At 40.6% G+C, this 121,896-nt stretch overlaps 2 protein-coding genes across 3 annotated transcripts; one reads left to right on the plus strand and one right to left on the minus strand.

Moving 5' to 3' along the window:
- Positions 1-54,493: 54,493 nt before the first annotated feature.
- Positions 54,494-106,955, minus strand: SLC38A6 (solute carrier family 38 member 6). Its single transcript, XM_074956414.1, is given in 17 exon segments — positions 54,494-58,573; positions 59,927-60,021; positions 60,180-60,324; positions 61,219-61,343; positions 66,252-66,352; positions 67,372-67,451; positions 68,338-68,391; positions 68,654-68,719; positions 72,014-72,072; positions 72,543-72,625; positions 77,729-77,807; positions 93,622-93,661; positions 99,437-99,489; positions 103,591-103,664; positions 104,499-104,629; positions 106,802-106,930; positions 106,932-106,955. Coding segments are annotated over 17 exon segments (1,419 nt in total). The 3' UTR covers positions 54,494-58,492.
- A 94-nt stretch (positions 106,956-107,049) lies between these two features.
- Positions 107,050-121,606, plus strand: TRMT5 (tRNA methyltransferase 5). 2 transcript variants are annotated; one of them, XM_074956412.1, is made up of 5 exons: positions 107,050-107,133; positions 110,005-110,660; positions 111,611-111,735; positions 120,220-120,874; positions 121,414-121,606. In XM_074956412.1, exons 1-5 carry the CDS (start codon positions 107,129-107,131, stop codon positions 121,470-121,472), a joined length of 1,500 nt encoding a protein of 499 aa, XP_074812513.1. In that variant the 5' UTR covers positions 107,050-107,128; the 3' UTR covers positions 121,473-121,606. The 2 variants fall into 2 exon arrangements, with proteins under 2 accessions (XP_074812513.1, XP_074812514.1); XM_074956413.1 differs by lacking the exon at positions 107,050-107,133 and adding an exon at positions 107,588-108,677.
- Positions 121,607-121,896: the final 290 nt, after the last annotated feature.

Genomic DNA, 121,896 nt, shown 5'->3' on the forward strand with positions numbered 1-121,896 from the left:
CTCTTTGAGTATCACTATATGGCATGTCTTCTAATCCTTGAATCATTCTTGTGGCTCTTCTCTGAACCTTTGCCAAGATGTCAACATTCTTCTTGAATTGTTGGCACCAGAACTGGACACAGTATTCCACCATTGGTCACACCAGGGCCAAGTACAGAGGTAAAATAATCTCTCCGTTCCTATTCATGATTCCCCTGTTTATGCATCCCAGGATCACATTAGCTCTTTTGGGCACAGCATTACATTGAGAGCTCACGTTCAGCTAATTATCACTATGTTCCCCAAATCTTTTTCAGAGTCACTGCTTCCCAGGATAGACCACCCCATCCTGTAAGCATAGACTTCATTCTTTGTTCCTAGAAGTGGTTAAGCCATTCACCTGAGACAGTTCAGCTCCCTGCTCTGCCTGATGAGAAGGGATTTAAATATGGGTCTCCCACCTCTCAAGTGAGTGCCTGGATCACTGGACTATAGAGTTATTCTCACTTGCTTTCTAGCACAATGCATATTTATACACAGGGGAATAGCTTCAAAAGGAGAGACCAAGACACACCACATCAGAATATCCCACAGTCCCATGGCCCATATTATTTCAGCATGCAAAGTTCTAGTGCTAGTGAAAACTATGATGGAGGTGAAAGTGGAACTAACTGAATAGATAAGAATATTCCAAAAGGTTTGGTTTGGTTCGAGAAACGGGAGGTGGTTTACAGGGATACTAATTAGTTTCTGAATTTGTTCATCCAGCCCTAAATCAGCATTAATCTGAAACTCCATCCTTAAAAATGAAAATGGCAGTGACTTTTACAACAGCCTTAAATGACTTCAGAAACATTTATGAACTCAGAAGCAATTAAATCCCCTGTGAGATATTATTTTAAACAGGACATGCAGCATGTCCTCAGAAAAGACAAAACAGAGCTGTAGCCAGACACACGTGGGACACGAAATTATCAAAATTGCTCTTCGGTAAGAAAGTAAATGGTCACATTAGGGGAACATACAAGCTTTAACAAAAAAAAGTAAAATAAAATCAAATCTAAAAGGATCTGCAGAAATCTCATCCTGTCCCTTGTGTTTGTGATTGATCTTCCCACTTGATACATGGCATCACATTGAAAAAACAGTATCTAATCATGTTTTAAAACTATTTTCTGCCCCACTACACTTTTATCTGCTCCCCCCTTTGTATCCAGACATGGCAGTGGGTGATTGGGTATGGCTGTAAATAGCATATACACATAGGTGCAAGCACCCATGGGAAAAAAGGATCAGGATCTAATTAATCAATTATAAGGCTTTACAGATCCAACAAGTAGTTTACAGCATGATTTTGTAACGTAAAATTCTAAACCAAAAAAGTCCCCATTAACAGTAGGAAGGGAAACTATATTATACCCTTGCTAGCAACAGCTACATTTGATCATCATCATGGATGGTGCAGTTTTGATTCTAGTGCAGGGTGGGCTACTTTGAGAGGAAGAAAACCATGCCCAGAGAAGGAAGATTCAGTTTTAAATTCACCCACTTCCTTCACATTTGTAATTTCTCTTCTATCCCTTTGGAACCTTTTCAATTATTATTTTTTTCCAAAATGTTGAACTATTTGTATCTACTTTAAGCTTTCCATCTAGCACCCACCATTATTTATGGTTAATATTTAATCATTATGATATTGATCACCAAAAAAAAGAAAAAACTGGATGGGATTGAAGCAAAGCTCTGACTCACTGGCATGGCGCCTCCTGCTGGTCATCCGGGAATTAGCTCGATTTCAACCTCAGAGCGCCTCCTGCCGGCCAGTGTCTTCCTACCGGTACCTGCTTCCCATGAATCTCCACCACCTGTAGCACTTCAGGCCCCGCGTCCCTCCCAGACCCCAGTGCCACCCACACTCTGGGTCTCCCCCCTTGGGGAACCCCAACCCCCTATACCCACCTCACCTCAGTGGCTACTGCCAGTCGTCATCTAGCCCCTTCTCTCAGGCCTGGGCAGGGGCGGGAAGAGGCGGGGCTGGGGCGGGGAAGGGGCAGAGCAGGGGCCGGGGCCCTGGGGAAGAGCTGGAGCAGGGGCTGGAGCTGCGTACTTTGCGTATGGGTAAGGACAGCCCTGCTAGTACCTCCCCTGGCCTTTAGCAGGGCCTCAGCCTGGGGACTCCCCAAGCCAGAGCTCCTCAGCTCTGCCTGCCCTTCCCCAGCTTTGCTCTGCCTCAGGTACCCTGCTTGCTCTCCCAGGGAGCCTGGTCCTCTGCTCCCCTGCTGGAGCAAGAGTCTTTCCCACTCTGTCAGTCTTCCCTTTTATCAGGGCCAGCTGTGCCCTAATTGGGTCAGCCACACCTTGGTTGACTACCCAAGCAGCCCCCCTTACCTGCTTTTAACCCCTTTCTGACTGGAGCGGGGTGACCGCCCCACTACAGGGATGAATATATACTGAATGCTGACTAGCCTGGGAACTGGTATGAAATTTCTGAACACGGGCATTTCCTATTCCTGTGGGTAAGTTGGAAGACAATTGTCAACTCAAAACCACTCCTCTCATAGGGTTTGAATAGTAAATGAGGCTTAATATTGAACCCCTAGATACTGAACCCGGCCCTTGTTGCTGCCAACTCTGACGGGCAGAAGGGTTACAATATTAATTTTTTAAATCTTTTCATTTTCATAGATCCATAGATTTTAAGGCCAGAAGGGACCATTATGCTCATTTAGTCTGACCTCTTGCATAACAGGCTAAAGAACCTCATCCAATAATTTGGGTGTCAAAACCTCTCTCTCAAACTTTTTTTAAAGCAGCATTGTCTAGTGGATAGTGCACTGGACTGAGACTCTGGATTCTACTCCTGGCTCTGCCACTGATGCTGGTGTGTCTTGGGAAAGTCACTTCCTCTCTCACCCTTTGCCTGACTGGTCTATTTAAACTGAAAACTTTAGGGCAGGGAGTGTCCCTTTTTGTGTGTTTCTACAGAGCCTACATCAACTGGGCTCTGATCTTGGTTAAAGTGCCTAGGCATTAATTTAATTCAACTAATTAATAATAATAAAATTGGTTTCAGAGTAACAGCCGTGTTAGTCTGTATTCGCAAAAAGAAAAGGAGTACTTGTGGCACCTTAGAGACTAACCAATTTATTTGAGCATAAGCTTTCGTGAGCTACAGCAAAGAAAAGGAGTACTTGTGGCACCTTAGAGACTAACCAATTTATTTGAGCATAAGCTTTCGTGAGCTACAGCTCACTTCATCCGATGAAGTGAGCTGTAGCTCACGAAAGCTTATGCTCAAATAAATTGGTTAGTCTCTAAGGTGCCACAAGTACTCCTTTTCTTTTTGCGAATAATAAAATTAAAATTCTCCCGAAGAATACATCCAATGTACTGCTTGGCATAAACCATTGGGTACTTTTAGAATATCCTTGGTAGGCTTCACACTTCAATATGAGATACACTGTTCATAGTTTCTACTTGAGAGATCACACTGCTCTGCGGGAGCCCTACACTCTTGTCCTCTGCGCACAGCTATAGGTGAGGCATAGATAAATGCCCAATACTTCTCTAGACAGAACAATGGTCTTTCATTATTTTAAGGAAAAGTTTATCACAGTCAGTCTGCTGCCAGAACACAGTCATTGTGGTGAGTGAAGACTGGGAAGCGGAAAGTAAGAGGAGATCTTTAGGGTAATTACACTGAATTTGCCCAAAGGTGCAATGCAGGTGGTCCAAGGCCTTAGGCAATGACCTAAGAAAAATTTTTGGAAGCATTCAGCTGCAACCACTGTAGCTGAGCCACCTGCCTTGGAAGCTGAAATCATCCAGATTCCATGTACTCATCTGTTTTTAACAATTTAGGGTAGTTTCACTAAAGGGTTTGAAGCAGGAGAAAGACGGTTGATCCAATAGAAGAGCTTAACCCTGTTCGCCTTAGTGGCTTTTACACATCACCTTAAGACTAACCGCAGGCTGAAGAACCTGCTCACAGATCAGAAGTGCATTCAGCCACTAAACCCAACAGGCATTAAAGAAACAAAAACACATTTTCTTTCCAGAAGGCTGGTGGGGCAGCTAGCTGCTGTCACACCCTCTGAAACAGCTGCCCTGCATGGGTTTAAGCTATTTTTGTTTTTTATTCATTTAGTGAAAAACACCCTGCTTCAGTTTTTTATCTCATGGCAACCAAGCCAGGGAAACAAAGATGTGACCACATGGGGTTTTACAAACAATTACTTTTCAAATTCTATATATATATATATTTTTGGACCAAATCCTCAGCAAATGTGAATGGACATAGCTGCATTGACTTTCAGAGAGCTACGAGGATTTGCACTAGTGGGAATCAGATGCTTTGCTTATCAGGAAATTCTCCTGCAACAAGAAACAAAGCCATATAACTAGCCTGTACTTAAACGTACAGAAAGGTGCTAAGAAATAATGTTGCTAATTTACAGTACATGCTCCAGTGGGTTCAAAATCCAGCTACACGTCAGATAAAACTAGTGTCTTAACATACGTATTTAAAAATGTAATATTTGGCTTTAACCCCAACAAGCAATTGGGACAATTTTTAATATACAGGTGCTGGGTCAGGTCAATCAAGGCCCTCTATGGGGTGGGACCAATATACCCCAGAAATTGCCTCTTGATTTGTGCTCAGATGCATGTACCCGGTCCTCTCCTCATAGAACTTGAAGTTACTGTGGCTCAGGGTCAAACTCGTGGGAGCTGGCAGAAGAATATGTGATGGAGGGTCCTCATCTCTGGAACTATCTGCCAGAAGAGAGTCATGTAAGCTCAAGCTTAACAAAAGACCTGACTCAGCTCCTATTAAAATTATTAGATTCTAAAACCTGTGTAACTTCTTCGCTCTGCTATAACTAAATGGTGATGGGGTTGTTTAACAGGCTGCTTTTCCATAGTATCAATCTTGGTCTGGTCCAGTCCAATCTACATTGTGGTTGGACCAGGAGAACACCTCATCATACCCAACCAGAAAGTCTCTTAGATTGTTCTGCTGCCCCTCCTCTAAATGTACAGCACCGGAACAAGGCTAGTAGAAGCTTTGGGACCTCACTTCCATCCTTATACTTGCTTTTATACCAGCATTTACTAGGTCCCCTGGTTCACATTTTGCAGCTGTGGTTCCCTTGTTTACTGTTTGCCAGAAACATTCAACAAACAAACAGGAATCCATCCCCGTTTCAGATCCACAAGCACGTTAGCCACTACAATTCCTGCCAAGACCCTACATCTCAAGCACTCCTCATCTTTCCTATACTGGAAAATAGTAATAATATGTAGCTGTTTTCATGTATTCAGGGGCAGAATCCAGAATAAGTTGTTAATGGCAAACCAATTGCCTACAACTTATTTTTTTAAAACCTGAGCCAATTTTTTCAAGGGAATTTTCACAGACTGAATTTATAGGACACTTTTCCTGGCATTCATTACACAGTTATTAGCCATAATTAAATCCAAACCAATTATTACCTCATCCACCATCTCAGCTATCCAGACTTCCTGCTAAGATTCCAGAGGACCAATTTTCCTCATTTTTGGATGGGTACAAATTCCCCAGTCACTGTCTCCATTTGAGACTAATTAGCTGGTTCAGTTTTGGCTCCCCTATTCCTTAGCATTTTTAGCCTGTCTGGTCTAAGAATAGTTAGGTTTGAGCCAATGCCCACTATTCCTGTGCATTTCACAGATCCTATAATACACTCATTAGCCAAACTCCCATTATCCTGTTTATATTCCCAGACCTAAATAAAAACGGTGGGACTGATCCTTGTACCTCTAAGCTTTGCTCCTTCAGTTTCGTGTCCCCCTATTTCCCAAACTGGATTGTGCGGGAGGGATTTCACTAGATACTTGTGATACTCTGTCCTGGCCCACCTTATAACAAACCTTTTTATAGCCAATTTTTTCACAACACCAGCATGTAACTGAGCTGCTTCTCTTAATTTTTCATTATTGCCAATTTGCCTTATTTTACAAGCCAAATTTAACTCTTTTTCTCTAATTATGCAAAAATACAATAAACCGGATTAGACTCCCCTTTTCCATCATGCATATTAGACCCACATGTACTCACAGGGTTCACAGCAATCAGCTTCCATCTTCCTCAGTAGAGTGGCTTCCTCTTCAGATGCATGGCTACAAAGGAAGAGTCGCTATCTGTGGCAAATTACACAGCCTCTTGGAGTGTCTTTGGCCTCCTTTACCTGATCTTGATCTGCAACTCCACAGGCAACTGAGCACCTAATAAACTGATTTGAAATCAATTTATCCTGGTATTTGGATATGCCAGGAACACAGGCCTTCACAGGCTCTCTTCTAGTTCAGGTGGGGTCTCTTTTCCCTCTCCTCTAGCTTAACTGTTCCCTGGCCAACTCAAATTGATGTCTAGCTCCTAACTGCACATCAAGAGCTTGTACCAGATCTGGATAACTCTGTCTCTGTTTAGGGGGTAAGTTCTCCAGCACCATCAGAGCCGGGCTACTTCAGTTGGCTGCTAGAAATCCCCCTCCCCTCCCCCCCACCCCCCCAGTGCATCTTCGCAGATATTCATATGGGCTATGATGTTGAACTGAGAAAAATAAAAGGAGTACTTGTGGCACCTTCGAGACTAAAAATTTCTCCATGCGGCTAAATTCAGTGCCTTGCATAATGACAGGTTTCAGAGCAGCAGCCGTGTTAGTCTGTATTCGCAAAAAGAAAAGGAGTACTTGTGGCACCTTAAGTCTCTAAGGTGCCACAAGTCCTCCTTTTCTTTTTGCGAATACAGACTAACACGGCTGCTACTCTGAAACCTGAGAAAAAATAAACCTCCAAGAGACTTTTTCCCCTCAAAGATGGTGGGGCTTTTGTTCCACTTGAGCTGTGACAATCTGACCCCTCCCTTCTGGGCCTCAGTCATTACCAATGGGCAGAGATGACCTGTGCCTGCCAATAATGGGGAGGGGGGGGAGAGGAGGGCAGAGTGAGGGCAGCCGGCTTCAGCAGTGTTACTGAGCATGCTCAGTCCATGTGCGCATGCTCAGTACAAGCCAAACAGCAGATTTGGGGGGCACGTGACCCTTCATGCCCTTCACCCATGCATTGCCTCTGCCAATGGGGTAAAAAAGTGTTGTAAGTGTCTAGACTTACCCAAATTCTCTGACTAGCCCACTTCCACATCCAAGTGGCTGCTTTCCACTGTGATCTATATCCCTTTGACTTCCTTCCTTCAACACCTGTATATTTGATGACAACTGCTGAATTGGGGACTACTTACCCACATCATCTTCTCTCTTATCAATCAGTATATGGAGGAATATATTTTCTTCTATCAATTCCCTTTTAGGCTATTTCAAGTTACTGTCTTCTTCACATGCCCACTGCTGGGCAGCACAGACAGGAAGAAAAATATGGAGACAGATGCACGTGGACTACATGGGGTAGAAAGAAAAGGAGTACTTGTGGCACCTTAGAGACTAACAAATTTATTTGAGCATAAGCTTTCATGAGCTACAGCTCACTTCATCCGATGAAGCTCATCCAATGAAGCTGTAGCTCACGAAAGCTTATGCTCAAATAAATTGGTTAGTCTCTAAGGTGTCACAAGTCCTCCTTTTCTTTTTGCGAATACAGACTAACACGGCTGCTACTCTGAAACATGGGGTAGAAAGGCAGGTGCACAGGATATCCCTTCTTGTAGTTGCCAGTGTCCTGTGTACAAAGATTCCATGTGAGTAAAGGGCAATACAGAGAAAAGGGTGTAGCCACATGCAAACTAACCTCAGCATAAAGACACCAGATTAACACATTTAAAAGCATTACCATTGTATACACTCTGCTATTCTCCCCCTTGAAGGGACAGAGTCACAGCCCGAGAGCAAACAGCAGCATAGCCACAACCCAGTGTGACAGGGTCGGGCCAGATGGCTGTCGGAGAGTAATAGAAGGCAGATATATTAGCCCCAGGCTAAGTAGGTCCCTTTTCCCTGGGAAAGGTAACAGGGAAGGTTCCAGAACAAATCAAGAACCTTCTGGAGACAATTAAGACAGGCTGATTAGAACACCTGCAGCCAATCAAGAAGCTACTAGAATCAATTAAGGCAGGCTAATCAGGGCACCTGGGTTTTTAAAAGGAGCTCACTTTAGTTTGTGGTGTGCATGTGAGGAGCTGGGAGCAAGAGGCACTAGGAGCTGAGAGTGAGAACGTGGACTGAGGTGTACAAGCACTGTCAGACACCAGGAAGAAGGTCTTATGGTGAGGATAAAGAAGGTGTTGGGAGGAGGCCATGGGGAAGTAGCCCAGGGAGTTGTAGCTGTCACACAGCTGTTCCAGGAGGCACTCTAGACAGCTGCATTCCACAGGGCCCTGGGCTGGAACCCAGAGTAGAGGGCGGGCCCGGGTTCCCCCCAAATCCTCCCAACTACTGGTCAGACACAGGAGTCATTGACCTGGACTGTGGGTTCAGAAAAACGGCCAAGCTGAGGGCTGCCATGAAGCTCCAAGGCGAGCAAATCCGCCAATAAGCACAAGACCCACCAAGGTAGAGCAGGAACTTTGTCACACTTGCTATGTGAAAGGGGCCACCAGTACAAAAGTTTGAGAACCACTGGTGTAGAGGCATTAGATGACAAAGTCTGCAAATATATTGGTTGAACAATATGCCAAGATTAACAGGCTCATATATAAGGATAGAACTGTGGCAAAACATAAAAGATGAAGTATTCAGGAGGGAAGACAGAATTTAAAAATGTGCACACAGATCTGAGTTCCTTGGCTTTAGAAAGATCTCTCTCTAACATGAGTTAGAAGATACAATACAGAAACTAAAACCAAGCAACTCCCCATGGCTCAACCTCATCTATGGCCATATAACACCACCAGGCTGCTGGACATCATAAATGAATCGTGGAAAAAAGGAAAGGTATCTAATCAGTGGACGTTAGGCATTATTGTTTCTCTTCTTAAGACTATCAAGCATCCCTCTTTTCTGGGCAGCTATTAGCCTGTATCTTTAACCTGTCACCTTTGCAAAATAATGGAAAGAATGGTACAATTCTATGCGGGGGGTGGGGGAGAGGCATTTAAAAGAAGGGAAAACAGAACCTATCCAAATAGCTTAGAGGCCCTTGCACTCAATTATAGACCTACTGGTGTCCTTGTGTCAGTCTGTTATTGATGGAGTCCAACAGAAGCCACTACAGTCATTAATAGGAGTCATCTGGGATCTCAGTGTGGCATTTGAAAGAGTTCGGTATGATAAGGTCTTAGTGAAACTCTCTAAGATAGGAATCTGTGGTAGAACATACCTTTGGATAAGAGATCTTTCCAATGGTATAAAAAGATAACAGTAAGACTAAATGGCACTTTTTTTGAAGTCAAGGCCACTCAGGGCTGGAGTTTCTCGGGGCTCAGTTGTAAGTCGTCTGCTTTTCATGCTTTTCTCCTCTAGACTATCAGGCCACCTGAAATCTTCTATACACATGTATGCAGAGGATATTGCACTTTGTATCAAGGGTTGTGAAACAGATGTACTAGAGAGTGACCTGAATGAAGACTTGGCAATTCTAAGTAGATGGGTAAATGAACATAAATTCCAGCTGAACACAGGAAAAATGAAGTCCACCTACTTTACCACTGATCATAGGAGGTTCAACGACAGTCCAAAATTCATATTGCAGAAGATGTTCCTATTGAGAGGAACCTGGTGTATACCTTGCAGTGACCTTGGACACTGAACTAAGGTTTGGATCACAAATCAGAAAGATAGCAGCTAAAGCAGAGATTGAATCTTCTACAGTATATTGTCTGGTCCAATGGGGGTTCATGTGTTAGGACATTGAATACTGCTCAATAGTTTGTCCAATACTTAATATGCCTAACTTTTCTGGTCACATAGTACTCCCAGTAATCGTGCTACGATCAACATTGTGCAACCGTCTGTATTTCACCCCATAACTGGAGCTGTGAGATCCATTCCAACAATTTGTGAACAAGAGTCTGATGTTCAAACTGAGAATTGTATAAACGAACAGCTATTTCAGTATGGACATCATCTTTGTTCCGTATCTGAATGTCATCACTGATCAGGTCTGTTCAGATACTGAAAAAAAAACAACAAAAAATCAAAGCTGAAATCATTATCCTGTTTTGAAAGATGTGTGAAGGCTACTGAAGAAATTGAAGCCCTTGATGATGTTCGGGGGATAGAATGTGTGAAGAAGTTTGAATGCCCAGTAATTCTTCCACCTGAACCCATTTGCTTTTAGTAATTCTCTCTTACTCTTCTTTTTGTAACTTTGCTTGAAGGAACATGAACATGGCCACACTAAGCAAAATTGTAGAAAAGACCATCCTACAGAATCATGCACAAGCCAAACAGATTTACAGTTCGTCAGACAAGTCCTTCAAGAATAGTTGTTGTGGTGTCTTCATCCAGTGGTCTGTTGGAGAGAGTACAAGAAACAGTGATAGTTCAGAAAAATATCAGGTCAAACTATCTGGCTGAACTGAAAGCTATTCTCACTTCACTGAAAGAAATAGAGCAGAAATAGATGTGGATGTTGTGGTGTTTCTTGACTTGTAGGCAGTGATCCTCGGTTCCTTTTCAAGAAACCAGAACGCTATCAGGAATGCAATTCAGGAGGTGGCTTGGAGGATCTCCAAATGAGGCAATAAATTGACTTTTCAATGGATTCCATAACACATCGGAGTATGTGGGAGTGAGTTAGCTGATGACCTTGCCAAAACTGGAAGACTGGCAATTCAGGTTGGAATTTCAGTTGAGGATACTGATGCCCTAGCAAAGAAAATATTAGCTGAAATAAATGGTCAGAAGAGATCCTCTAATTGATATCAAAGCATCTTGGAAAAGAATATCCATTATCATGAGATTGCAGATGGGAAACACTGCAGGAATGAATATCAATAGAGATGGGACCAAGGTATATCCTCTTTGCAAGTAGTGTCAGGAGCAGACTTTAATACCTGTCAATGCTTTTGAACACAATACCAAAAGGAAAGTGAAGCTTTTCAGTTTGGACCTGTTGGATCAAGCTCTTACAAAGGACCCTGTTCTTTTGTCAGATTTGTTCTCTAACTTCATGGTCCGATATGATTATTGCAGGAGAAGACAATGACAAACTACCAAGAAAAGTGGTGGATTTTCCATCCCGTGGAGCCTTCAAATCAAGAGTTGTTGCCTTTCTGGAAGAAATGCTTTAGCCAAACACAAGTTATTGGGTTTGGTACAGCGATAACTGAGTGAAATTTAATGGCCTGTGTTATACAGGAGGTCAGACTAGATGATCTAATGGTCCCTTCTGGCCTAAAACTCTATGAAAATATGAATCTCCTCTGCATTTTGGGTGGGGCCTGGGTTTCCCATGGAGTCCTCATCTTGAAAGCCTTTTCCGTCTCTTATCCCTGGAGGCCACAGTCAAACTTCAGTACATCACAACCTGTGCACTTTGCTATTTTAATTTCTGTACCTGGCAAGGAACGTGGGACCCCATAAAAACACTGCAGGTGGTGGGAGCCAGTACGCTACTGACTTCTGTAATGGCTTGCCATATATCACTTCATTATAGCCCCTTCAAAACCAGCCTGAACAGAAAGAGAAATATTTTTCCTGACTGTTGCTCCTGAGAGTCAGCCTGGCTCAAGGTTGAAAGGATTTCATGTAAGAAGCCTGCAGAGCTTTTATGGTCATTTGAAATAAGTTGAAAAAGAGAAAAAGTAGAATGTAAAGTAATAACAGTGTGAAATAGTGTATCAAAGGACCCTGGATATTTCCTGTAATCCTGAATTTGAGCTAATGAGCCTCTCTTAGGCTGGCTTCCAATGCACACCACCATGTATCAGCTGCCTAGTCCTGCCTCTCCCTGGCTTCATGTTATAGACTCTCTGAGATGGAGGCTAACACAGCGAGCTCTCTAACAGCCATTGATCAGGACATGCAGGAAAAAGAGCACAGACACAGGGATGGATTTAAGAGGCAGGCTGCACTTTATTAACTCAATACTGTGGAAGGGCACTCTGCTCTGTCTCTCTTCTACCAGCCATATAAATGGGTCCAGGGCAGGGTTACAGGCTTTCACTATATAATCCAAAATCCCCCCCCCCCCCACAAGGGGTGCCAAAAAAAGGGACTTCAGTCTGCAAAGGCTTCAGTTCACCCCTTTTCTTAGAGGCCCAAGCTCCATCAGTAAAATCCCAGATCTCTCACTTCTGGGAACTGGCCCTTTCGGCCTTTGAGCTGCACTGGATGTCAGTGGCAAAAAAATCCTGGCAAGGGCTTAAATTAGTAAATGGGGAGGAGCAAGGACCAATTAGCTCTCCTCTCCCTCTGGCTAGCTAATGGGAAGCAGACAGCACACAGCGTAGTATGTCCCCCTCCTATCAAATTTTCCACCCATGGAGTTGTGTGGAGGGCATTTTGAAATGACTCACAGACAGGCAGGGAGATTCTTTATATTTAAACCTGTAACGCACAGAAGACAGAACAAAATATCCTTTCCATTTACATAGCTACAATTGCCACAAGGACTGGTAGCTCAGAGGGAATGAATGGAGGCCTGGAAATTGAGGCAGGAATCCCAGATCTGAGGAATATCTGAATGAAATTCCACACTCATTCATTGTGTCATTCGACTTCCCTCACTTTCACACTTTAACCACAAAAAATTCTCCAACATCAGAGGTGTGTGAAACTGGTGAAAAACTTTCCAAGGATTTTCACACAATTTTTTTGTTTTGGCCATTTCATTGTGGAGGACTCTGTGTCCCTTAAATTTTGGGTTTCCCTGTTATACAAAATGCAGTTATTTTTGCATCAGAGACATGCAAAATGTTGACAATGCAACACTGCATATTTAAAAGCCCCCTTTTGATCTGTAGGCAACCCCTCTAACTTGAAAATTGGCTAATTTTCACTGGAGAGTGGTATACTTTTGTGCAATAAATCTGAGAAATCAAATATTGCAATAAAATGGATTCTATTTTTGCATTAGTTTAAAAAAAAAAAAAGCCACCCAACCCTGGCTTAACTTTTAATTGCAAATATTTCTACCACCCCAAGTCCTTGCCGTTTCTATTAACAATGCAAGTAACCACCCCACCACAACATAACACTTCCCTTACGCAGAACATTTTCCCTTGGAAACGTGAATCAGGGAATGTGCCTTTAATAGCATAAATGTCATTTTAATCTGCTTGCAATGATCCATGGTGAACTTCTATGACGTGCACCATACATCAGTGACAGCCTCTCGGTTTGGTTAGAGCAAAATTCTTCAAAATGACAGCAGCTCACTGAAGAAATCCCTACTCCCCGTTTCCCCCTATTCCCTCACGATAATGTCTCATTGGTGGCTTTTCCTCCCTTCTGCCTGATTTCACTTCATAAACCTGGTCCAGCCCAGTTCCAATGGTTAGAAGTGACCCAGCAGGAAATGTCTAGCTCTTCTCCAATCCAAAAACCAGCAGGCCTGTAGATGCTGTTTGTGAAAGGGGAAAATGAATCCATGCCAAGGTTCCAGGAAGGCGGCTCATGGCCAGGCCATCTCAGACTTTCCATTCCATCTGCAAATGAGACATGACAGGTACAGGTTAGTATTGAGCAGCCGTCTCCAAAATTAAAAGCTTTGTTCCAGATAGTTTTTCCTCACAGATTCTTATGTGTGACTCAAGATATGTTTTTCATAATAAACTCAATCCAAGTACAGTATACATGAGCACACAGAAACATTCTGAAACTGGTTCAAAGTTTAGATGGCAGCTAGTTTCTTACACGTGACCTAATAATCAATTGTGAGCCTATATTTGCTAACCTAATGATTGGCAGATATTTAAATGGTACCACTGTACTCCATTTCTGATCTACAGTCTCTACTGAGAAGTGGAATAACTTACACTGATTCACTGTGATCACTGCAATATAATGATGTTACCTGCACTTGCCCTCAACATCTTGAACAACTCACCAAACTTCACTGTCTCAGTTTTCACACCTGCAAAGTGGGGATAATATTTATCCACTTCCCAGGGATGTGGAGAACATAAGTTACTGTCCATGAAAGCACTTTGGAGAAGTGCCTGGTATTACTCCTCTGATAAAAGGATCTGTGAGGGCAACCGTTGGACAGGAGAAGCTGGAAAGTAAGCCAGGAAAATGGGGAAGAAAGAATCATGGCTTCCTAATGTCATGGTTTCCATTAGGGACGGGATGAATATAAAACTGTAGCATCTTGTGCCATGGGATTTTTATCAGCATGATTCTGTTACACCAAGTTGTACTGGTATATTGGCCTAGAGGATAAAGCACAGGCCTCAAACTCAGGACACCTGTGTTCTATTCCCAGCTTTGCCACTGACTTGCTGGGTGACCTTGGGAAAATCACTTCCCATCTCCGTGCCTCAGCTTCCCCGTTTAAAATAGGGATAATGTCAATGATACTGACCTCCCTTTGTTAAATGCTTTGAGATCTACTGAAGAAAGGGGCTATACAAGAGTTAGGTTTTATTAGTACTCCTTACCAACTCCGGTGCAACTGAGGGGAGAATCAGGCCCCTATATTTTCACCTAATACCAGTTTCCTCCAAATTCCAGAAGAAAAACTTTGCTCCTTGCCAATAACCCTATCCCATCACACAGTAATGTACTATGCACCATTATACCCTCTGGTTACAGAATAAATTAAAACACCATTAGCAAGACAGCTGAGAAAGCAACGGGAAATCCAACTGGTTAGGAAGCTTTTTTATTCTTGATGTCTATGAAGCTCTCCAAGTTTGGCAGGCTCGTGAGCCCAGTAAAGTTAATGGGAGAAGGAAAATCCATCATGTACAATTGTAGTTTGGGGCTCACAAAACCCAAATAAATCAAAAGAGGAAGCAGCGAAGCCTCTATCACTAGAAGGTTTGTTTTGTGAATGTTTTATTATTTAATTACAGTTCCTCTTGCTTCCAGTTTTGGTTACTAGGTCTTTAGTATGTTATATATAGAAGGAAGCATAATCACTTAAACCACATGAGCTATTTTGGAGGCATTCCATATTCCCCTTCTACTCCTGTGTTAGGGTTCTTTCCCCTTCACAATCCTTTTACACATTTCCCTTACATTATCTATCGATGGGTTTTATATTGATACAGAGATGTATTATCTGTGCGCTTTCCAAGTGAACTTGCTAGATACCGTTAATGATTGCTTCTTGGAGCAGCTAGTCCTGAAACCCACAAAGAGAAAGGCAATTCTTGATTTAGTCCTAAGTGGTGCACAGGATCTGATCCAAGAGGTGAATATAGTTGAACCGCTAGGTAATAGTGACCATAATGGAATAAATTTAACATTCTTGTAGGGAAGAAAATAGCAAAGAAACCCATCACAGTAGCATTTAACTTCAAAGAGAGGAACTACACAAGAATGAAGAAGCTAGTTAAATGGAAATTAAAAGGAAAAAAAATCACAAGAGTGAAATGCTTGCAAGCTGTGAGATGTAGCTCACGAAAGCTTATGCTCAAGTAAATTGGTTAGTCTCTAAGGTGCCACAAGTCCTCCTTTTCTTTTTGCGAATACAGACTAACACGGCTGCTACTCTGAAACCGGAAACTTTTTAGTGGCTCAAACGCAATGTACACTCCAAAGTTAAAAACAAAACAAAACAAAAAAAAAACACAGCAAGAGGACCCCCCCCAAAATGACACCATGGCTAAACAACACAGTAAAAGAGGCAGTTAGAAACAAAAAAGACATCTTTTAAAAATTGGAAGTCAAATCCTACTGAGAAAAACAGAAAGGTGCATAAACTCTGACAAGTCAAGTGTAAAAGTATAATTAAGCAGGCCAAAAAAGAATGTGAAGAGCAGCTAGCAAAAGACACAAAAACTAACATCAAAAAAATGTAAGCACATCTGAAGCAGGAAGCCTGCCAAACAATCAATGGGGCCACTGAATGATTGAGGTGCTAAAGGAGCACTCAAGGAAGGCAAGGCCATTGCAGAGAAGCGAAATGAATTCTTTGCATCTGTCTTCACTGCAGAAGATGTGAGGGAGATTCCCACACCTGAGCCATTCTTTTTAGGTGACAAATCTGAGGAAATGCCCCAGACAGAGTGAGGTGTCAACAGAGGTGGCATTGGAACAAACTGATAAACAAACGGTAATAAATCACCAGGATCAGATGGTATTCACCCAAGAGTACTGAAGGAACACTCATGAAATTGCAGAACTACAAACTGTGATATTTAACTTATCGTTTAAATCAGCTTTTGCACCAGATGACTGGCAGACAGTTAATATAATGCTGATTTTTAAAAAATAGGTTCCAGAGATGATCCTGGCAATTAAAGGCTGGTATGCCTAACTTCAGTACCAGGCAAGTTGATTGAAATTGTAATAAAGAACAGAATGATCAGACACACAAATGAACATAATATGTTGGGGGAAGATAGCTTTTGTAAAGGGAAATCATGTCTCACCAATCTATCAGAATCCTTTGTGGGGGTCAACAAGCATGTGGACAAGGGTGATCCAGTGAATATAGTGTACCTGGACTCTCAGAAAGCCTTTGACAAGGTCCCTCACCAAAGTCTCTTAGTTAAAATAAGCTTATCATGGGATCAGAGGAAAGGTCCACTTATGGATCAATAACTGGTTAAAAGATAGGAAATGAAGGGTAGGAATAAACAGTCAGTTTTCACAGTGGAGAGAGGTAAATAGTGGAGTTCACCAAGGATCTGTACTGGGACCAGTGCTGTTCAACATATCCTTGAATGATCTTGAAAAAGGAGTGAACAGTGTGGTGGCAAAATTTGCAGACAATACAAAATTACTCAAGATAGTTAAGTCCAAAGCTGACGGCTAAGAGTTAGAAAAGAATCTCGCAAAGCCAGGTGACTGGGCGACAAAATGCCAGATGAAATTCAATGTTTATAAATGCAAAGTAATACACATTGGAAAATATAATTCCAATTATACATACAAAATGATGTGGTCTAAATTAGCTGCTACCACTCTTGGAATCATTGTGGACAGTTCTCTGAAAACAACTGGTCAATATGCAGCAGTGGTCAAAAAAGCTACCAATGTTAGTAATCTTTAGGAAAGGCATAGATAATAAGACAGAAAATATGCCAGTATACAAATCCATGGTACATCCACACCCTGAACACTGTGTGCAGTGCTCGTCACCTCATCTCAAAAAAACTATATTAGAATTGGAAAAAATACAGAGGGGCAAGAAAAATGACTAGGAATATGGAACAGCTTCCCTATGAGGAGAGATTAAAAAGACGGGGACTGTTCAACTTGGAAAAGAGAGGACTAAAGAGGTGTAACCCCTTTGGGGTTTAGAAAGCATGGCCCCTTTAAATCTTTTTCTGGGGGGCGGGGAGGGGAGTGCTGATTGTTCCAGAAGGAGGAAGTTCTGTTGTGGGGACGAGGAGCAGAGAGAGAGGGGAGAGCAACAGGGTGTGTCTGGCGCTCCAGACAGAAGGGCTGCAGCAAGCAGGCCCTCACACAGTGAAGCAGCCAAGAACCTGCCTGAAGCCTGGGAAGGACAGAGCAGCCGATTGGGGACACCCCAGTATGGGAGCCAGGAGGAGCACTGTGCCAGTGGAAGGAGAAGTGGACAAGAAGGAGGACAAAGTGGAAGGACAAAGTGGAGCTGAACCCAGCATCACTGCTGCCCAGAGCTGCATGGGGCCGTGAGAACTGGGGCTTGTGACTTTGCACTGGGGATGAGGAGGGAGGCTGCTAGCTAGTTAAGTGGGGAGGCTTGAGCAGGATCTCTCCCAGGCCTCTTTACCAGTGGAGATTTGCAGCTTTCCAGTCCTCCTTCCCCCTTCTGGTCCCAGCCAGCAACGGATCAGCTCAGGCCCTGCATATCTCCTTTTAACTGAGCCTCCTTCACTCTGATTGGCTGCTTCTCTGTGCCCTTCTAGGCAGGCCTGGAGGACCCCACCTTCATTGCACCTTTTCTGGGAATGGGTGTGGCAGGACAAGGCCTTCAGCAGGGGGCCTCAAAAGGCCTAGTACACCTCATCATAACTTCATAAAACACAAAGTCAACCTGTGGATCTCTGTTGCCATAGGATGTTGTGAAGGCCAAAAGTACAACTGGGTTAAAAAAAAAGAAAAAAAGAAAAAAAAAGAAGATAAGTTTATGGAGCTATTAGCCAAGATGATCAAGGATGTAATCCCGTGCTCTGGGGGTTCCTAAATCTGACTGCCAGAAGCTGGGACTGCACAACAGGGGATGGATCGCTCAATAATTGTCCTGTTCTGTTTATTCCCTGTGAAGCATCTGGCACCAGCCACCATTGGAAGAGAGGAAACTGAGGTAGATGGACCCAATGGTCTGACCCACTATGGCCATTCTTATGTTATGTTTTTATGGTTTTTGTAAAATCAATAGCAATAATTAAAACCCTAGTGTCACTAGTCTAGTCTTGAGATAATCCAGCCCTCATCAATATCACCACTCCACCTTTACACACTCAGCAGAAGATAATCAGATCAAGTTGAAAATAAACATGTGCCACGCAGCTACATATAGATCTGGATCCAAACTTGAAGGGGGTTCAAACCTAAGTTCTTGGTTCAACATATTATAGATAAGGGCAGCCATGGATTTCACATATGGATCCAAAGTTAGAGATGGATTTCTGATCTGAAGGCAAAGTTCAGGGATGCTCAGAACCATGTGGTTGATTGTGAGCCTTCAGGAAAAATCTTCACTGATGTGTTCCAAAGCACAATGCTCCTCCAGCAAGTTTAGCTTTACTGCAGTAATGTCAGTGATGGTCTAGTTCAAGACTAACCTTTCACCTCTGTGCATTAGGATGAAACCTTGCTGTGGCTGAAAGTGATGGATAGTCTCATTCCTCGTCCACCGAGACACTTGTCCACATCCCATATTAATCATTTTACCACCACTTTCATTTGATTAGCATCTCCACTCAAGAGCGGACCAGCTTGGAATAGCAGAGTGTGTTACAGGCAGATAAAGGATGCCCAGCACTGGAATTAATTGTGCATTGGCAAGACTGTGGAGGACAGAAGCACCTAGCAAACCCACCTGAGACTGGCTCCTCATTGTGCTGTGATGAATATACACGCATAGTAAGAGCTTACAATCTAAATAGATAAGACAGACAAAGTGTCGGATGGGAAACAGAAGCAAAGAGAAGTAAAGTCACTCACCAAAGGTCACACTGCATGTCCCTGCAAGAACTCACTGGACCACCTTGCCTCACCTGTGGCAGTTGGAGGTCTACACTGATGTCACTGCTTGAGTTGAGTAAGGATGCCTGCTTATAATAGGAGCCATACCATGCCATAATTTTTTAAACACAACTCCCTCAAGTCATCCATTTGATTCTAGTTAGATCTGTACATTTCCTTTGAAATTTTCTCACAAGAAACGCAAAACAATTCTTATGACCAAATCTCTTGGGAATCTCCAAGTCTCCTGGGGGGATGTGTCTCTTTCTGTTGAAATAGGACAAGGAAAATTCATGAGGCAGGTCACCCCTTCTTCTGAAATCTGCTATCGACCAATACAAGAGTCAAACTCATAACAATGGCCATTTTTCACTTTTTACTAGGGGACTTACAGATCCCAGGCTGTGCCATCAAATTTATTTTAAATAAAAGCAAGTCTGTCCTTCAGAATGAATTTAAAGAAGTAAAAAGCTTCTGAAAAAGTCTGTCCCATACCACATCCACCATTGTTGAATCCTTGCTCTGCTACTACTGGTTCTTATCAGCCATCACACCTTCAAGTACAAAAGGTGTGTCTAATATTAGCCAGGAAACGTCTTGGTAAAGACCTGGACTTTTTCAGCTAATCGGCATTAATAACTTTGTATGTCTGAAGACAGTCCATAGGAAATGCAGGCTGACTCATCTACCCAGTAATTAGACGAACTCCTTGAGAAAGTGCAGGTGGCTGCACCATAAGGCGCATTAGCCAAGGTGTAGAATACGCTTCTGACCAGAGGGCAGATAATAGCAGCAATAATTTCCTCTGGTGATATAATATAAAAGAGCAGTATTTCTGACAGACGTGGCATCTGGCTGGGACTGGAAACTCAAGCAGCATTCCGGACTCACTTAAAGGAGCTCTGTAATACACGGAAATCATTGATTTATTTTACACCCTCGCAAATTATTGAAAAGAATCACAATTGAAATTCCACAAGAAACAGCAGGTATTTGGTATTTATGGTATACATCATCCCAGGATCTGTATCCTGTGTTCTTTTTCTGCAAAGGCTAGCTGTATATCATTTTTATGTATCTGAAGGATTGTTGTAATGCAATGTGAACCTACGAACGGGATAAAGTTACATATTCTCCATTGATTTTCCATTGTATCCATTATCTTTAATGCTGGAATGTAGGTTAGTGCTAGTGGCCGGAAGCTTCTTCACCTCCGCACTGAATGGTACTTCAGGAAATCCATACCCTGGTGGCATATAAAATCAGCTGTTAGTTGTCAGTAGGAGACAGATTTTCCCAAAGTGCCAGCTTAATGGGGGAAGTGGGGTGGTGCACCCATCCACAGAGCATATTTTTGTGCAGGAAAGGGAGACAGAGAAGCCAAAGGAGTAAGACAAGGGAAAGTAGTAAAAGGACTGAGAAGAGAGGAGATAGGAAGTAACGGAAAAGAGACGAGATGGAGCTGGAAGTAAGAGAAGGTGTAAAGAGTGAGTGGAGGAAGAGGAATGATATAAGGGATGGAAAGGGGGAAGGCAATGAAGAGAAGTGGACAGTGGAGAAGAGTGCAGGGAGGAGACACAGAGAAGGAAGAGGCCAGACTTGTGGCCTGTCCATGTGCTGGAGCTCAAACCCATGTAAGGAACCAAGCTTAATGCTCTTCCACCTATGTTGGTTTCTAACGCAGTTGACCAACCAGCCCAGATGGGCCCAAACATATAAGAACCAGATTTTAACAACAATTCTCTACTTAGCATTTCAAATCACATGTTAAAGCCAACCCCCAAAAGTTTGAAGTATTAAAATAGAACAAATGTTTAAGTTCACTGGGTTTCAGCACTACCCAAGATCCAATGTTGCCCACAACTAGTCCTGTGCATTTCAGACACTGGCCCTAAAATGTGGAAAGGATTCCTTTATAAAGCCTTCAAACTCCCAAACTATTACAAGAAATTACTTGTAACTGTCCCCCATATTAAACCTGTATCCTAGGAGTAAGTGATGAAATTTTGATTAGGGGGACAAGTGGTTTTTTTATCCCTAAGAAAGAGCCAGAGCATTTACTCATGCAAATCGTTCTATTGAAGCCAAGGGAATTAAGTAGCCATTCACCCCTGTGAGTAAGAGGTTCACAGTCTGGTTTAAAAAGAAAAGAAATCTCCACTTTAATTGCAAAAACTGACTGTAATCTTAACTAGGGAGTCACCAATGTCTGTCTCCATAATGTATTTTTAAGTACAAAATTCTTCTGAAGGACAGGTGACCCGTTCATCTTCTTCTGATCTTTACTGCTTTCGGTACTGATGTTGACATCTGCAACTAATTCACAATCTAGGAGTCTGAGCTGTGACCAATGCAAAAATATTTACAAAACTCTGACCAGCTTTATTAACACACTGTACTGACCTCATTCAGCGCTTGTGTATATGTGCAGTTATTCTAAAATAGCAATTCCAGAATTATTCTTTCTGAATAATTCCTTGTGTGAACACCCTTCTGTGTTCCTTATTCTGGAATTTGCCTTATTCTAGTTTAGTTTTATCCATTTAAATTAAACTGGAACAATGCATTCATATTCCAGAATAAGAGTGTCCACGCACGGAGTTATTCAGGAATTGCTATTGAACTTTAATTTCACATCCTGCTTTAAATTCACATCCTATTTTAATCCGAATTAATTTTCAAGCATAGCTAAACCCCAGAGTCTCTACTATAACTGAGCATGCATGTAGAAAAAAAGATAATACATGGATTTTTCTTCAGTTGATTGACTAGGTGAAGAATAGAAACTTCAGCGCGTATTGAGTGAGACTTGGGGCTACTAAGTTTTGCAACTAGTGCAAGAAAATCTACCACTATAACCCCGTAGTGTTACAATTATTTTGTCATTTTAGCATATGCTGAAAACATAAGTGCTCCATCCCAAACTGCTCTTTCTCACTCTGTGTGCACTTCACAGCAGGAACCCTTTTCTCATTTAAACAGCCAATTAAAACCTACTCTGGCACTTAGCACATGACATCAAGTTGCAGTACTTAGCTGCCTTCCACAGTGTGAATTTAATTTGACAAAAGGGCAACTAATAAAGACCTTGGAAGGCTGGTTAAAGTTAATTAAAGCTTTTCCTTACTCTTGGTTTAAAGGTACACTTCCCCCTGGTGTGAGAGCTTGCTGCTATTTTTTTAAAGCTACTTTATATCCTCCAACCAGAAAATTGCGTGTCACATCCTGGCAGGCTACATTTGAAGTCTCATGGTCAATGTCATGTCAGGCTTTGACTCTTTACCCAGGAATGGCTGGAGAGAGAAGCTTTTCGTCCAAAGCACATAAGGAAGAGAACAAGGGAACTTGTTTCCTGCAGCCAGACTTCCCTTCTCCTGGGGGAGTAGAATTCTGAAAGGAGGACTTAGCTTCTGTCACACTGAACTACATTCGTCCTATTTCTTTAAAGCAATCTGTAATTCCAGATGTGTTTTTATAAGCAGAAGAGGAGGTTCCTCCAAGTAGCCTGTATGGCTGACTCATGTCATAAGTATTTAATCATACTGATGAAAGTCATTTTAAACACTTCAGCCACACACAGTGCTGTTCCCTGCACAGTCATATCACTATCACAGTCAAATATTCACCTCTCTACCACTGCATCTTCAAGCATCTTGCTTCTTTTTTATAAATGCATTCTAAAGGAAAGTGCAAATAATGTTACCACGTAGCAAATAATGGTCACCCTTGGAAATACCCCTCAAATCTTCTACATGAGCACCACAAATGAATAATTTTTTAAAAAATCTGCTTTTCTGTTTGTACAATTGTTTTAGAGCTCATTCAAGGGTTAAATATTTTCTATTTCATGTATAAATTGGTTAAAATATATATGACCATTAATGAATGTACTTTAGAAATGACATACTTTAAGCTTTCTCCAATTGTGTATAGACAAAAGTACACTGACATACCTTAAAATCATTGTCTCTTTATATGTGTGATTACGATAGCCTAGCTAGAAAATAAAAGGAGTACTTGTGGCACCTTAGAGACTAACCAATTTATTTGAGCATAAGCCTTCGTGAGCTACAGCTCACTTCATCGGATGCAGCTTATGCTCAAATAAATTGGTTAGTCTCTAAGGTGCCACAAGTACTCCTTTTCTTTTTGTGAATACAGACTAACACGGCTGTTACTCTGAAACCTAGCTAGAAAATAGTCCTCCTGCCATCATGAGATGTATTCTCCCACTGCTAGGAAGAGGATAGCCCTGTGTGATTTCTAGTGCATGAGCCTGATCCAGAGCCCGCTGAAAGCTATCAATGAGAAGCGTTCCATAGACTTCACTGGGACTTGGATTAAGCCTGGTGAGTTTCAACAACAGGTTTAAAACTAATTCCAAGGACCAAACCCCGCCCCCTCCTCTGCATCTATGGAGGGTGGCTTCAGAGGGCACTGACCTAGGGTTGTACTGTGAAAAGGGGAGAGGGCAGCAATGGGGGACCCCACCAAAGGGGACTGCACCCTCACCATTACCGCTCCATTTGCCCACAGGGAGGCTGGGGTCAGGGCAAGCCTGGTGGATTACAGAGCCACCACCACCCATTATTCCCTGGGGGCAGGGAAGCATGCTGGCTGTGGGAACTACTTGCAGAGCCAAATGTTGCAGTGGTAGCTAAAGAGTGGTCTGCTTTTCTAGTGCAAGGGAAAGATCACTAGTCCTCAGTCACAGTGCACAGCCTGGCCCTTCGGGTTATGTGCCAAGTCCAGGAATTGACCCTGCTTTTCGGAAAGGTACTGTATGTGTGTGTGTGAGAGAGAGAGAACCTAGATATCCTAGGTATTTCCCTGTGTAGGAAGGAATCCAGAATTTAGAGGCCTGAGCTGAGCCATATGTAAGTGGGTATAATATCTGCCTGCTGGGGGTGTTCTGAGGCCTACTTCATTAAGATTTTTAAAATGATTGGAGATCCTGGGATGAAAAGGATATATGCCAGGCATTCGGAAACCATGGCAATGAGCATGTAATAGCTGCTTACTTTGTATGTCAGCCCGTGAAAGGACACAAAAATGAAGTCAATGGGCAAAATTGGTAGAACAACATCTGTGGGCATGATAAGGCCTTGCAAGTTGCTAGTGATGAGTCATCCAACTGGAGCTATGTGGGGCTAGCTGTAGTTTGATGGGCTGGGAGGTTTTTATTTATGATCCAGGTGAATTTTAAAGTTTATTTTTTACACTTGGTTACATTTGAGGCCTTGTCCAGCTGGACAGTTACCCTTTAGAAGGGCATTTACTCTACTTCAATATTGTATACTTTCAAGAAGCCAGAGTTCCTCAATTTAGGAGAGTGGTGCATTGAGGACTGTATTGGAATTGCAAGCTGTCACTTTCAGTGTGGGGGATTTCCTGGTCATGCTTGCAGGCTAGAAGGCTCTGTAGTGAAACCTGTGATGTAGCAGCAGTCAGGCTGCAACAAGCCAGCCTAGAGTAAAGTGGGGTCAGTTGTGCCTCTTTGTTTTATGAAGCAGCCTGCATTGCGTCTCTGTTTTTGGTTAGGGTGTATTATTGTTCTGGATTCTAAGAATAAGTAGTGTTAGATTGCCACCTTCCAGCAAGAGTATTTAATGTTTTTATTTAACATCTCTGTGTATGCTGTGTACATAACTTGAAGAATTGGGTGCTGCTTTATCAATACATCAATCATAATAAAGAAGGGTTTATTTCCTTAAATATTTCCCCTCTGCCAAACTTTAAGTCATACGGCATTAGGGTCTACAAACGCCATATCCCCAAGTCACTGAAGCATGGGGAGTCTAGTCTTTAGAACAAGGGGTCCCATCAGGAAATCTTTACTCATGCGAGTAGTTTTACTGACATGAATAAGCCTATTTGTTTCAGATTTGCAGAATTAGGCCCTTTAATTGATGGAATGTTACGACCTTGTTGCATCTGGATGGAGGGTGCATGACTAAGATGTTGCCATGACTTTTCAGGAGAGAGCATTAAATAGGACAGCATTAGAGCAATGGAGAGATCTCAATTTTCTTGTATATGAGTTCAGACTGTGGAGCTAACGGACACCGAAAGAGAGAGCTTAACACCTATAAATCTTACACCATAAACTCATTTGATTCATGGCTCAAATGTAATGTCCAAGTTCTTGACAGTCTGGAGAGCAAATTTTTAAAATACGGTTAGCTGCTATCACTGGAAACTTTAACTCACTGGCTTCACACTCAGAAGGTTTAAGCTGCAAGTGGCAGGAGAAGATTTATGTGTTCTTGTGAACAAAATAAGTAAGGGTAGGAAAACTTGACCCAACAGTTTTGAGACATGCCTGCCATAAATAACCAATTGATCTGGATGACTAACAAAGCCATTAGCAGGCAGGGAGTGCCCGCTGCAATTCAGGCACCACATGCAGTGCTGGAGGTGCCAGCGAAATGGATGTGGCTGGCAATCGACCAGCGCGGTCATCTCCCCAAAGGAATACTCAGGAGGGATAAAGGCAAATGCAGTCTCTTTCATCTCAGCCATCTCGTACTGCAGCCAGAGTTGAGGATTATGTGGAACCGTTCAGTCATGGACAAAACCAAAATGAAACGACTAGCTTGCTCCCAGGCAGCAAATCCATTGGAAGAGTGAAAGTATTTCAAATTAAATAGAAGACCCTGTCTTGACACTTGCAGACAATAAGCCCTGTGTGCTGCAAATCACCAGAGCTATGCAACTGATAGCGGTAGTCTTAATCCAGTGGGGCTCTCTCTCTCTCTTTTGTTTTGTTTTCTGGTTTCTGAAGAAGAGTGGCAGTTGTTGTTTTCGTTGTGGGGGGGAGGGAAAGGCTTACATCTCTGGTCACTGGCTGTCAGGTACAGGGAATGAAGTGGAAGGTTACATTTCATTATCAGATTATAGGCCGCTTCCCCCCAGTCTCAAAAAAAAGACTGTAATGAAGGTAATTTGAGCCACTTCATTGTCACTGATGCATCCCTGAAGCAGTCTCCAAACTCACATGCATTTATCTTGGGTAAAACTTGATTACTCTATTTATTCTTTCTTGGTGGACTTTCCCGTCTTTATGAAGAAGGACACAGCTGCAGGAGTAAGAATCCATTGAAACTGCCTAGTGAGCCTGGGGAGTAGATTTATTTATTTCTGGAGAAAGACAGTCACTGTCTTAAGAAGAAAAATGCCAATGGCAGGAAACAGTGGGCCAGACACCCCATTGCTCTGCACCTTGTATATTGATTTATATCAGATTTCTAAAACAGAGCTTGGTGAGCACCATTAGAAGGCTCACAAACTTGTTAAAGGGATACCACCCTATTCCTATACAGAACAAGAATACACAATATGTATGTGACTGTGTCCAAGTTTCATTGTGTTAGTCCATAGGATGTCCTGCTGTTTCAGCAACTTCCTTTGGGCAGCCTAAAATATCCCCAGTTCTCCTTTTATCAGTCCAAATCTTTTCTTAATAACCACAAAATATGTTTCTGAGAATAATACCACCTTGACTAGCATTTGCTTTGTTTACAGGAACACATAGCCCAGTGGAGTGAGTGTTCAGGGTGATGAGCAGCGTTTGGAGTGGAGTGAAGACACTATCAAAACTAGGAGTGACTATTGTGGACACTTGAATGTTTCTTGATAAATTAATTCAGAATGCTAAAGCCTGTGTAACAGGGCGTGATGGGTGGGGCGTGTATGCACATCCCAGTGTTTCAGCCCATGGACTCTTTATAATTGGGATTTGTAATAGCAGGGCACATCACCAGGGGCAAGCGTATGACCTACAGGAAACCAGATACATGACTTCCTGCAACTGTGGCAGCCACAGAGAGAAGAGACCTGGGGTCAGTGATGCCCCAGTATGGGTCTTTGCACAGTAGCCAGGAAGAAAAGAGAAGAGTATGTCGTGGGAAAGCCTTGGGTGGTTAAAATCTGGTATTTTGAATTTATTGGCTCTTCTTTTGGAACCTCATTTGACAATAAAGCCAGCCCTGAGAAAAGGCTCCTGGTTCTTGGGAGCTTTATTTGATATTCCTTGTCTAGTGACTTTGTCCACTGAATTATAGCCCAATTCTTATTTACACTAAGACTCCTTCATACCAGTCTGGCAGCATCAAGAAACCTTGATCTAAAGGAGCATCAGACCCTATCATACTGAAAACAGTTCTCCACCCTGAAAAAATAGGCACAAGTCACTGCTGCACCAGAACCAGCAACACCAGCAAAAAAGTGCCCTGGCTCTTCACTTGGAAAAGGGTCATTTTAATACTCACAGACATTCCATACATTTTTAGAAATACCCACTGGCCTCTAGAGAGACAGCATGTTGAAATGCATTTAAATAAATACCGAGGTTATCACGTATTACATAGTCAACATTAAAATAACCAGCTATATTTAACACCACACAGAAAGCCAGATCCAACCTTCAGAATAAATTATTTATTTTAAAGGTCATTTGGAACGGGTTTGTGTGGGTGAAAAAGCCTCCACAGTCCCAAAGCAGGAACAGAGCTCATGTACAGATTTAAAATGCATAACTAAATGTATTTTAAATTAAACAAACTATTTTATATACCTGTCAAGATTTGAATTCAGATTTCTGGGTTGCTCCTACAGCAGCTGATGGAAACTCCATCACTCACTGCACTGAGGTAGCTGCTTGTGCACCATCCACTCTTGATAGTAGATAGGCATTTCAGCTCACCTTTAATCATTGCAAACATAACAAGCAGAAGAGCGGAAAGGTCAAGGAGTCGGTGTTCAGATTTGGATTACATTTAGGATAGGAATTAGAGTTCAGATTTGAGGCCAAACCAAGGCTAGGGTTTAGATTGAAATTCAATCCTGAAATCACTAGAGTTTCTCCTCAGACACTAAAGAAAACGAGGAGTCCTTGTGGCACCTTAGAAACTAACAAATTTGGGCATAAGCTTTCGTTGGCTAAAACCCACTTCATTGGATGCATGCAGTGGAAAATACAGTAGGAAGATAGTGTGTATATATATATATATATATATATATATATATATATACACACACACACACACAGTTTCCAGTGATAGTAGCTAACCGTATTTTAAAAATTTGCTCTCCAGACTGTATGTGTATGTGTATATATATATATATACACACACACACACACACATATATATATACACACACACACACACACACATATATATATATACACACACACACACACACACAGAACATGAAAAAATGGGTGTTGCCATACCAACTGTAATGAGACCAATTAATTAAGGTGGCCTATTATCAGCAGGAGGGAAAAAAAACTTTTGTAGTGATAATCAGGATGGCCCATTTCAAACAGTTGACAAGAAGGTGTAACAGTAGGGGGGAAAATTGGCATGGGGAAATAGTTTTTACCTTGCGCAATGACCGATCCACTTCCAGTCTTTATTCAAGACTAATTTAATGGTGTCCAGTTTGCAAATTCATTCCAATTCTGCAGTTTCTCGTTGGAGTCTGTTTCTGAAGTTTTTTTGTTGTAGAATTGTGAGTTTTAGGTCTGAAATTGAGTGACCAGGAAGGTTGAAGTATTCTCCAACTGGTTTTTGAATGTTATAATTCTTGATGTCTGATTTGTGTCCATTTATTCTTTTGCGTAGAGATTGTCCGGTTTGGCCAATGTACATGGCAGAGGGGCATTGTTGGCACATGATGGCATATATCACATTGGTAGATGTGCAGGTGAACGAGCCTCTTATGGTGTGGCTGATGTGATTAGGTCCTATGATGGTGTCCCTTGAATAGATATGTGGACAGAGTTGGCATCGGGCTTTGTTGCAAGGATAGGTTCCTGGGTTAGTGTTTTTGTTGTAAAAAGAAAAGGAGTACTTGTGGCACCTTAGAGACTAACCAATTTATTTGAGCATAAGCTTTCGTGAGCTACAGCTCACTTCATCGGATGCATACTGTGGAAACTGCAGAAGCTTAGTGTGGTTGCTGGTGAGTATTTGCTTCAGGTTGGGGGGCTGTCTGTAAGCAAGGACTGGCCTGTCTCCCAAGATCTGTGAGAGAGATGGGTCGTCCTTCAGGATAGGTTGTAGATCCTTGATGATGCGCTGGAGAGGTTTTAGTTGGGGGCTGAAAGTGACAGCTAGTGGCATTCTGTGACTTTCTTTGTTTGAAGAACAGGAGTACTTGTGGCACCTTAGAGACTAACAAATTTATTGGAGCATAAGCTTTCGAGGGCTACAGCCCTCTTCATCGGATGCATAGAATGGAACATATAGCAAGAAGATGTGTACATATATATGTATACACACATATACACAAACACATACAGAGAAGGTGGAAGTTGCCAAACAAACTGTAAGAGGCTAATTAATTAAGATGAGCTATTATCAGCAGGAGAAAAAAACTTTTGTAGTGATAATCAAGATGGCCCATTTAGACAGTTGACAAGAAGGTGTGAGGATACTTAACATGGGGAAATAGATTCAATATGTGTAATGATCCAACCACTCCCAGTCTCTATTCAAACCCAAGTTAATGGTATCTAGTTTGCATATTAATTCAAGCTCAGCAGTTTCTCACTGGAGTCTGTTTTTGAAGCTTTTCTGTTGCAAAATTGCCACCCTTAAGTCTTCTACTGAGTCCAAATAGTGAAAATCTTGCGAGATTAGTAGTTCTATAATTGCTACCCCTTGTATCATGGCAATCTTGCAACATCTGTGGTGCTTACAAGATTTCTGATTTTTAGCCCCACCTGAATCAGTTCTGGAAAAATTAGTGCCTGGTAGTTTTGAGCATGACCAGGAACAAAAAAAAAAAAAAAAAACAAAGGAGCAGCTTTGGAACTGGGGCTTTGAATGAGGAGTCCTGCCCCCAGCTCTTTAACTTACCAGGGATTTCAGACGTGAGATTCCAGTTCATCCTACCTCTTAGAATAATGAACAAGCAGAACAAAGAATTCACAGATTTTAAGGCCAGAAGAGTCCATTATGAATATCATCTTACCTGCATAAAACAGGCTATAGATAGAAAGCCACAACTGGGGCAGACCAACACAACGAGAGGTGTCGATGAGGAAACAATGGGATTTGTTCCCTATTAGCTGATTTGGGAAGTTATTTTATACAACTCACCAAATCAACACTGGTACGCACACAAATAACCCCTTCCATATCCCTCATCAAATCTGGGCTCCCATTACAAAGAGTTTATTCCAATTTAGAATTGTATTTAGCTCAGGTCACAATGTAAACTTCTCTCCCCACACAATATCTATAGTGTGCCTTCCCCTTTCACTTCTATCTCCAGTGTAGCCCAAGTGGGAGGGCTTTCTGTGCATTGCAGGATGCCCTTCATGCTGCTGCTCAATGTGTGGGATTGCACCAGGTGTCCGAAGGCTGCTTGTGAAATCACTGGAAGCAATGGCACCGCTCTAACGTCACAGCGGGATTTCAGGATGTCCTTCAGCCATGGGGAGGAATGGATGGAAACTCTAAAACAAGGTGTAACTTTACAGGATGTGAAAGACTTCAAGAAGCATAGTCAGAGGACATCAGGAAACTACTTTTAATTAGCCCTGCTTTGTGTTATTCCTGCTGATGAAAAATAAAAAAATTCATTCTGTCATCAGCTCTATCTATAGCACAATCCTTACGTGAACTAATCTGTCAGACTCGACTCCTCTAGCAAAACATGTTATAATCCTGATTCTCAGCTGTGAGAATCAATCATCCATTTCCAGAACACATTGGTTAACATCCCTGGAACCTAATATATTTTTATTACACCAAGAAAGCCAGAGGCGGAGCACCAGGTTCTGAAGCGTTTGTCTGTTAACCATGCAGTTTCATAGGAACTGTTCCCTGCTCCCAAGGTTACATTCAACGTGCCTGCCCTGGAATAAAGCAATCAATCAAATCTCAACCTTCCTAACAGGGAGAGTATATGCAGCATGTGTTGATATTTATGGCATTAGGTAAGCAAAAGGGATCCCCAGCATGAAGCTGGATTTTGAAGTGGACAGTCTGAGAAGCTGCGATTGGATGAATACAGAAAAGCAATATTGTCTTTTAACGTAAAGGAAAACAGTCTGATATAAATTAACAGATTTATGCACCAGACATACTGGAGGAAACACACACATATGCATGGTCATATGAGACTTCACCCTCAGAAGCAGAAACTGCCTTTAAAAATATCAGATAGTACTTATCTGTCAATATCCTATCATCAGCATGTTTGGTATAGGAAGACTGCAGCAAGAGTTAAATTCCTACCCTTCAAAAAGCCAGCTCTGATGGTGTACATCTATAGCCCCCATTTCTGAGCACCTCACAATCTTTAATATACTAATCCTCACAAGACACCTGTGAGGGAGGGAAGAGCTATTATCTCTATTTTACAGATAAGGAACAAAGTGCAAGGGGATTAAGTGATCTGTGCAGGGTTACACAGGTACACGCACTTGCATTTGGGCTCCCTAACTGGGAAGACATTCATGCAAATCTGGGGGTAGATGTGGAGTTTATGCATTTTGTTTCTGCAGAGTTCTGACTCTGCCAATATTGCAGCTGCAGTTAAGAAGACCCACTCACAATTTAAATCCAACATCTAGAGGTTTTCCCTATGAGTCCTTAGGTTAGCAAATTGGCGTCACACAAAAGTAGAAAACAAAATGGATAAGGAAGACAGTAGCTAACCAACTGAACATGAGCTCCCAGTGAACGGAAGTAGCAAAAAGGGCTAATGTAATCCTTGGCGGTATGAACACAGTAATATCAAATATCACTTGGGCGCTCTGCATACAGCCATAATGAGACCATAATTGGATCTTGTGTCCAGTGCTGGTGTCCACACTTCAAAAGGGTTGCTCAAAAGCTCATTCTCTTGTTTATTAAAGGACCCATTGTCATTTCCCAGACTGTATGCATCACACATGCATGCAGAACAAGCTGAGAACATCTACCACTTTTATTCCAGTTTGTGCAATAATGGAAAGTTTATATGCAAGTGAAATTGAGATATAATTAACATTATTTTCAACTCCTTGAATTCAAAAATCATGAATAAGGACTCCAAAAATAATGAAACTGGCTTTAAAATACTGAGATTTTACAAAATAATGTATTTGGAGTTTTTTGTTTGCCTTTTTGCTTTTGATGCTTTAGTGTTTGTTCACATTTTAAAGCATTTCTCTATAATTGTGAGGACCTAGAAACTTACTATTTTTAATTAAAGCTGAGATTTTGGTGTGTTCACATGAACTCAGATCTTAGGGCTTTAAGAATAAAATCCACCAAATATTGCCAGACTCGTAATAACATTGCCAGAGCTGGCAACACCGTAGTTACTGTGCAGCCAGATTTCAATTTTGGATGTACAGAGCTTTTAAAATGTTTATATATATAAAACCCCACTACAATACTATTGTTGTGGGAATAAAGATTCATCTTGCTCAGGTAACAGCAGGAAAAGTGGAAGATCTACTAGATATAAAAGGAGTGTTTAATCCTCCTAAATATTTTATTTTACCAGTCTGATATCACTAATGTTATACAGTTATAAAGAACTGATGTAAAACTGCAATTTCTATAGTTCATTTTCTGAAAACTCCAGTAATTTATGCATTTTTATCCAATTTGTCAGATTCTTTTCAGTGCTGGACTAGCATGATGCCCCAGTGTGGAATAGTTAATAATGCTATTAGTATTAGATTATTAAAAACACTAGCAATAAGAGAAATCAGATGCAAGTAGCACTTCTAGCAGTGAATGTTCATATCTACCTGGGACAGACATCTTTTGCTGGAACTTCTACTATGTCTTTTCGCCTACACCACAATATGTCAGTTGCCAAGTGGTAGTAGCAATGGTGGAAGGCCAGTGGTTATAATGGCCTCTGCCGTCTCTATACTAGCCATCCTATCTTTGCTAGCACTCGTGGAAAATCACAAGTGGTGCAGTGGAGGGGGATTTCTTGAAACACACTATTAGACAAGGCTCTAGAGTGATATCTAATGCTTAGGAAGGTAGTGAGGAAAGGGAAGAGAATTCAAGGGAAAGTAGCAGGGGAAAGGATGCAATTATATCATGCTGTACTTTAAAAAAATGTTGCCTATATATTTTAAGGCCACCTGAAACACAAATCTAGCAGGTTCCAACATACAATAATGTAATTTCAAGGAAGTTAACACAAACATTCAGAATAATTACAGTAATTGGGCCTATAGCTATTGGAAGGCAAAACAAACAGATGAATGAGCATGTTAACGCAGTTTTTTTAATCTCATGAGAACACTGTAGGACAAATGCTCAGGTAACTAATTAGTTTAGGATTACATAAACCCTATACACTTACCAGGAAAGGGCAGAGGGGATAATTTACTATACAATTACAAAGCTTGCACATGGTTGTCTCCATGGGGCATTGTAAAGTGGAGATGCTCATTAGTCCAAGTCAAAGCTAGACTCTGAAAAGCTCCCCTCCTGTTCCCTGGGGGCATCTTTTTGCACTAGAATCTTAGGCAAGGAGTTGAACTCCTTTCCCTGCCCCATTCATCCATTAACAAATTAGATTCTTTGGAAACGCATTTTCTTAGCCCATATTATTGAGGGCACCAACGAGGAGGCTAAGAAACCCAGATACCATGTCACGACAGGGCCTTTGTTTGTTTGGGCATCAAGAGACGATGCCAAATATTCTAATATTCTGAAAGTGTATGTACTAGGGGGTCATACGAGTCATTGTTTATCACAAGAATGGCCTTACTGGGTCAGACCAATGGTCCATCTAGCCCAGTATCATGTCTTCTACCTGTGGCCAGTGCCAGATGCTTCAGAGGGAGTTTATTGGGTGAGCCATCCCATCCCAGCTTCTAGCTGGGAGAGGTTTAGGGACACCCCTGACTGCTTAGAAGCTGGGAGTTGCAGGCTGAGTAGATTACAATCACGAGGGGTTCCTTGCTTTCCTCTCTTCTTTCCCACAAGCTCCCCCTTCCCTTATATGAGGAACTCTGTGAGTCCATAATATCCCCCTCCCCTCATACCATTGTGCCCCATTCAGAGACCCCAATAGTTGGTGTGGCCCCCCCTTCCTCTCACGAGAAATCAGCCATTACTGTCAGAAACACAGGAAGTCATATTTTTAGGAGCTTTTTTACTTTCCTTTTAGGAAGGAAAGCACAGCAAAAGCAATCCTCTTCTGATGGCATCCTGAAACATTACGTATGTGGGAATTCAGTGTAAATTGGCTTGCAAATTTCACAGCTAAGATAGGCTGAAAATACATCCCCGACTTCAAGTCCAGGCCAGTTCAATTACAGCACAGTACTCAGGCTGCAGGTGAGGATAAGGAGGGTGATTGGGAAATAGCAATCCAATTTAATAGTGCCTCCTGCTGGTTGGTTTGAATGAGTGTGAATTTCATGCTTGTGAAAGGTGTTTGATTTACAGCACTAGAGAGAGAGTGAGTTACTCACAGAAGAGGCACAGCACCTGTGGTGGCCATGTGAGCTCCCCAATGCTGCCCATCCAGGTGTCTTAACTGCGATCCAGATGAACCACCTCTAAGGATGAAAGTGTAGTTTAGTTTCCACACTCATTCAGACTTTGGTCTCTATCCTGAGGATGCCAACCAGGAAGACAGTTACGATTTTGGTGTAAGTGATTTGGACACTACAAACTGATCTGAAATCAAACTCATTTCATGTAGGCAGTTGAGCAGGTCTCATGAGTTGTTTTTGGCCACTACGAACCCATGCTGGATTTGAACTACCATATGACAGGTAAAAATCTTTGTATCCCTTAACTAATCCCCTGAGCCATCTAATAGCCCCTCAGAGCAGAAGAGTGGCGTTAGGAAGTACCCACCTGCCTTCACTACTTGAAGGACAAGCCCTGCCAATTGCAGCCAAAGAAAGAGAACATTGTTAGCGTGGTAAGAGATAATGGCACCCTCTTTGGACTATAACAAGGCTAAGAAGAGCAAACCCATGCTTGGGTGCTGGGATTGGGGATGGGAGCCACATTCCACTTTTTCCAGAATAACTTGGAGAAGCGTCAACATGTTGGCCAGGCATTGAGAGTGAGTGGTCAGCCATGTTATTTGTGTGGCTTTGCTTTCTGTTAATAGAATGATTATTGGAAAAGCAACACACAAACTTTTCCCTTTCTGGGGGGGGGGGGGGTGTCATCTTCCAATTATTTATCTAATGAATGCTATAGGCAAGGAGGAACAGAATGTTCAGGAGAGCAATATCTGGTAGAGATCATGTTTTTGGAAAAGTCCCCATAATGCATCCTTTGTGTTTAAGGTATGCATATGTACTGAGATTGAAGTTATGCACATTTCAATGGAAATTTCATACAGAGTCAAAATTCTATTATACGATCACAGTTTATTGCACTACATTTGTAATTTCAATGTGTAAGTTCTTTGCTTTGATATGCCTTAAGGGCCCCAGAACAAAACTCAAGTGATGAAATTAAAGTGTCAAATCTAATTGCAATATTTGGCATTTGTTTTGGGGGGTGAATTCCCACACCCCCCATCAGGACACACTGTTAGCTGTGCCTCAGATTTGGGTAGGAGCTATCTAAACTTCCTCATAGGGCTCTGCTAAGATACCTCAGTCCATCTTCTCTCTCGGGACCAGGCTGCCAGTCACACTGTATCGTATCAGCTTTCAATTGGGCTGAAATATCCTTTAGCAGGGGTGCAATTTTTATCATGGTAATTTGTGGGACAAATCATCTGGCAGTCATACTGAAGGACAAAAATCTTGCAAATATTGGGGGGGGGGGTGAGGGGGGAGTCCCTGACCTATTTCTGTACCCAAAATATCCTTTTGTTTTGCCACCTTCACTACCAGCAAGATCCACAGTCCCAAGTAAACATAGCACTATGTAGCCCTAGCAGACAACGTATATAAATCAGAGGGCAGCTTTTAAGTGTATAAATATCATCTCAAAGCCAAGTGGCAGAGCAAGATGCTGCCTGAGAGGAGACGGGGGCAAAATCTGAGATCAGCAGGTCGGGGGAGCTCTGCAGATGCGGTGTTCTCTCAAGGGAGTGCCCATACAAATCACAACCGGAAAAGACCTATTAGATCATCTTCTCTAAGCCTTGCCCATAGAGGAACATTGCCTGCAGCATATTCCCAAGTGTTCTATCCTGCTCAGTTTGAAATGAATCATGATGGGCTTCCAACTATTTCCCTGGGGGAGGTTATTTCACAGCCTAGTAGGTGTTATTGTTAAGACAATTTTCCTGAAGTCAGTCCTCAATTTTCCTTCTCTTAATATCACGCCACTACTTCTTGAACCACCAGGAATAATCGCTCACCTGAACATTCATTCCATTCACATCCTCACAGATGGTTATCACAGCCCTGTTGCTATCATGGAGCCAAGCTATAAGTATTTCTTTTAAGCTTTCCTCATCAGTTAATCCCTCCAGCCCCCCAACCATCTCTCTTGCAACCCCCTTTGGCTGACCAGAGCAGCTATGCTGAGGGGCTACAGACACTCTGCCACATGCATTCTTCTTGCTGGAGTCTATTCCCTCCCCCTCCGCAAGGGAGATGAGAGTGGGAGATCCCAACAGACACCCCCAAAAGAAAGAAGCAGATTATAGCTCTGTTTTTCAATACTTCTCCCCCCACTCCACTACCGGCCCCCCTGCACACAGCACTTTCATTCATCTTGCAAGAATTTAAAATGACTTGGCAGGACAGGAAGTGTCTACAAATAAACCAGAATGCACTCTCTGTTGAACAAACTCCAACAGATTGTAATGAACAAAATGTCCCCTTACCTGGAATATGATTTTCATGTAAGTGACAAGTCAGCAGGTCAGTTGATCTCTTCCTTTGCATCACAATGGGGATAACAGAGATGGCATCAGCACTAGTTTTTTCCTACCCTGCTGTGCTCTAAAAATTTATTCTAGGAATCTTAAAGAGCAGGAGAGTAAAAAAAGAAATGCAAGTTCAGCAAACAGAACTCCATAATCTTTATTCAACCTTTTTCACAGGGGATAGGAGCAGAGGGGAGCTGTTTTAGTTTATATTAAGCTTTAAAAAGTATTTACTCAGCAGTTCCAGATACAGACACAGCACTCCAGATTTGCTTTACATTTTTCCAGTAACCCAGATTTACTGCATTTCTGATAAAAAATACTATGGAGCTTTTACATTAGTTAAAAATCATCAGCTGATGTAGGGAGTCTCAAAAGATTTAGCTGGAACAAAAAACTACTGGCCTGAATGAAAACCAATGGATCTTCCCAAGTTCCAGCTCAGATAATCCGCTTCTCACGTCCTTGTCACAACCTAGATGTTGTTCTAGAACCACGCACAAGCAGTGGCTCTTTCCCTCAGGTTAAAGCATACACAGCTGGAGCAGCTGAGGCTTTGGTCTAATGAACTGCAAAAGGTTGGAAACTACTGGGGTAGGGCAACACACACAGTGACTCTTGCATGCTGCTCAAAGTATTGGCCATTAAAACATTTTCCGATTGCCTTAGACAACCAAGTAAGTGGTTGCAGTTAAATGACCTGACAATTTGTGATATACAAGGCATTTCCTATTAGGAAACAAAGGAATACTCCTGCAACTGAGGTAACTGCATCTATCTTAGATAAAACTGGCAATTTTTTTTGTAAGGGCCACCACTGGAGAAAGCCCTGTTTTATGTCCTGATCCAAGTCCCACTAATGTCAGTGGACATTGGGTGGGCTTTCTACAGCTCATGGCCTCCATTGGTTCACTGAAGGTGTTATGAGGCTGTCAGAATTACAGTTATTCCTCCTGGTTGGAGAGAGGTCATCATGATGCAAATATCAGTGGAAGAGCTTGTCAAAAATTTCTGATGGAACCATTTTCTATTGGAAAATGCTGATTTGATTAGAATCAAAATATTTTGTGGGAACATCAAATTCATTACAATTTTTTATCAAAAATTATCCAAGCACTTGTTTTGACTTTATCATTTGGCCTTTGAGGTTATATTTTAATTAATCAAATATAAGTCAAAATAAAACACTTCAGCGTAATTGAAATGAATCACTTCCATAAGGTTGATCCTATATTTCTGAAACAATTATTTTCAGAATTTTTGTTTCATGTGAATTTTGCCTTTTCATTTTCTGATTCACAAGGAAAGGAAATTTCAAAATGTCAGAATTCCCCGTGGGATGGAAATTCCAAGTTTTGACCAATCAATACCCCAGAAAAAAAATCTAGGACCAGATTCTTCAGTGTGCCTGGGTTGCTTTGCTCCATTTTGGCAAAAAGTGTAACTGGGTTAAAAAAAGAAATTAGAGAAGTTCATGGAGGACAGGTCAATCAATAGCTATTAGCCGCGATGGTCAGGGATGCAACCCCATGCGCTGCGTGTGCCTAAATCTCCAACTGCCAGAAGCTGAAACTGGATGGATCATTTGAAATTGCCCTATTCTGTTCATTGCCTCTGAAGTATCTGGCATTAGCCACTGTCGGAAGATAGGATTGTGGGCTAGATGGAGGGAGGGATAGCTCAGTGGTTTGAGCATTGGCCTGCTAAACCCAGGGTTGTGAGTTCAATCCTTGAGGGGGCCATTTAGGGATCTGGGGCAACTATGGGGAATTGGTCCTGCTTTGAGCAGGGGGTTGGACTAGATGACCTCCTGAGGTCCCTTCCAACCCTGATATTCTATGATGGACCATTTGTCTGACCCAGTATGGCCATTTTTAAAGCAGCTCTAAAACCAGCATTACAGGCCTCCTGCTGGGGGAAATCCTTGGTTTGCAGAGGCAACATAGCAGCTCTTACACCACACTATTCCCCAAATCCCTAGTGCAGGGGGCATGATTGGGACATCCCTATGTTCTGGCAATTTTAAGATGCAGGAATGGCCCTGTAGCGGGGTGGTTACCCGCTCCAGCCCTGGCAGGGCTGAGGCCACCATGTGGGGAATAGCCCAGCCGGATTAAGGAAGCAGCCGCAGCTGTGGCTAGCTCAATCAGGCCCAGCTGGCCCCTATAAGAGGCTGTGAGCCAGGAGCCCAGGCAGTCTCCCTCTGCCTGGAGAGGGAGAAGGGCCTGGCTGCAAGGTGCCGAGCAGGACACCTAGATTGGAGCAGGGCTGGGGAAGGGCCAGAGGAGCTGGGAGCTCCGAGGAGCCTGGAAAGCCTCAGGCTGCAGGCCTGACTACAGGCCGCAGGCCTGACTACAGGCCGAATCGGTGAAGGGTTGCAGAGGGGCAGCCTACGGGTAGGCGGAGGCAGCAGGTCCAAAACCCCCTTGCCGGTGATGAGTGGTGTATACACTGCAGCCTGTCCCTGATATAAGGGGCTAAGTGGGGACTGGCAGTAGCCCAGACTGAGGCGAGGTGGGGTTAGAGGGTGGGGGTTCCCCTGGGTGGGGAGACCCAGAACCTGAGAGTGTGGGGGTACTGTGAGGGGGGCAGCACCCCAGAGAAAGGGGCACCAGGTCCTGGGAGGGACACGGGGGCCAGCGGTAAGGTGGATCACCAGCCTGCAGAGGGTGCTCCAGGGCTGGATGAGCTAATTCCCAATGACTACCAGCAGGAGGAGCCGCTGGGTGAGTCCGAACCTTTACAGGCCCCCAGAGCCATAAGACTGCTCTATTTTATACCAGCTGCCTGAGATTGTTCTAGTGTATGCCAGGGACCAGCCTGACATATAGAAGGCCATAGGCGTGAAGCCATCTTTAATCCCCTCTCATCCCAAGCTGCGGCTGAGCACAACTTGGCTGCAGTTCACGATCTGGGCCTTGACTAGTATTTCTAAACAAGTGACAATTGCCAAACTTTAAAATAAACCTGCGAAAATCCTACTAATTGTATCTCACAAGCTGAAGTTGTCAGGTGCTAAAAGTTTGGGAGCTTGACAAATGATTGTAGTACTTTCAGTGCTAGCTTGTGATATAGAGTACCCCGTGTGATAGAGGCTAGCAGGTGGTGGCAAAAGGACAAAATCTTGGTTACAAAGATTTAAAAATTTGCAATACACAGCTAAGTGATTTAGGCGCTTACGTCCCACTTCTAAGACAAACTTCTAAGTGCCTAAGGCCCAGATCTTCAAAGGTATTTAGGTGCCTAACTTGCATTGAAATCAATGGGAGCCAGATGCCCAAATACCTCTGAGAAGCTGAGCTTAAGTCACTTTTGAAAACAGGATTTAGGAAACCAAAAATGTGGGGCACTTTTGAAAATTTTACCAACAAGCTTTTTTAGCCAGATTTTTGCATGCTCCATTATTGCCATTACTGGCAACCTCTGGTTTATTTTGACAGCGTAGTCATTTAACCAATCATTTGGAACCCCGCAAATCCAAATCAAATTTTATTCTAGCTGATACGCATATCTAAACCATTTGTACAAATCATGCAGCTACAGTAACTGCACAAGTTCTGTATATCCCATAAAATGTTGCACACACTCAATCCCAGATGTCTGCAATGGCAGCTGAGGGCACTCAGCACCTGGAAGGATTGGGCCCCTCCAAGTGCAAGGATCAAAACAAGGAAAAACTTTTAATTCGCTAAATTAACTAGGTCTGCCATTTTGTTAAAATTAATAGGTTTGATTCTGAGTTTTAGACATTCCCAGTTGTATGCAAAATTAGCATATCCTCACTATGAAACAGAAAGGGATTTTAAAAGCCCAAGAGCTCTTTTAATAGCATGCTGAAGGGACTGCAGGAGGGGCAAGGAATTTGCATGGAAGACAAAGTTAAATATTTTCTAGCCCATTTCAAAATTGGTTCTCATGCCCCACCCTGCATTAAAGATCCGTAAACAAACCTTTTCAAAGACTTGATCCAACTCCCCCTGAAAACAACAAAGACAACCAGGGGCTTTGATGAGAGCCCAAGCAGGGCTCAAGTGCATTCTTCAGCATGGAAAAAGAAACCCTCTCAAAGGCCCCATTCAGCAGAGCACTTAAACACATGCTTAAGTGCCTTCTTGAATAGGAATGCATTTAAGCATGTGCTTATGGGCTTTGCTGTTAGTCATGGTCAAAATATTGATTTATACTGAACTCCTTTATTGCTAACAAAGCAGCAGACTTTATGCTAAAGACAACAATTTAAGAACTTTATTTCTCTCCATTAGGTAGGGTACATTTCAAACAGGAAATTTCATCCGGTCTCCCTTTAGGCCCCTTAAAATCAGTCATATTTGTATTTTCTGCTAAAGGGGAAAAAAAAAGTGTCAAAACTAAATGTTCCCCCCATAACACCATGCTGGGAAATGTCTGCCAATAATTACATTCAAAAGAAAAGGATCCGTTTAGATGAAGATTGGGATACAGCTGGTCCCTGCCTTTAGTGAGGGGATATATTTGACTGAAAATTAAATATCAATTTGCAGAATATTCAAGGTTGTAAAAATCCAGCCTTGGGGACATGTATTTCTGTGGGACATTTCATTCTTTTTTGATAGCTATCCATCAAATGGAGTGGTTAGCTCAGAGACATAACACAAGTGTCTTCTACCAGCATTTGGAATCCAAGTATAGGAACTCTGTCTGCTATAGTGACCTCCTTAAAGAGGACCAGATGAATGTGCTTGGGGTGCAGATGGTTTAAAAACAACCAACTTGTACACAGCAGTGGAAAATATGTCAGGAAGTACAAGAGAAAATAGTGCCATTTTAATGACTGTCTCAGAGTTAAACAGCACAGTGCTGTTATGAAGAGCACCAACATTGCCATATCAGAGGAGACCAGTCACATATCTAGCCTCCGACAGTGGTCAAGAGGAATGACCGCCCTTGCAACTTTATCATAGCTAGCATAACAGCAAATGTCATTCTTATTCAGAGCCATCTCAAACCCTTTGGCAGTCGCTATGCAATTTGCCACAATAATATTCTGCAGCTCTAAGTTCTATGATAATTACTTAGTTCAGTTACATCTTCTCAGTGATTGTCAACATCAGGTTAACCACTTCTGTGCCAATTTATGGACCATACAATTATTTATTCAGTGTAGCAGCCCTTAGCTGTACACTCTACCCTTCATTATTATTTGTATCTAAGTCTCCAGAAAAGACTCACACGATTCCCAACCCGTAAAGCACTAAACAGTATCAAGAAAATGGGATATGTGCTAAGGGCACTTTGAAGTCTGGGCAGAGGTCTGAATGGAGGGAGCTGAGAGCCAGGAACTCCTGAGTTTTAACGCTTGCTTTGGCAGATCCCATCTATTGCCCGAACAAGTCACTTACAGCCAGATTTTTAAGAACAGTCAAGTCAGCAGCACTGGGTCTGGTTTCCAAAGCTGTAGCATACCCACAGTTCCCAGCTCCTCTGAAATGCAGGTCCTTGTTGACTCAGATCAGGCTCTCAAAAACTGAGTCACACCAAACATATGAAAATTTTGGTCTCAGTTTCTCCATCTGTAACATGGGGATACATGTCTGCCTCAGGAAGCTCTGGGGGGAACTAATTAGTTAATTGATTAGCCATCCATCTGGGCATTTAATCAATGTGCTCTAGAGAGGACTATTTCTGGCAAATTTTGCCAAGGTCTGAGTCTCCTCTTATTAAAATCCATGTCAGCACTCCCACTGATTGCAATGAAGTAGGATCAGACTCAATAGCGGAAGGGCTGTGAGTGGGGAGGAATCCCCTCCTTGCTACATTCTTTCCATTAGCATTAACGAGAGTTCTGTGCATGCCTGTCACAAAGCCACGCACCAAACACTCAGACCAGAGTTATGAGAAAAGCCCCATAGCTCACCATGGAATGACTCGCCTTTGGATCCTGTTACTACACAATAATTGACAATTAAACATTTACACATAAGAGGAAAGACAGCATGTGTGTGCAGTTTCCGGGAATTAGCTAAGCACATTCAGAACATGCACGCTAATGTTAAATGCATCATTTTTAGCAGGGCCTCAGCCTGCTTTGCCTTTTGTGCCCATGTTTTGTACACTCGAGGACACAAATATTAGGATTTGTATGGCAAATTTTCTGATCTACACCAAACACTAATATTTAAGTCTGCAGTTACAAATACAGGTACAAAGAAAGAATGCAGCTGTGAATTCTGTGGGAGTTGAAAAGAGAGGCTGGTGAAAACTATAGTCATAATTTGCACCAGTGAAAGGGAGGTCAGGCTTTTAAAAATGTTGGTCAGTAGGACTGGGTGAGCTTTTACGTATGTGGAAAACAAAAGGGTATATTTTAGAGAATAACAGGCATGAATTCAGCCGCTTTCCCCTTTTAAAGGGATGGAGGTTGTACAGCTATATCCCCAGCTACAAGACTAAACACATAACCCTCTCCCCAGGGCCATAATTGGAAGCAGCCATAAAACACACAAGCTACCTAAATCCTACCTAGAGAGGGATTCACAGCCATATGTTCCACAAACCCAGCTGGAAAAACGCTATGTTAAACATCCACCCAAAGGCCCACTTGCAAAATGAAGCACCAGCATGCGTTAGGAGGCAAGAATAGGACCTCGAGTTTTTCATGCTCTGTTATTCAAGCCCTATGGTGGTTTAATGTCTTAATAACCAGTGTCCCAAATCTCTTCTCCATACTTGTGTGAAAATGCCATTAACATCAATAGGAGCTATATGGGAGAATAAAGAACAGGTCCCCAAGAACACTACTCTATTCTAGCTGATGGAGCTATAATACCGTGCTTCCTCTCACTGCATTTCTACAAAGCAATCTTTAGCAACCACCCAGCTTCCCCAGCTTGTTCTGGCTACGGCTGTGATTTGCTACATGACATGTGGTGCTATAATTTCCACCCTGGTCTCCAGAAAAGTAGTTTTGCAAACCAGCCTGATTAGCCATCACTCAAGATTCCCGTTCATTTGACAAATCTAGTGCCTTGGATTACATCATTCCAGAAAACTGAAACGCAAGTCAGATGGCTAAGGCATTAATGACATCGCTGTAAAGACTCAACAATGCAAATCTTCCCAGAACGAACCATCTTGACCTTTGCCGTACTGACAATCAGTGTGACATCATGTGCAAAGAAACTTTAAATTTAAACCAGGTGCTGCCTGGCGTCTCACGACTGCTGTTTAAACCACTAACATGAGAGGAGCTATGCTGAAATAGTAAAATGGAGGCAAGAAAAATGTCAAGCATGGACAGGGCCCACTTACTAATAAAAACAGGTATGAGCAGCTGCTGAGGTGAAGACACAAAATCTGCTATGCCCTGCTCAGCATGATAGGATGATTTAGTTTGGGATCGGTCCTGCTTTGAGCAGGGGGTTGGACTAAATGACCTCCTGAGGTCCCTTCCAACCCTGATATTCTATGATTCTATGAAAGGTACAGGAGCTTGTTCTTATGGTATCCAAAACCAACTCTGGCTAGGAGTAAAGGAAAGTTTAATAATATATGCATAGCAGATCACGTATATTAACACTCATGCATGTGAGCAGGTTTTTCTTTACACAGATGCTATAATTACTCCAGAAACAAGATAGTGAAGATTTTCCAGTTATAAATCCAGATATCCAAGACTCTGTAGCTTGGACTTTTCAAACTGTATCAGGTTAAAACTTGGCACACAAGTTATCAGGATGAATTATATGGCACCATGGGTAAGCATGGTGTTTTACAGACTAATAAAAAGACATGATCCCTGTCCCAACCAGCTTGCGTTCTATATAGTGTCTCAAACTCCCTCCAACATTCTTTTTTAAAGAAGTCAGTCAGTGGGTTACTCTCCGTCTTTACCCCACCACTACATCTTGCTGCAGACGTCAAGCCCCACTGAGAGGGAGTGCACCATATGGAGCACTTACCCTCAGTTCTGCCATTGACCCCTTCTGGCCAACCACATCTCCTGGTGTCCTGCAGAAGCAATTCTGGTGTAAGCATGCTACTTAGCCACCATTCCTCAGTTTCATGCTGCTGGTATTTGTGCTGTTTTGCTCCTCCTAGTGGTCCCTCTGTTCATAGCACAAGTAGCAGGTTTCCTAGGGATTAAACTATTGTCTTTGAGTCAGTCAGTTGCAATTCACACTGGGCAATGTTATTTATGCAACTTGAAAATGTCAGAGAGCATAATTCAAGGAGCAAAACAAATGTTTTCCTTTCTTCTATTGTCCTGGAGGTAAACAGATCCTCCAGCAGCAAACAGCCCATTGGACAGTCTCATACTCATTGTCAACCACATTTTATCCATGAGTGGCAGATTAGACCATTTAAGGAGACTTCCTGTTCACCTGCCAGAGTAAGCACCAGAACCAACTATAAAGAGAGTGTTTATCGGGTGGAGGAAAACGGTAATTTTTAGCGGTTGGATGGAGCAAGGATGTGGAGGATCCTATCTAGACTTGCCATTATACAGGAACAGGGAGAGAGAGGACACTTGAAAATGCATTAAAGTTACACCACTACCATACTTAAAAAGAAAAAGCATGGCAGAGTCATCTAATAGTTTTATAATACTAACAGAGACTGAGTTGACACTATCAGCAACACTGGTAGGTTTAGGAAGTTAACTGAGATAATACAAAGCTTAGTTTAATGAAACAGACAAATTATAATACACAAATCATTCTGAAACAGAGTAGACAGTCAAATAAGTTATGCAAATATTATTCTTTGTTTCTTTGGAACAAGCCCATGACTGTTGCACAGGGTGTATGAGGGGATGAGGAATCAAAATCAGGAAATTTGTTTGTATAAAGTCAAACTTGTGTGTTTTATACAAAGATAGGGTAATTTTTAAATGCCTTTTAATTCCACATTAAATATAAATATTCCCATGATAGACTGATCACTATTAAAATAGAAAGATTATATATATACACATACATACATACACACACACACACACGATTTAGAGATGGGATTCCCTTATACCCCTCTGTGGCCAAACCAACCAAGATGAAGAAGAGACCAAGAACATACCAACATGTCATCTGAAGGTTCAAGTAGTGTATCTACATCTGAGCAGCCCAAATCACAAGTACAGACACCGACTGAAGAAAATGTCTTCACAACCTAAAGGCAATTCCTGATGTTTATCAGTCAAACTTTTCCCATTTATTGAAGTTACAAAAGATGGCTACTGGTGCACTTCTTGCAAAAAAACAGCTTACAAAGAAGGAAAGTTTCCCGCTGTTACAATTGTTAAACAGGAGGAACGTGGTTTGCCAGACCAATCAGCAAAGTCAATTTCTGACAAACTATGTGAAAGGGATGCAAAACACCAAGTCTCTAGACTGTATCAACATGCAGAAAGCCTTATAAGCTAGTCACTGTCGAAGCCATTTTTAGAAGTACTTTATGAGCCTGTTAAGAATGCTGGAGACACAACACAGTTTATGCAAAGTAACATGGCTGTTGCTTCATACTTTCTATTTAAGCAAAAGATACCACACACTACAAACTAAAGTGCATTGACACTTGTTAACCCTGAAGTTGGACACTGGTCCCAAACAAGATCGGCAAATGCTCACTATCTTTCTACAAGAAACTCAACTGACTGGTTAGAAGCATGTGGTATAACAGTTAAACACTCAGCAGTTGGAAAAAAGTGAACATTCAAAAAATTCAAAAAACTATTCACCACGTTCAAAAAGTTTGCATATATGACTGATGAAAGCACCAATGCAAATGGGCATCAAGTAGTCTTGCGTATGTTATCTTGATGTCAGTGGTAGGCCAGTAGATGCATTTCTAGATGTTCGGGTTATAGAAGACACATTGGCTGCATTTGTGACAAGCCACATCTTAGAAGAGTTAAATGCTTGTAAATTGTACCCAAACAGATGGCTGCTTGTGCATTTGATGGAGCTGCAAACTTCTATGGAACACATGGTGAAGTACAAACTGACCCGGGGTGCCTGGGTCGGCCCTCACTGAAAATGCCACCGTCAGGGAAGGCTACAAAAGGGAGAGAAGACAATCTCTAAACTGATGGTTACCACAGAAGTTAAACTCACTAACCAGTCACAAACTGTGCTTCTGATTCTCCACACTGGTTATCAAGAAGATGAAAAAAAGAAATCACACAGCCTCCTTTATTGCATTCTAGTTCTCTGGCTCCCAATCAACACATAGGTCCAGTACTGTGGGAAGTTATTTAAAAACTCTACTCATTACACAAAATGTTCTTCTGAAAGGGAAGCCATGTTACCAGGTCAATATTAGTTTGGATCTTACCCAAAATACCATGCTGCCAGCCAATCCTTTAGTGTCTAAAACTAAAGTTTTATTATAAAGAAAAAAGAAAGAACAAGAAGGGAGCTGTTAAATGGTAAAGTAATCAGTTATATAAAGAAACTTCAGAGTCCATACATCAGGTTCGTAGCAATATTGGCGAGTTTGCTGGCTTGAAAGTCCTTCTTGAGCACATCCACCGCTTGGATGGGTCATTCAGTCCTTTGTTCAGAACTTCAATTTGTAGAAAAGTTTCTCCAGAAGCAAGAACCAGGAATGAAGACAAAAGGGAGATGATGCAGCTGCCCTTCACATTCCTTTTGCCATGTGGCTTATGCTTCCTGTGTCCCAAACACAAGCTTTACAGCACATGGCATGGTAAAGCCTTAGGGTTCTGTCCATAGGCATGCCCCGCATGCATCGCTAAGTCATAAGGTGTAGTCCCTGGCCTTTCAATGGGTTCATTGTACAGCTGACCACCCTTGATGGGCCATCGAACAGGCTAGGCCATGCTGATGCCAATCTGTCTGAGCGTGTCACACAGAAACACAGCACAAGTTTGGAAATACAGATATACCATACATATATATAACTCATAATACAAAGGTGATACAGACATATAAAACAAGATCATCAGACGTGGCAAATTATAACATGGTCACAGATACCTCACATGGCATATCTGGTCAGATTCTTTGCAATTTTATAATATTGGTATCAACAATATCATAAAGTGCCCCCCATATTTCATACAGCGTCACACAAGCTTTGTTCAGAGAGAAGCGTAACCCTAATCTCTTATACACACTGCAGAGACCATCTTAAATTTCAGTATCCGCAAAGATAATGGAGCCAATAATTAAGCAATCAATTTGCAAACACCTAAAAGATCACAAAAGTGACAGTCAGCATGGATTTGTCAAGAACAAATAGCGTCAAACCAACCGAATAGCTTTCTTTGACACGGTAATAAGCCTTGTGGATAGAGAGGAAGTGATAGATGTAGTATATCTTGACTTTAGTAAGTCTTTAGATATGGTCTTGCATGACCTTCTCATAAAGAAACTAGGGAAATACAACCTAGGCGGAGCTACTATAAGGTGGGTGCATAACTGGTTGGAAAATTGTTCCTCGTCCTAGAGAGTAGTTATCAGTGGTTCAGAGTCAAGCTGGAAGGGTATATTGAGTAGAGTCCTGCAGGGATTGGTCCTGGGTCCAGTTTTGTTCAATTTCCTCGATCAATGATTTAGATAATGGCATCAAGAGTACACTTCTAAAGCTGGGAGGGGTTGAAGGGCTTTGGAGGATAGGATTACAATTCAAAATGATCTGGAGAAATGGTCTGAAGTAAATAGGACGACATTCAGTAAGGACAAATGCAAAGTACTCCATTTAGGAAAGATCAACCAATTGAAAACATACAAAATGGGAAATGATTGCCTAGGAAAGAGTACTGCAGAAAAGGATCTAGGGGTCATAGTTGATCACAAGCTAAATATGAGTCAACAGTGTAATACTGTTGCAAAAAAAAAAGCAAACATCATTCTGGGATGTATTAGCAGGAGTATTGAAATCAAGACACAAGAAGTAATTCTTCCGCGCTGATTAGGCCTCATCTGGAGTAGTGTGTCCAGTTCTGGGTGCCATATTTCAGGAAAGATGTGGACAAACTGAACGTCCAGATGAGAGCAACAACAAATGATTTAAGTCTAGAAAACATGACCTATGAAGAAAGATTGAAAGAATTGGATTTGTTTAGTCTGGAGAAGACTGCAGGGGGGTGGGGGGTCGGGGGGAAATGGGACATAACAGTTTTCAAGTACAGAAAAGGTTGTTCCAAGGAAGAGGGAGAAAAATTGTTCTTGTTAACCTCTGACGCTTGGACAAGAAGCAATGGGATTGAACTTTAGAAAGGGAAATTTAGGCTGAACGTTAGGAAAAACTTCTTGTCAGGGCAGTTAAGCACTGCAATAAATTGCCTAGGGAGGTTGTGGTATCTCCGTCACTGGAGGTTTTTAAAAGCAGGTTAGACAATCAACTGTCAGGGATGGTCTAGATAATACTTAGTCCTTTCTTGAATGCAGGGGACTGTACTAGAAGACTTCTCAAAGTCCATTCCAGTCCTACAATTCTATGATCTACTCAACTAGCACTAATATGAGCTGTGGAATCTTCAAAAGACATTTTAAAAAGCCACAAATGTAATGTCTTTGTTATACTCTATTTTTCAGTAAGAGTCTGAAAAGATTGAATGTCTTGAAAAAAAAAATAGAAGATGCTCTGGGACTGAAGTTCAAATTAGTCCATCCTGGGAATACCCGCTGTCTTTCTCACAAATAATCCTTGGCTGATGTCTTAAAATTACTGCAACCATTATGACTGGCTTTGGAATGTGTCTACCAAGATGGGATGGATGTAAGTAGGGAGGCTGGCGGACTACTTTTGTTACTATGTTCAGAGAAGACAATTGCCATTCTCTCTCTGTTTAATAACCTAAAAAACAGTAGACAAAAAAATGTCCTCCAGGCATCTGCTACAACAGTAGTATATCTTTGTTCAGCAATAGAAACGTTGATCAGAAAGATAGCTATTGAAAATGCCCTGGAAGAAGCAAGGACTTCAGTACAGAAGTTGACCAATGAAGGCACTTATGTTGAATCCTTAAGTGAGGAGGACAAGAAGTGTTTATTAAGCCAGCTGAAAAAGTGCATAGACTTGATTCTTACAAATCTACAACAATGACTTCTGGATTCTACTAAACCTCTACGTAGCTTTTACAGATGCCTGTCTTATAATACACTAACAGCTGAGTGGAGTGAGGCATTACCAGTAATGGGACTGCCATATGATTAGGACAGAATAGAGAATTTGAACACAAAGTGGAATGTCATATGAGGAATGAATGAAGATTTGACTTCAACTTCTTTTTATCATCATCATTACTAGTGGCTCGACCCAATCTTTGCGTTATGTTTCCTGAGATGAAAGAAGTAGGAATTAATCTCTTGCTACTCCCAGTGACAACAACTACAGTTGAGCGTTCTTTTTCAATCATTGAACAGAAGTTTGTGTTCTGAAAGAAGTCATCTTCTGCTCATGAGAAGCCACCAATGATGAACATGCTGCATTCAAGACGTTCATTAACAGAATTGTGCAAAATTACAAGAAACCAAGGAGGATGTAGATGTAGTGCTTCATAGAAGGCTTGAGTAGCCAACTTTAATTTGTGTGACATTTTTAAATCTAATAAAATAGTTGTGCAACATTTTTCAGTTTTTACTATGGTGCCATTCACCTCACCTTTGCCGTCACAGTGTTATCCACTGGCCCTCACCCCCCTGTAAATTTGAAACCCCTCCCACCCCATTCATTTCAATTCCTGGGAAAAATACTGATCTAGAGATTAGACAACCTAATACTTGAAATTTTCTGCCATTGGTGGTGTTGCTTGAATAAGAACAGAAAATAAATGAAGACAATACACCCTTTATTAAGCCTTTCAGTCAGGGGGAAAAGAAAAAAAAAAGGTTACAAGCTACAATTAAAGCTCCTTCAGCTTTAACTCGAACTGCAGAACTACAATTTCAGTTTAAGTATTGAATTAAAATCAAAGCCTAATTCAAAAAAAAGTTGTACATGATCTGTCTTACTCAGAATAGTTTAACACTGTCCAGTTGGTTTGCTAATCTGATTTTGAATCTTTAATTAGATATTACATAAGTATTTCTCCTACAGAAGTAAAAACATTAAAATAAATTTGATCTGTGGCAATTTGGCAACCAACCCCTTTTTCTTTTAAAAGGATCATATTGATATAGATATGTATATTTAGTATCTATATAAACACCCATATGACCCAAACAAAGATATTCTGGAACACAATCTCAATACACCTGGACTTTTAAGAGAAGGTTTTCAAACTCTGTACCCAAAACTGGACCAAAATTGTGTGGCTGTAGCCTAATGGCAAAATTCTGGCCACACTGAAGTCAATGGGAAACCTCGCGCTGACTTCAATGGGACTTGGATTTCATCCCTCTCTCTTTTCTGAAAGTAAAGGGGGGAGAGAAAGCAAGATAAGGAGGGGGTGTCAGAAAAACAGCCAGGAGCATGGGTGGTTCAAATCTGGGTTCAACTAAACCGCATTCCCCTTAACTCTTGTTTGTTATGAGGATGGCAGGAAGGAGTGAGCAGGGTTATTTGAAAGGAAATGTTTCTGGTTTAGTTTATCTAGGTACAGATATGGCTCTCATCACTGTAGTATCTGAACACCTTTTTATATAAAAGTATACTACCCAAATACAGCACTCTTACTTTATACTTACTAGACAGCTTGAAACAGTAACTAAATTGATTTAATTATACTGGCACAAACCCGTAATTTAGAATCACTGTGTGATGCTGGTAGATCAGGTGCCAGCTCATGCCAAGGCCCCTAAGCTTCACTGAACAATGACAAATGCATAGCTGCAAACTAGTCTGGTTCACCTGCATGTTAGCACTTTTAAAACAGATGTTCAGTTTATAAACGTGTTTTGTATTTGGAATTTATGAAATGCTTGTGAGTTCCTGCATGCATTAATCCCACTTATTATATCTGTATACCATGTTAAAAGAAATATTTAAGTGTTTGCTTTATAACTATGAAAGTGTTTGCTATGAAACTGTAAACATCCCTAATCAGGAGAACACCATTACCAAGTGTGAAATACTAGTTTAACACATGTCCATCTCCTACCCAACAAAAGAACTATGGACACCAGGCGAATTGTTGTGGAACATCAGTGACCGAAAGACTTTGTTGATTGCTTCCCCCACAACCATGAAGAGGCGATGTGCACAAACCCTCGTTCCATTAAAGTTTGAACTCTGGGGGAAGGTAATAAAGATCCCTGACCAGAAGGAACTATATCACCATGTTGCTTGGAATTTGGAGAAGACAATATTTCTAAACGTAAACCAGGGTTCCCCCCGCAAGCTGCTTAGCTTGAGTTAGCGCTAAGGACATACAGAGCTTGCATGTTACAGCAGCTGCAATTACGTTTTGGAACCTAAGCCAAACTCATTTTTGTGCATATATTCACCTTCTTTAACCTTGTAAATAACTCATTTCCTTTTCTTAGTTAATAAATCTTTAGTTAGTTTATTACTGGATTGGCTACAAGCGTGGTCTCTGGTGATCTGAGGTGCAACTGACCTGGTGTAAGTGACTGATCCTTTGGGACTAGGAGTAACCTGAATATTGTTGTGATTTTTGGTGTAAGAGACCATCTATCACAAAGGCAGGCTTGCCTGGGTGGCAAGATAGACTAGAGTGCCTAAGGGGACTGTCTGTTATAATGTTTCACACTCGATAGCTGGGGAAATCTAATTATAGAACACACAACCAATTTGGGGTTTGTGTCCTTGTTTGTAACAGTCTGCCTTGAGGTCAGCATCCATGTTTATGAACAACTCTAGACAGTTCAGCACACTGAAACCCTTTTCAACAGTGTTTACAGCGGTTTAGTTTAATCTGATATTTTACTGAATTAAACGGAACTGGTAACTCAGTTACATTGGTGAAAAAAATCCAAAATCTTTTTCTCTTTTTATATATCAGATTCTAGGGTTATGAGCAGCATTCGTTAATAGTCAATAAAATAAATTAAATGCAATTATTTCCACATCATACATTGTTGCATAGTTTATTTGCACATACACAGAAATTCATACCTCGTAGAAAGAAAAAAAATAACTGAATTCACATTTGGCAAAACTGTCTTCATAACGAGGGCCCCGATTCTGTTAGTGTCTCCAGTAAAATAGGTGCTTCACAGTGTTTTTAAAAATGATCTTCGTGAACTAAATTTATACACTATTTTTACCCACATAAAATGACATTTCCACAGAGCACGAGAAATGTATGAATTGGATGTGAGCTCGTTTTCTCTCTCATGAAAACATTGGAAACATCAGCTGTTTAAGCACGTTTCTCAAAATGGGTGTTACCAGAACAGTGACAAAAACGATAGCGATGGCATTGCAACAGTACATAATTATTTTGTTATAATTAGTAGGACGTAATTTCTACTGTTCTTGAGTGTGAAATATGATGCATTCAAATTGATCAGACATTTATTAAATTACTTCAGAATTCTGGCCAGGCATGCCTCCAAGCGCTGCATGGAAGGAATCCTCCAAAAAGTGGGACAATTCCCACCACATTTCTTATCAGAAATGAGCACTATACATATTCCATCCCATATCATGCATATTTAAGTAGTTGGGCTGTTAAACTAAAAACAATTTCTGCACAGTGACAGTCCAACTGAAAATAATGGGAATGTTATACAAAAATATACGTCAGAACATGACTATTCAGTTCATCTTAGGCCATGTCTACACTTACCGGGGATTGATGCTGCTGCAATTGATGCAGCGGGGGTTGATTTAGCAGGTCTTTCACTAGACTCGCTAAATCGACCGCACAGCGCTCTCCAGTCGACTCCGGTACTCCACCGAAACGGGAAGATTAAGGTACTGCCGTCGATGCAGCGCAGTATAGACACCACAGTAAGTTGACCTAAGCTACATTATTCACATAGCTGGAGTAGCGTAACTTAGCTCGACTTACCACAGTAGTATAGACGAGGCCTCAGACCTACCATGTAGTGAAACGAAAGGCGTAAGAAACTCAACTGTGTTAAACATACAGGGATATATACAGCAGAGAATTTTAATTAGATTACATTTCTAGTGCTGTGAAAACAAAGCACTATGTAAATATTAAGAGGCAAACTGCTTACCAGATAGCACTGATTAAAATATAGAAAAATGTCAGCATTTCACAAAAACTAAAAACATGTTACAATGAGTACAAGCAAGCTCCTTTTTTCGTAACTTCATTTTCCTTAACTCTGCTTCCAACATTTACAGTAATGAGGGACTAGAACAGAAATACCATATTCACCCAGCTAAATACAGGTAGCTCTGTAATTTGATCAGCATTCAAAATGTGCAGGCAATGGCAATGGGAGAGAGAATGATTTATTTAGCCTAAAAATGTTCCCAAATCATTTCTCTCTCTCCCAACGTATCTGCATCTCTCTTACAATGATCAGCATTTTCATTTAGGATACACATGCCCTCCCCCCCCCCCCCGCTCATAATATATGTATTTTTTTCTGTAGGTGGGTGAGGGTATGGGGAAAATCACTTGTTCAAATCCTCTGGGGTTGCACTGGTGTGACATCATCATGCAAACTCCTAACAGACATATTGGACTAGCACTAAATGGGGCTCGCTCTGCTAAGTGAAGCTAGTTGAACGAGCTACTTTATTTTAAAAAATGTTCAAAGAAAAATTTTCCCTAGTTTTTGAAAAGTGCATTTTTCTTCCTTGGGTTTTGATTTTTCAACACAAACTTGAAAAATATCAATGAAAAACAGAAATGACCATACAAAAAACCCCCCTGTTTAAACATTTTTTTTTCATAAAAAAATTCAATGAAAAGTTTTCATCCAGCTCTGTTGTAAGTTGTATTGGTGCAAGCTCTATTTTGCACTGTTTCAGCTACACGGCGAATTTGTACTGGTCTAACTATGTTGCTATAGCTACACTGTGCTAAAGATTCAGTAAACACGTGGTCTGTTTCCCCCTCTATTTCCATTTAACTTATTTATAAAGCAGTAAATAAGTTTTAAAGATGTTGACATGAGGACAAAAAAATGGTATAAAATATTGATATAATTAATGAGGGGAGAGAAATGGTAGCTTTTATCCAGGGACTCTCCCACAATATAGGCAAGCATATGAGCAAGGAAAATAGAAGTGTCAGTATTCTGGAAACTGAGGTTATTTCTCCAGATTTTAGGTTCTGCCAAACTTAATTTCCTATAGATGTATTTCTTTTCAAAAGAAACATTTGTAACTCTTCTCCTTGTAAAAAGAAAATAAATTGGTTAGTCTCTAAGGTGCCACTAGTACTCCTTTTCTTTTTTGCGAATACAGACTAACATGGCTGCTACTCTGAAATCTTCTCCTTGTGAAGATAACCCTCATACTATAAATCAATGCACTGCTGTCTTGTCTGCAATACTCTGCACCTAGACTGAAATAATATAGCTCCAACAGAGGTGTGAAATTGCTTCCATTCCCCTTAATGGAGTATTAACTTCACAAACTAGTATTAGCCATTTAAAAGCTTAGCTATTTGGCTGTACCCAGCCATGTTAAAAGTGTCATATTTACCTAGATTACAGTGTAAAGTTGGTATTTTAAATGGGAAACCATTACAAATATAGCATTGGTATGTTCATATGCTTTCAGATATTTCCTTAGCTGCATTCTTCAAAATTATGCACACAAACCTCATTGTAAATCCAATCCTTTCAGAAGAGCAGGCTATTAAATTTAATGCTGGACACAACTTTCATTTTTTTTTTTTCCAGGGAGGTATAAGAAAACTGCAGATCTTGCCAGGTTTTTATAAGCTTTCCAGTTCACCCGGTTAAGTTTTTAATGTTAACTTACTGTGCAGTTTAAAATACCTTTTTAGATTACCATAATCATGTCTTGCAGATATTACTAGATATTACGATATGAGAGTAGGGCAAAGTAGTATGTAAAATAAAGAATTTCCACAGAAATTCCCCTGATTTTGATTAATATTCTTGTAGATTATTAGTGTCCTTGCAAAAAAGCTACAAGTAAACATGGAGACTGATCCAACGCTCGTTCAAATGAACAGAACAATGCTCATTGACTTCAAATGGTCTTTGGATCAGGCCACATATGAAAAACAAGTAGTTGATTCACAACTGTCCCTACTGTCACATTTACTCAAGATGGCTGGGTAACATCTATCCAAGGTTTAGGTTACCCAAGATTTAGGTTTTTACACTGCTCATTGAAATATCTGAGCAGCTGAACATTTAGTAGAAGGGGGAACTTAAGACATACCATGGAAAGAAAAGATAGTGATATTTGTTTATCAGGAGTAAAATTTGGGAATAATTGCAAGAGGGATCAAAGGCAGGACAGAGAGCCTCCTTCATGTTTGTTTGTTCTAGGCTTCCACAGTAATCCACACTGCCAATCCCTTGATCAAAGGAGGCAGGAAACTTCTTATGTTCAGAGGTACCCAAACTTTCCCCAACAGTTTGGTTCAGCTCAAGGCTACACTGTAAACTTTCACAGGTATATTATGTTCATTCATGAAGACAAGAGAAATATGCTACAGAAACTCCTAAGGTCAGATCCTGGGCCCTGATCAGGTCACTTTGCTCCATCAAAGCAGCACATTGACTCTGCTATAGAGACAGACGAAAGGGTAGCTGAGAATTCTCTTTGGCATGGAGGAATCCTGTGCTGGCAGAAAGGTCTGTACCCATTCTTGCGGTTGGAAGTTGAAGCAGTCCTGTTTAGCCCTCTGTTGGCCCAGGACTAGAGCTGGCGATCAGAGCTATCTTTGCATCGACTTCCCTCAACTGCACAACTGAAAATTGTGTCAGCTGAGTTTATTTTAAATTAAAGTTGCAAAATACAGCTGAATTGCATAAATGTTACTTTAGAGCATTTCACTTTTGTATCTTATTTTACATTTCAGATGTAACAGTAAGTAGCAAATCAAATTAAAAGAAATATCACATCTGGAAATAGTAAAGTTTCCAAGCCTCTAAATCGTGCTGCTCCAGTCTGAGGACTAATTACTTAACTTTATGTAGGTCTCATTTTATCTTAACTTCCTTAGAAGATAAAAAAAATCTATAGATTAGAGCATTTTCATTTTAAACGATATTCTCAACAACAAAGAAATTTTTAAAAATTGACCATCATTCCTAACACTGTTTCAGCTCCTCTGGTGTAAGCAATGTTGGCTCTGGGCTGCCAATACCATTTTTAGCATTGTGTGGATTAGAGCTCAGAGGAAGTCTAACTGGTGCTGAAAATGGCCATCATATTTCATTTTAAGCATAAAGAGTGCAGAAGGGGATATGTAAGGGTTTAGCGATGTGGGGTGAAACTCTGGTCCTATATGGCAAAAGTCTCATTAACTTCAATAGTCCCAGGATTTCACTCTTGGAGTCTGATTCTTCTCTAACTTACGCCAGTGTAAAATTTAGACACACTCTAGTTCAACCATAAATTATGGGGCTAGAAGTCAGAATCATTGAATGAAGTTTTATGGCCTGTCTTATGCAAATCAGGCTAGATGATCATAATGGTTCCTTCTTGCTGTAGTACTTATGAGTACTTATGGAAGCTAATTGAGTTACACGTGTGTGTTGGGGGGGGCAGGGGGTTAAAAAAAATAAGGCCCCTAAATGCTTTGAATACTCATATTAGGTGACCAATATTCAAAAATTGGCATTTGTAATTGAAATGCTGGAAGATCTTAAGTGCAAAACAACAGTGATTGCTAGCGCTTCCGAAATACACAACAAATATCCTAGAAGGGCACAGAGTTTATTTGACAGACTCATTCCAAGAAGGCCTAAATCCAGTGAAGTATAAACTATACATAATTTAAAAGTGCAATTTCAAATAGAGGAATACGCTGGTGGGAGGGGAAATCTTCCTATTGGGTAGAGTAACAGTGTGGAGACCAAATCAGCTTCAAGATTTCAGTACGAGGGTGGTAAAATTTTGAAAGCTATTTTAATGAAAGTGATGCAAATCCTTTTATAACTGCTGTTGTGAGACTTCCAATATTATGAATGGCACAAGTTTTTGTAAAATCTGCCCATCTCAAGGGAAATCAGCTGAATCCAAGCCAGAACTCAGGAAATAAGCCCCTTTCAGCTCTGGGTGTTAGGGCAGGTTCAGATGCAGACCTCTGACCCTTTAAAATCTGAAAGCCTGAAACAAAATATTTTTTGCATTGTAAGCACACTATATAATGTCGTGTCATAAAGTGACCTCTTCACCTGGGTCATGTTAAGTCATTTTAAGACTAATATATTTGTAGAATGGAAGAGTTTAACTGTGCGAGAAGTAAACCAGTCAAAGAAATGGACATGAGAGTAAACAAACAAAATGTTACTTGTTTCATACACAGCTTTTGAAGGGTTTCTTCTTGAAGATGTCCAGCATTCAGTTGAGAATTTGCAATATGTTGCTGAGAATTGTCTCTCTCAAGTCCAGCTCAAGAAGCAATGGAAGGGATTTTATTGATTAATCCAATTGAAAATGATTAAGGCTAAACTTAAGAGACCAATAAGTATGCCAAAAATAAACAATGCACAAGCCTGTGAAGACAGAAGACAGAAGAACAAACAGTGAATGTTGAACAGCCGAATTCAATTTATACTTCTGAGAATTGCTATTAAGACCCTGACTATGAAAAAGAAATTCTACCTCCAATGCACTGACAGGCTTTAACAGCATATTTTTTAAATGATCTGCTACGTTTAAAATAACCAAAGTATTTAAACACAGCTGCTCTTTCCAACACAAATTAAATATATTCAGAAAGCTATTCATCTATATGAACACTAAGCTAAGCCTGCTTTGGAAATGATTTCACAAAGAATTCCCTTTCAAAACCAGTTTAGTGTGTCCACACTATCCACCTGGGAACTGTGTAGATGAACTTTGCATATTTAACTAAATCCCTGGAAAGGAATTAATTCCATTTGACCCTATGCACACAGGGGCTCAAAGTAAGTTAAGAAACAGAATTTAAACTCTACTTTAAAGACAGTTCTAGTTAAATACATTCCAAACTCTGCTAGAGCAGCCAGGGTGGACAGAGACAGACCCTCTGGAAACCATGTTTAGAAACAGCATTCTATTTTCAATAGCATTGAAATTGTTATAACAGTAAGCAGATTACTGATTTATAGCCAGCTCTGCTGATGTTATCATGCTCTATCTACACAAGCTACTCAAGACTTTAAACTTTATGTAGGTGTCAATACTAGCCTTTCCACTAAGATTTCCCATAATTGGTAGTCCTAGTGCAACCCTATAGAGGAGAGGGCGAGGGGAGATAAAAATGGTGGGAACATCAGCGTAGATGGTCTGCTGGCATTTTAACCACTGTGTCCTCTAACTTTTCTCAGTTGATATGGTGGTTAAAATGACAATGACCATGGCCACAGGCAGCAGCATGTTGGTTGCATTAGAACTCCCTCAATGGCTACCACTGGTAGTGCTGTAGCTGTTGTATCAACCATGGGAAATGTTAGGGGAAAAGGGGGCTTGTGCCAAGGAAGGTTTATTAGGGAACAGCATATAAACAGTGTTCCACACAAACATGGTTTGGCTGGACAACATGGACAAGGCCAAACCATATCAGAACTGTGTTTAAAAACAGATGGATCTGGTTTGAAGCCCCAGATCTGGACTTTGGGGAAATGTGGATTCAGATCAATATTACACAGCTTAGGTTCATGAAAGAGGTGGACTACATTAGTTTCAATAAGACCAGAGAACTGAAACAGAACGTAGCAGAAGACAAACTCCACACTACTATTGCAGACTTCAGGCTGCTAAAAATGGGTGCAGTGCAAAAGGCAAAGCATATTCTGTAGTATAATAAAATTTATCTAACATTAGAATTCTTGCATACAATAACACCACATGGAAAAATAACATACCCCAAGCTTCTGTCGTGATATAAAGTCCTCCCTGCTAAGTTTAAGATAAAACAGTCCAGGATACACAAAGAGCAAACACGTAGATGTGGTAGAGCCTTTACAAGATAATAAGAAAAAAATTATTTGTAGTAAGACTGGTACAGGGATATAAGCAGATATATTGTGTGATCTTTTTAGAATAGAACCCCATAATCCCCAAAACAAAACAACAAACCCCCCCCCCCCAAAAAAAAAAAAAAAAAAAACAACTTACCAACTAATCCAAATACATTTCTAATATCGGGCACAAACAATGCAAGCAAAACAATGATTGCATTGAGTGCTAAAGTGACAAGGATATGGCAAATCCACGAAGTAGGAAGATGAGATAAAAATATCATCATTACAGCCTTCCTTGCCTATATAATGAAAGGGGGGAAAAAAATTCAAGCAGGCACAAAACTTTATTCTAAAAGCCTTATTGTTATTTCCATTTTGATAAAGTATACCTTAGGTTTTACTTGGAAAAGACAGTTTTAAAGGAAAACATTTATTGATGTAGTTCAACAAAAGCCAAGAAAAAAGGTGTTCACATATAAATGTCATAGAAAATATGACACATATACTTTACTGCCTTTAAAGAACAAAACATTTAAATTACTGCAAAATTGTGTGCACACACAAATCATTAATATATGTAACTAGCTCCTTATGAAGAGCATATGGATTGTAGTAGTTGGATATACTTTGATGTTAATATTTGCTAATGGTTACGTTTATCCAGAGAGGCATATCGTTATCCTAAAAACTAAATGAAGTTCTGAACATAAATCCCCTACCAACTGACAGAATTGTCCCCTAAATTTTAGAATCACGTGATAAATACTGCTTTAAAACTTAAGTAAATGTTACACTACGTGAAGACAAAGCTACATTAAACTTTCGTTAAATCACTAGCAGCAAAGTATTTGCTGACTTCAATTTTCCTCTCCATACAGCCTTTTCAAAACAGAATTTAAGAAAAATGAAACAAAATAAACTTTAGAAATACTTTAGTCTCTAAATTAAAAACAATGCTGTGGGTTAGTTTAAATCTAAGCTCAGTCTCAGAAAGCATAAATTAGCTTAGTGGTTAGTTGTTATTTTGGAGTTTTCATGGAACATATGCAAGTATGAGGTCTTTGATCAATCACTTGACAAATGAGTAAGATACACAAAGCTAGATGTGACTCTAATATTGCAGTCTGCAAAGAATTAGCATTACCATACTATGAAACTGCTATGCCAGCATCAAAACTTTTAGGAGTACTTACAGGGAAATGGATTAGAGGCACTGTCAAAATCACAGCAAATAACATGCCTAGTTTTACAGTCATGACGACAATATCATGCGGCAGGTACCTGGTGTAACCTTGAAGTAATTCTGAGTCCACTTTGTCTGAAAAACCAAGAAATTGAATGTCATAAACCAAAGGGAATTCAGAAACAGAAGAACTATATCTCACCTATATTAATTCTCAAAGTTTCCATTTGGAGCAACTACTAGGCTGTTTTGTGCCCATAGCAGAATGGAGGTCGTGTACAAATTTCTTCCTGCCCCTAATGAAGCCAACAATAAACATATGTATGTTTGATACACAATCTAGAGAAACTTCCATTGTCTGAGTCATGAAACCAAGCTATGTACAAGTGAGAAAACAAACATGGAGAAGAAAGGGCTACAAGAGAGGGATACGCAGGCTTTGCAGATGTAGACTATAAGCTGGCCAATCCACAGGCAAGGCAACACTGTGCTAGTGTCAGGGATATGGGTGGTTGGACTCAAGCCTGCATAATGTAGTATAGACAATGGAGCCCAAGGCAGGATTACAATGAGTATAGATGCTCCAGTGCTTCATTAACAAATCCAAGGTCTGCTAACTCGAGTTTTACTAACCCTGCACTTACACTGCAGGCATACCCTGAGTGGCTTAAAGAAAAGAGATGATGATGATGAGACAGATGATAAATTATCCTGTAAAGACAGCACAACTCAAGGCCCCTTCTGTAGATAACTGAACTTGATGAGCTGTAACCAAGGCATTTGTGGTAGCCTTCAAAGAAGATATCTAAAATAGCGATGAGTGGGGCTTGAAGAGGGTCCACTTCGTTAAACTAAGACCAAAGGAAAAATATTCAGACCAAATAAGACCTTATCAGAATCTTTTCTGGTTTATGCCAGAATAGTAATAATCCATGGGGAATACAAGAGGATTTACCCTCTCAGGCTCCAAGCAGTAAGGTGAAGCCTGGTATAATGCATTTGAAAAATTTGGTCCTGCTATGGCATGTCCTAGAGAATAGGCTTGCTAACTGACACCTCCAGTTTGAAGAATGAGGGTCTCAGTAGTTAGAAGTAATCAGAACAATTTTTGCTAGGTTTTTAGTCTTCTTGATCATTTGTCTGAACAGAGGAAAAAAAAGGGTGGAATTCAATAAGCCAAGGCACTGTGCCATATAGCTGATTCTTTACTTCTGGAACAGAAAACTAGGAGACACTTTTTGGTTAAACTGGGTGGTGAATTTGCTCAGAAGTAAACTCTTTCTGCTGGACCAATTGACCTTACATGTTCAGCTTTCCATACACATATGGTATAAAGTGATTTGGAAGGTAAAATTTCACCATTTGGGAAAGTAGCTGCAGCGCCTCTAATTTCAAAGAGAAATTCTTGGTTATTCCTCCTAATGTATATATGCTACTGTTGTCTAATAGTTGCCTTCTTTCGGTATTTTTGCAGACTAGTTATTATGGGGAAAGGATGATTGGCTAAAGTCATTAATGACTTTAACATGTTAACTTCTATTAATGACACATGAGATTGAGATTTGTTTGACATGTAAGTGATTGGATGTTGTGGCAAAAGACTGGTGCTTGAGAGCTCGCAAGTTAAACCCTGGGAAGTACAATAATTTAATAGAAAACAGGGTAGAAGCAACGTAACAGACCAGGTGAGAGAACTTTCAGTAAGAACTTTAATTCCCTCAACAGTAATGAGGGTTCTTCTCTTACTCCACCACCATTTTAAAACTATTTGGAGAGTGAGATTAGTTTTACAAAAGTCACATTGGGGGTGGCAACTATTATGTTCAAATCTCTTATAGCACAAGCACAACTCCTATTTTTGGTACTAAAAGTGGGAAATGATGATTACTTAGAAAACAAACCAATAACTGCAACTTTCACTTTTGTTTCCACGACTTTTGCCCTTTCATCCTGACCATTCATGACTTTTCTTGGAAGATGCCATGATTTTAACAAAAAAATCACTCACCTACAGATGATCCACTACTCTAACTCATAGCAGATTTATGCTACCATGGGCTTCTGCTCCTATCAAAGCCTCTTGGTCACCTTGACTTACAGATCCACAGCAAAGAGTCAACATCCTTCCAAACTGGATGTAGAAGAAACATCTGTTCTCAAAGGAGTTCTTTTTTGCTTTCCAGTTGGTTTTTACTTTTCTAGAAATGGCGTTTATGACAAGGGGATGGAGAGGTGGGGCAGGGGTGGGGGAGATTCACTCATGCAATTTAATTTGCCTTTTTGGCTAAAGATAGGGAAGGAGTAGCCTGCACGCAGGAAAGAACCCTGTATGTATCCTCTGCAAAAAAACCTATTTAATTAACGTACATTATACCATCAGGCCTGAAAGGAAAGGAAAAGAGACAATCATTTCAATCAAAGTAAAGGTTAAGGGCTGGAGTCAAGGCAGAGCAAGGCTCCAATTAGGTCTACTGCATAAGGGACCAGGAACATGGTCTCCAGGACATGACTTCAGTGCTCTTTCTTCCTTTCCCTTTTTGCTGGGGACTTATCTGGAAACAAAATGAACAGGAACCCCACCCTGGAATCAGCTTCAGTGGTCTTCTGCAGTGGCACTCCGCACCCACATTCCCGCGTAGGCTGTTTGTTTCAACTTTCTTCCATGTGGAAAGAGCCAGCATGTGGTGGAACTAGCCCATGTTGCATTGACCAATCTGACATGGTGCTAGGCAGCAAGGTGAATCAGGCTGCGCTTTTATCATTTGAGGGGAAGCCCAGGTAACTTATTTGCTCTGTCACGGTCAGATCCAGACAAAGGGGAATCAAGGGTGGTGGTGGGGGGGGGGGGGAGAGCTAATTTGCAGGAAGGCAGTAAAAGTCAGGTTAGAAAGCTGGCAGGAGCAGTCCTACACCAATAGCAAAGGCACTGAGGTAGGGACTGCTAGTCTCCACCATTTAATTGATAATAGGAATTTGTTGTGCCTACAAGAGAAATACATTAATGCTCTGAAGAGGCAGCGTGCTTTTTTGCAAGAACTCAAAGCAATTTCCTCTGCAGATCACTAATTATTTGGTAGGTGTCAACAGGACTGGTGTTGTGCCAGATTGTCCCGAGCCCACAGACATTCTAAACAGATAACACAAAATACCCAGAGAGACAAGGGTTCTCTTAAGAGCATTTCCCCCCCTACTGTTGGGCTGAGAGTTTTATTTATTTTGACTGACAGAGATTAACACGTTAACTTCATGAGAGGAGTGAATTTTGAGAAGCAATTTGAAAGAAGAATCCTCATGCAGGTCAGTAATGCATTTCAGTGACCATGTTTGTTGATGCATCTGAAGAAGTGGGTTTTTTACCCATGAAAGCTTATGCCCAAATAAATCTGTTAGTCTTTAATATGCCACCGGACCTCCTTGTTTTCATGTTTGTATAATGCTACCATACTGCAGAGGGCAGTTGATCCAGATTGCTGGATGGAAACTTGAGAGAATACAACTTTGGCATGTATGATCTAGGAACAAAGTGTACAATCATGTGAAAATAAAGCTGGACACATGTAGAGCTGAACAATTTTCTCTTGGAAAGATATAGCACCGTGACATTATATGACAGGGTACTGCAAACACTATCACACAGTTGACATACCACACTGATACAGGTAGCTTCTATCTATGTGTTACAGGAAGACTGAACTGCTATATTAAATGGACACTCACCTACTTCTGACAATGTTATGATAGACCTTTAAAAAAAGAAAGCCATTGTGTAGTTAAGAGTTCTGAAATCTGTCTAAGTATTTGGGAGAAGCAAGCCTACCAGAATGGCTATTAAGTCACCTATATTTAAGCCCCAGCTACAAAAAATGGCACTTCAAAGTGTTCAAGAACTCCATCATCAATTGCATAGTTATTACACTGCTGCTGCAGCATACTGCCATGCAAAATCTACAGAAAAGCAGAATTGAAGGAGTCTGCTGAACAGATAGGATGATTTTTATATGGACAAGTTTATAAACGGAAATCCTCATTTTCTGTTTAAATACAAAAATTCACCAACAAAACATAACTACCACCCCCCCCCTCCCCACCCTGAACAAAATGGCAAGGGTCCTTTAAAGAGAGAGACACCTTCAACAGAATGCCCCCCTCGGTCTCTATGACCACAGTAATTCATACTCTATGTATCATTTTGTGTTTGTGCTTCCTCTGGTTTGCCTTTCTGTTGCAGATAGCAGCGGTATCTTTAAGAAGTCACTTTGGGTGGAGGAATCTATGATACAAATAATTAGTGAGGCTGTTTTAGTAAAGCTTTCTTGGAGTGTTCGTTTAAACTTTTGGTTTTGTTTCATTAATCAAACAGATTTCTATTCAAATAAATCCAAACAAGAAACCTACATCTTATCATGGCCTATGTGATGTGTCCATGCTGCTCTTGGCAATGCTTTGGAGAGAGGCAAAGGTGACTGTAATCCACCTTTATACCTCCGTGCTCCCAGGGTCATCCTGCTACTGACCCAGCCCTTTGTGAAAGGCACAGCAGGCCCTGTAGTGCTACAGGTGCACTGGGTTGACCGAATGGTAATTAGCATGTCAAGCTTCTCTAATGTAAGCATGATCTTAGAAGATATTTCACTAATCCCAATTAACTAAGTGAACAGTTTACTTGTATAGTGTTTACAGCCCCTATCCGGCAAAGAATTACATACATGCTTAACTTACACACTGAGCAACCATACTGAAGTTAATTTTTACAAAGCTAGGCACCTCTCTAAGCCTTTGCAGGACTGGTGCTTAAGTGGCTTAATTATTTCATATGTGCAACACAGGCCTTATTTTAAATACCCCAAATATTTTATTCCTTCATATGCATTCTATAGTAGGCTTTATATATTTGCAAACAGAATGAATTATTTAGCACACAAATCAAATGAAAAAATCCTTGGGAGCAGGCTGAATCAGTACATGTATTATGCAGTACATGATAAGCCAGAACATTCTTCACTATTATCTTGACCTCTAAAGAACTGTTAAGAACATACTTACCATAAAAAGTAAGGTACCCAAACAAGGCAGACACAAAATAGAGTAGGAAACTCAGACCAATTCCTGTGTTGGTTACATTCTGCATTCTGCTTTTTGATGGACTAAAATGCAAAACAACACCCCCCACCCCCGAATAATTATTAGGGTTTAATGTATGGTTTGAGGTGTTGAACACATAGCAGTTTATCTTTAGAATGATCTTGCAATTTACATTTTACAGGGATGAACCCCTGTGGTTTATCATTACCCAATACTTTGCTGGTCCCTGTATTTGCAGATTTCAAATCACTTTACACATGAAGACAAGTATCATTATCCCCATTTTACAGACACAGAAACTGAGGCACACAGAGGTGAACTCCCCACCCCCGCACCCCCAGTTCTGACTTGCCCAAGATGACACATCAAGTCAATGGCAGAGCCAGGAATAGAACCTAGTCCAGTATCCTATCAATTGAGCCCCACAGGGTGACTATCATAACAGTGCAGATTTGGCCAAATGCAGGCTCTCTCGCTGCTATAAAAATCAGCAAGTAAATGTCTGTGGATTTTGTTTTTTTCCCCAGTAGACAATGAAAACGTATTTGCTAGTTTCTCTGCTACAAATATAATCAGAGGCTATGTCTACACTATAAGCGAGGCATGTGATTCCCCTGCTTGTGTACACCTATTTGCAGTAGCTTGATGAGAGCTAGCGTGAGTATAAATAGCAGTTTAGCCATGGAAGCATGGACAGCAGAGGCAGGGGTGAGCTGTGCTGAGTACAAACCTGCCTGAAAACAGTGGGGACATATTTGGCATGGCATAGGTCAGCTGTGCCTCTGCTGTCGGTTCCCATGCCATCACGGCTACATTACAATTCATACTCGCTAGCTCTTATTAAGCAAACACAATTATGTGCATATAAGCAGGGGAATCACACCCCTAGTTTGTAGCGTAGACATAGCCTAAAATGCCAGTGCTGACTCAGATGAAAATTTTGCCTACCTAATATATAAAGGATAAATTGTCATTGTTCAACCGCACTAAGTTGAATATGGAACAGATTTTCTGACAACTTTGGTTGAATAAGAAAAACACTATCATTATATTTCAACATTACTTGCTTTCCATATGTTACCTTCGGAGCTCACAGTAAATGGGCAATACTGAGGTATGGCAGAGAAACGAGAAGGCCATGGTTGGAATGGCATAAGCACTCTAAAAGGAGGGGTGGGGGTGGGGGTGGGGGAGAAACAAAGAAAAAAATTCTCACTATAAACAGCTGTAAATTAATTTGAGTGAACCTAAGATTCAACTTCATGGCCTCAATCCAATGCCTGAAATCAATGGGAGGGGTTTTGGACTAATGCTTCTGGATAAGCTCTATACTAGATAATGGGGGCTTCCCAACTGTTTCATGCAACTGTGCCATTTCAGCTAAGAACTCCAGTATATCAGCCAATACCCTCCTGACAGTGGAGGGTACGGGCTACAAGACTCTTTTTGGATATATAAAGCCCAAAAGTGCCACATCTTACTCACCTTACTCATGTGGGTTCTTCCACTTTAGTTCCTGAGCCTACTCCCGTAAGTAGGACAAGTAGGATTTGGCACATAGGGTCAGTAAAAATACTACAATTGGTTATTTATATAGTATGAAACTTACCAAATTATAAGTACAGCTGTCTATAACATGCAACATTACTGTGTCAAATTATTGACTCCTTTAACCTGCCCTGAACTTTTAGTTAAAAAATTCAGTATTTGTGTCTCTTAAAAATTGGTTACAGCATTCAGAAACCTGAAAGACCTAAAAAAATGCTTTTGCAAATGAAGTCTGAAGGCTGTTCTATAATCAAAAAGTTTTATCAGTAAAACTGTCAGGGGTGTGATTTTTCTTCTGCACAACTAACAGCTAGAAAATTTTTTTAAATGAAAGCTGAGACTCTGGAGAACAACTTAGAGGCATATGTGGGTACCCCCAACCTACAGCTATTCCTTTAGAAAACATTGGTTTATGCCCTATGCCAGCAGGGTTCATATCCATTAAAAAAAACAAAACCTCTGCGCACCCCACCTGTTATTAAGATACACAGCACATTACCTCCTTAGAAAAATGAAAGAGCTTTGCTTTACAATCCTCAGTAGAATTTGAAATCTGTGCAAGATACATACACAAAAAAGGGAAATGACATATTAAATGACTGACTACAAACCACAGACATTAGATCACATTGTTTCAAGCTAATAAAATCATGCTAATTAAAGGGTATCAATATTCTATGAATGAAAAGTAACTAAGGATTTATCAACTATTTTTTTAATTATAAAATATTACTAACCTGAGGGTTTTGATATAGAGAAAGAATGATTTAGATTACTAAAAAGATATAAAAGCTTCAAAATTGCATATATGTTACCTGTAAGATCTCTATAGGGCTGTTTAATGTCAGTGGACAAGGGATGGACCATTTTTTTATTACAACCTGTAAAGACAGCGTGTATTTAATATTTTCAAGACTGCCTGAAAGCTGGGGTATTATATAAATAATTAGAACATGAGTATATTGATAAACACAGTAATACAAGGCAATTACAAACAACCTGCTTGTCTATTGGAGAGCTGGGCAAGGAAGATCAAAAGGATTTGAGAGAAAATGCTGTCAACATCATTCCACCCAGCCAGTTAATTAGATATTAAAGGAGGTCTAACATTGCAATGGCAGAAACGTGGTTGTAATTAAATGACAAAAGCAGGAAAAGAAAACTCCCTAAACCAAAACCCTAATATTTCCCAGAAATCTATAGGGAGTTTTACCCACACTGATGGTTTTGACAGTTCCATGTGGTGGGGACGAAAATTAGAAGGAAATTAAGGAAAAAAATATGACACTTTCCCTCTCATGAGTCTATTTATAATTATAGTTGCATTCTTCCTGTCACTGTATTTATGGCTCTGTCCACATTTCCCATTCTAGTTACCTATTTTTAGGTGTTAGAAATTCTTTATATCACTTGCTCGAGGCTTTAAACTTGAAATAATAAGGGGTCAGATTCATGACAGGGATAAAATGGAAGAGATCTGTCCTTTTATCTCTGAAACTCTACCTGTACAAACATGCTAGAGAGACAAGATTGATGAAGTAATATCTTTTATTGGACAAACTTCTATTGCTGAGAAAGAGAGAGAGACGCTTTCAACCCTACACGAACTGTTCTTGAGGTACATGTACAAACGTGGCATTCTCAAGAAAGCGATGACTAGAAGCTCCCCACTCATGCAGTATCCCCAGCAAAAGTGTGGCCAGAGGGAATAGTGGGTACATGGCATGCTATTCATGCAACCTTGCAACACAGACAGAAAAAACCCTTCTGCAGCAATAACATAGGTCTTAAATTACGCAGCTTAGAAGCTTTCAAAATATTTTTCATCAGCTGAACTCAAAGCACTTTGCAAATGCAGGTAAGTTTAATTATTTCCATTGCAAATGAGGGCACTGAAGTAGAGAGAGGAGATGAGACTTGCTTGAGGTAACACAGCAGGACAGAGATCTAGGACTAGAACCCAGTTCAATGCCCTATACACTAGACCAGTGGTGCCTAAACTTTTCCTGTTGTGCCCCTGCCTTACCAGTAATGGAATCTGTCCGTGCCCCTCCATTACAGCACAGTTGGCTCAGCAGAGGAGCTGGGGCTGAAGGCAGGCATGGAGGCAGAGCTGGGTGCCGCTCCCTCTTTGCCCCCTCTACCATGGGGGCTAGCCTGCTGGGCCCCACTCCACGCCGCCCTGAACTTTCCTCCATGGCCCCCTAGGGTGGAGTGCCGCACAGTTTGGGAACCACTGCACTAGACCATGTTGCTTAAATAAGACATGAGCAATATATGGTGCCTATCCCTGCAGCAGGGCATATTAAATTTGTGCTCACAAGCAAAAGCTGAAGGAGACAGTATGTGCATGAAGCTGACTGTACAGAATTATTGTATAAGTAAAATAAGGGCATTACTTCCAATGACTGGTGCGGATTTCTTCTGCAACAAATTGAAGTACATCTGTCATGACAGAAATTAATACTGTGCAAACTACAACATGTATTTCAATGGTACATATCACCTGCTTCGAAGCAGTTAACTATGAAAACTAAATTGTATTTCATACAGCTTCCAGATTTTCAGAGTAGCAGTTTTAAAAAAAACAACAAAAAACCATCACCTTACATTTTTGCCTAACAGTATTATTTTTCTTTAAAAATACGTAATGGCATATGGCCTCACTTACTATTCTTTGTCGTTCCTAAGTTGTCATTTACAAACTAAGGCAGAAATGTGCAATTTTTACAGCTTCATAAGAAATGTAGTACCCTCCGCATCCCTGAAATACATAGGGTTTCCTAGCCACACACACAAGTTCTGGGCCTGGAACCAAAATGCTTTCTACCTCTGCAGTATCCACATGTGAATCTTGCTTATAGTTTATGTTAATCTCTTATGGTTCTATGCATACATTTCTTCTTCAAACCAAATTTTTTTTCAGATCTGTTCATTCATCGTAATGTCTTATTTCTGAAAACTGCACACATTTCCTTTTAAATGTAAAAGGACCACAGAATGCATTTTAAAACTCATTGCACCTACCTCAGCCCCAGATCTAACCAATAATTCTTGAGGGTGGTAACTTTTTTAAAACGTATTTTAGAGGGGAGGTCAAACACTGAGCTAATAATGGAAACTCATTTTCAGCCTTGTTAATTACGGAGAGGCTATTGTTGCTCCATAATACCAAGCTGAAGAAGATTACCTCCCAACCTCCCCATAAGAGCATTTCACTTCTTGACAGATCCCCTAAGGAGCTGTTTTGGTCAGCTTTGAAGTTTGGTTTTATCACACGGTTCAGTTCCTAATGGGTTGCCTTGCTCTCCTGGATGGCACGTTCTTTCGACTCATTTTCCACAATGTTTATCCTTTTATACAATAAGTCTGCTGTGCAAGTCAATGCAAGCCAGAGTAAAGCAGGGGGCATTTTGCCATGCTTCTAAACAGGACTCTTGTTTACATACCTTCTTGATCCTACTAAATATTACATTTATGCATTAGCAACTGTATATTCTCTTCAGTAAAAAGTAATGCAATTCTAAGGCACAATTCTCTTCCTAGGGCTGCATAACAGATCTCAGCTCCAATATTTGGTTCTGTTTCCTTTACAGAGCCCACAATTGGGGAATATCAGGGTCAAAAATCCCCCAAATGGCTCAGAGGAAAGAAGTTTTCCTTTCAGTTGCAAAGAAGGTGTTTGATGTATTAATGGAACTTGCCTAAGTTCTAGTTCTCTTGGATTCTTTTTGAGCAGTTTCACTTTGAACTGTCTCGCTTCATTCTACATGTAAATTTAATTTACTTGTAATATGACATTTTCTTCCTGTGCTAGTTACAGTAATAGTTAGAAGCTAAGAAAACAGAATTCCATTCCACAAGTAGGAAAATGAAGCATACATGCCAGTTTTCACTGCCATGTCAGCAAAACAAAAATATTGTTACATTTACCAGACCAAAATATAATTATTTTAAATCTTTTCACATGTTTTAAAGTTCATACATATTTTCATCTCTCTTCAGCAAAACACACTTATCCTGTCCAAAAAAGTGTATGCCGGGACACAGAGAAAACTCTTAGTTTTAGAGAGAACTTTAAAAAAAGAAGAAAAAAAAAAGGAGAGACTTATAAAAGCATTTAAACAATAAGAAAAATGTTAGCTAGATAAGCTGAGCACTGATTTTTAACTTACCACAAGAGCAAAGTACACCATAAAGAAAAATGATAAACTACTTGTATAGCCAAGAAAGCCTGTAAAATAACAGTAAAAATAAAAGGCAATTTATAAGAAAATTGATCCTAATGTACAGCTAAAGCTTTACATTTTAGGCATGTTTTCTATTACAGTGCTTGGTATCTGGGGCTTAAGACTCAGAATAACAACATTCCAACTGCCTGTCACAGATCATTTATGTAGTTTTGTAGGGCAGAATTAGAACGGGCTTACCACTAATGGCATGCTGTAAGTAAATGCAGCTCTTTAATGTTCTGCTGTAAAGATTTTATTTTAGTATGGCGTACAAAATACTATTGCAACCCAAGTAATAGGTTAACTAGGCAGGCCTGGAAGGCAGAACATGCTACAATAACTTAAATAGTCCCTACCATTACCAACCCCCTGCCAGCTAAAATAAATAAATAACCCATTAAGTTTTTTAAGTCCTCAGTTGTAATTGCTACTAAAATAGAATAATACTATCTTCTTTCCTTAAATTACTTACCAATTTTTGGAAGAAGTGCAAGAGGAAAAACAATGCAGACTGAAGTAATCAGTAACAGCACTCTGCCGTCAAGATACCATGACCTATTGAAAAAGTTAATTATAAATTGCACAAAGTTCAAAGGCCCTAAAATATACATATATTACTTTAGTAAACACTTATCTTGGACAAATAATCCTTAGGATAAAAATATGCTTTTTTAATTCAGTATGGCTAGATCATCATGCTCACTATAAGGATTTGTATTTTAAGCTCATATATATGGCTGTAGTGAAATTGAGTTCTCCAACGGTCAGAATACAGGAATGACTAACACTGTTGACAGTTTTCTGGTAGGCAAATACTTGCATTGAGATTGGTGGAAGAGGCCTGATTTACACAGCTATGATTACTTCTTAATAACCATGCAGTATGCAAAACCCTGAGCTCAGACAAAGTAGTGGATCACAGCACCGGGATTTCCAGGACCATGGTTAAATCAACATCTGTACAATATACCAGCTGCAATTTGATTGACTGGAACCACATCCATAGGACTAAAACGAAAGTGGCCACCTCAGCTTCCCACTCTTTTCCCTATCCTGTTTCTCCCACATGACCTTGGCTCATCTCCACCTCCATGATTCCCAACACACAAGCATACTTCATTAAAAAAAAAAAAATTATAATGATTTTTTTAAAGACCCTACTTCTCCCTTCTGCCCAAGTTTCAGTGAAAAACATGCTGATGGACGCAGGCAGAGGAAAGAAAACACCCTATATCCATCACACTCAGTTTTCAAATAATGTTTATGAGAAATGTACATTTTCTGAGGAGAAGAGAGAATATATTTATTTATTTATTGTGAGAGAAGTGGCCAGTCATTCCCTAGGGGGCACAGATACGAGAAAAGTAAAGGAGATAGAGGGGGTGAAAGAGCATCTCCTTTGTCATTTACATATATAGCATCGAAGAGGTACACAATGCTTTACAAAAATCAAAATTCATCCAAAAAGGTAGAGTCCCTTCTCCAAAGAACCTGAAGTCTTATGCTCCAATACGTCTGTTAGTCTATAAGGTGCTACAGGACTCTTTGCTGCTTTTATTAAAAACAGTAACAGAGGGTGCTCCCTGCTAACCTGGTAATAACCACCATATCCTTGACTGATAAATACCTTGCACATCAGCCTTCAGGTTTATTACCTATGAACACCTTGGCCTTTGGCCTCAGAGTTTGGGTAGTCCAGGATATGGTTAGCACTTCATACACAGGCAGTACCCGCAAGACATCATTTAAAAAAAGAAGCAGATGACCTGAGTTTCATAGAAAAAGTACTGTCACTTATATGGACAACTACCGGTCCTGTTTTTAAAAAAAGTGTTATGTATAGTGGGATAAAAAAGCCCAGAGCCAACAAGCTTATAGCATTGTTGCCAACTGGAGGTCATACTTCCAAGTCAAGTGACCATTTTGCTATGTATTGAAAATTTCTGTAGAAACACAGACTTCTTTTTTTTTTTTAAATGTATTGTTGCCTAGATGTGCTACAGCTTCAGTTACTTTCTAAGGAAACTTTGCTATTTGCAGCCCTTAGGAGCAGTGTCAGTTAACACCACACAGCCTAGACAACAGCAGAGCTCCAGCAGTAATAGCAGCAGCCATCTTGGCTAAATATAGGGCCAGTTTTCTCACTGTTTACAATTTGTCCCTCATATTTGCTTTAAAATGTTGTATTTACATAGTACTTTATTGAGGTCATTCCCTGAAAGTGTGCCCCCAATATATTTACATGTCATTTTAATTCACAGTTTGTCATAATTTGTTTCCCACAGGGTGGCTGACGAGCTTTAAAATTAATAGAGGGGGTTAAGTAAATGGACCATAAATGCTGCGCTAAGTGAGGGGTAAGCTGAAGTACCTTAGCTGCAGCATTTGTTTTAAGCCACATGACTGTCTAAACCAACAGCTAAACAATCAATAGATTATAGTACTTTAAACCACTGATGAGTTAGGAGGACAAAACTTTTTTGGTTAGCATGTACTAATCAATACTATTACGTTTGGAAAATGTGTTCTTGAAAAAACAAATAAGAAACCATATAAAATACCACTACAACATATGAAATACAAATCAGAAAAAAGAAAGTATTACAAAAAGATTCTTAAAGTGTTTTAGTTTGAAATATGGAAGTTATTTTTTATTAAAAATTAACAATGAAACATCAGCGATCAAACCACCCCCCAAGTTTTTCCATAAAGTATTATAGTATAAAAACATTTTCTCTCAAAATGAAAGTTTTTAGATTTCCTATAAAACTGGTTTGAGCTGTAACTTTACTCCTCTATGATAAAAATGTTCCAAGTATGAAATATGAAGTATAAGTTTTTAGCTGCACTGCAAATGTTTTGGCAAGCAGATGTTCTTTTTTTTCCATATTTTAACTAAAAACAGACATTTATAAATTGATTTAATTTCATTCCCAAATAGAACAGGACAAGACCATCATATGTTCTAAATTAGGTTCTTACTCTCAGTCCATATCAGTTATACAACACACAGGCAAGACAACTTAATTGCATCAATCATATCCTCCTGACAGGGTCATTAAATGTTAACAGAGAGCTCACAAATTACAACATTTTGACGCAGTCTGTGTTTTAAACTACGTTCATGTCATCATCAAAAAATATATGGAGTTCTTGTTATTCAGACTGATTGAAACATTTCTATTTACAATTAACAAGTGTGTATACTGTACTTTTTTTAAAAATATACAAAATAGGCATTAAGGCACATTGCAAACTATGGTCCTAAGCCTGGAAACACTTACACATGTGCTTAACTTCCTCAACAGAAAAATTTACATGCACACACATACTCTAAATACATTTCACACATACATATTTAGATCCTATACATGCATATAAAACTAATTTTTCACAAATAGTGATGTTTCAAGTGTGTGAATTTGCTAAACTAACTGAAGTACAAGACAAACCATGCACCAAAATGAAAGCATATCAGATGCCATATTGATTTAACAGAAACAAAACTGTCATGTAACCACATCTGGAAACAAATTTCCTACTATAATTAGTTAAATCAACCACCCAATATTGATGTCCCTTGCATATTTAAAGACTACCTTTAGGTTTGATATTCAATTACGTATTTTGGGTGCTTGATTATTTCCTACAATTTTACAAATTAACTACCAAAGAGGTATACATTAAGGTTTCAACAAATGGACAAAAGAAAATAAAAATATTAAAGGTTCTGCTCCAACATGACAATTCAGGCTGCTGTGTGAATTTTTTTTTTAAACAAAAGTTAAAAGTTATAGATGAAGCAAACAGGCTTTGGACATGCAGAAAAAAAACAAGGAAAAAAAGCCATAGTTCAGTGTATGCACTTTGATTGTGGCTTAATCAGTAATTTCAAAATACGCTTTTTAGATGGAACAGATTATGGGAATTCGATCATGCCCACAGAAGTCAGTGGAAAGATTCCCATTGACTTCAAATGGAAATGGATCAGACCAAAGGAACCCTCAGTGTGTTTCAGGTAAGATACATATTCTGGTAGCGTTCTCATTTTGAGCATATGAATTATTTACACGACAACCAGCAAAGTTTGGTGGAGTCTGTATCAGACAGAAATTTTGGCACATTAAGAAATACAACTCTTTCTTCTAGACTGTAAGGTCTTCAGACAGGGACTGTGTCACTATATATGCTTGTAAAGTGCCTAGCAGAATGGGACCACATTCCTGATTGGGGCCTCTAGATTCTACTGTTATATTAATGCCAATAATTATGAAACGATAATTAAAAGTTACTACGAACCTTATTACAAATTTTTGTTGGAATCAACTCTGCATGAACACAACCATTATTTAAAAGTAAAGTAAAAGTAAAAATATCAGACAATAAAGAATTTTTTCCACAACACTGACCCAATCAATTCAATATGCTTAATGTCACAGTGCTCAGAGAGGGCTTAAAATATCAGGTTGAAGGTGGAAGATGACATTAGTTACAATGTTAAAGACAACAATTACATCTTTTTTTTCAAGCTTATGGCAATATTTTCCAAATTAAAAGCAAACACAAAACACTACCATTTATACAGAGCTTTAATAGGTTAATGACTTCTATTATTTTGAAAAAAAATTAAGACTATCACAGACTGCTTTTTCCCTAAGTGACAGTTTTTAATTATAACCAACATAAAAGTATCAAACGGAAAGATGTAAATAAAGCAAAAATAACTTTTTTTTTTTAAGCAAGCACTACACCATTTATGTACTGTGTCTGTATCACTGGCATACACAGTGTCTCTCTGTTAGAGTTTGTATACTGAGCTTCAGCCCAGAGAAAAATGTTATAACGGAGTGAAAAAATCTCCGAAAATAAGAGTTTGCAAAACAGCCATAACACAACCTAAAACATATTGACATGAATGGTGACAGCACTGTAACAACCTAAATAAGATATTCTAATGCTGAAGCTGGAACGTTTTTCTTAGGAGAGCCAGTTTTCTTGTGATGGATCTGATTCAGATCTAAAGTACATTGCCTGCTATATACAACTATATAGCTGTACTTTCAAAGCATGATTTCTTTAATGGAAGCCAAGTTGGGGAATTATAAACCATGTTTGAAAACTTGGCATGTTTCTCAAGACAAGTCCAATTATTGAAGCAAGACAACAAATATTTAAATTTGAATGCCTGCTGGGTTTTGTATTGCGGTTTAACAATATGCAAAGTGATAACATGACAGCAGTTTAAACGTTTTGGTTTTTTCTGCCTTCTCCTTTCAAGCTCAGTTCTCACAAGATTCTTGCTCCCTAATATAGAAAAAGATTTTTTTTGGATGGAGTTTTGACTTCAAAGGCTGTAAAATCAAGCTCAGAAATTACAGGCCTAATTTCCTAGTTGGGAATAACTTCACTAAAATCTATGAAGTTAAAGCAATGTGAAATTTATGAGGGAAGAGAATCAGGCTCTATTTTCGTATGTGGATGAAGAACTCAAACATGCCAACAGCATTCTGTGTTCCAGGAACTCCTGTAAATCACTAATTTTTTTAGCATGTGAAATCAAAGGGAAATGTTGGTATCCATACTTTGAAACAGAGCTGAACTGCTTTTACAGGACTTGCTTTCTTCCATTATATAATGTTTGAAACATTTTTCTCTTACCCGCTGTCATTTCCACTTATGAATCCTGCAATTGCACCAGGCAGTTCAGATTTAACAATTAAAAGATAAGATGACATAGCTGTGAATAGAAATGGAACAGATTTAGTATTGGAATACTAGCATCTCTCATAATTACAATTAGCATGGCTTGACCAAAGTGGTTGGAACGTAACATCCCAGCTAGTTATTAGACTCAGTGGCACCATAGTCAAAATTAATGCTTTTTTTCATATACTTCCATTAGAAATATCTACAAATCCACATGCATTACACTCATTAACTAAAGCAGCAAAGAGATTACTACCACATGAGAATCTTGAAATAAGGAACATTTTCTAGGATACTACAGAAAGGTAGTATGAAACAAATTGGAGAAAAACCCATACAAGTTGGAAAAAAAGGAATTTCTTGCTAAGCTTTCATCCTTAAACTTGATCTACTACCGGTAGCCTGGCTGCAGCATGGTCTCTTCCCCCTTCTTTTATAAGTTAAAAAATATCTGTGGGGTACTAAATTATGAGAACAAATCATGAGAATTATTTATATTTAGAAAATATTTTAAATGATGTCCTTTGATTTTTTTTTTTAAATCAGTCAGTACGCTAATATCTAATACACATTGCAACAATTTAGGTAACTACAGGATTGATATATTTTTACAAATACAAAATTACTAATATTTCTGGTAATGAATTACAACAATGTAGTCAACTAGGACTTCAAAAGTTGTCCCTGTCCTGCATACCATGGCCACTAGGAATGTCATGGGAACAACAGAGACAGAACTCTGTTCCTCCTGCTTAAAAAGCACAGGACACTTTAGAGTCAAAGAAGAATCTCCATTAATTGTCAGCAGCATAGGAACTATGATACACAATTAAGCATTTACGATTCCGTTTAGATGAGGGCAATGATATAGATAAACATACAGTTAATCGTTACTCTCTGTAAAAAGACCTTGGGGGTAAACAAGAACTCTTACAACTTTCTTCACTATTACTCATTAATATATTACCTCATCTACAACCCATTGGCCTCTAGAAGAGGCTAATTCTCATGTTACTGTGTCTTCACTGTCTGTAAAGGTTTACATATAGTTCCAAGACCAACAGAAAATTACTCAGTGATTTGTTCAGTTTTACAGTAGCTTTAAGACACACCTAAAACTACCATGAAGGTAACCCCTCCACCCTTCAGAACTGAATGATTTTAGAAATTTGCTGAAAAAGCTTTAAATATTTTTAAAATCTGAAAAACATTTTTTGTATTTAATAAGATTAAAGTTTTAGTCCAGTATACTCAGTTATTTGGGGGTTTTTTTAATCAACTTAAGTTGAAACCAAATACAGCACATTTCTGAAAGCTGATTTTAAGATTAGACACAATAAAAAAAATTAAATAGACTGTTCCAATCTTTAAAAGTTAGTAATGACAGAAGCTGCAGCACTGAAACAGTTAATGGTAAATTCTGAAGAGAAGGAATGTGGTCTCTGTAAAGAAAGTGAAATGTATTAATACAAAGTGACATGTACCTACAGCAAGGTTAAATTAAAAACAGTTGCTAGGTCACTAAATAAGGAAATATTCACTTCTTTTTATTAAAAAACTCAGATTTTTCCAATCTAGAACTGTTTTTCCCTGTTGACACACAGCTGTTGATAAGGCCTGGTGAGAAATTGTATGCGGTGTCACCAATTTGATTCTTTTATTATGGAAATTAGATGGTATGTGCTATATAAGAATATGTATAAATTTAATGTAATTTTAAAAATATCAGTATTACAATAGGAAGAAGACAAAGAACTGAATTTTCTGATGCTAACGTATAGATACATTCATACATTATCCCCCCAAAAGGCAGATTTTAAAAACCACTGAAGTCGAGAAACAGTAACTTCCTTTAAATTACAATTCATCATTAACAGTCCCATCAGTCTTTCTCTTACTTGTACTATACAATTCATTCTATGTACACAGGTCTGAAGTTTCAGACATTTATCTCCTTCAGAAAGATTTTTTTAAAATCATAATTTCTATTGCAACTTAAACTGTAGAAAGCTTCAGATTAATGTCAAGTTTAGATTTCCTGCTAATACACGATGTCACTCTTCCCATACATTTCTATTAGCCTCTGGCTAACCATTTAATTGCTTATCCTTTGTTGTGTGCTTATCGCTTATCCTTTGTTGTATGCTTCCTGTTTGTTTTTCAAATTGGAGTCCTGTTTCATTGAATTTCACTCCCAAGAAGGGAGCTAAATCGTGCAACAAGAAACTTGCACGTGCTAAACATTTGTATGTATCTTTCTTACTTTCTGTACGTATACTAATACATATACTAATAAATAATCTAACAAGCTACTTCAGTTTTCTTGTCCAATTTATGTTCTTTTCCTTTTTTCTTTTCTCTAGGATATGAAGAAAATCAATGCTGAATGTACTGAGTATATTTATACCCTGAAGTTTACGTAAGATACGAATCTCTCTTTTGGCAACTCATGAGTAAACAGCACTGCACAGGATACCATGCTCTGTTCATTGTTTAAGAGGATAACTCAAGCTTCTTTTTCATATCAACAAATACAGTTACATATTTCACAGGAAGAACAGCACTTTGGTAGGTTGAGAAAACCCCAAAGTTTTAAATTAATCAATCGATCAAATATTTTTATTTAAATTAAATACAGGTTTTTTGTTTTTTTTTTTAAATGAACACACTTTAAATTTGAAATTGAAAACCTAAGTGTTAAGGCCTACATGTATTATAATCTATTAAAATCACGTAAATTAAATACCAAAAATAATATTACACAGTACATGTATTCTGCCAAGCTTTAAAGAAAGTCAAACCACTGAACTGCTGGAAATCACTGGCTAGGCATCTGGAACCCGAGTTTACTGAAATGCTAAACCAGCTTTTGACAGCAGTAGCTTCTTCATTTCAATTTATTCAACTAGTTAGGTTCAATGACTAGTTCATTCAAAGTTATGAAATCAACTGGGAACTGAAAAAAGCAGGAAAGCTTGTTTTCCTCTTCCAACCTATGAATAATAATTAGGTGTAAGAGGTTGAGATCTAATAGTTCTAAAATCTTGACAGATAGAGTGACCAGAAACAATTAATTTGATTCACTAACTACAGATGATACATCATTAAATCAGTTTTAAATGCAAAACATGTTTTGATAAACTTTGATAAGAAAAATGTGTGTGTTCACTACTTTTAAGGGAGTCATATATAATAAAAAAATCAAATGGTGGTTTTGTACATTTAATTGAATTCAAACAGTGCTTGACACAAATCACAAATAAAAAATTAATCTAGTAAATAAGAAATGCACCATTTACCATAACAAAACTGTAAAAGTTAAGAATTTGAATAAATATAAATGAAGCTATATAATTGCTTAAATAAATATGTATAATGTATCCTTATCAGCAAAAATGCACACCAAATTTAGTGTAGAGGCTCTATTTAGTTGCAAATCAACATATTTAACGGTTACCAACTAGTCAGAATCAACCTTTCTTTAGGAAAATAAAAAGTACAAATCCAAAACATAATTAAAACTGATGATTAAAGTCAGCAAAAAGGAAAACTTGATTTAAATCATGATTAAAATTAGTCATTTAAAATCACTTTGATTTAATACACCCTGCTTTAATATATTAAACAATATTGAAAAAAATAAAGAAACTAATCACGGATCCTTTGGAAAAAAACTACAAAAAGGTTAATTAAAGAAATCAGTTTGTTGAAACTAAAGAGGGAAAGCTTTCCACTGAGATGGGATGTAGCAGTTAAAAAAAAAAAGTCTAACAACAATTATTTTCTAGTAAGAAGAAAAAAAATAACTACAGTGTCCACTAGTTTTGTCCAGTGTCTACTAATAGAAGTAGGAGAGAAGGATAGAATCAAAACAGGTATCTTTGGCTACAAAGGAATGATTTTTGTGAGATTTCAAAAATGGCAGATGCAGACATAAAAACTTCAAGTTATACTGTAAAACTTAAATGCTACCTGCACTGGAGAGGACTTAGTGTATAAGGTCATCTCTCATAAGGGGAACAGATGAGTTGGTCATGAAGCTGAGCTGTTCTATGGCAATTGCAAAAGAATACGTCATAATCTCTGATTTGCCCCAATAGTAAGGAATTAACATTTTGTGTCATTTGGTTGAGTATTAAAACAGACACTTAAGGGGTCTAAAGAATTATCTATCACATACAAACAGTTACATTAAAAGAACATTAAGGTTGCAAAGTCAAGCACTCAAAAAATTAGTAAGTGCCAGAAGTAAGGCTGCCTGTGCAATCTGAGTTCAGCCCTCTTACGTATATATATGTATTAGGACAGTCTTGGCCAGTATCATGTAGGAAATGTGTGGCAGAGCCAAGGAGAGAATTCAACTCTCCTGAGTCCCAGTCTAGTGCCTTAAATATAAAAGAATGTCTGTTCTCTTCTTGCATACCCTTTGCTTCATTCGCTGTCCATCTTGTGCACTGAACGATGCCGAGGTCCTATGGAATAAATGGTACGTGACGACGTAACTAGAGACTGTAACATAATGCCGATGCACAAAGAGGCTGAACTACAGTTGCAGAGGCAACCTTAATTTGGGCATTTCCTATTGCTTGATTTAGCAACCTTAATGATCCTTTAATTTAACTTTTTGTACATAATTACTACTAGGAACTGGCTGATCAAGAAGAATTAACCAGAGTGAAACTTTATACCAACAACTCGACTTATGGAAATTTTGTAATTCAACATTCCATCAGGGAGAAAAATAACAATTCTCACCACCTTAAAGTTATCAGCCAATAGATTCACCACTGTCCTAAGAGCAACAAGTGATCACACTTACCGATATACAGAACTTATTAGCACATTGTGAAATGCTGATGTTGGCTGGCTAGTTTGCAGGATAGGATTTATAATGTATAACGTTAAGCTACTTTACACCAAGAGTTCTTCATTATGTAGCTGGAGGCATCACAACAGGTTAATACTAACTAGAAACACATATATAATAGAAATGCTGACTAATGCATTTATACTGTGCATTTATACTGTTTGGCACTCACCATATGAACCCAGATTTGAAAAACCATGGGGGGTGGGGTGGGGGGGGGAGAAGAAGAGAGAAAAATTGAGAAAAGTCCAATAAACGCACCACCAATCCTCTCAGGTAGTCCAACCTTAAGCCACCTAAATGGCTTTGCTTTTTGGTTCCCATAATACTAACTTCAGTTTCTTTTCATCATCCTATCCACAAACAAGGGATTTGCTGCCAAAGTCTAAAGTAGTGACTTGGGAGGATGTATATTCATATCCAAAGGGAACTGTTGACATGATTGTTCCTTTCTAATACTTGGGTTGGTGATACACCCTTTAAAAAAAAAAAAATCTCATGGTTGGAAAGAATGAACCTTATTCCCTCTGGCTACTTGTTCTCAATCAACTAGTTCAGTTTGTTACGTTATTACTAATACCTTGCATCTTTATAATGCCTCATGCAAAAAATCCCAAAGCACTTTACAAACTTTATACACAGGAGAGGAGTGAGGTGAGGAAGGGAAACAGACTTTGTAAAAACCCCTCTGTCCAGACACTGATCTCTTGGACAGAAGAGACGAGAGAACTGTGAAGTGGGAGATGGGGGACAGTAAGACAGCAGAGCAGTCTTGTCTTGTGGAACTGGGCAAATACCAGATCAATAAGGTGTCTCTTCACAGATTCCAGGCAGCACAGAAGATGGAAAGAAAAGTAACAATTGTATTCCCTTGCTAGAGAGAATCTGACCAATAAAGTCCTGTTCATTTCAAAACACTGAGAAGAAAGGTTAAAAACTAAAATAAGTGCGGGGGTAAACCAAGTTAAAAGTTACACTAGGCTAAAAAACAAAAAAACAGCCACCCTATCACTGAGAAACTGAGCTGGACTGCTCAGATGAAATTGGATCTTTCATAGAAACTAATGCGACAACAGATATTTGAACTTTTACATTTCCCTCTGTAGATAAAATGACCTTCTTAGCAATAGTCTGTTCTGACCCAATGGATGCAAGAGAAAGCGTCCATCTAAATAATGAGATGTCAGGAGATGGGAGTTGCGAATGCAAGTGAAACTGGAGAGTGGAATGCTGAATTTTTAGTAGGCAATTCTGTTTCATGGGGATTTGGAGTGGGGCTGAGGGAGAGGAACATTACAGTATCTCCATGGGCGGCACATCCAATAGGCTGGGGAAAGCTGTGCCTCCCCAAACAGCCCCATGTGGCCCAGCCTACACTCCTCCCCAAAGCCACCTCCTGCTCGCCCTTCCCCCTTGGTCCCAGCCCAGGTGGCAGGCTGCTCCTCTTCAGTGCTGCTGGGGCTTGGGTGGCCAGGACTTGGGGTGGCTGGGGCTGCCCTGTGCTCGGGGGCCAGGGAGGGAAGCGGGGATGGCTGGGGGCTGGCCTCCCCCAGCTAGCAGTTCACCCGCTGCCCATGAGTATCTCCATCTACCCATCTGAAAATCAAAATAATACTATAACCAAACTGCGAAGAGAAGAGGAGCAGAAGAAACGAAGTGTGAATGCTACCAAAAATCCATGAGCTACTTTGCCCCTCATACTGCATGAGGCATCTGTTTATCTTCAGAGGGGTAGCAGTGTTAGTCTGGAGCTGTAAAAGCGGCAGAGTGTCCTGTGGCACCTTGTAGACTAACAGACGTATTGGAGCATGAGCTTTTGATCCAACGAAGTGGGTATTCACCCACAAAAGCTCATGCTCCAATACGTCTGTTAGTCTACAAGGTGCCACAGGACTCTTTGCCGCTCTTCTGTTTATGTCAGTTTCTAAGGCAGGGGTTCTCAAAATGGGGGTCATGACCCCTCAGGGGTTGCGAGGGTATTACATGGGGGTCACGACCTGTCAGCTTCCACCCCAAGCCCCGCTTTGCCTCCAACATTTATAACAGTGTTTAATGTAAAAAATTGTGTTTTTAATTGGGGGGGGTGGGGGGTGGTCATACTCAGGGGCTTGCTGTGTGAAAGCAGTCATCAATACAAAAGTTTGAGAACCACTCTAAGGCATCCATCCCATGCATTAGGTATGTATAAAAATATTACACAATCAAAACAAAGTCTTGACGGCTCTCCCACTCAATATTTATGAAAAGAATATATTTCCTTTAGCAGAAATCTACAAAATCACTGGAGCTGCATGTATTTATTTTAAAACAGTACTAAAAAAACAAAACAAAACACAACACCACCACAGATTTAGTGCTTGTCTGAATGGGAAAGGTATACTGGTAGAAGGCAGGATGAATATAATCTGCTATAAATTATACCAATAGAACTTCCTGTGTGGACTATTTTATTCTGGCATGAGAGTCTTTTTCCGGTTTAGTTTATGTCACTTTGGAAGGGATTTGAATAAAGCTGAAAACAGCCACTCTGATTCTGGAATAAGAGCATCCACATATGGGAGTTATACTGGTGTAACTATGGTGGTTTAACTACAAATAGACCAATCTAACAGGAAAAATGTCTCATGTAGACAATCTCTAAATGTATTAAATCTGCAGATAGATATAAGAATTTTCTTCAGTCTTAATTTTTTCACTGTGTCAAAAATCCCCTAATTACATTCACTACATTATGAAAATACAGCATAAATTGTTCTTACTGGCCATCAATTGTTAATTTAGTATGGCAATTGATAAACCTGCCCTTATTTAAAGAAGCTCTACACTGGAAATCCTCAGTTTAAAAAAATAAGGCTAATTAGCTTTCAGGTCAAACACAAACGGCAGCATGCATTCCAGTTTGCTTAAAAACAGGATTTGATTTTCTGTATTTGGGGGAAGGTCAGTAACTTCTTAAAGGATTAACCAATCCAGTCTTTAGCAAAGAGATGGACTAGGTCTGCCCTTCCACTCTATGGGGGTGTTAATTTATTCAAATAGGTTGGTAGAATATGTACTCTGATGGGAGAGACAAGGATGCAATCCCTGATTTTCTCACTATATTTGCCATATTTAAATTCCTCCAGATTAGCACTTTTTAAACAAGACAAAATTCTATTTACAATACATTTTTAATTAAATGACAAATGAACTCTGAGCAGAATAAAAGGTAAGTTGCAAAGCAGAAAAATATGACTATCTTGATCATAGAAAACAACTGAAGTTTGAGTATTTTAATTTCACGGTGTAAAATATGCCACTTGAGCTTTGGCAGAAGCAAGATAATGCTGTAGTTTTATATATAAGTTACGTAAATTGCACTGTGTACAAATTCATCACTGGAGCTATAAGTATGTTTAACCAAGCTTATACAAGTTATAAATTCCTTCTTCCCTAATTTAGGCTCCCTCCAATTCTCCCACTGTCTTAACTGTAATAAATGTAAATCCAAGTAAAATCTAAAAAAGGCCCTCTCTTCAGCATAACCAGCCTAAGACTGCTAATTAGCAGCACTTAAAAAATACAAACAAAAACCCAACATCACAACTTCATGTTAGTGCTGTGCTCTGACTGGCCAGCAGATGGCGTTGAGAGCATTGCTGGAAAAGCACATTACCCACACCTCTACAAAACCCCCCAAAAAGTCTCTTATGCAGACCCTTTCCTAGATTTAGCTCTTTTTATACTTAAGAAAAGTCTGCCAAATATTGACTATTTTAATTGCAAAAAATCTCCTAAACAAAAAAGAAATCAAAATTTTAATATTCAGTAATGTATTCAACAGCATTTACTGAAATTTGCTACAGTTTAGTCGAATATCATGTGTTGTTCATTTTGTTGATCATATTAATAGACTGTAAAATGTAACTCACAAGAGAATAAAATGTCTGCGGTATCTGTAGAACGTCTGTTTAAAATGCATAGTATGCAAGCAAACAGCATAGCTCAAGATAGAGCTAGGCTTGCAGGATGCAAAACCACCACCATTGCTGCAGTTTCCTTTCCTGATACCCTTTGGTGTTCATCAATTTGTCTTTGCTTTTAGTTTAGAATCTGACTGGAAACAGTTTTTGATGTTTTCAAAGAGGAAATAATTTTGTACCTTTTGAGAGCCAGTTGACTGCAGGTAAATAATTTAACTTGTAGAAGGCACAACTGGAAACCATTATAAACTAACTAATATTCTTCAGCACTAGAATTTCTAAATCCTTGTAAAATGAAATTTTGCTTTCACATACGTTTGATTTGGGAAACTCAATTCCATGGAGCTGCAAATACTGATCATTTGGACACAACAAACAAAAAGCAGGCAAACTGATCTTTAACAAAAGAATTCCACTGTACACCTCAGACTGTTGTTGCAAAAGATCCCTGTGGAGATCATCTGTGTTCAACTGCAGTATTTAATTCCAGCTGCTACTGCATATAGTATCATTAAATTCATGTTCTCAAAATTTCCAATTTGTTTCTATCTATCAAAACTTCCAGGTTCCATGTGATCAGTCATACCTCCCTACAGCAATGATCTTCAGCTAGTGCCAGTCTTTAGCCTGGAGAAATATGCTGTAAAACTCCGCCCACATAATTCCTGCTTTAGACCTCAATGCTGAAGATTTGTTAGTGTTGGCAACAGATTGTGAAATGCTCTTGCGCAATACTTTATGATGTGTGTCTCCATTTTCCACAAATCTTGCTAAAATACTTCACTCTCCAACTTCATTCATTATATATGCTGTTATATCCCTACTGACACACACACTTTATTGCTGGAGAGGACAATTAATCGGAGGGTATTTTTTAAATGGGAAATCTTTGAGAGCTTTTCCTTGGGGAAGAATTCCTTCTCATTGTCCTGCCCCCTTCCATGGAGTAGCTGCCCAAAACCTGGCAGATCCTTCAGGATCTGGGGGAACCCACAGGATGCAGAACCCTGGCTCTGGCCCACTGCACCCCGCTCACTGCTACACAGACACACAACTCCATTGGAGCTTCAATAGCAGGGGCTCCCTCTAGATTCAGTTACTTCTGGAGAGGATTATGTAACAGAATAGATAAACATTGATGGGTTTTTTTAAATTAAAAAATTGATGTTTTAAAATGTCAAATCTGATTTTAATTTAAAATACATTTTTCTTTTAAAAATTAAACCCATTTAAAATGACAACCTTACTATACTCTATTAAAATCATTTAAATTAAATAAACATTCAAACAGTACATCTTTACTCCTGAAGTTTCAAAGAAAGTCATACCACTGACTCTCTTTGAACAGTCACTGAATAAGCACTGGAACCAGAGTTTGTTGAAGGGCTAAATCAGCTTTTGACAGTAGTAGCCTCTTCTGCAGGTGCAGAGAGAATATTTTCTTCTTTTCAGTTTATTCCACATCCCACTAGTTCAGTTCAACAACTAGTTCATTCAAAGTTTGAGAAACCTGTTGGGAGCTGAAAAAGCAGGAATGTTTATTTTCCTCTTCCAATCTAAGACTAAAAACAAGGTGTGATAGGAGGAGATCTAACAGTTCTAAAATCTTGAAGGTCATGGTGACTAGAAACCATCAGTTGACTTCATTAACTACAGATAATACTTCCTTTGTTTAATAAATCATTTTTATATGTAAAACACGGTTTGATTAACTTTTTTCCGTATGTGGCCAGCACATTTAATGTAATTGTATTTAACTAACAAAAACATTTTTAAAATGATGATTTTGCAGATTTTTAATTGAATTTCAATTTCCATCCAAATGCAGCTTGACACAAATCGTAAGTAAAAATATTAATCATCTAGAGAATAAGAAATGCATCTCAATATAATAAAAGTAGTAAAAATCAAGAATTGGAATAAATATATAATTGCTTAAATAATGTGTATTAGTATGGTTAGCAAAAAAAGGACCAAATCATACTGTAGCAGGGCTACTCACCTCCTGAGTGTCCCCTCATGGCCAGGAGTAGCTCTGTGGCACCCTGCCTCAGTATCCCCTCCTGGGTAACTGAAGGACTCCATACAGTCTTATCCTCTAATCCATCAACATGGTTTATTATCATGAACTGTTTTGAACTATGTTCTGGTAAAGTCCCAACACATATTCCATTTATCACCCAAGTGCAAACACCCAACACATCTTTGACCCTCAATGCCACATATACCACACACTGGCACCTTCAGCCATGGCCTCTTTGCCAGTCCTCTTCAGTCCCTCTGCCAGGACAGCCACCCCAGACCTTCCAACTGGAGTGCAACCCTGCTCTTCCCAGTGGAATCATCCACATGTTGGGAAATCATTCTTGCCAGAGGAGCATCTCTTAACTCCCTCTGGCCCTCTCACTGTTCCCTAAGGTTCAGCCTTTCAGTGCTGAGACATCAGTCTTGGCTCCAGGTTGGAAACAGCAGGCACCTGTTGCCTTCAGCCCTGGCTCGAGGAGAAACCCCTCTTGCTGCTCTCCTTGCCTTCAGCCTTCTCCCAGGAACCGCAGTCAGTCTCCCAGCTCTGGCAGCTCTCATCTGCCCCTCTCCCAACTGACTCATGTCTGTGTTCTAAGGTTACCTTCATTCATTGGCGCTCTCTCTTCTCTAGAGCTCAGATAACCTCTTTTAAGCCCCACTGAAGTGAGCTGAGGCAGCACAGGTACTGTCCCTGCTCCTCTTAAAAGGCCAGTGTCACCCTGTGACACATACTAACCAATGAGAATGAACCATCTTTTTCAAAATAACTAGGAAGTATAAATGCAGAACAAGATTAAAATCAATTATGTAAATCAAGATTTCCTGCTTGCTGATTTAAATCAAAATCAGTGATTTAAATCAAAATCAGTGATTTAAATCAATCCACCCTCTTATTAAGTGAATACAGCCTGGTGCTGTGGTAACCAAGAATCTTCCTTAGGACAAAATGATTTTTCCCCCCTCCTCTCACACACGCAGACTCAGAACTGCATGGAGAGCCCTTCAGCTAGGATGTGTGTAGATGGAATAGACAACAGACCTCCTCCCCCCTTTCAGCATGGCAGGCCTGAAATGTACACCTAGAGCAGAGGTGGGCAAACTATAGCCCACGGGCCACATCCGGCCCATGGGACCCTCAGGCCTGGCCCCTGAGCTCCTGGCCCGGGAGACTAGTCCCCGGCCCTTCCCCCGCTGTTCCCCGTCCCATGCAGCCTCAGCTCACTGCGCTGCCAGTGCTGTGCTCTGGGCAGGGGGGCTGCGAGCACCTGGGGCAGCGCAGCTGCAGAGCCCGGCCTGACCCAATGCTCTGTGCTGCACAGAGGCACGGCTGTAGCACTGCCAGCCACCGGTGCTCCAGGCAGCGCGGTAAGGGGGTGGGGGGTTGGATAGAGGGCAGGGGAGTTCGGGGTGGTGGTCAGGTGGCGGGGGTGTGGATAGGGGTCGGGGCCGTCAGAGAGCAGGGAATAGGGGGGTTGAATGGGGGCAGGAGTCCCAGAAGGGCAGTCAGGAAGGAGAGGAGGGGAGGGGTTGGATGGGGCGGTGGGGGGCAGTCAGGGGATAGGGAGAAGGGGTAGTTGGATGGGGCAGGGGTCCTGGGGTGGGGCAGTCAGGAATGAGAGGAGGGGTTGGATGGGGCGGTGGGGGGCAGTCAGGTGAGGGAGGTCCGGGGGCGGTCAGGGAGCAGGGGGTGGTGGATGGAGCAGGAGTCCCAGGGGGGCAGTCAGGGGGCGAGAAGCAGGAGGGGTAGGATAGGGGTCAGGGGCTGTGCCGGGCCACGCCTGGCTGTTGGGGGAGGCACAGCCTCTCCTAACCGGCCCTCCATACAATTTTGGAAACCCGATGTGGTCCTCAGGCCAAAAGGTTTGCCCGCCCCTGACCTAGAGGATCATTCCATGCATGGATCTCAGGAGGAGGTGGGAAGTGAGACAGTACAGGACATGGATAGGACAACATGATGATCTGGTATCATGCAACTTCCTATCTACAGCCTAATTCTGCAACCCCTTCTCATGCTAAGTAGCACTTATGTGAATAGTCCCACTGAAGTCAGTGGGACTATTTGAGTGAGTAACTATTACTAGTAGGAGTAAAGTTTTTAAAGACGATTATTCAATTAGACTTATAAATGTGGAAAAAAGAAAAATCATGTTTAAAAACTTTAGGGTGACAAATCCCAAGCCCTATCCCTAACTTTGAATTCCCTGGCTTCTGATTGCTTATGTCTCAACTTTAACTTTTAAAATGACTATTAAGGAAAAATTTTTTAAGGCTGATTGATCCAAATTTGAGTTACTATTCCTCTTCTTATAGCTGTTTGTAAAAACCAAGCAAGTTTTTCTTTTGTCAATGCTTCTTTGCACAGTAGTAAAGTCAGCATCCCCATATAAACAAACAAACCAGTGGGTATGTGCAATAAAGTTATTAAAAATAAGAAGTTTACTTTCAACTCTGCAAGATGTTTTTTGCTTTGGGTTTTTTTAAAAAAATATAACCATAAGAAAAAGGCTTTTTAAAGTTTATGAAAAAAAAACAAAAAAAAAATAACTAACCTAGAACACTAAAGGCATCCTTTTAAACATGGTTTAAAAAAAAAAAACGTTAAATAACGTCTCCACTCCAATTGAGTGTAAGTCACTTCCATATATTCTGGTTACTTTTAGAAATAATGAGACCACACTAAAAAATAATGCTTAGCCTACATTCTGAAAGTGCCAATAATCTTCTTGTAATGAGATTCCAAATGATACAATATTCCCAGCTCTGATGATGGAAAAGGTAAACTGAGAACATTTTATTTCTAGTCGTACTCTGAAATTTAAGACATTGATACAGCGTGAAAGACTATTGAAGGGTCATGGCTTTGCTGGATGCAAAGAAACAAGGGCGGGGGGATGGGACATCAAAGAAAGGGCTGAACATAAAGAAGTCCATACTGATAAGACTAGAGGCATCCCTTCAGGACAAACTAAACTCAAAGGCCTGACCTCTCTCACTGAGAAACCCATGGAAGGGGACCAAAAAGGCAAGAAAACTTCCCGTACCTTAATTCTCTCTTCAAGGGTCAAGAAGATGGAGTTTTGATTGGGAGAGGCCTCCTAATCCTGGAAATCTGTTAAATACTAGGAGAGCCAATTGTAAGGATGGCTCCTGACCACCGCACGGCTTCACTAGCTCCCACCTTTCCCCTGGCAGCACACTTCCAAAGGACCATGCTGCTATTGGCTGAGTCTCTTTGAGACAGTAGAAATAGCAGCTGCTGGGGAGGGAGGATTCATTGAGAGTGAAAACAAAGCTCCCACAGGATACCAGGAGATGGAGGAAGTGCCATGGAGGCTGCATTTCCCATCCCCACCTCCAGTTAGACAAGGCAGAGTGCCTCTTTATGCAAAGGGGGGGGGGTGCTTTTGGTCTAGCAACACTACATTGATTCAGTTAGGGAAAAATCGCCTATCCCTATCTGTGAAATGGGTTAATCTTTGCAAAGAACTTAAATGTATGAGGGCAGGAAATACGTGTACCACTCTCCTATACAAAAGATCTTTGCACTTAAATCCTGAGAACCAAAAGACAGAGGATTTGGAAAGTGACAGGCATTTTTAAATACTTGAAAGAATGCTTTCCAGTTGTGAAAGCTGCTCCTTGAATTAACCTGTTAAACAGAAATGAAATTCTTGGCAGAACAGGTCAAGATCCCTGGCAGAGAATTCCATTGCAGAAGATGGAATAAGCAGTTTGATAATATCCAACATGCAACAGCTTGGGCCTCTAGCATGACTAAACTGAGTTTTATTAAAAATGACACACAGAGAAGGTTATGAACTGTTATGGGGATGAAATAAGACTCAAATTTCCTTTGACCGAGTAGCCTTGTACTAGATCCCAGAGTCACCCGAACCTTCACTATGTATCCCCTCTTTGTCTAAAAGCATTTATTTAGTGGTCCAGTCAAATGGGAAAGGAAATTTAAAAATCTGTTCATAGCTACATAACATCCTCTAAAACCTGCATGAATAAATAATCTTTAGACCGTGGAATTAATGTGTTTGCTCCTGTCTGATATTAATTCCAGGATTTTTATAGCCATTTAAATTAAGTAGTTTCCATTACTAGCAATTTTAGTAAAGGCAGGCCAATCATAAAAGCAGTCACTTGGTCTACTTCTACGTCCATTTTGCAATAAGTCCAGGTACTCTGGTAATTACTGCTTGTTCTTTACAGACAGACACTGGAACACTGTTTCTCTGAGTCATTATAAATGACTGTCTGCATCCTCTTTCTTAATCTTTTTATTTTGTTTTCAGCACATTTCCTGCTTTCATCCAGGAGAAAGAATCCAGTTTAAACCTGAGCATTCCACAGCGGTCAGTCACTCTCTTCTAACTCTACCTTTTAAACCTACCTTCTTTTGGACTCTACTCTTAATATTTCTGTAAGTACTCCTACTTTATTCATATGCTGGTTGCTAATTGGGATTTACATGTTTATAACTATGTAATTGATTATTTTTATTTCAAGACAGTTATTTTATTAGGAAATGTACTAAGATGAGCAAAAAAGAACTACCGGTATATAGCTAGACTACGCAGCAGATGATAAAAAACTGATTAGAGTGAAAAATAGACCACATTATGAAGGATAATGTATACTCAACACAAAATCTCGAATTAACCAAAAATAGAGAAAAACTACCATTAAGCTAGCATACACAGCATTCTATGGTTCAGTAAATAGAAGCCACTAAAACAATTAAATTCAAAGGCAAACCTTTTATGTCTGCATTCATCACGTCATGGGTAGGAATTGCAGGGTAAAGAGCATGTGATGTGACAAAGTGTACCTACTGTAGCACTTGGGCATAACAAGATCTCATAAACCTTGCCCGTAAATTTCCTTTTTGTCAGTCTCTCTCACAAGTATAATTTTACCGAAATATAGCCTTTTGTGTTTATAAACACCCCAAAGCACACATACCCCACTATGAAATTTCTTACCTCCAATATTCTGAATAATTATCGTACTTCCCACAATAACCTATAAAAAAATTGATTTCTTTAGAAAGGGTAAGGAAAACTTAAATCAACACTTCAGTCTAACAGTCAAATTGCATATTGATTATCTTAAACCAAACGTAGAACTGATAATTAGTACTGTCTTCTGTTTAGTTTAACACATGTGGAAACAAATGTAATATAACAGCAAAAAATCTTCACCAGAATACTGTATTTTCATTTTGAGATGACAGAACAAAAGTAGTTATAAATGAAGTCTGCTCTGTAGACCGCTCATTTTTGTATCATTCAGAGGGCATTTGAGTATATTCTAATAATTTTCTTAGAACTTTGCTGCATCTGTCATTTGCCTCTGAAGAGACAATCAGATAGTACATGCAAATCTCTTCTGTGTGTCAGCCTCATCAGAGGCTATGAATATTTTATTCTGAACCTTAAACCTCATTTTCTCTTTAGAATATTAAAAATTTACTCTTAGATCAGCAAAAATAAAAGGAGCACCTTAGTGACTAACACATTTATTTGAGCATAAGCTTTCATGAGCTACAGCTCTTAGATCAGGGATTTTTTAAATTTAAATTTCTGATCATTTGTAGGACCAGTGCTGGAAAAGAAGTTTACCAGTCCAGAAAGCACTGAACTGATCCAAAGTATATCTAGCCTTTACAGTCATGAGAGAAGACCTTAATATTTGTAGTCAATGGGGCTAGCCTGCCAGCTTGCTGTGTTATATAATCGGTTTGCCTTTATTAATTTGATTGATTATATTATTTTGGTTTATATTGCAGTAGATATTATTTCATTATATTTGGCTGTAATGCAAGGAACCTACAGGCCTGTATCCTGTATGATTAGTTAGAGCAAGTGTTTGTAACCTTTGGCATAGATAAATTGCCTACCAGTTACCCTTCTGACTTTGGGGAACTGAATGGAGAACTGAAGGCGTTTACCAAAATTCTGGGACATATCAGTAACCACAAGGTGCACCGCAGGAGCATGGAAGAAACAATTCAGAGCAAAGGTAATGGTTTTGAGAATGAGATAATCGATATTAATATGTATGAATATGTTATTAATAGGTACGAATGTGCTAGTCTATAGAGTAAGTGCACCCTAAGATTTATCTGGATGAGGAAATAAGATTTGGGCATGGAAGGTTGGGCACGGATATGAATATTCAGGATAGTGCCAGGACCCTATAAGAGGACAAACCCCCATGTTGAGGAATCCTTCTCTTGGTTATCTTTCTTTAAGTTCTCTTTTGTTAAGCTATCAGCTCAGCTTCTGCAATATAGCTTAGCTACTCAACACTCGAACCTGATCTCTACTATTTTGGGATTGAGGAACCTGGACCATCAAACTCAATGGATATGCTAGAGACCAGCGTGGCCTTCTGTGTCTCACAACCAGATCCCCCATGAAGGGTGTGAGAATGCTAGTTTAAATAGCTTTTGTAAAAGGGATCTTACCACCAGGAACTACAGAACTGTACCCTGCTACAAACCCCGGTGCCAACTCTGTTCACATATCTATTCAAGGGACAACATCATAGGACCTAACCACATCAGCCACACCATCAGGGGCTTGTTCACCTGCACATCTACCAATGTGATATATGCCATCCTGTGCCAGCAATGCCCCTCTGCCATGTACATTGGCCAAACCGGACAGTCTCTATGCAAAAGAATAAATGGACACAAATCTGACATCAGGAATCATAACATTCAAAAACCAGTAGGAGAACACTTCAAACTCTCTGATCACTCAACAACAAACCTAAAAGTAGCAATTCTTCAACAAAAAAACCCTTCAAAAACAGACTCCATTGTGAAGCTGCAGAACTGGAATTAATTTGCAAACTGTATACCATCAGATTAGGCCTGAATAGAGACTGGGAGTGGTTGGGTCATTACAAATACTAAACTTAATTTCCCCAGTACTAATTTCTCCCTACTGTTACTCACATCTTCTTGTCAACTGTCTGTAATGGGCCACTCTCTTACCACTTCAAAAGTTATTTTTCCTCCCTTGGTATCCTGCTGTTAATTGATTTATCTTGCTAGACTGACCTCACACTTGGTAAAGCAACCCCCATCCTTTCATGTATTTATACCTGCTCCTGTTCACTCCATGCATCTGATGAAGTGGGTTCTAACCCACAAACACTTATGCCCAAATAAATTGGTTAGTCTCTAAGGTGCAACAAGGACTCCTTGTTATTTTTGCTGATACTGACTAACACGGTTACCACTCTAAAACTACTCTTTTTTGTGGCTCTGTGGTTTGTAGCTTTGATTACTCTCTCGTTTATTTTAATACAGATCTTAAAATTTTGACTTTGTCCTCAGTGTGAATGTCCTTGCTACACACCTCAAGAGTCCGGACAAAGTACTGAACTCTCTACATTCTCTAATTCTGTAGCCTGATTTTGGAACAAGAACCTAAGTATCTTCTGGGCAGATCATTGGCAAGCCTATAATAAATCAGCCCTATAAAATCAGGTTAACAAATTATGTTTCTGTGATTACTATCTTGCTGTTTTTCTAGTTCAATTCCAACGTATAACCATGGACCAAGGTAGTGGGTACTTATTTTGTGGGCACAAAGTTAGTAAGTAAATAATCAGCGTTAGACTATTACGGTGTTGGGCGCAATGGAAAAAGCTAAGAAGGAGGAATAAAGAGAAGAAAAAGAGGTGGCTGAAAACCTGGATCAACTTCTACATACCATTTCAACGCTCAGATTTCAATCTTTCAGGTAGTTTACAGAATGAATTTCTAGTTGTAATGTGTTACAAAATAGCAGCTATTAAAATCATGCCAAAATTGAAGTTGAGAAAAAAAGCAAGATAAGTTTGACACGTTTTTAAGAAGTATGAGACCTTGTCATTTGCTAAGGCTGGAAAGAAACCTCTAACATTACCAGAGAGCTAAAATTACCAGCTTTTCAACAGTAGAAACCACGCATTTTTGGTTCTGATTACTTGTGGTTAACACATTTACAATGGATTTAATATTTTGTTAAATATCCAGATTTATTACTGGTTGAGGTAACCTGATCTAATCTTAGTTTTAGTCAATAAATACTGAAGATCACCTAGACTAGAGTCATTATTTACTAATTAATGCTACTAGAAGTTGTGCATGCCTAATGGACCAGATTCCAATCTCAGTTACACCCAATGCATCTGAGATCAGAATCTGGCCAGTGAAGCAGAAAAGAGACTTCTGCCTTGTGCTTTTTTTGTCCTCAGGAAGTTGTTTAAAACGGCAACCTTTTAACACTTTGTTTTGGCAGTTCACACAGAACCTGAAACACAGATCAGAATAATAATGGAGAACGTATAATGTTTAATATACTTCCGTCTCAAAAAGGAGATCCACAACCAGTGTTTTCCCCGCTGTGACAGGGTGTTCACCCCACACAAGGCAGAGTGGGTTAAAGTAGGTTAATTAACCTTATATGCTGAATCTAGAGGAGAGCCAGAGCTCAATAAAGCCTAATGGAAGAAGTAGTTCCACTGGGAAGGAACAGGTTGGGCCTGTCTAAAGGGATGAAGTGGAGAACAGAAGGGAGCTGCTCCAGAGGAAGTAGTTGGCAGTGACTCCCTGAGGGAAGGGAGGTTTCTTTAAGGCTACAGAGTCTTGACAAGTCAAAGGGAGGAAGTAGTTGGACCGGGGAGGCCGGGGGACTAAAAAAGGGATGTAGGAAAGAGCCCAGGGAACCAGCGACAGGGCCTGGGAGCAAGAAGACTGTAGCTGCTAGACATATGGTCCCTGGGCCTGAACCTGGTGGACCCAGGTTTCCCTGTCAGCAGCTGGGAAAGTTGCACAAGACCTGGCCTTGAACTGGAAGACCGCCTGGAACAGCATGTGGACAGTGGATCCAGTGTGATGCTGATATCCTGGAAGGGGAGACCTACAGTGACCTGGCTGGAGGACTGAGTCACAAAGAGGGAGTACCACGAATCCAGGAGAGTGAGGGGGAGATGTGGTGCCTCAGACCTGAAAGGAACTAATATCTAGTTGGTGGTGTCCCAACAGCGAGTGAACACTGTTACACCTGCACATGCTACATCTAATACTGGACAAATCTGGTTAAGAAAAAAAGCATGCAGCAGACCATCTATTAATCAACATGGAAGCCACATCAATTTATTCTTTATAAGGATGTCTGAGAATAAGAATTGTTCATCTGAAGTGATCACTAAATTAATAACACTCCTTAAACTTTGTCTGATTTACTTACAGTATTCACCTTTCATGTAGTATCTAAGGTACATCTTCACAGCAAACAAAGACCCACCACAGAGAGTCTCAGAGCCTGGGTCAACTTACTGGAGCTCATGCTGAGGAGCTAAAAATAGCAGTATAGATAAGGCCCTACCAAATTTATGGCTGTGAAAAATGTGTCACAGACCATGAAATAAGTCCTTCCCTGTGAAATCTGATTTCCCCCTTGCTACTGGGAACACCCCAGCCAGGGGGCTCCTAGGTGCAAGTCCCAGTCGGGATTGGAAGGGAAAGGACTTGTCCTTCCCCTGCACAGCTGCTCTCGCTCTCAGGGGGAGATCAGACCCACCTCAGAGTGCCTCCCCCGCTGCAGGAAGCTCCAGCCCCAGAGGTTCCTGCAGCTGGAGGAGGCTTGTGGAAGTGGGTTGTCCGATATCACCCAGCTGCTCTCCTAGCTGCAAGTCCCTACTGGGCTGGGGTGGACAGGACTTGTCCTTCCCTTCCATGGCAGTTTTGGAGGTCTGGAGGGCGGGGAAAAGAGATCAGATCCACCTTCCCCTGCTGCAGGAAGCTCCCTGTCTGGCATCAGCGGTTTCTGCAGCTGGAGGCGGCTTGTGGAGGTGGGTCCGATATCTTCCTGCTCCTGGAAGCGCCCCAGCTAGGGGGCTCCTAGCTGTTAGTCCCTGCTGGGCTGGGGAGGGACAAGATTTGTCCTTCCCTTGCATGGCAGCTCGGGATGGGGAGGAGGAGGGGAATCAGACCCACTTCCGAGTACCTTTTGGGTTGAGACCCCCATGGTTACAACACCATGATATTTCAGATGTAAACAGCCGTAAACATGAAACTGACCAATTAAAAAACCCTCTGGCCATGAAATTGATCAAAATGGACCATGAATTTGGTAGGGCCCTAAGTATAGATGTTTGGGCTCAGGCTCTGAAACCCAGTAAAGGTCTTGGAACCTGGGCTCTAACCCAAGCCTGAATATCACTACTATTTTTAGTCCTGCAGAGCAGGGCCGGCAAGCCTGAGTCAGCTGACCTGGGCTCTGAGACTCACTGCTGCAAAGGGGTTTGCTGTGTAGACATCCCCTAAGCACTCAGAGTTGAAGCACCACGGTGACTCATTCAGAGGCATCTGTAAACAGATTATGTGGTAATATTGCACAGAATTTGAATGTCAGATAAAAACATTGGAAATGGAGTATTGGGATGAGTACGTGGTAGCAAAAGCTAACATACTGTAGTAAATACTATCTATGGACTGGAAAGTAACAACATTTTCCTTCAAGAGATCTTTGTGTTTAAACAGAATATGCCACCATAAGTTAAAGCTACATACTTTAGGGCTAACTAAACTTTTGGCCTGCAGAGTCTAGAATTGAAAACTGGGGAGTAGTAGAAATTTATTTACCAAAATCATAGGATTTGTACAATCTTAGGGTTTTGCTGATTATACTACATAGCTATTTCTTAAACAAGAATGATGTAATTATAGTCAACAAAATATTTCTCAGAACTATAGTACAGAATAAAAGAGACATGGGTACTGTAAACAGAAGTTACCTTCCCAGGTGATCCAAACGCAAAGAGACCAAGATCTTCATAAGAAGTGACAGCTGTTAAAAGAAAAACAAAAGTATTTCCAACTTCATATTCACTTAGTTATGAATAGTTGGGTGTGGTTTATTTAATTTATTTATTTTTACACTGACAAAACTAAAGCAGTATTTTATGATGCTCATTTATAATATAGCTTTTGGATATAAACACTTTCTTCAACATACATTGCTCCATATACATAATGGTCAGTATGCTCAGAAATTTATATTACAGTAGTTTTACGTTAAACTTGATTACAAATACATGGATACCACATCACCTTCTCTTTAAGGATTCTTGTAAATTATACCATGGACTAAACAATTCTGAACAATATTCATTAAACAAACTAATTATTTTATTTCATTTTCATAAAGAATAACTGGGGCAGCTTTGTATTATAGTGGACAAATCTTTCAAGAAATGTCAACCTCACCGCCCCATTCTGCCCAACTCCAACTAATTTCAGAGAGAGCTGAAGGTGCACTATACTTTGCAGGGTCAGGCCCTAAGAACAATCACTACAGATCCTTACATACAGTGTAACCTGAACTGAGGCCCACCTTCAAAAGTAATCACTTGACCTAAGCAACCATATTAAAGTAATTCAATATTTCCAATATATATATGCTGGTAACTTAAAAAGGGATCATTCTGAACGGAAGAATTAATCTCAAAATGTTGGTTGATACACATTTTGTTACTAGAAAATCAAGAAGTATCAAAAAAGACGCAAATTATTCTCAAAAATGCCTTTCTTCTAGTCTATATTAATGCAAGGCATGGCTGAGATTCAAACTGCTGTAAATATTTTAGAGGGCAAATCAGATTTTATTTTTATAACTCTTATACTCTTTCCTCTCACTTAGCCCCTTACAGTGTGCTATACCATCTCTCCCCATGTCACAATTTATTTTGGCCCCAACCCTGCAAGCTGACCTGCCAGGACAGACCCCCAAGCTGAATCCCGCTGAAGTCAATGGAATATCACACGGGAGAAAGCATCAGCCTGCGTCAATCAAGTTGCAGGATTGGGGCCTCAGACTAAATTCAAGACAGAGACACTGTTATTTGTCTGTAAAGTTATACACACAGTAATAATTACTGTAGCACAGATAAATAACAGAACTTAATCATCTTGTAGGCCTTTTGCAAGCTCAGCGTATGACATTCCTCTCTAGTACCATCATCAATATGTTGTGCAAAAACAAAATGGGCCAGAGTCTGCTCTGTTACGCCAGTGTAAACCTGGAATAACTCTGCATTTATGCTAGAAATTAAGTCCTGTGAATAGTGTGGCATTTATTCTCAATTTTTCAAAAGTACAACAATTTGATTTAAAAAGCAAAATAAACTCTACCAGTTTAAAGACAAGGTAGTTCAGCAAAAATATATGATTTCTGAAACATACTGCAACACAAGGGAAATCCAGTTGTATCTGCTGAGGTGAAATTGACAATTACAATACCAGTAACACTGATGGCTGCACACTTCACATATAAAAATGTAGCAGCAGCAGCAGCTCACAGTAACCTTAACCCTCTACTCCTGCGAAAAATCAATCCAGCTATTAGCTCAATCCTGCTATAATTGAAGACTGAACAACCCTCAACACACAACTTGGGAGTAAACAGCAATGTTTATCTGCTAAGCCATTTGATTGCTATTTGTAATTAGATTCGGTCACTGTTACAAATCCAGAGTATGTGTGTCATTAAAAAATTAGAAACACTTCTATTAAGCACAAACATTTTGGTCATACTGTCTTATTGGAGATCTATCTCCCTTTACAATAGAATTCATATAGAAGCTTCCTCTGAAGACAGCTGCATACCATTTCTTTTTACACTCATTTTTCACCACAATGGACAATTTATAAACATTGTCAAGGTACTTTTCTTACCATAAAAGTATATCCCCAGCTCATTCTCTAGAATTAACCACTGCAATTCCTTCCTTCCCAACCTCAGTCACACATTAGCTCATTATTGTACATTTGTTCACAAATGCTGGTCTCCTGCATTTTTTTAAAGAATATGTAATGATCTGTTTTAAAGAGTACCCCACGTATAAAGAACAGTATACATTTCACTGAGATAGAGACATAGTAGGTCAAGCTTGTGCCCTTTCAGCCTTAACAGGTTTCCACTAAAAGACCAGCAATGTTCTGTAACCTGGAATTATCTCATTGTTTTTACAGGAACCACTGACCAAAACTATATTAAATGTAACCTGACTGCAACCATCTAAAAATCAATGAAAGCCTGTAAGTTTACATCCAGGAATTTTAATACATTTTTTATTCAATGAAGCACCGAGGCATATTTCTGGTCCTAGTTTAGCCTGGCAATGAGTTAATTGGTAGTAATTATTAATCGGAAAGGTGTTCTTCTACAGCATGTGAAATAATTCATACAATCACTTTACTGACATTGCCTCCTTATACTTGTATATGTAAAAAAAAAAAAAAAAAATGCTTCCCAGAAGAGCAATATTACCTAATAATATATTAGAATATAGAATATAAAGATGGTTTAAAGCCTCAAAGTTCACCAAGTGGAAAGTTCCTTTACTGTAAAATAGCTTTTCTTCCATTTCTCCCCCTTTGCCTGCCCCAGTAATTTCCTTTGCACTGGGTTGTCCATGAAGATAATAAATAAAATCAACATAATACCGCCACCATTTAGGATGGATATGATACAGTGCTTTTCATCCATGGTTTTGAATACTTTAACGTTTTTTACCCTCATTTTACAGATGGGAAAACAGATTAAATATCTTGCCCAAAGTCAGAAAGCATGTCTATCACATAACTGGGAATAGAATCTATGTCTCCTGACTTCCAGTCCAGTGCCTTATCCACTGCATGGATACCTCCTATGAGAAATGAGAAATACTGTACTTTAAAAGATTGTGGTAATGGGGACCATATAAAAACCTACAGTAGACAAAGAATTTTCAAACCTTTGCACTATCAGGTAATGATTCCTTTCTAAACTTGGAAAGTTAACTGGCCGGAGAGAAAGAGGTAGCCACAAACTATTCCAAAAGCACCAAGCAGCTATTGCTCTCTTTCATTAAAGTATCCCTAACCTCTATATATAATATTAAAAAAAAAAAAAAAAAATCAGTAAAGTGTGCGAAAAGGAGATCACTCAACTGATGAAGACAGGAACAGCAGAATCAGGAAACAGTCAGCTGAGTGACCAAAGCTAGCTATGGGAAACGAAGGCAATAAGGAAAGAAAAGAAAGCTTTCTCTTACCACGAAAACCATCCTTAAAGTGAAGACGACAGATAGGGCGGTAATGACAAGATGGATGAGGGGACAGAGACCAGGTTATACCAGAAAACCTCCATGTAGTAGAATTTATGGAACTGGAATCTTAAGGTTTCAATAACAGTTTTAAAAAAGGCATGAGTTAAATCATTAGGTGGCAGCTGATTAGATATTGTAGAGAGTTAAGACTCCAAAGCAAACACTCCTGAACTATGATAAGTTAATACTAAGGGTCTAGAATCAGAAGACACACCAGAATCAAGCAGCGTCAGATGATCCTTAAGATAGAAGAGGTATGCAAAGAGCAAGGGGATGGAGAACAGTCAAATAAGATTACCAAGCCTGATAAGGTATCCATTAAAGTGAATGAGTGTCCACAATGATACTAATTTAGGGCTTGCTGCTGCTCTTATGACTTCAAAGAAAGCAGCTGCAGCAGGGTCTTGGAGTATATATGTAAATGAACAAAATGCTTGAATCCAGAAGCTGTTAAAACAGTCCTTACAAAGCTATATCAGATATTTGCCTTTTTTCGTGCATCTTTACAGAATTTCTGGGAGCTCAAAAATCATTTAGTGCATACCACCTACCGCAAAAAAAAAAAAAAAAATTTAGTCACAAAGTTTCAGAAGTATGACAATGTTTCAAAAAATCACACTTATGGATGAGTTTTATAACAAAATACTGACAAATCTTAATCATCAAAATATTACAGCAATAGTGAGATATACAGTATCATATTTATATAACATTAATTCAAATAATTTTACAGGGTCACATCTTTGAGATGTAGATGAGACAAACTATAGACTATTGTTCTATATATTCTCTTCACTTACCAGTCTGAATGCACATACTAAGCAGCAGAAATACAGAGTAAGAAGCAAGGCTGGCAACAATCAGCAGCAAGATACTAAAATATAGAATATTGAAGTTTAAGGCATTTCTTAAAGTAAAATACATGTTCTCTTTTTAAATCTTGTGCAATAATAAACCAGTAAGAAGTTATCACGAGACAGGACTTCCTCATTTTATGGCTCACATCTGCTGACCAAAGTTCAAATGGTCACTGACTTATCTGCTGTTTGCTATGTTCCACTACACTTCACATTTTTATGTGCTAGACTATAAGTCATCACAGATTTTATTTAGGACAAAAGCACTGCACATGAACCATTTCATAACCACAAGTGGAGCATAACCACCAGGGACTGCAACTCTACCGCATGTGTGTTTGTATATATATTAAAGTGAACTTAGTCCTTACAGAAGGAGTTAGACTGACAATGGTAGTTAGTCCTCCATTTATTCACAGAATAGGTACAGCATGAAGAGCAGAAATACATGCTTCCCCACACTGCTCAGCAGAAGTGCATCAGCCCTCTCCTGGACAGCCCAATTTTAAAGCTAAATGGGATAATGATTTTGTGATATAAACATCTATCCATTAGGAATTGGGTTGAGTACCAAATTGCCACCAATTTAATAGTAATTTAATGAGACTTCAGGTCACTACCTCCACAGGCCAGATTTGAAATAATAACCTAGAAGTGAAAGGGTCCATAGCCTTAATGACATAAATACAAGCCACCCAGCCCTTGTACAATGTAATATTTTTCCATACAAAAAACCTCAGCTCAGATCTTGCTCCCCACTTTAAATACTGTAATAACTTTTTTTTTTTTTTTTTAAAAGAACATGGAAAGGTCATTTTAGAATGGATATGTATGTGAAACTAAAAACTTACCTAAATCCAATGATCCCTGTGTTGGCCATGGCATAGGATAAACCAAGTATTCCACTTCCCATGATTGCATTCATTAAATTAAATACTGAGAAACCAAACGAAACACCTGAAGACGCATGATTCAGGGCTCTCTGTAAATAGGATAAACAAATACAATTAGTATGAGGGTTTTGTGGTTGTTTGTTTGTTTTGGAGAGACCAAAGAAATTTCAGCCACATAACTTCTCCCTCTCTCCATCCAACAGACCCTTATAAAACTCTAGAACCCAGACTTAAAAAATAAATAGTACAGCTGTAGTAATGATCCCCAAACACAGTAGTTTTCTACACAAACTAGAGTGGTTTAGATTAGAATTTGGTTAGCTTTGTTTGTTAAAGAAGGCTTTGATAGCCAATGGAGGGGGGGGGGGGGGGGAGGAGGAGGAGAAAGGTAAGGAAACAGCAGCACGTGGGAGAGCTGAATACTTCCAAGCCTTAGTTAATCGAACGATCAAACATCTCAGAAAAACTGTTCTCCTCACTTTAAAGCCCTGTACTACTCTCTGTGCCTGCATCTCTGCTCATTTCTTCCTGCTCCACTCTGTAGGGCCAGATCTCCCTGCTATAGGCCCCACTTTGTATCCTTGTTATCTTTCTGCCACCTTCTAGGTAGTATTTCACTAGTTCACACTGTCCTTTGAGCTTGAGAGTCTTTTTTTTTCCCCCATGTACTAAACACCTTCTCCTCTTCTTAAAATATCTCCTCAAAATACACTTTCTTCATAGAACTGGAAGGGACCTTGAGAGGTCATCTAGTCCAGTCCCCTGCATCAAGGCAGGACTAAGTATTATCTAGGCCATCCCTGACAAGTATTTGTCCAACCTGCTCTTAAAAATCCCCAGTGATGGAGATTCCACCACTTCCCTAGGCAATTTATTCCAGTGCTTAACTTCTCTGACAGTCAGGAAGTTTTTCCTAATGTCCAACCTTAACCGCTCTTGCTGAAATTTAAGCCCATTGCTTCTTGTCCATCCTCAGAGCTTAAGAAGAACAATTTTTCCTCCCTCCTCCTTGTAACAACCTTTTATGTACTTGAAAACTGTTATCATGTCCCCTCTCAGTCTTCTCTTCTCCAGACTAAACAAACTCAGTTTTTTCAATCTTCCTTCACAGGTCATGTTTTCTAGACCTTTAATCTTTTTGGTTGCTCTTCTCTGGACCGTCTCTAATTTGTCCACATCTTTCCTGAAATGTGGCACCCAGAACTGGACTCAATAATCCAGATGAGGCCTAATCAGCGTGGAGTACAGCAGAAGAATTACTTCTTGTGTCTTGCTTACAATACTCCTGCTAATACATCCCAGAATGATGTTTGCTCTTTTTGCAACAGCATTACACTGTTGACTCATATTTAGCTTGTGATCCACTATGACCCCCAGATCCCTTTCCGCAGTACTTCTTCCTAGGCAGTCATTTCCCATTTTGTATGTGTGCAACTGATTGTTCCTTCCTAAGTAGAGTACTTTGAATTTGTCCTTACTGAATTTCATCCTATTTACTTCAGACCCTTTCTCCAGTTTGTCCAGATCATTTTGAATTTTAATCCTCCCCTCCCAGCTTGGTATCGTCCACAAAACTTTATAAGTGTACTCTTTATGCCATTATCTAAATCATTGATGAAGTCTTCATGAAGTCTTTCAAAAACAAAATGCTTCAATATTCTTACTCAATGGCCATGTTATGTATCATTTGTCTGAACTAGCCTATCAGCTTCTTGGGTGGAGACTGTCCTCTTATTTGCTTCTAGGGCACCAAGCACACCAATGCTAATAAAATACAAGCAGCACCAAAAAATACCAACACAGTAATTCCCACCCAACCTCCCCACATTATCATCAGGGCTGCATGTCCCTGCTGGTTTAAATTCAGCCCAGACTAGTAACACCCAACCCAATAGTCATTACCATCTAATAGCTGTCCAAGACGAGTTTGGTGATCTCAGTCGGGTGAACAATGGTTTCACTTCACAAACAACCCACTGGCCCTTCATCTACTTTCTCGGGTGGCAGGATCAAGCCAAGGCTTGAACTGCCCATGGAGAATGATCCCTCCTCCCATCCCCAGTCGCCCCTCAAAGCACAAGCGGGGAAGCCTGGCTAGGCGGGACCTGTCCTGAGGATAAAAAGTCTCCCCCTCCTCCCCTCACACCTACGTGCCTGACACCCCCCTCCCCCCCGGCTCCAGCTCAGACCCAGCTCCGCTCCCTCAGCTCCTGCCCCAGACACCCCCCGGGACCCGCCCAGCCCCCCGTCCCCTCACACACATCGCCCAGCGGCGCCGGAGGCAGCAACGGGGTGGACTCCTGCTCCCCTTCCTGCTCGCGGGCGGACAGGTACCAGCCCGGCTCGCAGTTGATACTCCCGGGCCCCAGCTGCTGCATGGTGCCCTTTGCCTCCCAGCCAGGCCAACCGCTCCATCCCGCGCCTCCTCTCGAGGGGAGGGAGTTGGGCGGCGCCTCGGGCCGACCGGGGAAGGCGGCGCCTCCTGATGCCGTCACTCCCCCCTCCCCCCGCCGGTCTCCGGCTGATTACGTGTTAGTGCGCCTGAGGAGAGCGCCGAGACGTGAGCACGCGCGCTGCTGGAGCCCGGCATGAGGTGAGGGGCGGGCAAGGCTCGCCGCCGGCCGGGGAGCCGGTTAGTGAGGGGGATACGGGACCCTGTGGGCCGACGCCTGGAGGGGGAAGGGCCGGGCCCGGCCCATGGCATCTGAGGGGGAAGGGTCTGACCCTGCGCCGGCCCCAGACACCCCCATTCGGAGCAGGAGGCTGCGGCTCGGCCGCCTCTTGCTGCCGTGCTGTGAAGCCGGCGAGCCGCGCCGGGGGCCGGAGCCGAGCTCCGGCGGGGGAGGGGATCGGAGCCGAGCTCAGCCGGGGCCCGGCGCAGCTTTTCCACGAGGCGCTCTTGTCCCCCTGGCTGAGGAGCGAGCCCGACGAGGGGCTCACACGTTCTGGCCGGGGCCGGGTGCAGAGAGACGCCGGGGTAGCAATTCATGGTCTTTATAGACCAGCTGCCTCGCCGCTGCTGGTCGCCACCTGGAGAGTTACCGCACGGAAGATCTCCTTTGCTTTTCATTGTGCAAGGGGGTTGGTTCACTCCCCTCTGCGCCGGGACACTGAAAGTGCACCAGGACGGGTCTTCTTTTTCTGTTCTTAGCTCCCAGCTCAGGTTCATAGGCACAAGAACAAGGTTGCAGCCTCTACTGCAAACACAGAAGGGAATGTTTAGTTGTTTACAAAAGTTTCCATTTGAATCAAATTCAGGGATCCATTCATTGGTTGGTCTTTTGGGCCCAAGTTGATCTGATCTTGCTCCCCTAAAACAAAACTGGACCTACTGGTCTGGAAAACCTGCCACTCAAACAAAACTGGGTCAAACAAATTCAAAAAGGGAAGGCTAATGTAGTCCGATACCCTGAAGGTTGAAGAGAGACTAAGGCACAGTCAACTTAAAAATTAAATTCACCTAGCTCCTGGGTCTCAGGGATATAGAAAATGTATGTACCCTGAGGGCTGTAGGTAGGTTTGACCTAACTGCCAGTGCAGACAGAGGTAGGGCACTGGAAAAATTGTTCTGTTGACCTGACTACTGCCTCCTGGAGGGATGGATTAACTACATCAAAAGAAAACCACCTTACATTATTGTAGGAAGTGTCAGAACTACAGTAGCTGTCATGTAGACATGCCTTAAAACATAATCAGGGAATGAATTCTGTAGATTGCATCTTTGAAGCAAGACCAACCTGCTTCTGACCCAGTTCAAGTGCAACCTCAAGACAGAACAGTCCATCTGACATCAATTGTTTTGGAGGGAGACTAGCAACAGAAAATTCTTCAGTTACTTTGAACCTAGCAAAATAAAGGCCTTAGTGTACCATCAGAAGAACCTTGAACTGAATCCATTTTCATAGTGGCAACAAGTGCAGATTATGGAGCTAAGGAATTACTAATTGTTCCTTGGTATAGAAGGAAGACAAACACAAAACCACATTTGTCAACTCTTGCCGCTTTTAGATTAATTTCAAGGCAAGCCTTTTAGGAGTGAATTACGTGCAATATGAAGGGGGCTACAGAAAACATGAGTGATTGTATTCAGGACTCCATTAGAGAGGAAAGACAGTCTTTATAGAAAAACTTAAGAAGGTAAGTCATCCTAAAATAATGTTGCCCAATAAAATTCCAAGTGGAAACAGCATCCAGACATTCTGAAATTCTGAACTCGTCCAATGATGAACGGTAGCAACATTAACTGAGTAACTAGAGAGCATAAGCCACCCTCAATATGCTTTCCAGGAGCATTACTTAAGTCAGGTTTCCTACAAAGGGGCAGTCTAGTGGAATGAGGCAAAGTGAGGAGTGAAACAAGGAAACTTGAATGACCCCAGGTCTGTTTCTGTGGTTGTGGGTGACATGTGGAAAGTCCTCTACTTCCACCACTATATGGTAACCCTTTGTACAGCTGGCCATGCTGGCAGTTGGTGTATCTTGGCCCGAGGCAAAAGCACCAAAGCCCACTGGTCTAGGCTTCTATATTTTTTGCACAATACTCAACGTAAGCTCTGAGAATACATACACTCACCAATAGGTGTCCAGTCTGAACACTGAGGAGCCTTTGGTGAGTGAAAAGGGGGGCAAAAAAATAAAGACAGGTAAAAGACGCACAGGAGAAGGAAAAGGATAAAAATGCAAAGGAAAGGTGGTAGCAACTGCATGAGGGTAGCACAGGATATGGAGGTGGATGGCTTTTTACCACCACCACCACCACAAAAAATCAGCTGTTTGACTTAAGAGCAATACAAATAAGACTTACATCCAAACAACTGACTGCCATCATGGGAAGACTTACACAATGAGACACAGCTCTCAGATACTACAAGTGATGAATGCAATATGAAAACGTACATAGAACTAGTGTCAGAGGATAGCTCTACTTCTTTTTCTTGTAAAACCAATAATAGCCTCATTTTGTATATATTGAATGGGGAGGTAGAGTGGGCAGAAAGCAGCAGCCCTTAGGGGAAACTCTCAAAGACAAAGATTCCTGTTCCAGTTCAGGTTACCCTCCCACAAATGTGCTAAGTCCCTGCAGAGTGGTTCCACCCACCAGCAACTGCAGCATTGCTACCAGTGTTCTCTGATCAGGTTTATCAGAGACAGCAAACAGATCTAAACACATTTGTCTTAATGGGAGTATCATCAGGCTAATCAATCATAAGTAAACTTTACCTTTGGGTATGGGTATGAGGTGATCATTCACCATTACATAAAATTGGTTGAGTTGTGTTTTTTGGCTATGTACAAGGATAGAAATTTGTTGTCTAATTCTCTATGAACTATACAAAACTGCTGTGAATTAGTTGATACAAACAAACTTTATTTTGTGAGATTGCAAATCCATATGACTTGCAGTGTTTTTTTTTTTTTAATGGAATGATGACAATGTCTATAAAAGGAATAATTTCCCTTCTAGGATTTTATGGAGATTATATGGATACTCTGCTAGGCTACTGAAAACTAAACTTTTTAGAACAGCTGCATCAAATACTTCATTTCCAGAAGTTTGGATACTGCTGATACAGTATTTTGAGAGAGTACCTGGATTTTTTTGGGTAGTTCAGAGAAACAGTTTCTTTACAATGCCTGAAATTCTAGAAAATAAAGCTGATCTTGAACTGTATTCACCTCATCCTGAAGTACGTGGAATGACAACACTTGATAGAGCAGCTTTCAAAAGGACAATTGTTGTTCCAGTTCTAAAAGTGAAAAAAGAAGTAATAAACAAATTGTTAAAATCCCTCAAACATACAACACTGCAGCGCCCAGGTCTGAAGCGAGTGATTGATGATCCAAAAGATGAAGACAATAGACTTGTTTTGTTGGATCCTCATAAAATATCAGCAGAATATTCACTGGGAGAATATGAACAAGAAGTATTAAAGCAGTTTAATATTGACCCTCACGTGTCCAAGTATAACTTGGAACTAACTTATGACAATTTCAAGACTGAGGAAATCTTACGAGCGGTGCTTCCTGAAGGTCAAGATGTCACCTCTGGATTTAGTAGGATTGGCCATATAGCTCACTTGAATCTTAGAGATCATCAGCTACCCTACAAACATCTGATTGGTATGTACAACCTTCATACTCAACAAATAGCTTTGGGAGAAGTGTATAATTGGATAAGTCATTTTAATAAGTGCCTGAGCTAGAGATTATTATTTTGCACAGGGAAACTTATTGGAACCCCTCGTTTTAAAAATTTCTTACCTTAAACAGTCTTTTATTAAAAGTGAATGCTTAAGTTAAAGGGCACTGGATCAGGCCTTTTAGCGAACTTGAAGTTAATAGTAGCCTATTGACCTCACTGGGCATTGGGTCAGGCCCTTTGCATCTAGCAAATTTCAGGTTAGGCCCATTAAACTCAACCCCGTTATGGCAGGGGAGACCAAGATCAAAACTAACATTTTATTGATACAGCAGCGAAAGTTTACTGCTCTAGTCTACCCTTTGAACTTATGTTACTAGCTGATCTGGGTACCAGTAGAATCACATTGATACGGAAGTTGAATTGGTCCTCTAGATAATAATTTATTATGTGTATTACGGTAGTGCTGGAATGCCCTAGAACACTAGAGGTGAAGTGACTTGCCCAAGGTCACATGGCAGGTCAGTAGCAGAACTAGGTCTCTTGAGTTCCAGACCAGTGACCAGCAGCAGCTCCTAAACGTCATTGGTTCACCTACCATCACCTTAAATGGTGAAGTGACTGGATGGAACATCAAGTTCACATATTACAGGTTGGGAATCTCTGCAGTAGACAGTACTCTCTCCCTGAAGCACAAGAGCCTTCACTGGGAATCTAACCCTCTTTTTTCAGTGTAAAATATTTGCAGTAGGAGTTCCCTGTGACACAAGTGGGAATAATTTATAGCACGCTGAATGATTTCACATGTAAGTCATTCTATAGGCAGTTTGCTTTTTTGAAATACAACTCAGAATTGCTGTTTTATATATCCTACAGGATTTAAAGATTTAGCAACACTTAGTAGTTGAATATTTTTATTCCTTTCTTGCAGGTCAGGTTATAATTGACAAGAATCCAGGAATCACCTGTACAGTAAATAAAATCAACATTATTGACAACACTTATCGAAATTTTCAAATGGAAGTGCTAGCGGGAGAGGCCAATATGATAACAAAGGTACAGTTTTTCCTATTTTCTCCTGGCACACCTCATCAGACACACACAATGCAGTTGAAGTGGAAGAGTAGATGTGATGGAAAGATACCGTAAAACTTAAATGTTGTCCCAACCCCACCCTTGGCCCAGTATCTCAGTGCTTAGCAGTCCTGTATGTGTTCTGTGTGCCCCAGTCTACCATGAATGAAATCACAGCTAGCTATGTTTACAAGATCTTTATAAGGATATTGCTAAGCATTATTTGAACTTGTATAGCCTAGCTTTTATTGAGAGTCAGATAAACTATATTCAAAGTCAGGTAAAGTAATGGACTCTTACAAAGTTATTAAGGCTGTTGATTAATTGCAAAAAACAGGAGTACTTGTGGCACCTTATAGACTAACATTTATTTGAGCATAAGCTTTCATGGGCTACAGCGCACTTCATCGGATGCATAGAATGGAACATATAGTAAGAAGATTTTATTTATACATATATATATATATATATATATATATATATATATACACACACACACACACACACACAAACAGAACATGAAAAAGTGGAGTAAGAGGCTAATTAATTAAGATGAGCTATTATCAGCAGGAGAAAAAACCCACATTTATTCAAGTGACACCATCATAGTACCTAATCACATTAGCCATGCCATCGGGGACTCATTCACCTGCACATCTACCAATTTGATATATGCCATCATGTGCCAGCAATGACCCTCTGCCATGTACATTGGCCAAACCGGACAGTCTCTACGCAAAAGAATAAATGGACACAAATCTGACATCAGGAATTATAACATTCAAAAACCGGTAGGAGAACACTTCAACCTCTCTGGCCACTCAGTAACAGACTTAAAGGTGGCAGTTTTGCAACAGAAAAGTTTCAAAAACAGACTCCAATGAGAAACTGCTGAGCTTGAATTAATATGCAAACTAGATACCATTAACTTGGGTTTGAATAGAGACTGGGAGTGGCTGGGTCATTACACATATTGAATCTATTTCCCCATGTTAAGTATCCTCACACCTTCTTGTCAACTGTCTAAATGGACCATCTTGATTATCACTACAAAAGTTTTTTTTTTCTCCTGCTGATAATAATTAATTAGCCTCTTTACTCCACTTTTTCATGTTTTCTGTATGTATGTATGTATGTATGTATGTGTGTGTGTATATATATATATATATATATATATATAATATCTTCTTACTATATGTTCCATTCTATGCATCCGATGAAGTGGGCTGTAGCCCACGAAAGCTTATGCTCAAATAAATATTAGTCTCTAAGGTGCCACAAGTACTCCTTTTCTTTTTGCAGATACAGACTAACACAGCTGCTACTTTGAAACAGATTAATTGCAGTTAACTTATGCGATTAAATCAATAGTGATTAATCAGTTTTAATCGCACTGTTAAACAGTATACCAGTTGAAATTTATTAAATGTTTTTGCATGTTTTTCTACATTTTCAAATATGATTTCAATTGCAACACAAAATGCAAAGTGTAGACTGCTCACTTTATTTATTACAAATATTTGCACTGTAAAAATGATAAAGTATTTTTCAGTTCACCTCATACAAGTACTCTAGTGCAATCTCTTTATCCTGAATATGCAACTTACAAATGTAGATTTTTTTGTTACGTAACTGCACTGAAAAACAAAAGAATGCAGAAGCTTAGAGCCTACAAGTCTAGTCAGTCCTATTCTTGTTCAGCCAATCACTAAGACAAACAAGTTTGTTTACATTTACAGGAGATAATGCTGCCCACTTTTTGTTTACCGTGTCACTGAAAGTGAGAACAGGCATTCACATGGCACTTTTGTAGCCGGCATCGCAAGGTATTTATGTGCCAGATATGCTTACATTTGTATGCTCCTTCATGCTTCAGCTACCATTCTAGAGGACATGCTTCCATGCTGATGATGCTCGTTAAAAAACACACATTATATTTGTGACTGAACTTCTTCGGGGAGAATAGTGCGTCTCCAGCTCTGTTTTACCCACATTCTGCCATATATTTTGTGTTATAGCAGTCTTGGATGATGACTCAGCACATGTTCATTTTAAGAACGCTTTCACTGCAGATTTGACAAAACGCAAAGAAGGTACTAGTGTGAGATTTCTAAAGATATCTACAGCACTCGATCCAAGTTTTAAGAATCAGAAATGCCTTCCAAAATGTGAGAGGGATAAGATGTGGAGCAGATTTTCAGAAGTCTTAAAAGAGCAATACTCTGATGGAGAAACTACATAATCTGAACCACCGTAAAAGAAAATCAACCTTCTGTTGGTGGCAGCTGACTCAGATTATGAACATGCGTTGGTCCGTACTGGTTTGGTTTGTTATCGAGCAGAACCTATCATCAGCATGAACACATGTCCTCTGGAATGGTGGATGAAGCATGAAGGGACATACAAATCTTCAGTGCATCTGGCATGTAAATATCGTGTGACGCCAGCTGCAACAGTGCCATGCGAACACCTGTTCTCACTTTCTGGGGACATTGTGAACAAGAAGCAGGAAGCATTATCTCCTGCAAATGTAAACAAACTTGTTTGTCTGAGCAATTGGCTGAACAAGAAATAGGACTGACTAGACTTGTAGGCTCTAAAATTCTACATTGTGTTATTTTTGAATGCAGTTATTGATGTACATAATTCTACATTTGTAAGTTCAACTTTCATGGTAAAGAGATTGCACTACAGTACTTGTATTAGGTGAATTGAAAAATACTATCTTGTTTTTTGCAGTGCAAATATTTAATCAAAAAAATACAAAGTGAGCACTGTACACTTTGTATTCTGCGGTGTAACTGAAATCAGTATATTTAAATAAATGGTGTTCTGTTGCTTAATCGCGATTAATTTTTTAAATCACTTAACAGCCCTAAAAGTTACTAATGTAGAATGTAGGTTCCCTTCCCCTTCCAAAAAAAAAAAAAAAAAAAAGTATTTTTACATTGTTAAATGCATTTGGCACAAGAAAATAAGGTAAGTGCTTTGGATTCACTTTGCGTAGTGTAGTGGCTGGAGCACAGGACTGGGACTTAGATTCTGTTCCTGTGTCTACCACTGACTAACTCTGACCTAGGCAACAGATTCTGTGCCTCAATTTCCCCTTCTGTAACACTTTGGTAGATGTTTTATGACCTTTGGGTGAAAAGTACAATTTGTCTATACATTGTGGCAAATTGCCGGTACGATTATGATGGGTCCCGTGCTTCCTCTTCTTGGCCCCCCGGGGGGTTCAGGGCACAGTTTCCTGCCCCTGAACTAGGGTATTTACTGTCCCACTAGTAACCCAGAGAAGTGTAGTGGAGAGGGAGGGACCTGGGCCCACCCTCTACTCCGGGTCCCAGCCCAGGGGCCCTAGGGATAGTGGTTCCTTCCCCTGGGCTACTTCCCTCTTCAGCTTGTGAGGCTTCCTGCCCTCTCTCTCTCTGCACAAGCCGGGTGTCTCTTTACCTAGGGTCTTGGTCTTCTAGCCCGCCACGGCACTGCTCCAACTCCTTCAGACTGCTCTCTGCTCCAACTCCAAACCACTCTGCTCCAACTCCTTCCCCTGGCTGTTTGAAGCAGGGGTTTTTATCAGGTGACTAGCTTCAGGTGCTCTTAATTGGCTTCAGGTGCTTTTAATTAATCTATAGAAACCTTTCTTCCCTCTACAGGGAATAAGGCTTCTCCTCATCCTGGGACTTACATCTCTCTCCTATATCACTCTCCTGCTGCCTTCTGGCCATGCTGTATCACATATCCTCCTCCCCCCGCTCAACACCATGGGGTTTGGCCACTTGGGACGAGAGGCAATGCTTTCATGACAAGCAATCTGCCTTGTCGTGTTGGCTTCCGGCCCTATGCTGTACTCGGAAATGAAAGGGTTGCAGAGATAGGAACCATCTAGTCACTCTTGCATTCTTCTCCTTGTTTCTGTGCATCCACTGGAGCGGGGCGTGGTCTGTCACCAGGGTAAATCGCCGCCCCAGTAGGTAGTAGCGGAGAGTTTCCATGGCCCGTTTTATCGCCAGACATTCCTTTTCAACAACGGTGTACTTTTGTTCCCTGGGGAGGAGCTTCCAGCTGAGGTACAGGATCGGGTGTTCCTCCTCCCCTACCATCTGCGAAAGGGCAGCTCCTAGCTCTACTTCCGTGGCATCTGTTTGTAGGACAAATTCTTTCTTGAACTCTGGGGCTTTGAGTACTGGATGGCAGCAAAGGGCTGTCCTTAAATCTGTGAATGCTCCTTCTGCTGCATCAGACCATTTTACTATCTCGGGGCCCCGAGCCTTTATCAGGTCCGTCAATGGCCCTGCTTTTGTGGCGAAATGAAGGATGAATCTCCGATAGTACCCTACTAACCCGAGAAATGCTCTGACCTGCTTTTTACGGACTGGCCAAGGCCAATCTTGTATCGCCTCCACTTTGTTCCATTGGGGTTTTTACATACCCGAGGTATCTCCCCTCAGTTAGTCCTATCACGCACTTGAGAGGGTTGCAAGTGAGGCTGGCCTTCCGCAGGGCATCTAGTACCGCTTCTACTTTCCCTAGGTGCGTTTCCCAGTCAGGGCTATGGATGACTATATCTTCTAAATAGGCGGCGGCATGGGGTCGCAGCAATTTATCCATAAGTCGTTGGAATGTTGCAGGGGTCCCATGGAGTCCGAAAGGGAGGACAGTGTATTGGAACAGGCCATCAGGTGTAGAGAGAGCAGTCTTCTCCTTGGCATTCTGGGCCAGGGGAATTTGCCAATATCCTTTGGTCAGGTCCAGAGTCGTTAGGTATCGGGCCTTGCCTAACTGATCAACTAGCTTGTCGACATGTGGTATCGGATAGGCATCGAATTGGGATACTTCTTTCAACTTCCGGAATTCACTGCAAATCTCAGGGTACTGTCAGGCTTGGGTACTAGGATGATAGGGCTGGACCACTGTCTGTGGGATTCTTCAATAACCCCAAGTTTCAAAGTCATCTCTTCTGTCCTAATTTCCTCTCTTTTAGCTTCCGGTATCCGGTATGGTCTTATGGTCACCCTTATTCCGGGCCTGGTGACGATATGATGTTGGACCAGTGTTGTACGGCCCGCATGTGTACAGAACACATCTTGGTTCCGTTGGATCATATCAATGACCTCTATTCGTTGTTCTGGGGCTAACTCGGGGGATATCCTTACCTACTCCTGTGCGTCGTCCGTCTGAGGTGGAGCTCTCTGAATGATCAGGCATGTGTCTCAGTCACGCCAGGGCTTCAGTAAGTTTATGTGGTAGATCTGCTCTGGTCTTCGGCGGTCTGGTTGTCTGACCTTATAGTCCACTTCCCCAATGGCTTCCACTATCTCATATGGCCCATGCCAGCTGGCCAGGAGTTTGCTTTCCGCTGTCGGCACTAGCACCATCACCCGTTCTCCCAGCTGAAATTTCCGTACTTTCGCCTGGCGGTTATAATATGTCCACTGGGTCTCTTGTGCTTTTTTCCAAATGTTCTCGTACTATAGGGATTACTCGAGCTATTCACTCTCTCATCTGTGTCACGTGCTCAATGACATTCTTTCCTGGGTTGGGTTGTTCTTCCCAGTCCTCCTTGGCGCTATCTAATATTCCGCGTGGGTGGAGTCTGTATAGTAGCTCAAAGGGAGAGAAACGGTGGACACCTGGGGGACTTCCCGTATTGCAAACATTAGATATGGTAGAAGGGTATCCCAGTCTTTTCCGTCCTGTGCTACCACCTTCCGGATCATACCTTTAAGAGTGCAGTTAAACGGCTCTACCAGTCCGTCTGTTTGTGGATGGTAGACTGAGGTCCATATGGCATGGATGCGGAGCAGGGTACATAAGTCCTTCATCAATTTCGACATGAAAGAGGTTCGTTGGTCAGTCAGGAACTCCTTAGGGATGCCCACTCTGGCAAAAACCTGAAGTAGTTCTTTTGCTATTGCCTTGGATATGGGGTTTCTTAAAGGAATGGCTTCTGGATTCCGTGTGGCGTAGTCAAGGATGACTAATACGTTTCGGTGGCCCCGGGCTGATCTTTCCAGCGGGCCCACTAGGTCCATGGCTATCCTTTTGAAAGGGACTTCAATAATAGGCAAAGGTAATAATGGGGCCCGCAAGTGAGGTCGGAGGCTATGCAGTTGGCATTCCAGGCAGGAGGTACAATAGTGTTGGACCTCCGCATGTATTCCTGGCCAATAAAATTTTCTTAGGACTCTATCAAGTGTCTTGTCTACTCCTAGATGTCCCCCAAATAAATGACTGTGAGCTAACTCTAGTACTGCCCTTGTGTGTTTCTGTGGGACTAAGAGCTGCTCTACTTCTTCCTCTCAAATTTGCACTATTGAGTACAACAGATCACGTTTGATCACATAATATGGCCTTGGGCGTTTGGTCTTTCCTCCCAGTTATGGTTCTTCTGTAGTTCTCGACAATCCGGGGCCTTGGGTTTGGGGCTGTCTTCCTGGTTTGCTGTGTCTCACCCCCTGGGGTTTGGAACAGTTCACGGGCTGCCAGCTGTATTTCCACAAGGGAGACCAACTCATCGAAGGTAGAGGGGTCATTCTGGCCAACCCAAACCCGAAGGCCTGGTGGTGGCCCCCTCATATACTGGTCCAGTACCAGGAGCGCCATCATTTTTTCAGAGCTAAGGGCCTCAGGGCGCAGCCATTTTCGGGTCAGGTGGATCAGGTCAAACAATTGCAGGTGGGGTGTCTTGTCCTCTGTGTACTGCCATTCATGAAAGCTCTGGGCTCGCAATGCCGTGGTTACTCAGGATCTGGCCAGGATCTCTGCCTTCAGCTGGGGGTAATCCTCCGCAGTCTCTGCAGCCATATCGTAGTAGACCTTCTGGGCCTCTCCACACAGGAACGGGGTGAGGATATCAGACCACTGATCTTGGGGCCAGGCCTCCCGCAGGGCTGCTCTCTCAAATGCCAGGAGGTACGCCTCTATATCACCCTCCCGTGTCTGTCTATAGGCAGTGGCTGGCCTGTAAAGTCCAGGTTCCGTTGCAGTTGTGGTTCTGCTCCATAAGGGCCTTCATCTGGTTTGCCAGCTCCTGTAGCAGAGCTCGGTCCCGGGCAGACTGATTCATCAGCAGCCGATTAGTCTCCTGCTGCACCCAAGTCACCTCCTGTTGTGCGGTTGCTTGGATTTGGGTAGCCTCCTACTGGGCCACGGTGGCTTGTATTAGAGCCCTGACCACGTCATCCATCTTGGGGACGGGATGGTTTTGGTTAACCTTGGTTTAAGTCCCCAGCATGGAGATCCCACCGCTAACACCACATGTGGCAAATTGCCAGTACGACTATGGTGCGTCCCACGCTTCCTCTTCTTGGCAGGGGTTCAGGGCGCAGTTTCCTGCCCCTGAACTAGGGTATTTACTGTCCCACTAGTAACCCAGCGAAGGGTAGTGGAGAGGGAGAGACCTGGGCCCGCCCTCTACTCCAGGTCCCAACCCAGGGGCCCTAGGGATAGTGGTTCCTTCCCCTGGGCTACTTCCCTCTCCTGCTCTTCAGCTTGTGGGGCTTCCTGCCCTCTCTCTTTGCACAAGCCGGGTGTCTCTTTACCTAGGGTCTTGGTCTTCTAGCCAGCCATGGCACTTCTCCAAACTCTCCTCTACTCCAAATCCTTCAAACTGCTCTCTGCTCCAACTCCAAACCCTCCTCTACTCCAACTCCTTCCCCTGGCTGATTGAAGCAGGGGGTTTTTATCAGGTGACTAGCTTCAGGTGCTCTTAATTGGCTTCAGGTGCTTTTAATTAATCTATAGAAATCTTTCTTCCCTCTACAGGGAATAAGACTTCTCCTCATCCTGGGACTTCCATATCTCTCCTATATCACTCTCCTGCTGCCTTCTGGCCATGCTGTATCACAACATAGAAAGTACTGTACTATTTATTTAACTGGACTGTTGAGGCTTAGACAGGAGTTAAGTCAACAATTTCTAATTTGGCAATTCCTTTTTTAAAATAAGTTTTTTGTTTTGTTAACTTTTAAATGTGTTTCCTCTTCCCTCTGAAACATAATTGAATAGTTTGGATGTGTAGCGCTGGCAAAATATACAGATAGAAAGCATTTAAATCAGATCAACAGTCTGATTTCATTCAAGACAACCAGGTGGCATTAGCTCATAATTAAGCATATTTGAGCTGTGTTTCTCTACTATAGGAGTTCTTGCATGAGAGTGTAAAATAGTTATTTTAAGTTGTTGCTTTTTTCCCCACCTGGTGATTTACATATGCCAGCTACCTGGATTGACTGACTGTAATATCCCTTATTTGGCTACAGAGGACCGTTTAATGGCCCTTTTATAGAAAGAGCTGGGCTGGGAAAGCCAGTTGGCATTGAAGATGCCTATCAGTGGCATGAACATCAATGTTCCCATTACATTTTAGTAAAATATTTAATAAATTGATTACTGTTTAAACATACATGTATGTCTGGAACCTAAATACAGTTGGTTTAAACAAATGTCTTGGACTTTTTTCAGACTAGAGAAAACTACATCACCTATGAATTTGACTTTTCTAAAGTCTATTGGAATTCCCGTCTAAGCACAGAACATGGCCGTATCATTGAACTTTTAAAGCCAGGTGATGTTCTATTTGATGTCTTTGCCGGAGTTGGGCCTTTTGCCATCCCAGCAGCAAAGAAAAAGTGCAGCGTATTTGCAAATGATCTCAACCCTGAATCCTACAAATGGCTTCTACACAACTGTAAATTAAACAAAGTGGACAAAAAAATAAAAAAATTCAATATGGATGGTAGGGATTTTCTTCTGGGACCAGTTAAAGAAGAGCTAACCAAGGAACTGTCACTTCTGACAAAAGAAAGGAAAAACACTCTGCACATAGTCATGAATTTGCCAGCTTTGGCTATTGAATTTCTAGATGTTTTCAAACATTTCTTAGACGGAAAGCCATGCAGCACTGACCTCCTTCCCACAGTGCACTGTTACAGCTTCTCAAAACAGGATAATCCTGCCAAAGATGTTCAAGAACGGGCTGAAGCTTTTTTGGGAACTTCTTTAGAGGGACGCTGTTCTACTCATCTGGTGAGAAATGTTGCACCAAATAAGGAAATGATGTGCATCAGTTTCCAGATCCCAGCTGAAGTGCTGTTCAAGAAGCAGTGTACTCATGAAGGTAAATTAGTCTGATGCTAGAAACTTTAGGGTTTTTCAACTGTATGCTTTGCCTCAAATTATTCTTGAGAAAAAAAGACTGCATTTGATGGATTTAAAACTAGAATTCTCTCTGAGCTATGGGGCTGATTCTAGTCTCATTTAGTGGTGTAATTGCAATTTGTTAGTCCTAATTTAGATCCCCTCCTGCACTAAGGAACACACAGGCAGACCCCTGTGCCTGTGTAATGTCAGTTGTAGAATCAGAGCCTCTAAATTGGCAGGATCAGGTTTTGTAAATTGGAAAACTTGAAGTTCATGTAGAAACTCCTATTGAGTTCAGTAGAGTCAGGCTTTAGTCCTAGAAGGTTAATGGCATTTACTCATCACATGCTTACCTTCCACCCTCCCTGCCGATTAATTTTTACGCCCTTCTCTGACAGCTTTGACACTGGACTCTTTGCCGTTAATTGAAGTGCCACAAGTCCTGCATAGAGACATTTTAGTTTTAGTGTAGAAATGTATTAAATGTTAACGTACTGTTTTCTGAACTTGTTCCAGAGAGTCCTGCGGAACCAGCCTCTAAACGTCTGCGCCCAAATGAAGACTCTCCAGAATAAAAATTGACTAATTTAAAAGACTAGTTAATACAGTTTTGGTTATTTTGTGCAAGAGAGCTAGGTGGAAAATCTACCCTCAATTCACTGAAAGCAGAATGGATTTACCCACATACGCCAAGAAAATAGTCATAATGCATGGAAGTCGGGGTGGGGTGGGGAGGGATTGTGAGCACCTTACTCCTGTCCATTTTTTAAAAAACAGGATCAGTAACTAGACAGGATCATTTCTTTTATTGCCGAGAATATTAAACTTTATTTTCTCATGTTGTGTGTTAGTTCTGTCATACGTATGTTGTCCTTGGGGGTGGGGAAATGGCCAGGGAGGGTGTGATAGCACAAAGATTGTGAACGTTTCCAGGTGTAGCTTTATTTTGGGCATTTGCAGTTTATGGCAACACTTTTATCGTAAATGTTTTAGATGGGA

This window comes from Natator depressus, chromosome 6 (assembly GCF_965152275.1).
Source record: "Natator depressus isolate rNatDep1 chromosome 6, rNatDep2.hap1, whole genome shotgun sequence".
Lineage (NCBI taxonomy): Eukaryota > Metazoa > Chordata > Testudines > Cheloniidae > Natator > Natator depressus.

Excerpts from the sequence above, each read along its gene's own strand:
- TRMT5 (XM_074956412.1), top strand. Across the intron at positions 110,661-111,610 it reads ACCCTACAAACATCTGATTG|GTCAGGTTATAATTGACAAG; the intron begins GTATGTACAACC and ends CCTTTCTTGCAG. Across the intron at positions 120,875-121,413 it reads GAAGCAGTGTACTCATGAAG|AGAGTCCTGCGGAACCAGCC; the intron begins GTAAATTAGTCT and ends AACTTGTTCCAG.